Source organism: Parasteatoda tepidariorum, chromosome 8 (assembly GCF_982258835.1).
Source record: "Parasteatoda tepidariorum strain Cologne lab strain chromosome 8, Ptep-v5.0, whole genome shotgun sequence".
Classification (NCBI taxonomy): Eukaryota; Metazoa; Arthropoda; class Arachnida; order Araneae; family Theridiidae; genus Parasteatoda; species Parasteatoda tepidariorum.
In genome coordinates this window covers 53951588-54095766 of record NC_141762.1, presented here as the reverse complement: position 1 = coordinate 54095766, position 144179 = coordinate 53951588, and the positions used below count along the sequence as shown (strand labels likewise).

The window sequence follows — 144179 nt, the reverse complement described above, 5'->3', positions numbered from 1 at the left end:
ATGTCCTGAAAAAAAAGCAAGAAACGAATATGACCGAAATTTTGTTCTGCATATTACTTTTCTTAAATTTTACTGTGTTTTAATTACCTCCCTTTCCTAAAAAAATTTTTATTTCCGATTTTGACAACGCACACCAGGCACGCCTTAAATTGAATTACTAACGTAACCAATATTTACTCATTTTTCACTCTAAATAATTTCTGATTCAACAAAAGAATTAGTACGTACTAAAATACAATCTTCATGGTTTCAGGAGCCTATCTAATTAAGCATTACCTGCTTAATTTAGTCCTATTTGCTTACAATACCTGCATACGGATTCCTTCATTGCAAAAGTTCATTTTATTTTGAGGTATTTTATCAGCGGTTGGTTTTCTTTCTTCTTTTTTATCATTCCTTGTAGTAATTTTTTGCACTCATATAAATAGGTTTGTAATTAAATCTCATGGTATCTTCAAATCATAATTACCTTTAAATCATAATTACCTTTAATCATAATCCCTAATTAAAGGTAGGGGTTATCTCCCTCTTCCATAATTAGAAATTTAGGAAAAGCTGCCCTATTACTCTTTTGGAATTACTTTAACAAGCATTTTCATCTTTTGCCCTGAAATCGTAAAAGCTCGAAATAAATAAGTTTAGAATCAAAGAATGAGATTACACTACTAAAATAAATAATGCTAAGAAACAGTATGTGTTTCTAACTAAATATAAAAATGTAATGATGATGACGCAGTTTTCCATTGTTGTCGGTGCATTTTTATTGCCAGAAAAAACATAGGGTCGGACCAGTTTTCCAATATTAATTTCCATAATTTTTGGTTGTCATCAGTATAATATTAATAAAAGTCATTAAGATATTAGTTTCCTGTAAAATATTTAATGAAAAATAGAAGTAATAATGTAAAATAATGTAATAAATAAAATAATGTAAATGTAACAATAGTGTAAAAAATAGAAGTCTATCAATTTTGATATGAGTTTTCAAAATTAAACAAATATATTTTAAACCTTTCAATTTTTTAAGTTACTTGCATTAATAATTCTACTAAGATTCATATTTTCCTTCAAAATTAAAACAATTTTTTTCTAAAATTTCTTCGTAAAACATTTCCGAAAGGAAAGTGTGTAAATACAAAAATTACTAAATATTTTACAGGAAAAAATGACTTTTATTAACATTATACTGATGACAACCAAAAATTATGCAAATTAATTTTGGAAAACTGGTCCGACCCTATGTTTTTTCTGGCAATAAAAATGTACCGACAACAATGGAAAACTGCGACATCATCATAACCAAATATTTTCATATCCTAAATAAATACAGAGCTATAAGCGAAAGCAGAGAGCTCGTAGCACTTTACAATACTCAATATCCTAAATGTAAAGGTATTTACGTGTAATATTTATTTTTCTAATTTTGATCTGCCATAATTATGTTTTTAATTTTGATTGGTTTCTAAAATAAGATTTGTTGAGTTGCTTCCTTATAATGAAGTAATTCTATGATAGTATTTTATCACGCTACATTTCAATGACAAATTTATTTGAATCGGTGTAAACTTAAGTAAAGCTTTGAGCCAGCGAAGATACTTTTACACCAAATTTTAGCACATGCGCAAAGCATTCCAAATTTCTGGAAAATTACGCATTTCACCTTATAGAACAGGGGTGGCCAACCCGCGGCTCGCGAGCCACATGCGGCTCTTTGAACGATCATTTGTGGCTCTCGATAAATGTACTAGAGTTCCCTTTTCATTTTTGTGCTATTATATTTCAATATTTTTCTGAAAACATTTGAAATTAGCATAATTCAAGGTGAGTTTTCCATTTCCAATATAATTATGACCCAAAAGCAATTTGAAGTATTAGAATTAGTCGAGAGGCAAAACGATCAAGCTCTACAATTAAAATATAAGTCGACGTCGATTACTGAAGTTTGGACATTTGTATCAGAATCGAAGTATCTTGAATTGAAAAAGGCTGCTTGCCGAATTATTTCAATATTCAGAACAACGTACTTATGTGAATCAATCCATTCTATTCCACTTTAAAATTCATGAAATCCAAACACCGATCAGTATTAACTAGCCAGCACCTCAAAGAATTACTGAGAAATGCTGTCACTAATTATTCATCAAACTTTAAAGAATTATCAAGAGAAGTAAAATAAATGCGTTTAATATTTAAACCAATACACATATTTTGTAATTTTATTTATATGTTTTCATTAAATATAATTTCTGTAAAAAAAAAAACTTTTTTTAATACCTTTTTTGCATACCTTTTAAATACGTTTTTAATTGTGGCTTGCGAAAAATTTCAAATTTTGAAAAATGGCTCGACTGTCAAGGAGCTTGGCCACCCCTGCTATAGAACATATTTCTAAGCAATGCAAGGAAATCCATGAACCTTTTCAAAAAGTAATAAAAAACTAATAATTAGTATGGAAATTCAAGTTTAAATAAAATAATATTCTATATTGATTTAAACATCGAATTAGATCCTCAGTATAAATCAATATATATTAAAATTATTATTTTTTAATAACCTGTATGAAGATTCAAAATATGTTTTGAATTATAAGTAGGCTAGTTACATAACTTAATTTTTTTTCACCTTTTTATTCATAAAATAGTATTGCAAACTCATAAAAATGAATCGCAAAATAAATTTAAAATTACGTGGAATATGAATAACGATGTTTGATTTTTAAAGTGCGTAAATATGAATCGTGATGTGTGATTTTTAAAACTCGTGAATACAAATCAAGATGTTTGTTTTTAAAATTGTTTGAAATTTGCACACAATTTTAAATTTCAATTGCGTTAATATGAATTGCGATATTTGTAATAAAATCGCGAGATAACAAATCATGATGCGTGATTTTTTAAATCACGTAAATACGAATCACGTTTTATTCTTGAATCACATTAATACGAACCGTGATGTGTGATTTTTAAACAACGCGTTCACAAGTCACGGTGTTTGATTTTAAAATCGAGTCAATACGCCAAGTGCTATTTATATAAAATACGGTTGATAAAGGGACTCGGAGAACGAAAGCGTGACTACCAAGTCGAGATTAAATTGATATATGTAATTTGGAAATCAGTTAAACATGAATAGAAGAAAACGATTCGGAAAACATGTGCAGTAATAAGTCGTTAATCACATGACTTTGATCATCACTACACTGGTCCAGGTATTTTTAATTAATCGTTTTAAATGTGAAATAAGAACGAAAGTTTTATAATCTGTAATAGAGTTTTTCCATTTATTTTTTTATGGACTATGATGGAAGATTATAGAGCATACATATTGTACAATGCAGATGTAAAGAATTGATAGTTAATAATATATCAAAACAATAGCTTCTTTATTTTAGTAACAATGGCCATTATACAATTAAACAAAAGAACTTAGGGTCAGATGCCTATGATAGAGATTAAGAGATGCATTCTCGAACATGAAATATTTTTCTAATAAATTTCGATAATGGTCGAGCTAGGGAAGTAAACCAACACCTCCTAGAATAAGGAAGGCCTCAGCACGGATCAAATTAGTAGTCCGATGTGACGAAGTTAACTGCGCAGTTGATGAAAAATAAGAAAGATGTCATTACGTTCGGGGTACTAAGCTGCGCAGTGGTTGAAAATACGAAATAAGTCATTACGTTTGGACTACTAAAGGATATTTATGGTAACCCGTGCAGAGGCCTACTCTTTTCTAGGAGGTGTTGAGTAAACCCGCAGTCCTGACGCCAAGAATTTAATATCAAAAGTGATTGAATTGTTCCTAATGGACAGTTAAGATCATGGGAAGATAACCATAATTGGCGGTTAATCAAAAAGTGAAATAGTAAAAAACAAAGCCAACCCGGAGTATTAAATGAGACTAAAGAGATTTCAAGAGATAGGTAATATGTAATACCTATTATGACATCACATAATCGTTTGGGTGCCTTCAAATAATAAATTTTTTTTTATTATTAAATCGTTCAATTTTCGGAAGAATGGTACACGTGCTAAAGAGTGAGGGGTAAGGATACCGAATTTATTAATTTCATAAAGCTTTGGCAATCTTAGAGACAGATTAATTTGTTCGTGTCCGTTCTTCTTGTTATCCTACTCAGTTAATCTTTATGAAAAGATTCCGTGATGTAGGCTATGGTATAAGCAAATATTCGAGATTTTTGGAAACTTATAGTAAGAATGATATTATAAAAATATATAATTTTATGGGACCTCCGTTAATCATACCAATAGCACAATTAACACAGAGGCTGCATTTGTCTGGCAACCTAGCAGCCAACTTCATATTTTACTTGCTTATTTAATTTATAAGGGCCTGAACGGCTTTAATTTTGCGAAATAAAGGCCTTAATGCTAAGAATGAAGTAAGTTACCTTATTTTATCTTTATGAAAAAAGGAGATGTTCCCAAAAAGGGACATATGCAGGTTTAGAAGTAACGCCTACTTTCTGTAACGTATAATAATGATAAACCTTGCTGAATGTGATTTACCAAAAATTCAATCTTGATTTTCCAAAAATTTAATATCTTAGAGTTTTTAACAGCATAAAAACTACGTCAAAGAATAATCGTTGTAACTTTACTGATAAAACTACCCGTAAAAGAAAATGTATTCACCGATTGACGGTGTTGCCATCCTTATGATTGACAGATTCTCTAGTTACAAAAAATAGAACAGTCGTAGTTTTAAAAATGTTAATTTTTTCCTTTGGAATTTTGTTTTGTAGAAAAAATTCTGATCGTTTCAAGCACAATATTAACCGAATCATAATTATGCTACTCACAATTGGAAAAGCTTTGTGCAGAAAGTGGGCGTTACTTTTCATTAGTATAACCAACATTCCGGGAACAGATCCACAAAATGGAGAGCGAATTGAACAAATATTGCCTCTTCGAAAATTTCATATATCTTAAGTGATGTTGTTGAAATAAAAGAAATTTCGTTTCGAAAATACAAGAAGCTCTCTCTAATTCCTCTTATTTTAATATAGGGACAGCGCGAACGCAGTCCCAACTACCAAAAATTATGCACCCCAAGCAATCACAATTTGTGAATGTGGCGAACGTCAACCCCTCGCAGTGCAATGAAAGGTCTCTGCTCGGGGGAGCCTCCTTGTTGATCAAGGCATCCCCAGTGCCAGGTAAGTATGATTATTTGGATTTCATAAAAAATTAGATAACAACTAACTTAATATATGACTGGTAGCTAAACATATCTTATATTTCAACATTCTAACATTACTTGGGAGGGAATTGCTCTGACCAAAGAAATCTAAGATAGTCCTATCCTGTTCATCAATTAACAATTGTAGAAAAGCTTTTTCACATTCAGGAATTATTCCTATCGTAAACTCGCAAAATTTTAATGTTAAAATTAAAAGATATGGGTTTAGATTTGGACCCGATAATAAGCTGTCTTTTAAGGAGTAGCAATTTTTTTCTTTAGCCGAAGCATCAAAAACTATCCATAACTTTGTAGTTTGTCTAAACACTGGATGGTGAAGAAAGTAATATATCATATTTGGAACTATCGATTTATCATTAACAGGTTCTATTATTCTTTCCGATAATTGTTCTCTTAGAACACTAGCATAACTTTCATGCAAAGAAGGATTTTTATTCAATGTTAAAACTAATTAACCTTCTTTTAGACAAATTAAAATTGTCAGAAATGTTTACATCATCTCTTAATAGTAATTTAACTACGTATCTGCCATCTTGAAACTTTATATTTTGCCCAAATCGTTTTTGTTTCTTGTTCTAAAGGTGTATTCTGAATTTTATCATTAATGCCTAAGATCTCAATATCCCGAAATTTCGGTAACTTAGGTAAATTTATAGCATCATAAGAATTATTTTCAACATTTAATTTCTCACAATTAAATTTTTCCTCACAATAACATAAATTTTCAATGATTGAGTCATTTTTTTTTAAATTTGAATGAATGCTTCCTAATGTTTCGACATAAAACAAATCTTTAGTCAATTTCTTATGTACCCAGTGGGGAGTTATCAATAATAATCTGCGCTAATTAATACATCAATTGAATTTCTTTCTTTCGAAAGACAGTAAGGGTAAAATCCTCAAGAATCAATTTTATTTTCTTACTAAGCAGTGGGAAAGATGCACGTGATATAATACTTGAGACTAAAAATTCGAAATCTGACCTTCGAGTAGGATATTTTTTATTGCTTATACTCGCCTTTATTAGAACAGATGTTTTTTCTTGGGGTTCACGGCTTCCAAAAGTATAAACTAACAAATTTTCTTATCTAATTATCCGGAGATTAAGCTTTTGAGCTAATTCTCTAGCAATGAATGACCTCATCAATGCGAAGTCAAACAAAATATTTATCTTCTGCGTTTTGTCTACCGAGTGCAAATTGGCGACACATGTTTGTAAAAACACAAATTGAACTTCCCCTTTCCGCCTCCCTTCGAGATGAGAAACGCTGGCTACGACTGTATTTTTTTCTGTCGTTTCTTTTCGCTATGAGTTTTCGGAATTCGAAAACAAATTATTTCGTGATGAGATTTACTATTTCATGTTTTACAAGCGCTAATTTTACTCCTACATTTACTCCATCTTTCCGAAACCGACAAGAATCATGTTCTGATTTACAAAATACACAATTAAATTTTACATTAGTAGCCAATGCTGAAGCTATGGAAATATTCGACCTGAACTGTTTTTTGTTATTTATTACTTCCTTGGAATTATAAGAATTATAGTGTTAATTTTTCTTAACGTTATCATGGAATAATGTAGATGATTCGTCGTACTTGGAATTTCTTCATTAATGAACTGAACTAATTCCGAAACATATATATTTCTAATTTTGATTTTCGTTTGCAGTTCTATTCTAGTTAATATAATATAAGTTAAATCTTCCGGTATTGGTTTTAATAATATAGGGCAGGGATGGGCAAACTTTTTGGGTCGTGCGCCAAAAATCTAGAAAAAAAAGTTTGGTGGGCCGAGTAAAAACTTCTGAAATAAAATAAAGTCAATTCATCATTGAGTGCACGTCACTCTACATCAACTTTGCGTTTTTTAGTTGCCATTTTGGGATAAAAAATGTTTACAAATAACTCAAAAAGGCAGTAGCCATTTTATACATTTAATAATTTCACCATTATTTACAATGACATTGTATGTGTGCAACTTTTCCATACGCAGTAAATTATGTTAGAACTCGAGCCGGCAGAAAAATCCGTTCGTTGGAACTTAAAACGCGTAGTCAGCCTCATGTGAAGTACAATTCACCTATATTAGATTCCATATGTCTGCTCCTCGAGAAAGACAAATCCTAGTTGTAGTTAATCTACAGCTATTCTATAAAGAACTTTTGCTGTCAACATTTTACCAGTTAAAGCTGTTTGTGCTAACTATTTTAATTAATTTATGTTTTGTAGAACAAAAATAGAGAAAGTGAAAAGGTCATCAGTACTTTGTTAAAAAAGAAATCAACAAAAATAGTTTTAAACAAAGTAGATATATTCGCCACTGATCGGCTAGTTAAAATTCTGTCCGCGGGCCGGATAAAATCTTCCGGCGGGCCACAGTTGGCCCGCGGGCCGTAGTTTCCCTATCCCTGATATAGGGCATAATAAGTGCCCATATGTATGCCACATTTAAGCTTTCTAAAGATCTTATGTTTAAGTTTCTTATGTTAACTTCTAAATTAATGTTACTTCTAACGTTTTCATATAAGTTTCGCCATGCTCTAATATCACTAGAATTTTTTACGGAATCAAGATTTAATAAACGATTCATATGACTATTAATCACTAAATCTTCAGGTCCAAATCTGTCTTAACAATTTTATACTTTTGGTATATTTTTTTTAAATCAAAACAAATGTTTGTATCTCAGTTATTCTGTCGTTTTCATGAATAGCGATTTGAAATTGATTCCGAAATTCAAGCCATAATGTTGTTTCACCGTAAAATTTATTTATGCATAGTTTTGGAAGAGTAACTTCATTAATTTCTGAAACAAATTTTGATTCTTCACTCTCTCTACTTTCTTTAATGTTTTCTTTCAAAAATCTGGCGATTCGAGATAACCACTTGATTATTTTTTCCGAATATTATTCGATTCCAGTAATTTCAGTTTCTATTTCTTCACTTTTAATTAGCGGTTCAATTCCATTATTTAATGTTTTTAAACTTTTATTCTTATCAATTAATTGTTCTTTACAATCTATCAATTCTTCGATCTTTTCTTTGATATCAAAATCATCATTTATTACATTTTCAATTTTTGTTATTAATCGAGTTAAGAGAGGATTGTTTTTCTTTTGTTGCTTAAATCATCAAATGAATCCATTATTAAAATCAGATGCACTCACCTTAATCAATCTCTTAGTTTCAGGTTGATGCGCCAATGTTAAATACGATGATCTCGGGGTTCAAATAAATACAAAATACAAAAATATATTTAATAACAAAAAAGGCATGATTTTAATGCTACAGTGCCAATGAGGAAACTGGATACGATTAATCCACTTACATTACTGCGCAAAACGCCATCTGTTGGATTTTATAAATTATTATTAACATTGAGAAATATTATTAACGAATAATTCGGCAATTTTTTATGCTTCTGTGAAATGAAACCACTAACCACTTCATTAATTTTGCTTTTTAGTGCTAAGTTTATTTTCTTTTACTTCAATTAGTAACTAGTACTAGTACGAAACTAACTAAACATCACTTGCGTTAGTAATAGCATGGCGGTACATTTACGGTTTCCCTAAACTAATAATCTATTTAATTTTTACTTTTTAGTACGTAGATTATTGCTTTTTATTTCAAATAGAACTCAGTATCTAAATTAATTAAACATTGTATTTTATTTTTTAACCATCGCTGAACAGTTGACCCAATTCTGAGTTTACGAGTACCTATGCTCAACGCCGTAGTCTTGTAATTTTGAACCCAATCCAGAAGACAAGGGATCAAGTGAGGAATTTAATTATTGTGAGAAATTTATCTTCATGGAGGACTTTTTAAATAAAACTAACACGCATTTGCGTTACATTGAGAGGAAAACCACGAAAATCTTGCTAAGTTACAGAAAATTCTTACCTGCAATTTTCATTGCTTAAACCCACAAAATTAATGTGGTTTATGGAGAATTGTGGTTTATAGGATTGCGTTATATTGATCTTCTACTGTATTAATTTTGGTTGTGTTTCATGGTGCAATAAACAATAACTGACAGCAGAACTTGAAGACATTAATTTTATTACGTTTAACAGATTTATAGTTTAAATGCCTTTGAAGAAAGTAAATCTAAACAAAATTCATATAACTAAATTAAAACAAATGAAGAGTACAGGGGGAAATTGCAAATTGTAAGAATTAAAGATTAGGGACTGTTTAAATACGACCACTTATTTTTTGTTGTTGTTACTAATGTCACTCACCAATACTAGCTAACCTGCTATGGGAATCCAAGCGATTTTAAAGCCAAGGTTTAAAACCTTGTTTTTAAGTGGCGACATCTATGGCCAAGATTATGATGTCAGCCATACACACGTCACAGCCCGTTTTACAGAGAGGACCCATTCATACTCTAGTCATTCATCAACAGATCGTAATTTTGACCTGAACCAGAACACTGTTAATCTCTAATTCAGTACCTTCAGAGTATTGATTTGTTATGGGAACTTTGTATTCCCGGCAGGTTTCATGTACACCAGTCACCATTTAATACATGGGGATTTTTTCGGTCGGCGGGTTTCGAACTCACGAACAGGAACCCAAAGTCGTACCAACCAGTCTATCGCGGGCTACTACCACTTTTTTAAAACTACAATTGGTGCATATATTAAGATTTAGGTTTCATCTCGAAATGGTTCATAATAGAGTTCTAACTATTTGAAAACAATTTATTTTTTAAACCGGGTCGCATTATCTAATTCGCAAAATATATTCGTAACGTAAGAAATTCGGATATGCTTTCGGAATCTAATCTAATAAAGCTGGAATTTTCAGAAACAGTAGCAATAGCGATATTTACTATTTCTTTTTTCCACATTGATGCATGATACATTGACATGTAACATATTTTATCTATCACTGGCTTCGTTAATTACGTAAATAACACTGACATTTACCCATTTTTTTAACTATCAAAGTTTAATTTTTTAATCAACAGATAACTATAAACGTAATTTATGTGCAATGAAATCTACCATAGTACAATCTCTGAGCTTTTCAATACTTGATGAGAAATTTTATCATATGACCAATATTGAACCGGAGATTTATTTAATAGTTTTTCTCTTCCAAATGTTACAATTTAAACACTTATCTTAGTAATCATGAACCTCCAAAACATAAAGTAACAACTAAATCAAAGAATAAACAAGAAACAAATTCGCTTTTATACTCAAACATCTATGAAAATGCATATTTGCAGCGTAACAATGAGAAAAAAAACCTATCAAAAACCTCCCATGGTTAACCCGACGGTAAAAGAACTTAAACCGAACTGTTAGATAGTTGACATCATTAAAGCTAAAGAGTAAGAAACACGCTTTCTAGTAAAAATGTAGTTTAAAGTTACCGACAGGCAATTTTATTTTTTCTCAATACTAAGCGTAAATCAAATCATATTGAAAATATAATTAAGTTTTTCCAAATGAATTTATTGTTGATAATGCAAAAACTTTTTTTTTTTAAATAAAAACTACATTAAAAAATTTATTAATCAATTTTTGTTCAAACTATTGGTTTGGTTTTAACAAGTGCTTTTATTTACAAGGAAATTAATCTTCATTGATGTTTAAGTTGGTATATAAATAGCATTACACAACAATTAATGTGTTGTTCGTAAAAAAATATTTATGTTCTGTTCGAAACTGTTGTCTACCATACTTCTATAAATTGCTAAGCCCACAAACCCAAATAATAAAAGCATATTATTGTATTTACTAATTTTCTGAAAGCAAATTCATTATGAGAGTAATACATTGATATAGCATTTTTCAACAATTACTTCAGACAGTGGCGTACGCAAGGAAGGGGTTGAGGGGTTTAAACACCCCCTTGAGCTCAGACAAAATGGCAAAAATAAAACTTTTAGTAGAAATTATTCGAGCTATTATTTTTTAAGGCTATATATTTTAATCTGTCATATGCCTACTTTTTTTTCTCACGGTATTTCTCAGAATACTGAAAAAACATTTACTATAATAGGGTTGTACTTTTGAAACCAAATTCACGTGATACTGTCACGGACTGGTTCCTTTCTGTTCCTCCAGTATAGTTTTCGAGACTGGCTGTCATTCGTGAGGTCTTTACGCGATGATTCTGGAATCCTAGACGTTCTGTCGTCTTTGAGACAATTCGAGAATTTTGAAGATGCGGTGAAAAATTATATAAAAGGGGGAAAGGAGTACAGTTAGTCAGACTAAGAGTTATCTCTGCCGCTTGTCTTTCGGAGCTTGTCGCTAAATCTGTTTGAATTATTCTCAACAAAAAGTTCATTCAATCGCCGAACCCGTCGTCGCCACTATTTCGACTAGTGAAGAAATCAGTAACAATACCATTGGAGATACTGTGCTCGTTGAAGTTATTCATTCCAGCTCGAAACTTTGAGATCGTAGCATAGCGAATATTTCTGCCAATATATATATATATATTTGCTGTTCTTGAATCTTTAGGATGTCAACGCGCAAGAATTTAACAATTTTTAATTATTTTGAGAAAGAACCACGACCTGAAATTAGTGGGGTGACAGCATCTAGTACCAATGTAAGTTTTTCTGTTGTACAGAAATGTGATACTTCCGTTGAAGGAAACGTTTCTAGCATAACAAAATCTGATGAATGTGAAAGTGGCCCTCAAAGTGTTACTTCCCACCCATATGACATTATGTTCTTAAACTTAAAAAATGAAATCAAAATTTAACTAAACAATGTTGTCTAAATAAAAAGTCAAAATCGTCTAGCTGTCTAAATTAGGGAAATAATAGTGCTTTATTACAGACTCGAATTTCTTTTAGTAGTTTTAGAAAATTATGATCACCCCCCTTGAAAAAATTCTGCGTACGCCACTGACTTCAGAATTTTATTCGTTATAATTTTTTCTTATACGGCATAAGAATTATCATGTCTTTCTCGTATGCGGACACTAGAGTTCTAAAAAGCAACTACGAATTAGTAGCCACTGGCTACCAAAAATTTAAAAAGTAGTAACCACATTTGCGCTTTTGGTATCCACTTTTAAATAAGTGTAAGCATAGAACAAAAGTTGTTGATTTAATTGTTCTTTTAGAGAGAAAAAATGGATTTATTTGACTTAAACCAGTTTTTATATAACAATATATCGTTTCATATCGCAAATATAGCATATTAAAAATTTTGAAAACCTTGCAAAACTCCTTTGTAGTATATCTCGAAAAAGTGATTGACAAAACTACTTGAATTGAATGTGGAATCGTGGTAAATCGACTTCATCAAATAACAGATTACTGAAATGTACAATTTGAAATTTGCACGTTGTAATAAAAATGCATTTAATAAGGTAATTTTAAAAATCATGCAGAAATTCATAATCCATTGATTATCGAAAAAGCGATTGGAAACACTGCATAAAATTTGGGAGGAATCGCGGCAAATGAAGTCGACCAAAAAGTGATTACTCACAGGCGCGAATCAATCAATATACACGTATCGTATTACCGAGTTATAAATATCGGGATTTAAAAAACTATGTGAGAATCTGGGGTAATAGCTTTCAAAAGGAGAACGATAACACTTAGTAAATTTACGATGGAATCATTGCGATTCAAAAGTCCATCAAAAAGTGATTATTTAAATTCACCAATCGTTATACGGTTGTAAAAAAAACGTCTCAATTTTTAAAAATGTGTAGTGATAATTCCCAAAAAATTGATGGAATTGTCGCGATACAAATATCAAAAAATTTTTGCTCAAAGGCAATATTCGAAATGAACGAGTTGTATTATTGTATTTAAAATATCCAAATTTAGAAGGGGGAAACGAAGAAATTCAAATAAATTGCCGGAAGAACGATCGACTTGAGGGGTAGATTTTCGATAGAGTCGGCGAAAATTTTATTATTTTACATTTGGCCCGTATCATAGTCGCCACCTTTGGTGATTATGGTTTGATATTTTGGTAGCCATTATCTAGGCAAATGTCGCACGTTGGCGATCGCTAATCTAGAGCTCCAGCGGACACTTCTCGTTAGAGAATATATTGCTCCGTTCGGACCATTTTACCAAGGTTTCCTTTAATTAAAACCATGCTCAAAAGGTCCGACACTTATTTCATTTTAATTATTTAGAAACTGATGGAATACGTGGACTTCCAAAACTAGCAATATAAACACTTTTATGGTCATTATAATATAATTCTGAATATGGTTGGGTTGAACTTAAATGAGTGTTACCCAACATTGGATACCCGGTAAGGGTCTTGAGACTTAAATATCGGATCCGGGTAATGAAACACTTTATCCATGTCCGGATAATAACAGGTTAATAAAAATCTGTCTGAGGAAACCGGATAAATGCCGGGCACATGGTACATCTCTAATAAAAACTTTTGTCATTATTAGAGATGTACCAGAATGGCAGCACTAATTTGATTTTTATGAAAAATTAGTAAGAAATTTTGATCATTGTACTCTTCAAATGTTTTAATCATTAACATAAGCATGATTAAAATTTAATAATATCAAAATTTAATACATAACATTGTATCTTGCAGAAATGGAATGCATTTAATGGAGATTTTTAAATTACTGTAGAGCACCGACTATCAGAAAGCCGATTTACCGGATTTTTTAAGGACCATTTGTCTTTCCCACCCTCTATAAAAAATAACTAAATAAAAAAATTCGTGAAAATGCCACTTTATTTTCGAAATAGATCTGAAATAAGTTGAAAAATGACTTCCTTTATCCATTGGTGACCTTGAAAAGTCCCTCGTGTTCGCTCCGTCCAGTTTCAATGCTGGTGATCAGTAGTTTCAAATAAGGAATCAGATTTTTGAAAAAAAACTAAATCTCTTACACATGCCATTTATATGCTATTAAACACTACTACAATGGCTAATTCTGAGCCTGTAAAAAGTGTGAAGGGTAGTTACTTAAAAACATTCTTATAACCGTCTTTTAAGATTATCCAATTATCCGGATTTTTCACACTCCGGATCATCCTTGGTCCCGATTGGTCCGAATAATCGGCTCCCTACAGTATGTCTAAAAGTAGAAGAAATCCAAAAGCAATTCTCTTTTTAGAATTCTCTTGAGCATTTTACTAAACTCAAAATTAAAGATATATAAACTGCTGTTTGTAGAAAATGCAACACCATGAAAGAATCATCAGAATCAAATGAAATTTAATGCAGAAACGACTTGTACTGATACAAATAAATGATGAAATTTTCAAAACAAAAGAAACAAATTAACCCAGGTAGCAAAAAGATATGATCTAATATTAGAAAGATGCAATATAATACTGCCCTGCTAGAAAACGCAATGCTCTTGAATCCTATCTTCTAATTTTAGAACTAATATTATATAAAATGAAATAGTATTCGATCTAACATTCGAACTTTCAAAATAATCATCTATTTCATAACTTTTGGTACAGCACCACATTTTTGCGAAAGGTTATCCAATATTATTAATAAATAAACATTTATTTATGAAAGAAAACAATAAATTAAATATCACTTAAAATGTCATTTTTAGCCAATGCAAAGAAAGCGAAAAATAATATCAGTGGTAGTTTGCGAACGATTGAACTCGAAAAACTTTTTCAACTGTTGAGTCTTGTCCCCCTTCTTCCTCGTTGGATTCTTCTGTTCGCTTGTTTACGACGCCATATTGTTAAAACTGCTTTCTTTTCAATTACATAAGGTATTTATAATTTTGTAATTATTTGAAAACTTTATACATTTCAATGATAGTTACGTGAAACGTTAAAGAAGTATTGTTAGTAATGTTTTTGCTTTAGTTAAAAATCATGTATCTAATAAAGTCAGTTTATATTATGAATTGTGATCACTATTGTTCGCATATAGTAGTTGACTTCTGTGTTAACTTATTGTCTAGCTATAAATAATAAGTAATGTAATTAGTTCAAAATATGCTTGTAAAAGAACGTTTGCTAAGTAATTCGACTGTAATAAAGTTTTTCTGCAACAGTGAAAAGGATAAAAATAATTGTCTGTAAACAAATTAGCCAAGCTAAAACAATTAGAAAATTAATGATCTGCTACTTTTAGCACAGTTTAAACCATTACATTCTAGAATGTTTAACGTTCAATACAAACAATATTGTTACCGTATTAAAATTTCATGTCTAAAATATTGTAAAACAAAGAATTAAACATTTTTATTTAAATTTCTTGGGGATATTTCAGTATCGTGATCTGTCCCGCCAAGTGCAATCGCCAAATAGATTTTAAACTTGTAATTTTTTTAAACAAAAATATGTATATGTTTGCCTGGGGTTGTACCTTTCGAGTTTGTCCTATTCTGTAATGTTTCTTTTAGTTTAATAAATATTTATTAAATAATTATTCTGATAATAATTAGTCTAATAAATAATTATTGTTTAATAGAGTTTTTAAATAAATTTCTATTAGATATAATCTGAGACTAAAAAATTAATTAAACAATAAAAAAATAAGTGTTATGCATACTGACTTTTAAATGTTATGTAAATATATTTGGGGGGAGAGGCAATATATAATCAATATATATATTACAACTTTGAAATATTTGAATTGTTAAAGAATTCTCCGAAATGGTTTTTTTCAACCATAAATTGATGAATTGGAATTCTTGTAGTATCTTTTTATATTGATGTACTTATACGAATTTTAAAATAAACATTTGTTTATTTAATATTTTTTTCGGCACTCTTTTTGTTGATTTGCCACATAGCGAGTAGTTATTTTCTGGTATAATAAAAGAAGTTAAAAGGTTTTGCAATTTGATTTTATTTGTAAATATCTGAGAGTTTACTTGGGAGTGCTTATGAGCTAAATTCTTTTAGTTGATCTCCTTCCCTTATTTTTTGTGTGACACTAAAAAAAAATTTTTTTACGCTGGCATCGATACCGAAATTTACCATTTAATTTCATTGTAAAGGATATTTCAATTTCTTAAAATCATTTTCAAATTAAATAATTAAAGTTTCAAATAAATATTCAATGTTAAATAGTTTTAAATTTGTTTTTTTTTTTCATTTCAAAATCTAATTTCTTTTCTTTCTAAATTTCAGAATATAGCTTTTCATCTTCAAGAAAATCTACTATTTTTAAAATAAGCAATGGACAAAAGTGAGCAATTGTTTATTTCACACTTTTTTTGTTGATAGCTTGCCACATAGTGAGTATTTATTTTCAGGTCTAATAAAAGGGGTTAAAGAGTTTTGCAGTTTGAATTTTTTTTTTTAAAAAAACATATGATAGTTTGCTTGGGAGTGTTTATGAGCTAAACTTTTTTGTTAATCTCCTTCCCACTATGTTACTTTTTGCTTTTCGTATGGCTCTACCAAGATTTTTTGATGCAAGTATTGATACTGCAATTTACTCATTGTAAAAGTTATTAAAATTTTTTAAAAACATTTTCAAATTACATAATTTAAGTAATTTACCATTGTAAATTTAATTTTCCTTAACAATTTCAGATATAGCTCTTCATCTTCAAGAAATTTTAATTAAAATTTCATGTTTAAAATATTGTACAACAATGAATTAAGCATTTTTCTTTAAATATAGACTGATTTTTATTTGAATATAGGCTAATTTGTATGTTTTTGATGCAATTATTGTTTATATTAATTTGTAAATTAATAAAAAATGAACAATAATATGGTCTATTCAAAATGGTGATTATGGTGAATGTAGAGCTTTGATTAAATTATATTTTTTAAATAAATTCCTGTTAGAAATAATCTAATGCTGTAAAAATTTAGTTAAACTATAAGAAAAAAAATATTTGACAAATGTTGGGTTTGCATACTGACTTTTAAAGAATGCTATGTCAAAATATTTGGGGTAAGGGGCGAACTATATTTTATATATTTACAACTTTGAATTATGTGAATTGTTAGAGAATTCTCCTTCTATATGATTTTTTCAACCATGAATTGATGATTTTGAATTCTCATAGTATCTTTTTACATTGATTTTCTTTTACATTAATCAGATTTTAAATTATAAAATGGAAGAAAATAAGCAATTGTTTATTTAACACTTTTCACCACTTTTTTAAATATAAATAATAAGTAATGTAATTGGTTGGTTCAAAATATGCTTGTAAAACAATGTTTTCTAAGTAATTTGACCCTGATAAAGTTTTTCTGCAACAATGAAATAGATAAAAAATAGTTGTCTGTAAACAAATTAGCCAAGTTAAAAGAATTAGAAAATTAATGATCTGCTACTTTTAGGTCAGTTTAAACCATTACATTCTAGAGCAGTGATACTCAACCTTTTTTTTTGTTGTGGCACACTTTTAACGATTTCGAAATTTGACGGCACACAATGAAAAAAATTAGATTAAAAATTGTTTACTTACCTATTTTACACTGTGTTAAATAGTTTGTGATAATAATTTTGAATGTGAAAAAAATTATATGTACTACAAAAGCACATTTATTAAGGGATTAATTATTTCTTTCGACCAATTTTTTATTAGTTAGTAACAGTTATTTATTTTTTTTGCTAGTTATTAATTGTTATCTTGTTTTCTATAATTATTAACAGTTATTTTTTGTGATTTCTTGTTAACTAGTTTTTTTGCTAATTATTAATTGTTAGCTTAATTTTTGTTAGTGATCCATTGTTAATTTGCTTTTTATATATTTGTTTTTTTTAATTATCCTTTGTTAATTTGTTTATTAATTGCATAGACGTTTATTAATTGCATAGCTTACTTTAATGATTAGTTCTTACAACATTTTTTAAAATTGTGTGTCATATACAATTTAAACACTACCATCTTATTTTAAGATTGTCAGAGACAATGCAATCGCCGACAAAGATGTTCACGCGGTTGAAGCGTGGAAAAATTATAAAAAGTATATATATATACATATAAATACACACACACACACTTTTTTTTAAATTTAAACTTTACTCATAATAAAAAAAGCATTATAATTTTTATTGTATCATTTCTAATATTTGGCGGCACATTTTGAAAATTTGAGTTTGTCCTATTCTGTAATGTTTCTTTTAGTTTAATAAATATTTATTACTATAATAATTAGTCTAATAAATAATGATTGTTTAATAAAGTTTTTAAATAAATTTCTATTAGATATTATCTGAGATTAAAAATTTAACTAAACAATAGAAAATAAATAGCATGCATATTGACTTTTAAAGAACTTTATGTTAACATATTAGTGGGGAGGGGCAAAATATAATTAATATATATATTACAACTTTGAAATATGTGAATTGTTAAAGAATTCTCCTTCTACATGTGTTTTTCAACTATAAATTGATGATTTTGAATTCTCATAGTATCTTTTTACATTTTTACATTTACATTATACGAATTTTAAAATAAGCATTTGTTTATTTAATATTTTTCGGCACTCTTTTTGTAGATTTGCCACATAGCGAGTAGTTATTTTCTGTTCTAATAAAAGAAGTTGAAAGGTTTTGCAATTTGATTTTTTTTTATTTTTTAAATATATGATAGTTTGCTTGGGAGTGCTTATGAGCTAAATTCTTTTTGTTGATCTCCTTCTCACACTGTTATTTTTTGTGTGATACTAAAGAAATTTTTTTTACGCTGGTATTGATACCGGAATTAAACCATTTAATTTCGTTGTAAAGGATATTACAATTTCTGAAAAACATTTTCAAATTAAATAATTAAAGTTTCAAATAAATATTCAATGTTTAATAGTTTTAAAATTTTTTTTCCATTGCAAAATCTGATGTTTTTTTTTTTTTTTTAAATTTCAGTATAGCTTTTCATCTTCAAGGAAATCTACTATCAAGACACTACAAATGGAAATGGCACACTCGGATGGAATATTAAGTTCGATCCTTACTGCAAATGATTTTAACAGTGATTATTCAGCAAGGACCACTTTAAATCTGCCATTTAAGTCATCATGTTGAAGAAAGATGCTGTCATGTTGAAGTTTGGAGAAAGAGGGAAACTTGTGAAGTTCATCCCTGTTTTTTTGTGGTGCATACAAAAACTGTTGCTGAATTTTTCATAAAACCATTTAACGACCACTTGGAAATATATTTTCAAGCAAATATAGACTAACAATTGGAACTCAAACTGTATCAAACAGTTTAAAGTTATGAAAAGAAAATTATTTTATTAATAACAATTACGTATTTTTAACTTTTGTTTTACCACAAAGTTGTCGACGTTAATTTTGAACAATGAAGGTAATGTATTGCATTTACAATTGGATGAAATTTATATTACAGTGTGTTTTGTTTTTAAATAAAAGTATTATGCTGTGAAATAGTTATATTTATTATGGATTTCTTTTTTCTTAATTACTGTAACAGTTGAATATTTAAAATTTGTTCGTTATGATATCGGAAGCAATTTTTTTTTTAATGCTGATTTTAAAGTATAACTAAAACTCTTGAGGATTTTCATTATCAACATTGAGTTTATTATTTTAATTTTGGAAATTTTCACATAATTATTTATTTGAAATTTGAGACAAGAATTTGTGCTTTTTTATTTTTATCATGTTTAAAATCATATTATTGTAAAATAATTATAATCGTGAAAAGTTCTTTTGACTGAATAACATTTATATTATGATTAAAATTCCTAAAAGAATATTGCTTAAACTTTCATCTTAAAGGTCTTGTATATTCTTTGTGAAAACTTGTAGAATTGCATCTTTTTTTTTTTAAAAAAGTCTCATTCAAGACATTTGCCTATAATGTTATGTTTGTTTTTACTATGTTCGTGAAGCATAAACTCTTATCAGCGAAATACAAACAATGAATTAGTTGATTTTAAAGAAAAATTTTGTGATAGCAAGGCTTTGAAAAAGTAACTGATGGCAGTCAATTTTGGATCAATACAAAAGCAACTCATAGTAAAAGAGTATGTTATGTTTTTTCGTCTAATTCTTGTATGCAATTAAATGTTTGTAAAAATTTAATTCTGATTAAATACAATATTTACAAAATTTTTTTTTTTTGGTTTTGACATATAAATGTTATCTAAACTTTAAGTAAATAAAAGTACATCGTACCTTTAGCTAATTATTGAATCGTTAAAAATTTCTGATGTCCCAATGTAAAATTATTTTTACATTACAAAAAATAATTGCAAATTTTTTTAATTAAAATTCATAAAAGCTTTTTTTTGTTTCCACTCCCTGATAATATTTCTACAGGTGCCTTTAGGTTTTGTTTCTAGTGTTTCGTAAGTAAAATTTTAGATTGTAAAAGGATAAAGTTACGTAAGTATTTCTCTGTTTAATTTCAATGATAGAAGTAAAATAATTTATGCAAGTAAGTAATTTTAATATTTTTCAATTATCTTTATTGTGTCAGTTATTACAAAAAATAACAATTTAAAAATTTTAGATATTATTTTATTTTAATATTTTTGGAAATGAATAACTTAGTTATATACTAGTAGAAAAAAAAGCTAAGGTAAATTTTCAACTCAATTCAAATGTAAATTTAACTTCGCAATTATGTAGTGTGGTTTTCTTAATTTACAACTTCAGAATATAAATAATGATTGATAATTGTAAAATTACAAATGGCTTAAATTACAAATTTTAAAATTTCAAACTACCAAATTCAATTGAGCTTTTGATAAAATAGGCTCTTTTTTTTTTTTTTATTAAGAGTACATTTTAAATTTAAAGACTTGAAAATTATTAATGATACAATAAAATTTGCTTTAAAACCCATTGTATGAAGAAATGAAAAAAAAATATCAATAAAAGTTGCAACAAAATATTTGAAGTATTCGTTTGAAATATTCAAAAAAATCAGCTGAACATAAGATATAGTTTGGAGTAAGAGGAGAAAAATGGAAGGTAGCACAATTCACTGATATAATTTTATTTAGTATTTCTAAGTAAATGTATGGAATGACATAAAACTATGTTCTATGTTTTATTGCTTCACAACAATATAGAAAATTAAGTAAAATTATATCGAATTATTCTACTACTATCCATATCTTCCTCTTGCTTACTCCAAAAAAATAAAAAGCGAAGCAAAATAATATCAGAAAATTCAAAATCTAATATTATATAGCATCAAAACTAATGCAAAATAACATTACTGCGAACTCTAGATAATATTAATTTGCATAGAATCTAATATTATATAATATTACAGCGAACGCTAGATAATATTAGTTTGCATTGAATCTAATATTATAAAAGGCTGAGCAAACAGCGACCTTTTATATCTTTCTAATATTACAAGTTGTGTAATATAACGTTAGATTTTGCTGATTTTCTGATATTATCTAATGATATGTGCTACTTGGGAAGCGTCCGAAATCAGTATTTGGTGCAGCCACCACGCGCTGCAATAAGTGCTGCTATACGACGTGGCATGGAGTCAAACAGATGTTGAATATCTGCTTGAGGAAGAGAATTCCACATCGCTTGTATGCGCAACCAAAGTTCGTCTTTGGAAACTGCAGGACGCGGATCACGAGTGAGACGCCGACCAACCATATCCCACACGTGCTCAATAGGCGACATATCCGGCGAATAAGCAGGCCAAGGAAGAAGTTGCATGCGTTGTGCTGAACAGAAGTCTCTAACAGTCCGCGCAACATGTGGGCGTGCATTATCCTGCTGAAAGATAGCTCCAGGGATGCCTTGAGGGAAAGGAACGACTTCGGGCTGTAGCACTTCACGGACGTATCTGTTGCTATTGAGATTACCCTCAATTCGTATCAAATTGGATCGTCCATGATACGAAATCGCACCCCAGACCATAACTCCGGGTGTTCGACCACTATGTCGTTCAATAATACACTCAGGAAGGCAGCGTTGACCGGCATAACGTCTAACACGAACACGGCCATCATGGGTCCACAAATTGAAGCGTGATTCATCTGAAAAGACAACTTGGTGCCAATCAGCTCGCCAGTCTCTGTGCTCAAGAGCCCACTGCCGACGCAGCCGTCGATGATCCGCCGTGAGGGGAATCCTGTATAATGGCACCCTTGCACGCAATCCACGGCGCAGCAGACGACGACGAATTGACGAAGCCGACAATTGTACACCTGTAGCAGTAGACCAATGTGCTGCCAGCTGCCTGGAGGAAGCTGTGCGATCATTCACCGCCATGCGGAGCAGGTGTCGATCATCGCGCTCTGACGTCACCTTCTGTCGTCCAGTGCCTGTTTTTCGAGTTGTTCGGTGCTCGTCGGTCCACTGCTTCCAAACTCGCATCACTGTGGAACTGTTCCGCTGCATACGAGCTGCTATTGCGCGATAGGAAAATCCTCCTTCTCGAAGGCCGATTATCCTCCCTCGTTCAAACTCCGTAAGTTGCTTGAATTTCTTATTCTTCCGTCGTGGAGGTATACTCAGGTCTCACTAAACGTTTGCCACTAACAAATAATCATAGACTATTTTCAACGTCCCGCTACAGCACTTTATTTATACGCTTTCAGCATCAATTCAGAGGGCGCTGCGCGCGCCACGCACGCGCGATGGCTCTGAAACTTTATTAATTTGCATAATATCCTATAATTGACATTTGCTGCGAATTTCATTTGATTCTGATGATTCCTTCATGGTGTTGCATTTTCTACAAACAGCAGTTTATATATTTTTTTTTAAAAGTTGATCGATTTAATTATAAATCAGATTTCAAAATAATAATAATAAATTCCGGATTTAAAAAAATTTAATGAAAAGCACAATAGTGAATGAAAATAATTTTAATTATATATTGAAAATGCAAAGAAATTTTGTAATTGGACAGAAAAAATTTATTCCATTAACATTTTGAAAATATTTCAAACTAGAATAATATTTAATAATGAAAGCTTTCTAAAATTTTAGATAGAATCGTCTAACATAATAATAATATTAGAAGATAGCTATAAGATGTTTCTCTATTTATAAATCAATAAAAATAATAATTTATCAGATCTGAAGTTAGCTTCTAATATTGTTACACCAGCGTACAAAATTTCTTCCACTTTTACATTCGGAACGTGCGGTAGTTGCACGTAAACTAAACTAATCACCAACACATTTTAGATAGTCAATAAAACTTTTATACAAGTATGTTGTGATATTTAACAAACTGTACAAGACTAACACTACATTCAACATTGTAAAGACATCAAACCCAGTATCAATAAATGAGTATTCCTATTATTCATTCATTTCAAGTATTGTCACATTGTACAAGTCAACTTTAAATATGTACATATCTGATACTGTTAACAACAAATAAATGAAAAAGTAACAATTGTCCTATTTTAAAGGATTTAAACTTGATAAATTTCAACAATATTTAATTTTACTTTTTAATCATTCAATATCTAAAATTTATATTAAATTAATACAGTCAAACAAATACAGAAAAAATAATTTAATTTTATTCTAAATAATGAATGTAAAAAAATATCAAAAATAATTAAGCTAGGAGAGATCAAAATAAAAAATTGGATCTCCTGTTGTCAATATTAATTCCTTTTTTTGCATTTGGTTAATATCTCCCAAACTCATTATATGAAACAAACTTTTTCGACATATTAAAAAAAAAAATTTAGTGAAGGAAAGTTAATTTGAATAAAAATTTCAGTTTTTAATAATAAGAAAATTGATAATTATAAGGTAAATTTTCAAATCATACAAATTTACCACATTCTAAAAATAATTATTTTAATGATATGAAAAAAAAAATATGATAAAATGTACTCACATTATAAACTATTTACCCAACTTTTCAGTAAGATAAAAAAATCACACAGATTTAAACAAAGTAACACTTTTGTAATTAAAAAATGATTTAAATTTTAACAGAAAACTTTTAGTATACATAATATAAATTTTTTTAATGAAATTATCTATGAATAGGAAAGTAATTTCAGTTTTACATAAATGCTGAAATCTATGCAATTACTTTCAAAAATTCTTAGTACTTTTTAATTGGTATATGATGGACCAATCACATTAATCTATGAAAAGAGTAGTTAAATATTATGTAAAAATCAAACTATAAATTCAAGAGTTTGTCAAGATTGTTTCTTTATTTTTTGACAAGCTAATTTAAATATTTGATAGCACTTTATTGTAAATTACTATGCGAGTTCAGTTAAGAAGAAAGCATCATGCTTATTTTTGCTACATTCATAAAATGTGCTGTGAGCACTTCCCTTAACTCATTGATACTTATAAATAACAATAATTAAAAATGTCATTATATTTATGGACATGGATTTAATAAGTAAACCACAACTGAATTTGAATACATTAGCTTGTAAATTTTTAGCATCATAAAAATTGTAACATTGGTTTAAGTATAGGTTATAGCATCATCTGCTGAACAAAGATTAGTTTGATTTTTAAATTTAATTTTAAAGGATGAGAATTCAATAAGTGAGTGAAAATTATACAATATGCAATAAATAATGTCTTTTTTTTTTGCAATTAAATGAAGGTTTTACAGCTATTTGTTTTCTGATACCTTATAAAATCATTCTTATACTTTGTTTGGAATTAAAAGAACCTAGTATGACTTTCTAGAAATGTCATTTTAAAGTAAAGTTTAAAAACAAATAAATTTTAATTAGCACTCGATTAAGACTTTTCATGAAACCACCCTTCTACTTTTTATTGAACAATAGGCAATGCTCGATTTTTCCTTTTGTGACATAGCAAAGTTAACTGACATTATTATTAAGCTGCTTCTAAATCTAAACAAACATGATTCAATTCACAGGGGAATCCACAGACTGAAGGTTTCTAGAAGAATTCATCATGTAGTCGAACTTTTTTCTCGACTACCAACTCTGAGGCAAATACTTACATTGAAAACAAAACTGATAAGAGACTTCACCCATCCCACTTGCACACTATTGTCAATGCATATTTCGCAGGTTTTGAATAAAACTACTAATAATTTAAATTACTTATTAATTAAAAATAATTAATTAATTAAAAATATCTAATATTTGTATTAAAAACTACACCTAGAAGCTCTAGTGTTAAAAGAAAACTGCAGAATTCTGTATAAAACTATTTCATTTTTCACATATTCAGTTTATGTGATAAAAGTTTTAAGAGTTTCAAGTCTTGAAAAAATATTTTTGATTTTTAAAAAGTCTACCAGTACTAAGTATGTAATTCTACAAGCTAAATATTAAAGATTTTGACAGTAAAGACAAACTGCTATTGCATACATGATTATTTCTTGATTTTTAACAAAGATTCTAGTATAGTTTTGCAACTTGTTTTCTAATGTTCAGTTGAAACTCATAGAATGAGTTCTATGAGTTTGAACTCATAGAATGAATCCTTGAAAATAAACCCCTTGCAAGGCAGCCATCAACTAAAAGTTCATTCAGAAAAGTATGACAGAGTTACAAGAAAGCAGCAGTTAATAGTTAGAGATTGGAAGCTAAAACTATCTAATTTTAATAATTTTGTCAAGCAATTATCTTGTCAACCTTATTATTTCAATCCAAATTGCTTACTTTTTTAAATTTTTACAATACATTGTAAGTAAATCAATTCAGAATTAGAATTATACCAAAATTCTTGTTAGATGAAATATTTTTGGGAAAAAATAATTCATAACATAAACTTGAATAGCATCAACTCTTTTAGGCACTTAAAAAGAAAATGCTTGCATTATGCATGATGAAATATCAGGGCTCGAAAAACCACCCGTCCTCGGCGGTCAAAAATTCCATGTGGACAACAAATATCTCAAATCCAACGTCCGCTCGGACGACCATTTTCCCATTAATATTCGTGATACATTTTCAATTTTTGTTATCTTACAAGAGTCTAGCGCCTCACTTCTAAAATGACCCTCTAATCTAGAAATACAGCAACATACTGCGCTTGGTGGAATTGATGTTTTCTCTGTCTGGGAGTACTGCAGTGGTTGAAAGAGGCTTTTCAGCAATGAGCTTACAAAAAAACACATTACGTACTGGTCTTAAACAAGAAGCGTTAAACGCAATTATGAACATCCACCTAAATGGAAAACCCCTTTCAGATTTCTGTGCAGAAACCTCTGTAAATCATTGGCTTGATTGTGGAACTGGCAAACGTAATATTTGTTTCATTTAAAAAACGAAGTACCCTCGGATAAATTGACATTCCAGATAACTTGACCTTTGTCATTTAAATTATTTCATAAAAGAAAGAAATTATTTCATAAAAGAAATACTAGGTTTTACTATTAGTAACCTAGTATTTGTAATCCTAGTAACTACTAATTCATTGTGCAATTTATATAAATGCTTGAAATAAATAAGAGAAAATAATATTTTTATTTATTTAGAAACTACGGGTTAGTTTCAAAGGAGGACGGGTGAATTGTTGGACAAGCCGTCCTCAAGAACGGGTAAAATTTCTGACTTTCTTCGAGCCCTATGAAATATGTAATAAGATTAGAAATTTTTTTTTGTTGATTCAATTAAGTTAACATATTTGTTTTTTTTTTTCCTTATTAGCGATACATTTTATCGCATTTGAAGAAGCTGAATATATAGTAGGTATTGAGGGATCTTTTAATAACTATATAATATCTATGTATCTAAAATTCCATGGTACTGAATAAGGTTGTGGACATACGTGCAATCCTTTAATTTTCACACTATGAAAAACATTATTACCATGTACAAATCTATATTCTTCCATACTACTCAAGTATTAAACTCACTCACAATTTTGTCATCTTGGACAATAAAAAGATTGATGAGATGCAAGCAAGGGATGTACCTTGGATGATTTACAAAAAGAAACATACAGTCTATTTCTAATTTGGAGGCAAACATATGTAGCAGAATCTCCATTATGTTATAATACAATTTCACTCGGAGCTTTTTAAATAAACATCCTATTGTAAAGCATGACAATATAAAATTTATAATTTTATGTGAAAAATAAAGAAACATTATAATAATTGGTGAAGTTGGTAGGTTTTTCTAAAGAAATCTTAAAATTGTAATTTTACTTATTTCATTGTTATTATTGTACTATAATTTTATAATTATTTTACTACCATGTTCTTCACTTTTGAACAAAAAAAAAAGCATGTCAAATTAGTGGCAATATAGGTATAATATTGTAGTGTGCATAAAACCTAGAGAAAGTTCTATAAAGGAAAATATACTAAAATACATAACAATTGAGAACTGAATACTATTATCCACAAATGGTTAATTCAAAAAAGAAACTAAAGAGTATTGCTAACTAGGACAACAGTGCTACGGAATTCCAAAATAAAATATCTTTATACCAATTTAAAAAAAAGAATGGTAATATTAAAATTAAATGCTATAATAGCACTATAATTTTTTTTAAAAAATACTAAATTTTCAATCTATGAATGAAAATACATTGGAATTTATTTATTAAATATTATTGCTTACATACTTTTGAAAACCAAGTTTTACATTTATAAACTAAAAGTGGAGCTTCTGCAATTTAAATAAGTGAAACTTTTAAATCATAGTGCTACAATATAAAGAACTGTATAGTTTGTAGAAAGTAAGCAATCCCTTAGCCATTCGTCAGGACCCGTGGCGGTGACTATGGTAATGTGGTATAACTATTTCAAGTAGGGTCATTGTATAGGACAGGTTTTGGCTCGGGTTGACGAAAGAAAGGGTATCTTTTTCTTTGGTCTACTGTATTAGGCCTAGAGTAAAGAGAAGCTACCCTTCCTAAAATGTGCTATTCTTGTTTCCATAGCAGCAGAATGCCTCAGACTTTGCGGTGGGGGGGAGTTCTTACCGAAGACAAACTATAGGTAGTCATTGTTTTCAGCTCATTAGCTACTTTTACTGAATAATAATCAATAAATTGAATTTAAATGCACGTATGTTAATTATGAATAATAAGACACAAAATAAAAAGAGCTGCAAAACTTAAACTATTCATAATAAAAACCAGCCTTTATTGAACTTTTTCAGAAAAGGCTGGTTTTTTTGCAACCCAGGTCTTAGTTACTTCAGATAATCAAGATCCTATTATTGTATCTGCAAATAATACTTTAGTTTTTTTTTGGTTTAATTGATTACAGTCAATTAGTAGGTTTTGCGAACATATGACTGAAAAGCAGATTTAAATTGTTGGAAGGCAGTCTCAATAGACTCAATTTACAAAGAAACCTGTTCATAAAAAGGTAGATATTCAAATTGTTACATGAGATATTATAATTGACTATCAAGTTCTTTCGCATGCGTAGTTAGGATTTCACTTGCATCTGCCCACAGAATAAATGTAATGATGAAAAACACCAAGAAAATTTCTTTTTTTTTTTCTTTCAAGAAAATTGAACAATTTTCATATTACTAATTTTCAGTGGATTTTATTTACTTCTCCCTCACCCATGAAATTGAAAATTCAATGATTTGGCAAGATATCGATGCCATTTCCTGAATATTTTCTCTTTTAAAGAGGATATACATTTAAAGTTCAAACTTTATAAACTACATAGCAGTGTATTATGCATAAAAATATATATTTATAAATAAAATTATTAGCTAAAATATTCCATATATCTGTTCCCATAATTATATAAGGCTTTTAAAAAGTAATATATGTGGAAAATTACACATCCTTAGAGATGGGTGAATTACAATAATACACATTCATGTAATTTTGAAATTCTAATGCATGTAATAGAGCTATTTAAATCAGCAATTCTATAACTATAATACTTCAGTTATTTATATTTTCGATTTTTAAAGATTTAAATAAGGTAAGTAATATAAGGAAGCATAGATTTAATTTCACTGTTATTTAATTGTAAGCATTTTAAACTTAAAAATTTTCTGAGCAAACTTCCAAAGAACTTGAATTCTTTAAAAAGTGATAACAACAGTATTTTTAGTAGAGAGAAAAGAGAGAGTAAAACTTCTTTAGAATCCAAAAACATTATCTATTTCTGTTGTAAATCTTTTATAGAAGATCTGACTTAAGAAAAAAAAAATGTTTTTTTCTCTTATAGCGAAATTTTTTAATTAAATGCCATTGTAAGGAAGGATTTATTGAAAACTGATTTTTCTTTTACGTCCAAATTTTAAATAAAAAATTATAGGGCAGTTTAAAAATGTTTTCCTATGGCAAGCTTGAAAATTAAGTGCAGAAAATTTGCACTTAAAATTTCTATTATTATTAAAATAAAACATATAATTTTTCTTCTTATTATTAAAATTATAGCACATTAAATTCCTATAAAAATTAAGTGTATCAATTTATGCTGGTTTAGTACCACTTTTAAGTTTTAAATATATCTACTACATATATTTTTTTAAAAACTGTGATATAAAATTTAGAAACCATCTAGTTTTTCAGATACTATACGTAAATACTAACATGGCTACAATGAGTTACGCTTAGACAATACATCTTCAGTTTTAAAACATTAGAGATTTGAGTAAACAATTTATAGAGGTAAGGAAACAAAATTCACCCATCTCTATTTTATTATACAGACATTTTTCATGTTTAAGGACTTTTGGAGGCAACTTCTTGGTAAGATGGAGGTGGTTCGCTCCAGACTAAGTGGTCCCTTCCAATAATATCCTCATAGGATGGTGGAGCATCTTCACTTCTTTCGGTAGATCGATCAGTATTAGAAGGACTAGTTTGTGGGTAAAAGTCTGTAGTATTAGATGAATGAAGGCCTATCAAATTATGACTCTCAATCAAAAATACATCCGGTAAAGATGATGCTATATGACGATTGGATCTCAGATTACTACGGCTATACGAGACAGATGGCAAGGGTACCGTACGACTGGTATTCAATCGGTAGCATCTTTCTCTCGAACCACTCAAACTCATATTCTGCTGTTGTTGGGAACTCGTTCGTTTCCTAACTCTAGAAAAAACACGAGTGGTGAATAAAATTGCAATAAATGCAGCACCTCCAAAAAAGGTCCTTTTAATATTTTCATGACAAATGCTACAACCACCATAACTATTAGTACTGGTGCAATCACATCTACCAATGCACCGGCACTTGTGGTGATTATCTGCTAATCTACTGCACTGTTCATCAATGTCACATACATCACCTTCTCTATCCAGAATTTTATAACATCGTTTATTGTAGGATAGCAAATTGCGAGATCCTATATAATGTGTACCATTGATACATTTGCAAACACCATCTGAGCAAGCAGAATTGGAGTCGTAACCAACACAATCTTCTGTCAAAGTACACAGAAATCCAAATTTCAATTTCTTGCGACAAACAGAAAGTTCGGGATCTGATTGAGGCACATAGTTATAATAGTCATAAGGACAGGAACAAATACCATTCACACATAAGGCTGTGAGTGGACAGTCTCTGAAAGATGAGCATTTCTCTCCAATAATTTTACGGGATGTCCTTTTTTTGATTTTAAATTTGGTAAGAGGTCTTTTTGTTATCTTTACAGTAGTCCATTTAGTTAAATCTGAAATTTTAAGGATATTATCAACATGATATAAATCAATAAAAAATAAAATAAATCTTTGTTATACAATAAATATTGCAATGAACAATTTTAAAGAGAAATTTATTCTCACGTAAATCTTCTATTTCTGCTTTAGTTTAACTTAAAGTCTTATACATTCTAGTTAAATTAATTTTCTTTAAAATTAGATTAAAGCACAATTATTTTAACTTGTTTTTTAAAAAAAATTACGAAAAAAAAAATGCATTTATCTCCAATAATTTCTAAAATTTCAAAGATATTATCAGCATGATATAAGGTAAAGAAAAATAAAATAAATATTGCAATTTAAAAAAAATTATTCTTCCATAAATCTTCAATTTCTGCATTAGTTTAATATAAAGTCTTATACATGCTAGTTAAATTAATTTTTTCAAATTAGATTAAGGAACAATTATTTTAATTTTTTAAAAAAAATTCATAATGAGAAAATGCACATAAAACTTTAACAGAAACAAACTTTTATTCTAGGCAAATCACCACCCCGACTTTAAAAATTGCTCCTTACTTATGATTCAAAGAGGAAAGAAATGAGATATTAAATGTTTATGTCTTAGAGATATTAAATGTTTTGATATTGGCTAAAGAAATATTTGAACTCTCATAATTTTTGATAGTCTTATAAATATTTTAGTCAATAAGAAACAAGCAAGTCTTAAAGTATACCCATTAGAATATATATCACATAAGACAGCTACTGACATTCCTCATCAGCAGTGGATTTAAAAAACTAGTTTCTAAAAAATGTTTTTGAGATCATAATATAGCCACTCTACTTGACTGGCCATACTTTCTCATAATGGTATGTTACAATTTGATGTAATATGACTTAAACATTCATTTTAATACTCTAAACAACAGAGAAATTAAAGGGCAAGATTAGGAAATTTATCTGGTCGCCACAGCCCTTCTTTTTGCATTAAAAGTACGTTAATAATGATTTTGCTTCTCAATTGTTATAAAAAATATTTATTTTCTGGTTTAAAAAATTTCATTAACATTATAAGATATTATAAAAAAATTATATTGCACATATTATTATTATAAGATATCACGTTTTAATGAAAAATAATAGTTTTTTTTATAAAAAAAATAGGATAAAGAATATATAATCGATTCAATTTTAGACTTGTTTTTCTCATAATCAATTTTAAACTTCTATATCACATGGAAATATAATAACTAACTATAGAAAATAAAGCATCTAAATCAAAAGTATAATATTAAGATTAGAATTTTTACAACTGCTGCTCTCAGCTTTATGGTTTTATTTATTTCTGTATTCTTTCATTGTTAATTCTTTTTTTATTTTTTGCATTTAATTTGCCTCTTTCGATTTCTATATTTTCAGTCATTAAACATCTTTTAATGACTGAAAATGATTTCTCAAATGAAAACAGTCAAATAATAATGAGATTCAAAGATTTTAAGCAATAAGTAATCAAAATTATTCAGATAAAAAGAGATAAGTGTGAAACAAATGCTAAGTAATGAATTATAAAGGAACTTATTGTAAAATCGATAATTATCAAATGATGTATTAATCGATAATTATCAAATTATCTTACCTATTTCAGTGGTTGCTATTAAAGTTTCACCTATATCTTCAGTAATAAAATAACTGAGAGTAGAATTTTGAGCATCAAGAAATGGAAAATTAGAGAAAAAAATAAATAAGAAACTTGCGGCATGATTACACCGAGAATACATTTTTAAAATGTAATCAAACAAAATGAAACATAAAATAAATACAACCCCAATAAAAACTCAACATCGCGTATTTAAATTTCCGGAGAAATTAAAAACTCCTTAATATTTGGATAAAATTAAACTTTAGTCGTGAAATTGACATTTAACAAATTCAGGATGCGAGTGAAACTAAAAGGAAAAGCCGAATTGACAAGTCTTTAGAGGAAGAATATGTCAAAATGTTGCTAGCCAATAGAAAACGAGTATTTGCCACACCTACATCTATTTGTTTCTCCTTGTATGGTTTCTTTTTTACACGTGATCTTAATATTATCCCTCCGTATACACACTAAATATAATTGATTCATTGATGTTTATTTAGAGCTTTTGATGGGTGTTGGATTTTTAGATTTTGGATGTGAAAGAAATCTGCATCTCCTTAATTTTGCTGCAATGTTATGAAATAAAGTTAATGTTATGATTTCTTTTTATCCTCTATTGAAGAAGTAATTATAAAAGTAAACAGTATGTCTTTTTTACTTATACTTTCCCTCTTTTATGATTTATTATTCACGCCATATATGATGTTTATTTTTAATTTATTGTTATTATTGTGATGTTTTACTTAATCAAAGGTTTCTTATGCTTATAGATATTTTTCTGTTAATTTCTGTGATTTTTAGTTACAACTATGGAACTGGAAGATATTTTTTATAACAAGCAAGAATACATTGAAACGGTGTGTATGATTCTGTGTATTTTGATTTAACACTTATATTAAACATTTGTTTAATTTTTCATTAATTAATCCAACTGTTCAATGTTCTGCTTTGAGAATTTACCTAATGAATTTTATTTGGATCGATTCTGTCAATTATTTAAAGTATTCTGTATAATTTATCTTATACATTTCAAAAGTAATTTTAAATAGGTTTTTAAAAAACTTTTTTTTTTAGACAAAAAGTTTATCTAATAAGCTTATCTAAAAATTATTTCTAAGTAACTTAAATACTAATGATACAAAATGACAAACACAATTATATAAACTTTAAAATTAGGTCAATAAAAATTATGAGAATCATCAAACATTATTTTAAATTACATTATATACAGCAACTATAGGATGAAATTAACATTAAAAGCTAAATAGTTTTTTTTAAATGTAATTTCAATACAGATATATTCTTCCGAGTTCTTCCAAGAAATAAAAAATTGCAGGATGCTTCCTCACATATATATAAACACACTATATGTATACATATATAATGTCAAATGTTAGAAATTTATGTTACAATGTTTTAAAAAACACTTAAAACTTTATTTCCTTTTATTTATCACTGCTTTTAAGTAATGGTAAAGTTTAATAATGTTATTTGTTTAAGTTTAAATTCTTTTTACAAGTTAGGTTTGTTAAACTTTAAATAATACTGATTTTAAAAGAAAGCTATATGTTATTTTTCTCTTTCTTCTCTTAGGCATCTGGTAATAAAGTAAGCCGGCAGTCTGTTCTTTGTGGGAGTCAAAACATTGTTTTGAATGGAAAAGTGAGTTCATAGTAAACTTTTTTTTTTTTTTTTTTTAAACAGTGCAACTTTGATGATCACTATAGCTTTGATGCTCATCACTATAACTTTGATGATCACTGTAACTTAGAAGCTCATCACTATAACTTTGAAAATCTGAATATCACCTTTTCATTTTAGAGTGAAAAAGAAATTGTGATTCTTGTGACCTTACAAAAATTCCAGATATTTAATTAGTTTTTGTACAAATTTAATTTCCATGTGAATAATTATTTAATTTTTTAGAAGAATTTGTTTTTCAACTTTATGTAAACAAAATATACATTCGAAACATTAAACAACTATTTAAAGATGTAGTTAAAAAAAAGATTTTTATGTTGGTTTTTTTCTAAAAAACTACTCATCTTTTTTCAAAATCTTAAGAACTATTATAATAAGAATATATTAATTTACTTAGTAATACATTTTGAAATAAGTTATAAAAGTTTTGATGATTTCAATTCAATTAAAAAACTTAAGACAAAAAAATTGTAAGAGATATTAAATATATCTTTATTTAATCCTATTCGAATCCAAACTAGACATGGAAGCATAATAATTCCAAAACAATATTTACGCACGTTGCAACAAGTCATACTTATGCTCGCCCTAGAAACATTTAGCTGCTTACAAAAGTATCTTTTATTCTTCATAAAATTCAGGCCTATAATAGGCTTTTTACTAGAGCTTAAACTAGAGGAACAGTCTATATTATTATAAAGAAGTAAAAAACTTTAAATTTGATTCTATTATTTAATTTAGATAGAGTGACATAATAAATTATTTCTTGTTTAGTGAGCTATCTTTTTAGTATGTAATTTTATTGAAACACTTAATAGAGGTTAAAATCCTATCCAGAGAAAAGAGATATTATAAAAAATAAATGCACATAACTAAAAATATTTTATCTATGAATAAGTAAAGGAATTTTTCACTCTTCCAAATCTATCCCAGAAAAAGTTTATCAGCTGTGCCTCTGATTGTAAGTAAAATCAGAATCAATTTCACTATTGAATGTTCTTCAAATATTAGGATTGTGAAACTTTTTTATATCAGGAATAAATCTAATATGTAATATTTTTACAATACTCTTTTGGCAAATAACTTGAATACTTGGCAGAGTTCCCTTGGCCTACTGCCATACATATTTTTAATGATATGTACTTTAACTCTTTGGCTTTGTGTGTTGTGATATTTTATTTTTTGAATATTGATTTGTTTTATAGACAATAGTTCAGTCAGAGTGTGTCATCCGTGGAGATTTAGCTAATGTCAGAATTGGCAGACATTGTGTGATCAGTAAAAGAGCTGTGATACGACCGCCTTTCAAAAAATTTAGCAAAGGGTATGAAATAATTATGTCAATTATACCATGAACATTTCAATATAATCATGTAAACAATTTTTTTAGCTTCAAAAAATTGGTATATTTATTTATAAAAGAATGAAAATTGTTACTGAATGTTTCAAAAAGTTAAAATGAATATGTTGTAAAAAATAAAAGTTATAGTATCTTACAATAAGCATCAAGTTGAAAGAAGTTTACCATAATTTAAATTTATAAATAATTTACATTTCAAAACTTTAACAATGTTGCTTTAAATCCAAAACTTTATACCATTTCAAAATTATGAGGACTCAAAAATTTTATGCTCACGTCAAACAACTCAGATTGGACTTGTATTTTTTTTCTACCTTACATGTTTGATTGAGCATGTCCATATTTAATAAGAAATTACCTTTAATGCTGATTAAGCACCTCTTGATTTCGGAAAATCACCATAATCTCAGGTCGAGTATAAACTACACCAGAAGTGGAAGGGGAAAAGAAATTGATTGTTTTATAAGGCAAAAATTTAATTGAATTTAATTATGTAAATCAAGATTTATATAAAAAAAAATTACATCATTTTTTTAAAAATTCCATAGACATGTTTATTTTTCTTAAAAATTGGTTTACTTTAATTGCTGTGCTTGAAGAATAATAAATATAAAAATTGAGATTGTAATGTGACATCCTTTTCATACCCGACTTCTGCTTCGAATCTTTATTAAAATACAATCAGAAAGGAATGCATAACAACTCCATCAATGTTTATTTGTGAGTTAATTCTTCTGTGTTAATGATACCCAATATTTTTTAATGAAATTTAATACTTCTAATTTATAATTTAAATAAAAGGGTTAAGTCAGATATAATATTGTTAATGTTTATTTTTTTATACTGAATTATAATCAGATAAAATACATGTTTTTTTTAATGCATTAAAAAGATGTTTGGGTACTTAAAACTTTTAAGATTTTTCGAGCCTAGAAAATCATAATAATTAAAAAAATTTGAATTCTGTTAAAATTGGAATCTACACTAATTAACTTAACTTAATACCAGATATTTGAAATTTGTGGCATCTAGAACAATTCCTTTCATTAGGGAGAAAATTCCGTTCCATTTCCAGGAGGAGTTTCCGTTATCAGTTCAGTGAAAAAACGGGGTTCCCACTCAATTTCAGAAACGAAATTCCCTGTCTTTTCCTGGTATATCAGATAAATTTCAATGAAAATCGATACCATATTTTACCATGTAATATTTCATCAGAAATTTTTTTATTTCTTATGTCAGACATTAGATTTGGTGAGCATAAACATATAGTAGAATGAGAAGGGAGACATTGAAAAGTGTCCCTAAAAAGTGGAATTTAATAAAATAATTGTAATAGATTCTATTCTAATAGAACACTATTCTAAGACTGGCTTTTTTTGGGTATGATATAGGAATCATCCAGCTACTTTTTCTGACTATTCTCTGATTTTTAGAGTTAAAATAAAATTCCCTAACAATTCCAGGTTTTCCCTGTTCCCCTGACTGATGGGAGCCCTGAAATAACATAGTCAAACTTTCAGCTATTAAAAAGATATTTAAAGAGTGTTAAACATTTTAGCCCTGGTTGGATTCTATTGGCTATTAGAGAAAATTCAAATTATTAGAGGAAATTGTATATATAATGTTATATAAAAGATAATTTAGATAAGAAATAGTTAGTAAGAGTTCTGTTCTTTCTGATAAACTTTTAAAATTCATATTTTTATTCTTCTTTTTAATTATTTCTCCTTTTAAATTTTTCAAGGGTGGCTTTTTTTCCTCTGCATATTGGTGATCATTCCTTTATCGATGAAGATACTGTTGTTAATGCTGCTCATGTTGGATCATACGTGTACATAGGGAAAAACTGTGTCATAGTAAGTGGTGTTTTTTTTTTATACATTAATAATTTTTATTTCTTGAAATTCTACAATTCATTCAAACATGTCCTTTTTTTATACATTTTTATTGAATACATTGTGCTTATACAGTGGAGAATTTTTTCGGTAAACTTGTAAAGTTTGAAAATAAATGTGAACAGTTTTGGATATCCTTGTTCTCCAATAGTTTTTTTTTCTTCTTGTTTAATGTTTGATTTTCAACTATTTCGATTGAAAATAATTTCCTATTGTTGATCATTATGATTTTTATTTACTAGATTTATTATTTATAATTATTTTAGTTATAAACAGTGACTAATACTAGTTGATTTTTCTATTGGAGCCATTTAGAAAGAAAATCTACTAGTAAAATTTCTACTTTTGTAAAAACAAAACAGTACCCTGCGACATATTAAAATTCACATCTGCTCTGTGAATATTTTATTTTGTAAGGCAGCTTATTTATAAACCAGAATATCTAGACTTATATGGAATATCTAGACTATAGAATATATAGATATCTAGACTAGGAGAAAAAATTCAAAGTTAAACTTTTTGAAATACACTGAAAGTTAAATTGATTGCTACATTTATATTTTATTTTTACTGAATTTTTATTTGACATTTTAACTAAACATGAGCTACATTTATATTAATTTATTTAAGAGTTTTAAAATGCCATAGCATATTTGTTTGATTAGCAGGATTTAAAATTAAAGCTTCAGCATGGCTTGAAAGTTTATAAAATGTTTTGTAAGTTTCAATATTTTCTTTACTGTTAAGTTCATTTTAAAATAACTAGTGCTTTCCTGACTTTATTGATGAGAGATTTACCTTATTGAATTAAATGAGTGATTTTCAATGAAACTTGACCATAGGCATTCTAAGGCTACTTTTCTAAATTCATAAACAATTTTCATTTGAATTCCTTTACACTCTTTATTTCATAGTTTTTAACTCTCACCTTTATTTCCTTAAGAAGTGCTATCCATACCCATAACTTTGTTCTTTTAGTTCATAGGGGCAAAATAAAATTTCTTATTGATATGCATTCAAAACTTGAGAAAATAGAAAGTTCAAAGGATTCAAACAAGAAAAAGATTTTTTTAATTACTTTAAACATGTACCCTGCACAAATTTAATTTTACAAGATGAAGCTTATTATTTTTTAAAAGCATGGTTTTAGCATGTTTTGGTATCAAAACTATTCTGTTATTGCATATTTGATTTTAAAAAGCATATGATTTAACAGTGGTGGTCACTGTAATAATAATTAAAAAAAATTATCTTCATAAATGTTTACATTTTTTAAATTTCACTTTAATAGGATAAAGTTTCTTAGTTTTTGATAAAAAAATTATGAAAGTCAGTATTAATTTGCTAATGCTTAGTATTTATTTTTACAGGGTCGAAGATGTGTAATTAAAGATTGTTCCATGATAGCTGATAATACAGTCCTACCTCAAGAAACTGTAGTACCTGCTTTCTCAATGTATTCAGGATCACCTGGTGAGTTCTTTTGTAAATTATTTATTGTAATTTCTTATTAAGTCAAAAATTTTTAAGAATGTGGTATTTGTTTTAATCATTTACCCAGATGACGAAACATTTAACTACTAACTTCAGCCAGTTTTGCAAATTTGACATTTACTGTAATACTTAAAAGTAATGCTATATACCATGAATTTAAAACATATAAAAATTAACTTATCTGTACAAAAATAAGTCAAATGATTAGTTACACTATAATACTAATTTTAATATAGTTGCACTTATTGTTTGTTTTCAGACATCAAAAAAAAAAGATTCCTTTTATGGTTTTGTCAGAGTTTTATAATTTGTAAAATGTGTGCAAATAAAGTTTTTCTTTTATTTTGTATTTTTTTAATGCTTATATGTTTTATATAAATTTTGATATTTTCATTTTTAAGTCACTCAATATTTACTTTTCTCTTTGTTGATTTGTGCCTTATTGCAAACACTTTACCATTTGGTACACTTTCAAGAATTATTTAATTTAAAAATAAAATATTTGTTTTTGTGAAAAGCAAGAATTTTTTTTTTTTTTTTTTTTCATTTTAACTGGTGTAATTCTATGAAGTGTACTACTGATAAATTTTCAAAAACAAGAGAATGCACATGGAACTAAATTATTACAAAACAAATATATTTTAATTCCAGGTATGTATACAAAGGACTTGCCAGAATGCACTCAAGACCTGATGATGGATTATACAAAAGGCTATTATCAACATTTCAAACAGTTAACACATAACTAAATTGCTTATTTAAGAAAATATAAATTTATACAATTTCATTTTTTTCTTCATTTTTTACCTGCAATAAAAAAAAGCTTTATTAAAAAAAAGCTTTATATAGACTCCTTATGTTTTTATGCACAAATTATTAAACAGTATAAAAACAATTGGTTAAATTTGCAAAGCATGGATGACAAGAACTATTGGTATCTTTCATAAATTCTACAGATTTTAGTTCAATTAGACTGCAAAAAGCTTTAAATATAATTGTACTTTCCATAATTTTTTCATAGTTAGTTGTTCATGTAAAGGTTGGCATCCCTCTTAAGTATAAAAACAGGTTCTATTCATTCTAAGGATTTTTTTATGAACTAGAAAAAAACTTATTTTAATCAGACATTTGAAATAGTGCAGAACCTTTCGGAGTGAAGGGCGACTTGTACAGCACGTTGACCAATGCCACATGCCTAAGTATTTATAGATGTTCCATGCAATTTTGGTAATTATTATGTAAGCATCTTTCTTGTAGACAATAAATTTTTTCCTATCAATTCGCTTGGAATATATTTGCAAAGAATTTAATGCCTTAAAATATTAAAATTCATCCAAACTGATTCTTAAAAAATAAAAATAAAATTTCTTCAGATGCAAAAGGTAGACTTATTGAAAAAAATATGAGTTTTAGCATTTAAACGAAAAAATTATATTGTTTTTCATTGCCACAGCAGGCCACGGATTGTGCACCCCTAGTGTAAGTCTTTTGAAATGGATCAAGGTCATTGTTTTAAGATAATTTTCTCTGTCAGAAATACTAAAGTTTTTATGCTCAATTTAAATAAATTTTGATTAAGATGGTCTTTGAAACAACCCAAACTTTAGAAGAAAAATTATGTTTGATTTAAAACAATATAAAAATTAAAGAACCGGGTTTGATATGTAGTATAAAAAAACAATTCCTTAAAATCATTCCAGGGATAAAAAAAAAAATTTAAATACTTGATTTCAATGCTAAAGGCTTCATTTGGCAAACATAAATTAATTAGTAACCAATTAATTAGTAATCAATGACAAATTGACAATAAATATCTTTCTGGGATATGGCTATGTTTTTATAATATTACATGCATGATTTCCTTATATTTTTTTTGAAATTGAATTATTAAAAATAACTGAATCCAAAAGTTTAAAAATTATTATTGAGAAAAGATATCTGGCGTTTGAATTTCAAAAGAAAATAAAAATATATAAATGCTTCTTTCGAGAAAGATGATAAATTGTTAACTTCAAATAATTTTAAAAATCCAAAAATAAAAAAAATCGAATAATTTTATTACAATAATATTTGTTTTATTTAAGTCCTTGAAAATTAGAAAATAAATTTTCATTTCTGTGCAAACAATTCAAAGTATTAAAAAAGGTTTGTTTTAATTTCGTATAATTTACCTAGTTTACATGACAGCAGAATCAAATCTTTTTAACTATTCAAATTTATTAAAAATCATAGCAATAATAATAATTGTATTTACTCTTCATGTTAAAATATTTGCTCCTCTTTTCTAATTAATGTGGTTAATGAAAAGGGGTGAAAGATTTGAAGTAAATAAAAACACATTAAAACATTTGAAATAGGGAAAAAAGAGAAAAGAAAGTTTTAACTGTGTTGTTTACTGGGTTAGTTAACTAATAAACTATAAGTACAATACTAATAAACATAAAACTAAAATGTTTAAGCAATAATGTTACACAAGTAATAAATAATTTTTCAAACTTCCAAGAAATTTTAGTCCTTTTGAGAATCGAGAAAAGTTTTAAAATAGCACTATTAAAATAGATAAATATTTAGCACAAAAGGTTAAAAAATATTTCACCTAAGATTGTCTTCATTCAATTATGTGGTAAAATAACTGATTTTTTTATTTATTCTTTATCAGGAAAGCAAATGCGTTAACATTTAGAATATGCTTTATAGATGCTACGTGGTGAATTCTAAAAAGAACAAGTTAGGTAGTCCTTTTAGAATCTGATACTATTTTGTGCAGATATAGCTAAGCTACCAAACTACAAGCTCCACAAACCTTATACAGAAAACCTTATACAGAGAATACTACAAGTCATTGTTTTAATATTCTTGACTATATAATGATAAGAAGTAATATGAATCATTTTAAAAGAAAACAAATGCTTCAAATCAATGATAAAGCACATACTTAATCTTAACCATTTTGGGACTGCTCCTGACTTCGGAGGAACAGAATTTGAATTTGAAGACTCATTCAAAGTTGAAGTAGTTGCTGAAGAACTCTCTAAGGGAATTGAGGTGCTTGTACAAGGAGAAGAATAATCAATATCCATAATTGAAACATTTTCCATCCTAAAAAAAATTATTTGGAAAACATTTTTAAATATTAAATTTTAATGCAAAATCAAAATATACAGAAAATCAATTTATTTTCAAAACACATAACACCCCTTCTAAACACATAACAAATTTATTTCGAATTTAAAGTGTTAAACAGTTGCAGCATAAAAACGTTGGAAAACTTTGGTAGTGTCTAAGTAAGTTTTGGATAAAATGTCCAATTTTTCCAGGTTTTGCAGAATTCAATGCTAAACTTACCCCAATATTTTCGCACATTAGTTCAATATATTCAACGCTATAAAAAAAACACGCTTGCTTAAAAAATTTAAGACTTTTTTCCCCATTTAAAGTGAAAACAACAGTTTAAAATATAAATTAATGATTAAAATATATTTAAAAAAAAAACAAACGTCATTAGGTTTACATATGTACTATTAAATAAAGAAAATTTTGGAGTAAAGTTGTGGACTTAATTACTTTTTCTACATGTATTTAAATGCTGTTTTCTAGTACATATATATTTATTTTTTATCATGTACATTGACTAACATTTAAGACAGAAATACTCTTTTTTACTAAATATATTCGAATTAAAGAAATTAATTTGACTAAATGTGCTTTTCTTATTATAGATAATATTAGGTAAAATTTCTATGGTTACAAAGAAGGGTTATTTACAGTGAATAAAAATAATTGAACTTGAAAGAATGCATATAAAGGAGAATGATGTTAAAGAAAATTAGATTTAAGATTGCAACAAAAAATAAAAAAAATTCTATCTTTTCCTTAGAAGTTAAAAATTTCCTTCACATAGAAATTAAACATTTGTCAAACTTCTGACAGAAATTAGAAATTTTTCTAACTTTCTCATAAATCAAAAAAAATTTCATGACTTTTCTGGGTTTTCCAGATCGCCAGATACATTGTTTAGAGGCAAGAAAATTACAATAAGTTTTTGTCCTAGTTAAAATTTCATGTAAAATATTGAGCTTTATAAAGCTCAATAAACAAAAGCAAATATTATTAAATTTAAATGCAAGTTAATAATAATTACCTAGATTGTGCAGCAGCTAAAGCAGCAGCTCTTGGGTCAGATTTCTTTTGCCTTAAGCTGGTATTGAGATAATGTGGAAGCTGAACATCACTTCCAAAGTGAACTACTGCAGCAGGAACCAGTAAACACTTAAATTGACAAAGAATGAATGCTTTAATAAAAGATTATATAACTATTTTTTTAAAACATTTTTTTTTCTAAATTGCAAAAAGAAATGTACACTACTGGCCATTAAAATTGCTACACCAGGAAGGAATGCAAATAACATAATAATATTTATTGGGCACATACATTATAGTTGGAAGAACAAGAGATTTAATTTTCAGGATATTTGGATGCATAGATCCTGAGGAATCAGTATTCAGAGCAGCCTCCTCTGGCAGCAATAACAGCAGTTATTCTCCTGGGCATTGATTCTAATAGAGATTGGATAGCATGGATGGGTACAGCTTCAACATTATGCCACAATTCATCGACCACAATGACTGATGAGTGGTGGACCATTGACCAGATGTGAGAGATAGGAGGATTTATCAAGACAACTACACTATTGCTGGTGGTAGAAAAATGACTCATGAAAACTTTTCTGTGTAACCATGATTAATTTAGTAGTTAAAAATAGACCAATTAGTGACTTATTTGCCTTTTAATAAATATAAGTGACTTTTCTATGGTGAAAGTTATCAATAGTGACCAATGAAAAAGAAAAAAAGATTTTTTTTAGGAAAAATAGAGGCTTGATGTAAATTTTCCGGTTGATTCTTCTTTTTAGACAGGGAAAACAACTTTATTTTGAACTTTTGTTGCATAAACTGAAACAATAAACTTCTTTTATGTAATTTCATAAAAACCTTTGCTGTATTAAGCAAACTGGAAAAATAATTTCTCTGCCAAACTCACTTTTAACATTAAATAAAACATTATGCACAACTAGAAATGCAGGCAGTTAAAAAAGTGAGTTTTTTAAATTATAATGTTAATACAGACCAATTAAAACAAAATGTATTATCTCTTTATAACTAAAGTGAAAAACTTTTAACACAGCTTTAACACAAAAAAAAGATTATTAGCTGCTAAGGTGTTGAGCCTGTAGAACAGGGATTACACTCAGAAGGTTAAAATTGTAATTAAAATAACTGGATAGGGAATAAAAACAGGGAGGAATTAAAAAGACCTTAGGCTGTTTTTGCATTAAGTAATTCTTTAGTAAATAAGATACTGCTTTTAAAAAACTTATTGAAATAATAGTTACATTAATAAATCATTTTAAAAAGAGTAACTAAAATAATGTAACATATGTACAAAAAAAAACAATTAACATAAATAAAAATTAATCTTTTCACACATTAAATTTATATTGAAAAACAATGAAAATGACCAGAAACAACGGTTTTCAAACACTGTACTCACTTCCAACAAAGTTTTTGAATAAATTAACTTTTCTTTTGGTGGAGTAGTATCTAAGAAATAAATGGAAAGAAAATGTGTCAAATTTTAAAAATATTATAAAAACAAATAATTCATAATTCAATTGCAAATAATATAAATGGAAATTACTGAAAAAAAATACTCACATAAATAAAAACAAATATCCTTCTTTTCCAAATAATTTCTTACAAATTCACATACAGTTTCAACTGTAAACAAAATGTATAAAAATTGTTTAATTTAAAGGCTATATATTTAAAATATTAAAAAAAGGGACTATTTATAGTTCAAGATACATACAAGAAAAGTAAACTAATCTGAGCTTAATTGATATAAAGAGCTGGGTGGAAAAAATTATGCGATATGATTTAGAAAACATCTGTTTTAAAATTTAATTCTCTTGATCACTGATTGTTTTTGCAACGATATTTTACAATTAAACTAAATAAAGCTTTTATGCTTCTAGAAATTAACATTTTATAAAAGGTCACATTTATTCATAGAAGTTAGTTCTAGTATAATAAGTGATTATCAAAACAATGGAAACACAAAATAATTAGTGGATAACCTTGTGTTTCCATCATTCATATAACAATCTGTGCCTAACCTTAGTTTAAGGTCCAACAAAGAGTTATCAATAAAATAGAGTTATTATACGAACTGCTGAAAAATAAAGAAGCCATTTACAAGACTTTCAAATGAAAAAAATGTCAAGAAAATATTTAGTTAATCTAATAATAATATATTTTTCAGTATGATTAGCTCAGACAGAATGATCAAAAGACATATAGATAGAAAAACATTTAAAATAAATAAACAAAAAATCAATAAATTTGTAGTCAAAAGCCTGGACAAAATATTACATAAAATGCTTTATAATTTTTTTTAAAATTTTAATTATGTTATTTCTGAGACTTCAAAATAACTAAACCAAAGCAATAATGATTAAACATTAATCAACTATGCCATCAGTTCACAAATTCCTCAAAAAATTAATAAATAAACATTTTCATTACGGATGTTTTAGACTACAATCATTGATAATGAACACCAATAAAGAAATTTTTTCAGGTCAATTTTATTGGATTTTACTGTAGAAAATTATTCAAGTTGTACTCAATAGTTTTTTTAAATTTTAGCTCAACGGCAAATTATAGGAATCAAATAGTTCTATCACTGCCTAGAAAATCTCAAGAAAGGCCTGAAATTTGATAAACATTCAACAATTTTACAAAAGAGCAACAGAAAATAATTCTTATTGATAAATAACAAAATAAATACCTGTTTCTGTAATCATAAAAACTGCTTGCAAAACTAATTTTTCAGGGAAATAAATACGAATAACTGTTTGACTATAAGTAGAAAACTTTTGACTCAATTGTCTGTCTCTCTGTTCTTTGGTTAAAAGAGGCTGACTTTCCATTAGGTTTCTACAGCAAAAAATTAACAAAATTAGATAATATTTTCTTATTACACAAAATGAAAATATGTATAACTTTTTATCAGTTCTTAAAATAATTTTATAGTTATAATACCTGTCTCTTTTATATTCTTCCATCAAATATCTAACATCTTTAACAGTCAGCTCAAAAAACTCATCAGGCAAATCAGCTACAAGAAAAATGCTTGGATAAATTCAACTTTGTAATAAGAAAGAATTATTTAATTGAAGTGAAACACTTGTTAAATTAATTATAAGAAACATTGAGATTAAGATTAAAATTTGAATTAAAGGTTCATATTTATATTAGAATGGACAGTGCAGTTCGCAGTTCGGATGTTTTAATGGGTGTTAAAATAACACTGTGTCTATCAAATAACAAACAGGATTTCATGCATCTGTCGTTGCAATTGAAGAGTCATAGTGGGAGTAGATTGTATGAATGAGGTTGTAAACTAAGTTCAGACCTGTATAATATGAACAAAGGCGCAAACGCCATTAGCGGAAAATTTGTCACTAATGTAGAAAATTTTTTACTATTACAGTACAAGATTTTAGGATTTTTCTTTCTTTTTTGATCTGGTAGGTAAGGTAAACATTCTGAAAGATTTTTACCTTACTATCATTTTGGAAATAATCATTAGTGTATTACTCCATCGTTTTTTCTTCTTTTTAAGATTATTTCCAAAAAAAAAAATTTTTTTTAGTTGGGTTTAACAATAAAAAAAACGGCTTTTTGTAGCGATTCAGAAAACCGGAAAAATCAGTTATCCGGAATAGCGATGGTCACGATCGTTCCGGATAATCGGTTCCCTACTGTACTAAAAAAAAAATTTTCGTCCCTTTTCCGAATTCAAGGCAGAAAAGTTTTTCCTACCAATGCAAAAGCGATTTAAAAGTAAATTAATATTTAAAATCACTCGTCGCGATTCCCATTTATGTGGTTTAAGATCGTGTAGCGTGCTTTGTATTTACACGATTTTATATCAAATACTGCATTTTATATGCACACGATTTAAAGGCCATTATTATGATCTGTATTCAAGTGGCTTCAAAATTATACACCGAGATTCGTATTCACGTGATTTTAAAATCAAATATTGAGACTCGTATTAAAGCGAATTCAAAATCGATTTAAAAAATGTTTTTGCAAATGACATTTTTGAATTTCTATTTTCCGCTTTTTTGATTTTTTTACCAAGCTCATCCCTTTAGTATGAATCAATACAGAATTCTATAAAAAAATCGAAATTTTTGAAAAATCTGATATTTTCAAAAAATTTCACTAAAATGAAGCGGCGGTGAAAAGGTTGAACAGATACAAGACATAATCAATGTGCTCAGAAGAAAGTTTTTCATTTTATCTAAGTCTGACTATGTCTTACACGAAATAACAATGAAGAAGAAAATGAAGTAAAAAGATAAATGAACAATTAAATATATTACACCTCAGATGCTTTATCCTTTGGAAATCTAAGTTTAAAAATAGGAATAGTTATTGCCTTCTTTTTTAAAAAAAAAATACAAAAATGTTTTAATGTTAAAAAAACAGGTTTTTTATTTCACAGTATGTTACATTAAAGTAAATCAATGCGTAGGAAGAATAAGAACTATATAATTTATTACCTTTCTTAACATCTGTAATATCATCTAAACTATATATTACTGCATGTCTATCACCAATCTACATGGAAAAAGAATGAATCAATAAAGAAACAACTATTTAAAAAAAAAATAGCCATAATATTATGAGACGCCTACTATAGATGAAGAGGGCTATGCATGAGCTTGTATAATTCAAAAACTAAAATGATAAAATTTTCATAAACTTTTTAATACATTTAAATGAATGTTTGATTCAGTTATTAAGTATAAAAAATTTATAAGGCATAAAAAATTGCAGCGGCCTGCTACTTCTTTTCTGTGCTTTTGCTTTGTGAGGTCAACATTAATTGTCAAAGGACTTTTATTTAGCTTTGATTTTCTTCCCTAATTTTTATTTTAGTCATCTTGGAGTTTCAGTTGGTATTATACCAGGTGTTGGGCAACATTCCCTGATGGGTCAATGTGATCAAAATGAAAATAGAATAAGTGGGGAAAGTTTACGGTGTTCAGATGACACACTGGGAGAAATTCTATTAAGTCTGGTAGTAAAAAGTCATATTCAATGAATCGTAACTGTTTGCTAAGCACTGTTTCTTGACCATATTCAATTCTAGAGGTGAGTGATAAAAAAAAAGTTTTTCTGACTAATTTTCTTGTTTTTAAACTTTTTTTTGTAAAATTAACATTTAAAAAATAAATAGTATTAATTAAATATTTATCATTTTTCATGCATCTCAAAGAAGTCACAAAAAACTTGCTCAAAAGCCATATGTGGCTTACTGGCCCTGTAGTAAGTATCACTCATTGGGGAATGAGCACAGAATTTGCAAATGTTTGGAAAAAAAGTTAAATTTAATAAAATTAATGATTAAATTAAATATTCCGCTATGAGATAACTTAAATGACAGAATTTCTTTTAACTACAGATATATCTCCAAATGAGCACAGCGAATACTTTGTGCGACAGAAGAATCAAGCAAAGCAACATGAATGAAGCATGAATAAAGGTAAAGAAATGCGTATAGTTTGCATTCTATAAACAAAAAAATTCTTCAGTGACAACAAGAAAATTGACATTTGAAAAGTAATGAGACAAAGATCATTCAATAAAAAAAGAAAATCATTTTTCCAGTAAGGAAAAATATACAAGATAATAAAAGAAGGGAGATAGAAACAAGTATGAGGTAGAAACACAAGGGGGGAAATTGCAGATATAAAAGTAGAATAGATTTTCAAACATTAGGAAAGAATGGGAAACTAGAAAGATCATCAAGTAAATTATTAAAATTTTTCAAGAATTCTTCTGTGAAAATTATTCAACTTTGCTCTTTTTCTACTAACCTTGATTTCTGGAAATCTGTCCATATTTTAAAAAATTCTAGCAATTTAAATAAAGATTCCTCTAACATCTCATTCTTCCCCAATATGAAAATATATTTCAATTTAATTTCACCTAGAGGTTCCTTACCAACCCCCTCACAACTATTTCTTAACTCCCTTCTTTAATTATGTTGGTCAAGCTCGTTCTTCTTCCCCAACTGGATATACCACTTTTTTTTCTTATTATAACATGTTTGCCTTCCTATTTTTACACTGTTATTTTGTGAATACAGAAAAAGTTTCTTGTTTAAAGAACTGAAACTACTGTATGTCAATTTACTTTATTTGTACTCTATTTAAGTTTATTTATACTTTGTTCAAGTTATTTTGCCTTATTTATGCAGACCTTTGTGCCATAATTATATTTTAAACTATCCATATTTTCAGTTTCGAGTAACTGCATAATTGTTGGTTGAGAAACTTAAATAAAATGGTTGAAAAGTATAAAAAATATGTTAACATGACCTCTTGCGTATAGTCACTGATTTATTAAAAATATTACTTACCTTGAATTTAAATATTTAAAAAACAATGCTGAAAACATACTAATATGCCATGGAATGATATCTTAATAGACCTTAATAACAATCATATTAATATTTACCTAATGCAATTAAGATAAATGCATGCATTGTAGGTTTTTGTGCAGACAAAAGTTTTATTTTAGTTAACACAGGAATGAAATTGCTCATAGAAGAAAGAGAAAATATTTTACATAGTTAATATTTTAAATGACTGTGATACAAAAAAATGGACTTATAATGGTCAACTAATTTACAAATACATTTTTACTATCTTTTCAAGCGATTTTTAACATGAATATTTTCAACGTAAAAAAAGGAAAACATGAGTTTAACAAAATTGATTTTTTACAAGACAAAAGGAGAAAAAAAATAAGCACTTGATTATAAATATAGCAAAAGAAGGAACAAAACAGATTATCTTACATAGTTAATGTCTCCTACATCAACATTTTCAATACTTAAATCATATTCCATTTCTTCTGTTTTAGTTTCAGCTTTAAAAATAGCACAAGCACTTTTTCCATTAGCATTTAAATCATGTAAAATTTTATTCTCATTTTGATCAGGAATGTTACAAGAAGGAACATTATTATGCTCAACATCCCTGTTGCTCTTTTTAATATCAGATATATCTTTACTTTCTAACAAAGGTGGAGACATTTCACCAATAGCTCTTTTGTTATTAGATGTTGATTCACATGGTTGTTTTGGTGTTTCTTTAGGTAGCATGCCAGCCTTAAATTCATTTTGTGCAGGCATTTCAGTATTGGTTTTATTCTCTGAACTTTCAACTAATTTTTCCGAATAACAGGATTTGTTTGTAATAGAAGTTGGCAATAGCTCAGGAACTGGTCGTGGTGTTAAAGGGCTAGATACATGTGCCTGACTATCTAGTTGCTCTAGTTCTCTAAACATCAATCTAAAATTTAAAAAAAAAAGCATCTTGAATTAATAAATAACTAAGGAATAATTCATATGTTACCTAGGAATTTTTTAAAAAAATACAGTAATTATTGAAAAATGCCTTATGAAAAATTAAAATATTTCAATTTTTTCTGTATCTAAAATCACATTAAAATTCATATTTTATTTTAAAAATAAACTATTTATTCTATTATATTAGCAAAACAAAAGCAAAGGTTGGAAGCCACTGCATGAGGTCATTTAAAATTAATAATTAAACAAACTAATCACACTATACATGAACCAGACTTTTAAGTTTACCATTTATTTAGACCAGTAATTTTTTTTGGTAAAGAATATTAATGTTGCATCTGTTATATTGCTGTCACTTTTAAGGAGGAAGTTTGATATTTATTTTATTACCAATAAAGGCTAAGTTTTATGTTTCAATGATGATTAAATTTAAGTTGATAGTAGAAAATGCATTATAGAAATAAAGGAAAATCAGAATATTCAAATGCAATTGTATGAAATAAAAAAACTGGAATATATATGAAATTTAAATCTTGAAAAAATTATAAAAAAAATGAGGCTTAATAAACTGTTAATGATAATGATATAGTTCGGTGAAAGCAAAAATAACTTTTAAGAGTATAAGTTAAAAATATATCTTCAAAGTACCTTATAATAGCTGTTCCTTTTGTTAATCCTAGACTACGCAAAGTTGTAGATTTAATGGCTTCACCAGAAATCTAAAAAAGTGAACAAATTTTCAATCACAAATTAAAAGACAAAACACACACAAATAACTAATATTTTAACACACAATTATATTTTTAATAAAAAATTTTTACAAATAGATAACTTCATAAAAATAATCCTATGCAATTTCATAAAAAAACCTATTTTTAATATTATTTTAATATAATAATTATATAATTTTTTTAAATATATTATTAAAAATTACTTTTAATACTATTGTTTGTACGCACTAAATTGAGACATTCACACAGTCATGTTCCTTTATCACAAACTTTGGTAAGAAATGGCATTAATAAATCTTAAAATTCTATCAAAAAAGGTTTTCCTACATAAATAAGTATGCTTAAGTGAAATTAAACTGAAAACGTTGAAGTTTGAGGTATTTGATCATCATAGTAACAGTATATTGTCATAATAGTGCAGTAATGGGACATACAAAAATTTATACAGTTAAACCTTGATCAATTATTTTCATATGTTTAATTTTCTTTATAGTCATTTTTTAATGATGCCATCACAAATTCTATTCTTGTAATGTTGTTAATAACACTAGATAAAATGATTTTTGATACTAATAGATTCCTATATCAGTTGTTTAGATATTCTACCAACAATTAATAAAATACAGTGAATTTATTTCGTTTCGAGAAGAAAAATAGTAATGTCTGATGGTAATGATGAAGAAAAAAAATTGTCACAGTTTGGGGAAAACACTTTAAACAGAATGTTTGATGTTCACGCATCAGTTGATGAAAATGTTTAAACCTGTGGTATTGTTGGTTCAAGAAATAGTGCAAAGTGATACTGATAAAGATGTCAAAAAGGAAATCACAACTGGTGTTAACATTTGTGATAGTCTTTGAATTAATGAGGAATTTTTTTTATTCACATGAACTTAGAGAAAAGGAGCAGCAATCTGTTACTAATGTTGAAAATTAACTAAAAAAAAAATTATGTTCGCTTAAAAGAAAAATTTTTGTTCAAACCATTATTTTTAAACATTTCAAATAAATTTATGTGTTTATTCATCTTTTTTATTTTGCATAGTAATTAGTTATGCAGTGCATACATAATTGTTTTAATTAAAATCATTTTTTTAATAATTTTCAAATCAATTACTTCCTTTTCTTTTCATACATTTTCAAGTTATTATTTTATATTTTATGTTGACACGTTAGGGTTGTATTTTCCCATTTATCATTCCTAATGAATAGTGCCATGAGAAACAATCAATCGCGGTTCTGAAATATTTTTCTAGGGAGAAACAAAAGGTAATTAGAGCCATATTAAATAAGAACTTAAAAGGTACAAAAGAATGATAGGACAGCATTGAGTATAGGAAAAAATGTACAAATATTATGGATAGTGAACAAGACAAATAAATTAACACAATGCTGATATTTTAAATACCAAATTTCATTAATCTTAAAATTTTTACAATTGCATTTAAAAATCTGCATTTGAATATTGTTTTAATATATACCTGTTGGCGCATGTAAATACATACTGGTTCGCTTTTTTCTTTAAGAGTAACTGCATCTGGGCTAAAGTTAAAAAAAGGATAATAATGATGAAATTTTCAATTGAAAAAAATAATTAAAAAAAGATGGAATTAAAAAATACTGTACCCTAAAAACTGTTTAAGGATGTCAAATAAAGTAGATGCAGGCTTAAAATCACCCATCAACCGTTCTCCAGACTCCAACTGTAAAGCAATTGTAACCAAGCAATCTTTTCTTGCATTTTTGGCAGGCTGCAACTCCAACAAAGCATTATTTGGTAAATTTGCAAAACGAATAGGTAAACTTAGATCCAGTGCCTTTTTATAATGACTAAAAAGAAAAAAAAAACACTGAAGTAACCTGGCAACAATGTGAAGTTTTACACAATTTCTCACATGAAATGTTTTGACAGAATAAAAACTTACAATAAATCAAAGTCCTCAGGATTTAAATTTTGCTTACTGCAAGCTTCTTCTAAAACCTAAATTCAAAGAGACAGATAATCAGAACAATTAAAATTCAAAATTTCAAGTATTTATTTAATAAACTATATAGCAGCTTGAATAAAGTTTATTTTTTTTTTAAAAAAAGTATACAACCTGTGGTTGAGTTATATATATATATATATATATATATATATATATATATATATATATATATATATATATATATATAACATAAAAAGCTTCACTTAATCTTTTAATGTTATTTCTTTCTGCAAATAATTTTATTTTATTTTACTTTATTACTCTAATCGAAACACTTTCTCACACTTCGAAATTCACATCCTGTCCTTAAAGCTATTTTTGGCTCAAGTATGCATTAATTAGAAGAACACCTATTTAATAAACCAATAGTAATTTCTAAGATTTCCTTCTTTTCCCTAAATAGAGACATTTTTGGATTTTTTGCAAGATTTTCTCTACCAGGAAGACTGATCGTCGATAGAGTAAACTACACTTTTTGCTTACCACACAATAAAGAATGATTAAATAAAATTAATCTGCTTTCATTAAAATCCTGTGTCTGTTTTCCTGCTTGGTGCAACTGCCATCCTTTACACACACATATACAGGGGTCTGTCCAGACATTTTGTGAAAGGTCCGTTTTTCGTGAAATTGTGAAAAAATTACTCACATTCTTTCAACCAGGGTCCGCTTTTATGAATTTGTGCAAATAGGGTTCGTTATTGCAAAAAAAACTTTTTCAAGGAGTTTTTAAATTGTAAAGATATACAAGATTATGCTCAACACTGTAAAATTATAATTAAAAAAATTAAGTTTTAAAAAATAAACAACAATTGCTGCTTCTAAATTAGAGATGCAACATACAAATGTTTGGTATTTAGCCTATACTGCTGAACGCAGAATATTAATTTCGGAGGAATAATGGAAGAATCGTCTGCCGAACACAAATTTAATTCGTTTACATCCATCTTTCTTGTTTTCTGCCCTGGAAAGGGTTTATTCGATTAACAAAATAATACTGAAGATAAACAAATTTGTGAAGGGTTCAATTAAAAGAAAAATCATTTTGTGAAGGGTCCGTTTTTAAGTTAAAATATTTTGTGAAGGGTCCGGTTTTAAGTTAAAATATTTTGTGAAGGGTCCGTTTTTATGAAAAGATATTTTGTGAAGGGTCCGTTAACGGACCCAAATTTCTTCTAAACAGACCCCTGATATATATATATATTTTAAATGGCGGGTACTTGGGGTTTGTCCCATTGGTCACAGAAATGCCAGAACTGCTACTCTCTTCTCGTTACCCAGTGGGCACCTGTGGCGAAGTCACGGTGTTGGAGCAGTGTCGCCTACATCACACAATCACAAACCCGTTTATAGGGCGAGTCACATTCACACACAAAGAAGAAAGGACATAGAACACAGAGAGAGAAAGAAACATCCATGCTCTGAGCAGGATTCGAACCCGCGTCCAACGGCTCCACAGTCAGATACGCTAACCACTCGGCCACCCGGTCGGCTATATATATAACAAGTTGTGGCCCCAAATGAGATGTGGCGTAAACATCTATCGGAAGGGGCATGGAGGTTTCCTTATTTTTGCTGACAAAGGGTGAGGAGGTGTATAAGCAATTCTTATGTAAGGCATTAAACTCTCCGTATATACAAAATCTTCTTAAAGAGCAAAATAATAAAAAAATTTAACAAAAAATTAGATGATTAGAAAAATTTCAAATGAGGAATATCAGTTGAGTTCAGGGAAAGAAAAAATTGAAAATAATTCCTTTGAAGAGTTTGAGGTCAACAGTTTGAAACACGGATATGAGTCACAAAGAATATTCTACAAAAATTTTATAAAATGAACTAAAATATATACTTTGCTCAATGCAAAGTTACATATTTTTACTTGAATTTAATGCTAAAACTAAATCTCTACAGTCAAAATTAAAGCAAAATCCAGGATAGGAGATTGCACCTTTTTTTATGTTAGCATAAGAAGAAGTGTGTGATTCGTTTAATTTTTTGACAAGAGGGAGAGTCCAAAAATATGTTTACACAATACTTGACTGGCCACTAAGTGGAAGGAAGGAAGCTTCAGGAGGTAAAAAAAAATTATGATCTTTAGTCATTTTACGGTGTTTACAATGGCACAGAAATATTTTATATTCCATTCTTTTCGATAGGAATTTTCACGAATTATGTGTCACAAGTTTCCTCTATTCTGCCTTAATTAAGTGTCACAAAGTGAAAAAATAACAATTTTAAATGGTTCTATTCATTTAGCTTGCAGGATTCTTATTCCCTTAAGGTAGAATGGCAGTTCCCGTTTAAGGCAGATATTTTAAAAAGCATAAGGCAGAAATTTTTTTATGATAATTTTTCATGATAATTGTTTCTAATTACAAATGATAGTTTTTTTTGGAAGCAGTTTTGGATAATTTTATAAATTTGAAATGATAATGAATGTACCTTTAATACCTTTTATATAATGCCTATACATTTTAAAATACCTTTAATACTGTTTAACTTTAAATAAATACCTAAAGGAAAATTACTTTTAAAATTTCCGTCATAAAACTCTAAAGAATTTTTTTTTCAGAATGTCTTAAATTATTTACTTAAAAATTACCAAAAAAAAAAAAAAAATTATTTGTAAAAAAAGTAATTTACCTTTCTCTTTTAAAAATGGATCAAAACAAAATAGGAAATGTTAAATAAAATTTAATAACATTTTCTTTCAGGAAATTGCAGAATATCAATTAATATGTTTAAAATTTGCTAGATTGAGAAAAAAATATTCAGAAAATAATTCATGATGAACTTTAAATGTACATCCAATAAAAACTTTTTTCCTGATTATTTTAATTTTTTGTTCTCGATATTTGTAAATCAAAAATATAATTCTGAAAAAAAAAAAGACTATTTTAAATTAAATTTTTTATTTTTTTTTAAATTGTTTTCTTGCAAGATTCGCTTTATTTCATAAAAACGTTTTTCACGCTTTTGCTCCACTTACTACTTTCTTTCGAAATCTTACAAAGGAAGCTATAAGCTAACTCACCAGCCTAGATAAATATATTTAAGTACTTAACCATTATCAACAGTACGGTCTTTTTAAATGAAATTTCATGCACTAAGTTATATAATCGACCGCTCTTCAAAACTAATCAAAATTTGAAATTGAATGGCATTAACATAAAAACGCTAATTTTAAAAAGTAAAACCTTAAAAATATTGTACATATTCTTAAACAATGAACATAACTGAAAACGAATAACCAGCTCTGTTATATCGTAGTACGCATTCAGCGGTAAGTAAATATTGATAAACCAGTCAGCTTCGATTTATCATTTAAAATGATTTGTAAGACCATGGAGCAGAATTTTTTTAAAATTTAATGTTAACTGAAATTAAAACCATTACGAATGGACTATTTGATCTATTGATGACGTTGTGGTGTAATTACCACTATAAATATTAAATACCGAATCGCCACATATATATAGTTACGCCACAACGTAGTGAGAATTAATAGTGTTTCGAAACTTACATAAGAACAATGACACAATTCTAAGTCAAATACAACATGTTGAATAATAAGTGTATGTATGCATGTAACATTTAATCTAAATACAAATCTGTTTGACGCGTTGCTTGAGAAAAATTTTATAATTAAGACAAAAAATATGCATTAATATTATGTCCTGCATTTTTATGGACACTTTCACAGCATTACAATAATGTTTACTATGCAAAATTAATCAATTCTGTACACATTAATAAAGCTAATTCACTGAAGTTGAAAAGTTATATGAAATAATTATTTATTACTTTTGACTATTGTAAATATAATAAAAATAAATAAGAATGATGAAAACAGCAACCTAATTTAATATTGATAATACCAGCTCTGAAACATTAAGAGTCTTAATTTTAAATTTCTGAAATTTGATGAAATATTTATTATAAAAAATCCTATTAGTTATAATTTTATTTTTTGACAACTATTCTAAATTCAAAATAGTTTCAATCATTATTAAATGAAATAATCAATGATACATAATTATTAGAGTTTATTAAAACTTTGAATTAAAGATAAAATAGCAAAAAGGTATCCAAACTTTCCACCGCTCCTCTATCTTCATTAATATTAGTTACTAATTGTGAATTTTTCTTGTTGCTTATTTTTTAAAAAATAATTTTATCTCATCATAAACTTAAAATAAATAAATTAACTAGTTTTTTCAAATACTCTGCAAAAATTTTTGTGTCATGCAGTTTAACCTATTTTTTGTGAATCATATTTATTTTTTGTGAATAAAATAAAAACTCCATGTTCTTAAAAATGTCTTTGTGTTTTAGTGAAGATACTGATTTTGCTAGAAATCGTATTTTGGTCAGGCGCAGCATGATGCTGCACTCTGTTTACCCTGCCTAGAATAAGCTCTGTATATATATATGTAACATAAAAAGCTTCAATTAATCTTTTTATGTTATCCTAATTAATTATTCAAATCGAAATGCTTTCTCACACTTTTAAAAGCCACATCCTGTTCTTAAATCTATTTTTGGCTCAAGTATGCATTTAATTAAAAGCAGGACATTTTTCCCTTTCCTCTCACTCTATTTCATAAACCAATAGCAACTACTAAGATTTCCCTTTTTCCCTAAATTAAGACATTTTGCGGATTTTCCCTAACATATAACCAAGGAGCACAACTTTTCGTGTTCACTTTTTACACACTCTCATGACTACTCTGTCTAATAATTAATAAAAAAATTTTGTACCCTCCTTCTCTGCCTATGACCCGTTTTAATCCTTCCACTCGGCAAGGACGTTATATATATATATATATATATAGTGATAACTAGCATAATTTATGATCTTGAAAAATTTATGGGGTGTCCGAAACCCATCAGTTTTTATTATTATATTTTCTAAATTTAATATTATGGAGTGTATTTTATTTATTAACATATTTAAAATGTTAATGTTTAAATGTTTTTTCTCAATAAATCAAAAGTTACAAAAGGCATTTTTGGGGGGAGGGGTCCTGTAAGTAAACTGAGTGTTTTTTTTTTAATATTTATCACAAAATTAAACTTTTCTAAAATTAAAATGTCCAAATCTTGTTGAAATTATTCAGTATAAATTTCCCTTATTCCAGTAAAAATAATGATGAACTTATTAATATTTTTTTATTATTATTATGGATCACATTTAAGATAATATTGAACAATCTAAAATTTTCACAAGAATTTTTGTGATATATAATTATATTATCTTTAGTTTACTTTATATTTACACCTTATTAATTCGAAAAATTTGGACCTTGGCTTAGAATTTCATTTTATACTTAACATTTTGCTAACCTAAAAGGACACTATACAGCAAAAGAAACTTATCATGAAAAATTCTGTTTAACCTCATTTGGTCTTCTAGTTTTGAAATGTAAAATATTGCATTGTTCTGGAGTTCAATATTTATAAAAGCAAATGGAAAATTGTTTTGATTGAAGTAATTCAGAAAACTTCCTACTTATAACTAATATTATGGTACACAATTAAAAAAAAAATATTTGGTGCTGTTATAAATTTTTTTAAAATAAAATATATTGAACAGAGTTTTTATAGAAAATATATATATATATGTATGTATATATATAATAAAAGAAATGTAGCATTTTTTAAAATTTTGTTTATTAGTAGTACACATACATAAAAATGCTTTATGAGCTTATTTCGAAAAATTGTGAAACAAAAATTATGTTAATAATTTAAATAGATGATTTTATAAAAAATCTAGTGATTAAAATAACCATTCAATCAATTTGATTTATGTTTTCAACACTGTGTTAAACTATATAGAAAATATTTCCTTCTAGAGCGTAATCTGTTATATCTAGTACTTAAAAAACACAGAATTTTTAATGTTAGTTGCTGCTTAAGTGGCAACAACATTATTGTTGGCATGTGTCTGAATTCTGCCTCTGAAAGAGATGTGTTTCAATCTGTGAACTATCTTAAGTTTCAAAGTAGTAATAATAATAATTACTATTATTGTTTTTGCACAAAACTACTACTAATAATTATTATATTTAAGTCAACAATAAAGTTTCTAGAATGTGATAGTCTTGCAACAACTTTTATACTTATGCAATCTAAATAAATCTATTTAAAATTTTTTTTTTTTTTTTTACAGACTTAAGGATTAATAGCAAAGCAGCAAGAAGCTATGGAAAAGGAGACGAGAATACCGCTACAAGACACCTTGCTTCCAGCTTTAATGCAATGCTTTGGAATCATGTTTTTAGGATATGTTCTTCTTGGAAAAACTAAAATGTTACGCCCTGTTGAAGCTAAAGGTTTATCGATATTTGTGCAATATCTATCATTACCTGCTTTAATTTTTTCTACAGTTTCAACTATATCATTTACACAGATAAAATGGGAATTCATAGCATCAGTTTTTGTAGCCAAAACATGTATTTTTATTTCTGTTGCTTTGGTTACTATTTTATTAACCCATCCATTAAATCTTGGAAAGGCAGGTATTTATGCTATTGCAGCAACTCAGAGCAATGATTTTGCACTTGGTTACCCTCTTATCCTATCTTTATACCAAAACACACATTCAGAATTTCCTACATATTTGTATATAATAGCACCCATTCAATTACTGATTTTAAATGGGATTGGGTTTTTCTTTCTTGAAGTTGAGAAGCAAAACCAAAGAAATAGCACACACAAAAACTGGTTCCATATTTTTAAGGAAATTTTTAAAAACCCTGTAATCATTGCTACAATAATTGGTTTATTATGGAATGTGATTTTGGGTAAGAACATTAGTCCTTTTCTCAGTTATATATTGAAAGCCTTTAGTTCTGCATTTCCAGCAACTGCTTTATTATTACTTGGATACACTATGAATCTCAGAAACAAAGGTTCAAGCAATATTTCACTATCAGTAGCACTAATAATTCTTGCAAAAAATTTAATCCTTCCACTTCTACTGCAAAGGTTTATAACATTTTTATTGCAAAATAGCACAAAAGCAGAAATACAGGCATTCAGTAGTTTTGGATTTCTTTATGGCACAATACCAACTGCACCAACAGCTTATGTGTTTGCAACTCAATATGAAAGTTGCGTTAATGCTATAGCAAAAACAGTTATTTATAGTACACTGATTTCAGCTCCTGTAATGTTTTCGACAGCTTCTGTGATTTCCCTGAATCAGATTGGCGTTAAAAATATTTCATTTTACTTGAACTCAACAATTGGTTATCTTAGTGCAATTAATGCATTTTGTTGCATTTGGTTATTAATGCTGCTATGTTTAGGAAAGCGCTGGAGGAATATTAACTTTACTGTAATTATTTTCTTAGTTTTCACTCAACTTTCAATTTCTACTGGTGGTTTATTATTATTAATCTCACCTGTTAAAAATTCAGCCCTCTTTTATGTTCAATATATACTAACCAATGGAGGAATATATGCTACAAGAATGTGTGCTGTTTTACTTGCATGTTTATTATTCATTTTTAGAGTTAGGAGCCTTTGCTTTATTTTACACATGAAGAAGAAAGTCAATGCCTTGTCAATAATATTTAGTTTAGTTCTTCCTTATGTTTTGGCTGCTCTTTTAATACTTTACAAAAATGACAATAACAGTGGACCAAATTATCAACTAGGTTATATTCAATACATTGTAACTTTTGTTCTAACGTTAGTAACTTTAATTGGGACAATTTCACTTCTTATTATGCAACGGATATACTCTAAGAAAGATCTTCATAATCTAAACCAATATTCGATAAATCATCAAAACCCAAATCATGGAAGAGAAATTGAACCAATAGCTCCTATTTGTTCTGAAAGTGGGGTCAGTGGTTCAAGCTCAAGATGTTGTGATATTGAAGATATAGGTCGAAATTTTCGGCAATCTGGGTGTTGCGGAAATGAATCAAGCAGTGAAATTCAAGATCATGTATGTAGTGCTGAATATTCATGTAGTGTTACTAGAAGGCATGATTGTGCTGCACAAGTGTCTAGATACATCAACGAAAACCAAGAAATTGGAACCGGAATCAATGATAATCAACATTTCCCAAAGCATATAGGATTACTCATTGCATTAATTGTATCAATGACTTTAAGTTTATCAATATGTTTTTGGAAATTACTTATGGAAGCTGTTAATGGTGTTTTTATTGAACTTGAATTTCTAGATGTTATAGTAAACTACAGCCTAGGAATTTCTTTCTTTATGATATTTGGGTTCGATAAAAGTCTAATAAATATAATACATACTAAGTGGAAAATATATTTGAATAAATGGTTACCCAATGAAATTGATGACATAAATCAAAATAGCACAAGTGAACAATTTATTATCCACTATTTTGAAAGATGTCGAAGAGAAATAGTTGGAAAAAAAGTTAAAAGTAATGTTCAGTATCACAATGTGTTTGAATATAATAGTATTATTGAATGGATTTTAAAAGAACGGTTAGTTTCAACAGTAGAAGAAGCTAAGTGCTATGTTAAGTGTCTTCTAGAAGACCATATAATAGAAAAAGTGTACGAAAATGAAAATTTTTTCAAATACTTGAATCTACTGAGGTTTACAGAAATTCATGGCACATTAAATGAGTAGTTTTCTAATTTGTATCATAATGGGCTTTCTTTTGAATATGCTCAAGATAGGCATAAAACTAATGTAAAAAAGTATATTTTCTGTGATATTTTTAATTCTATAAAAATTTATCGTTCAATTCTAACTGAATGTTACAAGTTTTTCTTTAAATATATTTTTCTTTCTTAGCTAGGCTAACCAATCTGATTGTTTTGTAGCAATTTAAATGCTTTATAGTGTGAAATTATGTATATTTGGAAAAAGTACTTAAAAAACTTAGTTTTGTTCATTAATATGGTATAACTATCAGTGTTTAACTTTTCTACAGTTAGTGACCAAACCTAATAGAGCAAGTTTTGAATAAAAAAAACTTTCAAATTTAAAGCATACGATTTTCTGATGAATTAAAAATTATAGGGTAAATTTAACGTATTTGAGAAAACAATTAAAACAAGTTAGTCTTTTAGAGAGATATAGATATGTAAATAAAACAAATTTATTATTTATTTGTATATATATATTATGATTAAATAAGAGTATGGAGCATAAAACACTCTTGAAGCACATCTTCTAAGCAACTGATAAAAATAAACAACAGAACTGACAAGAATAGCAAGTATGCTTTATGCTCAGTTTTAAGCAGACAAAACATTTTAGATTTATCTGTTTATTTAAATAAGCACTCATTTAGTACTACTCATAGATTTGTTGCAAATAATAACTTCAAAAAAAAATATTTTTTTTGATGATCTATTTTTTATAATAATCATAAAATATTTGCTAAAGTAACTGATTATAGTTTGCAGTAATAATAATTCTAATTCTATCAATAAAATTTAAATAAGAAAACCAGAGAAGTCTTTACTTATTACTAGACTTAGTTTCGATTTTATTAGCATCTGTCTTTTGTCAGAGAGATAAAAATTATTTCAGTTAATGAGTAAAGCAGAAAGTTTTATTTTTTAATCTTTAAATTCAATGATAATTTTATTATTTTTCATGCAAACTATAAAAAAAATTATTATTCTAAATTAAAACTTTTTTAAGTTTTATCACAATAATTGACAAAAAAAAAAAAACAAAAAAAAAAACAGCAAATTTGGAAAAAGTGAGGTTAATTTTTTGTTTTTAAAAATTACATTCTTTTTTATTACAATTAATTCTTTTCAATTTCATTATTGTAATTTTAAATTGTTGCATTAACTTCATTCTACTATTTAGTTAGATTTTAAAAACTTTATATTTTTATTTCTAATCATATTATTTTGATTACATTTGGTAATTACATTTAAGACTTGAAATATTGAATATTAGCTGAGCTGATTTCCTGAATTTTGGTTGTATTGGTGTTTTTAAGAGTTTCTTTCTGTTATATTTTACTCAGTGTGATTTATTCTTCCTTGGTTGTATATTCCTTATAAATGATTAATATTTACTAAGATTTTAATAATAAAATTTAAAAAAAAAACTGTTTTTAATATTGCACTCAAACAGAATTAAATTTTTTAATCATTTGCAAATTTTTTTTATAAATTTGTAATTATATATTCATATATTTAAATATTAGATGTTAGTAATAATTTTTTTAATACTCAATTAAATCATTCAATGAATTAAGTGTAGCAGTGTTTTCTTATACTATGAATACTTAGTGATTTCCAGACACTTTGAAATTAAAACTGTTTCTAAGAACTTAATAACTAGACTATATTAAAATAATATTTGTCATTAAATCAATTTTAATATTATTTCTAAACTAAAAAATTGCAATAAAAATTAAAAAAAAACATTAAGTTTTTAATAGCATAATTATAGCCTGCTAAAATAGTACACAATTTTTCTAACTATACTTTAAATAGTGCTAAAATGAAAATAACTTTGTAATTCTACATTGTTTGATATTTTCTTGTATGCTCAATGATGAAGATTTTGTATTGAATGCTTTCTCTGTTTAAATAAATTAAAACTATCATTTTCAAAGTTTGTAGTTTATTACATTTTATTAATATTCTGAAGTAACTAATAGTTTAATTTTTCAAATTATTATAATCTTATTCAAGTCATAGAGACATAAAAATGTAAACATTGTTTCCTTTGATTACACTTCAATGTGTTAAGCAATTAGATATCGCTTGAAAATTATTTATTTCGGTCGCTATTCAAAATGCAGGTTTAGAAAAATTTTAAATAGTTCAAAATGCTTAAAAAAATAGACAAAGCTTGATAGGGTGCAATTAAAAAATATCCATAACATTTATCTATGTGAATGAAACATATTAAAGCAAACATTCTTTTTATATTCATGGGACCCTATAAATATGAAAGGAAAAAAAATTGTACCTGACATATTTTTTTGGAACTAATAAACATTGTTTCCTTTGATTACACTTCAATGTGTTAAGCAATTAGATATCGCTTGAAAATTATTTATTTCGGTCGCTATTCAAAATGCAGGTTTAGAAAAATTTTAAATAGTTCAAAATGCTTAAAAAAATAGACAAAGCTTGATAGGGTGCAATTAAATAATATCCATAACATTTATCTATGTGAATGAAACATATTAAAGCAAACATTCTTTTTATATTCATGGGACCCTATAAATATGAAAGGAAAAAAAAAATTGTACCTGACATATTTTTTTGGAACTAATTCACGTAAATCTAATTAATTTATCTTAACCTTTTGAGTATTTTAAATAAGTTCCTTACCATTTTCCGGATTTTTTAAAAAATATTTTCCCTCAAATTTTTAAAATTTCCTGCTCTGTGACACCTTGATTAATGACTCAATATTTTATACTGAATTAATTTTGCACATTGCAATGGTACACAATGTATTAATCCTGTTTAGAGAATAGGTTTAATTAGCTATAAAATATTACTTCATTTCTTCGTTATACAAAATCAGTATTGATACTAATTACCATAAATTTATTAATTTATAACACATAATTGAGAGTGCTAAGACTCTCTTTTATTTTCACAATTAAAGACCTATTTTTATTAAACTAATAATTTTTTTTTAAAAAATTAATTTTTTAAAAAGTACTAATGAATTAGATAATATTTATTTGTCAATATCGTTTCGAAATGTATTTGTATAACTTTATCTAATTTGCTGCCTGAGGTGGATCAAGGTACCTCAGGCTCTGAGTGCACTTATTCACTCTTCAAAAATCTTTTAAAAAATTAATATAAAAATTTACGAACAGAACATTTTTAAAAGAATCATGAATGGTGAGATGTATATTAGGAAAAAATCAAACTAAATCTATAATTTTTTAATAAGATAAAAAAAAAAAAAAATAGACTCACTAACCCAGGCTTCCTGGCCACAAATAGAGTGAGATGGAAAGATATGATGCCCTATGCTTCAATTCAGAGTGAAAAGGAATATGAACTTGTAATATTACTACTTATAATATTACTATTTAATATATTTATTATTATTTTTGAAAACAAAGATAAATGATAATACAGGAGATGCCAATTTTTAGCACCACTATAAATTATCCCACTTAACAATTACATTAAAAGTATAGTAATGTATTTTATCCTATATTTTAGTTCTGTTAAAAAAAATTTGCTGAACAAGCTCTTATTTATCCTTTTAGATATCCTAATATTATTTCAGAAGGACAATTATAATCAATTATTTTTTATAACCTTTTTAGCTCTGTTACAAATTATTTTTTTGAGTTTGCACTAGTCCTTTTTAAGTTGTTGCCCATATTACTGACTTAACGATATTGGATACTGTATTTTCTGAGGCAAATGTTTAAACTCCTAAATACATAGTACTGAAATTTTGAGGGTTGACATTTACACTAGTAACATATTCGAATGAATATTTACAAGATCTGATGCTTAACATGAAAAACCACATAAATACAACATAACAAAAGTAAAGAAATTATCTAACTCTTTAAACCGAGAGAGTAAAATAAAAATTTATGAGAACAAGATTTGAACATCACAAGACCGAGTATTATCAATCGAGAGTGAAATAGCATAAATTTAACTCTCATTTAAAGTAAATACTTTATTAATACATATTACTTTTTGTATTAGGACTTTATGTATTATGTATTATACATTGAGGACCCTATAAATTACAAAGAAATAATTAAGAAATTATGCAACAAGCAGATATGTATAATATACGATAACAGTACGATATACGATAACAGCAGATATGTATAATATACGAAAACTTGTCCCCATCAATAAAATTCTCTTATTCTAACATGCAAGTTAATCTGGTCAAGATAAATACGAGAATTTTTTTCTCTACTTCACGTAGCCGTACTTTTCCGTGGTTACTCCACTGCATTTGACTTTCAGGCATTCTGGAGTCGGGGCAAATTTTTTCAATCTAATAAAAAAAAATTCGCCTTTTTAAATATGGTTTGTCATTTTCAAATTTCTGAGAAGAAATAGTTTTTCAGAGTGCATAGCCAAATTTTTCAACAAAAAATAAGCACCTATTAAGCACATAAATATTTTCAAGCACTTTAAAAATATAATTAGACAGGGTTGGCAAGTTTTTGACAAATAATGGTTTTATTAGCTTGCCAGTGACGAAGACGATGGCGCGTCACCAACGATAAAATTAACAAGAGAAAAAAAATGTTCTCTTGCTATTAGAGAAAAAAAAATTGACAATGTTTAGTAGATCCCCGTTGTTGGTTCGATTCCAGAGGGCGGAAAATAAAGTCTGAAATTAGAATCTCTTGCAAAATGCAGCAGAGTTGCACACGAGAGACCAAAATCCTTCCTACTCAATTCATCTCATATGGCACCGCAAGTATTTAATCAAACATGTAAAACGAATGGTGTTTTCATACACTAAGGACCGAAAGGTATGCCAAAATAGAGTTGGATTGAATTTTGAATTAATTGTGAAAACATAGACTAGGAAAAGGTCTTTTTGCATAATTAGTGGCGAAAATCAACATGGTAAAGAAAAAATATATCATTTTGGAAAAGGGAAAATTAAGCACTTTTTAAAAACACTCATTGAGAAAAGCACCTTTAGGGCTTTTAAAAAATGAAAATGTAGAATAAGCACTTTTAAAAAATGCTACGCACCCTGCTTTTATGCTTTTTTTGACCTATGCAAATCAGGGGTCTGTCTACACTGAATTTACTACCGTTTAGCGGTACCATCACAAATTCAACTTTAGGAAAAATGGTAGTTTTACAAATTTAATTTTAGGAAAAACGGTAGTTTCACAAAATACTTTTTCTTAAAATCTTATTTTTGTATTCCTTAAGAAATGATAAATCTATATTCTTGCCATATTGTGTTGGATTTTTAAATATAATTTTTAATTTTTCACAAATTATGTCTAAATTTTCACAAAATAGGTACCTCTCAGAAAAACCTAGACAGACCCCTGCAAATGTGATTTACAATTACATTTACTTGATTTAAAATCACATATCAGGGTTCAAATTCACATGATTTAAAATCATGTATCGCAATTCGTGTTCACATGATTTAAAACCACACATCGTGATTCATATTTACACGATTTAATATCAAATATAGAGTTGTGTATTCACGCGATTTAAGAGCCACTATTATGATTCATATTCAAGTGACTTAAAAATTATGTAGGGAATTCGTTTTAAAATCACACATTGAGATTAATTTTCACACGCTTTTTTTAAATTAAATATCGAAATTTGTATTTGCGTGCTTTAAAAATAACACATTGATATACATATTCACGTGATTTAAATAATTCTCACATCAATACAGTGTAACGTCCCATATCCGGACGTCCCTTTCCCGGAAGGGTTGATTTCCTGGACACTTTTTAACAATCAAAATAAACAAACATCTCTCCATCTTCCTCTTTCTTAAAAATAAAAAAAAAGTCTTTTGACACATTTTCTCTTTTTCTAGCTTGCACTGAACCTCTGATTTATGCATTGAACCCACAAATCACCAGAAAGGGGAAGTGAAGATCTACCAAGACCATTGAGTGACCGTTAGTGACGCTCCTCCTTTGGAATGTAGGAAAAAGACGGAGATTTGTCTTCAAAAGACCGCAACTGAGTCCCCTCGTTTCCCATGCAGGTGGCTAGTAAAAGAGGCATTTCCTGGAACCTTTTTATTGAAAGAAGAAATACTGTGGAAAAGGCTAAACGGGGCAAGCGTTAAGGTGGAGGGGAAGTCAAAATGGAAAATTTGAATAGGTCTAAAAGGATACACGTCCTTGAGAAACAAAACATTCCTTATTCCCCATACCATGTAATATTTAGGAGGCGGGAGGAAAAAGGGGGTAACATTCTTTCTTTAGCAGATTCTTTCTGTCATAGAAGAAAAAATAAAGAGAACCCAATCAGCATGCCCCGCCTTTATGCTTGATTGATAGCCAATAATTGGAGAGAGAACAATAATTTGTTACTTCCCCACCCTCAACTTAAATGATCTCCTCTTTACACTTATTTTCCTTCACAAATAAGGAGGAAATGAATTTTTCTCCTCCACCTACCCACCTTAACGAATGACGGGAATTTCCCTTTCTTGTTTGAATCTTTCTAGTTAAAAATGGCGGATTATTATTTTCATATGTAAATTTTTTTTTCGTTTCCTATATTTTAAGCAATAATATTTTTTCCTAATATTTCATATTTTATTGATTAGATATTCTAATACTAAAACATTATTCCCCTTAAAAATAATGCTTATTTATTTTTTGCTTCTTAGATTCAGATCGTTTATTAAATCATTTTAAGCTTTGTTTACCTTGAAGGGGCTATTATACGGAAAAATCTATTATACGGACTTCTGGAAGTCCCACTGATTCCGGATACGCGATTTTACATTGTATTTTTATTAAAATGTTGATAACATTCTGAGGATATATGTTTCTTACATACACTTTTTTCTTGTTGAATTTTTTTTTTTTAAAGTGTTTTTGCACATAACATTTTCGGATTTCTATTTCCAGCTTTCTCTGTTTTTTATCTAACTCATCCCAATGGTATGAATCAATATAGTGTTTTATAAAAATTAAAACATTTTTAAAAAATTCATGATTTTCAATCAACTTTTGCCCAAATGAATTAGCAATGAAAGGGCTAAAACTAATTACAAGAGTTGATCAATCGTTTGCAGAAAGTTTTTCATTTTATCTAAGTCTAGCAAGAAGGGTGCAGCTATCTTTCAAAATTTGGTGATAAGGTTTGGAATGACCTAGAAAAAAACTCAAGCAGAAAAAAAATATTTAAATTGAAAAGTAAAATCTTTAAAAAAATTTTTTTTTAAATTTTTACAATTTTTTAAGTATTATAGGTAGATTTTATCTGGTCAAGGATAAGTCGCTAAATGGATTCTTTAAGTTGAAAAAGATGAAGTTGTATGGGGAACAAACCTACAAAGACAAGTTTGTTTGATTAATAAGGACATTATATAGAAATATAAGAACTATGTAGGTATTTGGCAACTATGCAGTTTTCCACATCTTCTCACTATTTGTAAGCCCCTACAAAAAAATCCGGTGAAGTAAATAGTCTCCAGGTCAATAAACAAAAATGAAGAAAAGAAAATAATGACCGAAATGCCATAAAAAAATAATAAGGAAAGAAATGCATTTAAAAAAAATGAAGGAAAAAAAAATATATAATGAGCAAAATTGATATAAATAAATAAACAGCATGAATCAACTAGTGGTATCAACTCATTGAATTCTATCATGGATAAAATTCTGGAAGGGGAGTAATGTGGTGTAACTACCACTATAAATATTGAATATCAATTCACTAGTATATATAAGACATGTTAACTTGATTCTATCTTGAGGTACCTTTTGATAGATGAAGGTTGACATAGTCTATAATTAAATCCCCACAAATCTATATATAATTTTGTAATAGTATAAGAAGTTTCAAAATTGTAACTTCAACCACTTCGCTTCAAACAGTTTTGAAAATACTATTTTAGCATTATCCCCCCTACAAGCAACAACAACTGTCCTCATTGATGTCACCTATGATAAGGAACTTAAGAACTAGAACCCAATAACATACATCAAAGTTAAACATGTGATTTTTCAATTGGATGGCTATTTTTCTTGAGAAACTCATGAGAAGGATATTTGTTTCTTAGAAAATTACGGAATAAAATCTTTTATATAATATAAAACTCATAAAGGAGAATACATGTATTTTCCTCTAAGAATTTCATAATTTCTTTTTTTGCCTGAATAATATAATCTAAACTTATTATTTCAAAATTTAAATTAGGTCTTTATTTCATAGAAAAATTATACTTTCAGAAAGTTGTCGCAAATACGATATTTTTTAAAATTTCATTATTGTTTTAAGCAAAACAAAAATTCGCGTCTAATATTTACCTGTAACACACTGCTGTTTGAACTTGTTTTTACAGTTTCTCGTCTGCCATTAGGGCATAAAACAATGACTGAAAAAGAGCGCGACATTTTTATTTTGGAAGAAAATATCAGAATATATATATCCCACTAACAAGAAAAACCAATTTCCAAGATTTGTTGAGTCAGGAGCAGCTTCTTATTACAGTTATAGCTATAAAACGTTTTTGCTTGTAACTCTTATTGAAAACATAATCTGGACTAACATTACATACGCACATCGCATTTGCGTTGTGGTTATGTATTGGTACTTTATTTGGTATGATATTTTGGTATGATATTGGTTACTTTAAATCATGTGATTTTTATTGGCCAATAAAAAAAGGGAAGAGAAATACGTTATTGCACATATTGAATTCATAACTGAAAAGTGGTTAACTTATTAATGAATAATGAAGCACTGCAAATTTGTTTAGCTCTAAAAATTTATTAATCGGAACTTTTTGAATTTGTCCTGGTTTGAATTCTTCCTTTTTTTTTATTTCAAGTGTGTTGCCAAATGTATCTAAGTAATTATTTTGCAAATTTTTACAAACAACTGTTTATTGAACTTTGTTGGCAACTTCTTTTCAAGTTTATATCAACGCCATTTTGGGTTCGAGAACCACGCGGTTGTGACACGAGTGTGGCGTTAAAGTACATGTAAATACATACATAAAATTTTTAAATAAATCACACATCTTGCATGAAAACAATAATGTCTCCAAGTCAGCCTTTGCCTCCAAAAGAGAATACATTATTTAAGCGCATTTTGGTAAGCAGATAGCGGAAGTTTTGACCTTAAAGTATCAAATATTTCTTGAAGAAATGTAGAGTTCATAAAATAGCAACCACAAAATTTCTGCAAATACAAAATAACAATAGATTGCCTTAATCTATTTAAGTGACATTCCATAAACACATAAAATATAACTCTCTATCGATCAACTGTGCAATTGGTTAATGTTTGAAGAATAACTCCCACTCCTTTATTATGATATACATAAGCATCGAATCGGTTTATTTATTTTATTGAAAACGAAGCTAGGGAGCATTGATTTACATTGTAAAAATAACTACATTAGAAACCAAACTAATATTGAGCGTCATCATTATTATTTAAGCGATTTCATTATTACTTTTCTTATTTTTACTGGACATGCATTATGTTTCATATGCGGTATCTGGAAATACCTTTATTTTAATACATTACAAAATATTTAACTTTCTCAAAGTAGCTGTGAGGCTCTAAAATCTAATAATGATCTTTAGCTATGTTACCACTGATAAATCTTAGTTTACTTCTTAAAATTATAAATTAAGTTATGCATTGAATTAAACATTAGATTGATGATTTTAACAATTCTTTATATTTCATTTCATTAAATATTTATCAAAATTTATTACCTAGTGTTGCCCATATATCTTTTTCTTTTAAATTATGTTTAAAATGTAAGAATTTTTTCTTATTATTAAATTTCACATTTTATGTAAATATTATGTATTGTTTGCAAATTGGAGGATATTTTAACATACAAAAACTTAGTCTATGATTATTTTATTTATTTTTATTAATATCAAAGATATACTGTAATTAATAGCTCTTCGGTGAAAATTTTGAAGGTCATGCATTCTTTTTATGTAAGAAATATAAATATTTTTAATAAATTATATTGGAATTATTGAAAGATTTAAAAATATTCACCTTTTTGGATTTTAAATTTTCTCTTACTATTTTGACTTTTGTATGTATTGCTTTTTAAAATTCTATTTCATGCAATTAAAATTGGTGTTTAAAATCAAATTTATTACTATGTTTGTAGTTGATTTTCTAAATTAATAGAATTTGTACATGGAGTTTTTTTTTTTTTTCGCATGCCACAATTTTTTTTCTTTTTAATAATAAAAATTTTGTCCTAATTTTTTTTTTAAGTTAGGCTTAAAATTTCTATGAATTTCTCTTGAACTTTGTTTGCACCATCAGATATTATCTGCATCAATAAAATATTTTAAATAGTGTTACGTTCATGAAAATTTTAAGTTGTGGATTTTATTCTATCGCTCGCAAGTCACATTGATTCCCATGTAAATATATGTAGTTTTTTATTATTTTTTTTTCTTTCTGAAATTATTGTTACAAATTTTTAAGTTTTTCTTTTTTAAATTCCAGTGTGGTATTTTATTGCTCAATTACTATTGATATTCTCATGATTTTTTTAAAAAAATGCCAAAATTATTACTTCACGCTAAGGTTGAATTGCGGATTCAAGAAATCTCTATAACAAGTTCGTTTTGCTCAGATATTATCATTGATCCGTATGGTGTTTCAGTACTTTTTTCGACATTTATTGCTGCAAATTTCCACATTAAAAAAAAAATTCTTCAAGTTTTCTTCAACAATTTTATAATACAGGAAACTGAAATCACTTATTTGATACTTTACTTTTTAATGCAATTTCATCATTTTTTGGCAGTTATTGTTAGTGCTATCGATTTGCATGTGGTTATTAAAATTCCTGCTATTTCTCATATCATATTTCTGCATGAACAATTTGAATCTCACATTTAAATAATAACTTTCTGAATCAAGTTCAATTTACACCAATATTACTGTAAATCCATAGTATTTCGATTTTATTTTTACTATTATTGATATTGATTTTCACATGGTTTTTAAAAATCTGATATTTCTAATACAATGTTTATTACAACAAACGAATCTCGATATAAAAAACTCATTTGATTAACTCCTTTTTAAAGAGTTCCCAATTCTTATGATTCTGTTGTCTTTTTTTCGGTAATTTCTGCAACGAATTTCTCAATTTTTATGTAGTTTTTTTTTATGTGATAATTCACAAATGCGTAAAAGGGAAATAATTAATGCATTTTTCCCCTGTAAAGAATATTTCCCATAATATTAGAATAAAAAAATATTACATATTCTATTAAAAAAATTATGATTTATTTTTTACAAATAGGTTTTTTTTTTTGTTGTAAACACAATGCTTTTGTTCTCTTAAATTAGTGACATATATATTTGTTTTTATTAAAAGTATCTTGCAGAAAGATATTAGTGCTGAGAGACTTGTTGCAGAAAGCCTGAAAAAAATTCTGCCCCAAGGCTGTGTCATTATTAATCCCGGTATTGTACAATATTTTACACAATATGCTACGTGTAATGAATTTAAAAATGTAAATGTATTGTGGCATATCTGATTTTGGCTATCAGTTTTCCAAATTCTGAAATTTTTTATATTTTTTATCTGTTTTCATTGTAGGCACCAATATAAATATCTTACCTTGCGAAACTTAGTGAAAATAATTTCTTTTAAAATAATATATTTGATTAATCTGTATTGAAAAATAGTTATCTTTTAAATCTTGTCAATTATGATTGTGGCAAATATAGGCGTTGGGATAGACTGGATTTTTACAGAATGTAATATTTGGACTCACTAAATTTGTTGGTTATTGATAAGTCTACATCTACTAGAGGAATTAAAAATGTCTCAACTTATTGAATTACTGTTGTGAAATAGTTAAGTCATATAACAAAACTGAGTAAAAATAAATTATTTAAATAATAAACTACTCCTAAATTTGATGATGAAGATTGATGAAAGGACCATGAGGGAAAGACATGAGGACTCTTGTTTTATCTTCTCAATTTCTTTTGCTTATTATTTTTATTCATAAAGATTTATATATTTTAAAATAAAATTTTCTTCAATCTATATTAATTACATGACTTTTTTAATTTTGTTAAGCACTTAATATCTTTTTTAGGTATATTTTGATGTATAAATGAATCGTTAATTTTTGTGATCTTGTTTTCAGAAATGCTATGAACATAAGCAGTATAAAAATGGGTTAAAGTTTGCAAAGCAAATTTTGACAAATCCCAAATTTTGTGACCATGGAGGTATTAATTTTTAATTATAAATTCTTGTAATTTTGATAATAATTTTAATATAAGTTTTTATGAGATTTTATTTTGTTATTATTTTATAAAATCTTAAGTCTTTTGAGTTTTTCTTATAAGCAGTTTTGCAATTATTGCATTTGTGATAAGTAAATAAGGCTCTTTTTGTCCGTAATAGCTTTTATTTTTATACTGTATTCATTTTGTGAATTTAATCAGTATTTTTATGTATAGTCATTACTTGGACTATTTATTTTTCTGTTGAAAACAAAGTTAAAGGCAACATGTTTTATAATTTATTCATATATCCCATATATTTTTCTGTTTGAGCAATTTAGAAATGGGAATTCATTTTTCCTTTGCAAGTTATTTTCTAAATGCATTATGTCATTAATTATGAATTTTCCAAAGAAGTTTAATCTTTTACTTGAAAATGAAATATGTTGAAATAGCAAGTTTGTGTATCTTAAAACAAGTTAGGTAATAATTTGAAGTTAAGGAAAAAGTTACTGAAAAATTTTTGGTAGTATATATACAGACTCACATTATTTACTTTTGGCTAGAAAAAGAATGAAGTGTGTTGTTTGACACTCTTTTTAAAGACAAAAATTTATCTTAGTATAAAATTATAAAGAATAACATATTAAAAAGAAAAATGGAATATGATATACTTTCTACTTGACCTGTTCTGAATATATCATTGTGCTGTGCTTTAATATGTTCCTAAAATGTGCTTTCATAAAATTGCAATAAAACTGCTAAAAATTAAATAATTTTTACTTTTTGCCTAACTTATGTTTCAGTTAATTTTGTATTGTTGAAGTATTATGTGCAGATACAGTAAAAGAGAGTTTGTATTTATTTCGCTCCAATTTAGTTCAAATGCGTCAAGATTGTTAACAGCAAATTAATGTTATTTACTTATTTTTTTAATTATCTTTTTTATGCACTGGTTTCAAATACAATATTCAAATGGTTCAAGAGATCAGCCTAATCAAATAATTAGATTTTTGTATTAAAATTTATTATCATTATTTATTTTTTTGAAACAGTATAATTTATAAAATTTTAACAGTACACTATTTTGAATGATAAAAATATTTTTGCTAAAGGCAAAGTAAAACTTTCTTAACCATTGCTTTATTAAGTTTTCTTTTTGTTCTTCTTTTTGAATTATAAAATTATAATTGTGTAATAAAATTGTTTTATTCAATTTTGTTTTTCAGAAACACTTGCTATGAAAGGTCTTACTCTTAACTGTTTAGGGAGAAAGGATGAGGCTTATGAGTATGTAAGAAAGGGTCTAAGAAATGATTTAACTAGCCATGTGTGTATCCTTCTAAGTGCTAATTTGTATATTGTGAATTAAAAATTTACTATTTAAATACGAAAAAAAAATTTATTCAGGTCACAATTTTTACAATGAATGCAAATCTTTTTAAATTACATAATGTTTGGCCTTGAGAATGTTTTTTGTTTAAATATGTTGCCATTTTTTGTATCAAAAATTATTTTTAGATCTTATGTGCAATGTAAGCTGAAAAATGTTTTTAGTATTCATTAGAAATAAGACTTGTAAATCAGGTAATTAAAGATTTTGAGTGCTGACAAAATTTATCAAGTTAAAACTATTTTAATTGTTATTTTACCATCACTTTAAGCATTAGGGCAGTGCTTCCCAAAGTGTGGTACGCGTATCCCCAGGGGTACGAGAACGGTTTAGCGGGGTATGCGTTCTTATGCGAGATATCGTGCAACAAACGAAAATTTAAAAAATTTTTTTTTAAAAAAAAACAAAGCTAGCCATGAAAATTTACGATTACATATTTTTCTATTGGATATTTTTTGCAGAGTTAACAGTTAATAACTAGTTGTGTGAGCAGCCAGTTGTGATGTTAAACTTTTGTGAAATTTTTTTATAATAAAAAATACATTAATTTTTTATTAGTAGTACACAGCGTCGCGAAAAATGTATAAAGGGTACACAAAAGTCATATGTTTGGGAAACACTGCATTAGGGGATGCAATGACTGTAAGGTTGGAATTTATATAAATCCTGTTAGCAGAGGAAGGAAGAGAGGCCAAATACTGAAAAAATTATATTATTTTTCCTAGAATACTCATAATTATGGTTATTTTGTAAACATTTTGATGTCTTATACATTTGTATGCTGGCTTGTATTTGTTGTTAGTTTAGCGTAAGTCTTTTCAGCTCTTTATCCTTAATTAAAATTAAAAAGGTTGGCATGTTTTTGGATTGCTACAAAGATCTGACAGGAAGTATGATGAAGCAATTAAATGCTACAGAAATGCTTTGAAATGGGATAAAGTAAGTTTTGTTTATCCTGAAATTAATACTACTCTTTTGATTTTATATTGTTATAGGTTTTATTTATTTGTGAAAAGTAAACACTTGAACTTTGAAGGAAAAAGCATCTGGTCCGATTCTTATTGTATGTGGACAAACTTTTTTTTTCTTAATTGGTTGTCGAAATGTAATAAAATTCATGAACAGTGTTATGAAATATTTATCACATTGGAAGAGAAGTATAGGACACATTCATACACTATTTAACAATTATCAAAACTGACTGGTGCTAACTGGCTAAGAATTAAAACTTAATTTAATTTCTTATTAGTATTCTATGTGCAAAGTTGTCCATTAATTTTTTTTTTTTTTTTAAGCGCATGCATTTTGCTAATAATTTTTTTTGGGCATCTTTTATGATAGTTTTATTGAAGAGAAACTCATTTTAAGTATTATGGATTTATGTTTTGATTCAATTCCAAATTACGTCTTGTAAAGTGTTTGTTATTAAAAATTTTATCATAAACATTGTTGTAGTAATCTGATTTATTGCTAATTTAATTTTTGCTCATTTTAATTTTAACATTTTCCTCAGTTATTCTGTCAGTTTAAATTGTGTACTAATCATTAAATTGATAACATTTTATTTCTATTGTGTATACTTTGTGTATAAATTCAAAAAGTATTTATATTAGCTATATATTATGTTTTCATGCTTATTTTGTTATGTTTTAGGATAATATTCAAATTCTCAGAGATTTATCTCTTCTTCAAATCCAGATGAGAGATTTAGAAGGTTATAGAGTAAGTTATATATGCTTTTTTGTAGTTCTGTTTCATTTTAAAATGAATAAAATAATAGAATTCTGTGATGGTTCCATTAAAGTTAAGGGAGCAAGACAAATTGCTACCTTTATTAGCATATAATGTGATTATTAATGACTACAGTTCACCTTTCATTTTAGTCGTAGAGCTGCTAGAAACTGTCAGCGAAAGCTTGTTTCGGTATTGCTTCAAGCACTGTTGTAATCTTCAAAACTTTACTTACTGTCTCTGCACTATTCAAATCCAGTATCCACTCAAAAATACACTTTTTTCCCTTTATCTTCATGCTATACACTTTTATTTAAAATATCTTCATAGTTTCTATCTAGAACAGAGAAATGTGAGGGACTTTAATTAAAATACTCAAAAAATCAAGTGAAATGAATTTATTTGAATTGAATGATTGAAATTATTGGTTACAATTTTGATGCCTTGTTTAATTTATATAAATAACCAGATATTTGCTAAAATTAGAAATTTGATTAATATTTAAAAGAAAATATTAGTGAGAAGTTAAATTGGAAAATATTGTACTATTGAAATACAAGATTTTTATTGACAGTATTAGTAAAACTATTATAGATATTTATACTAAATCTATAAACTAAAAACAAATGTTACTTACCGTAACTGAAAGTTAAGCTTATCTTTAATTGACATAAATCTGAGCATAAAATGTGCATTGTACATTTTTTCTTTACTGTTATCTATTTTTTCACACAATATTTAGTTTATCCTTCAAATAATTTTTCAAACCTTTAAGAGCTAAAGCGATGTTATGTGATATAAGTTTTATGTATATAAAAATTTTTATTGTTAAAATGCATATTTTATTATTAGGTCATAAAATTTTTAACATCATCATTTTTAATATGAATAGTCGCCTTTTTGCATAATTCGAAGCATAATTTAATGTTCATGTCTTGCTTCGTTTCATAGTGAACGTACCATTGTGTTGTTTAAGGGAGAAGTATATTCTTGCTAAATTGTGCTATCCTTGTTATTTCTATTCATAATTTGAATTGATCATTATTTCATATTGATCACCTGTATCAAGGCTTTGTTTAATGTCTGAATAAGAAACAAGCAATTACTATGCTGTGTGTTGAATGTTACCAGCTGGGGTCGGAGTTGTTCTGATTTACCTGATAAAATTTATTTTGATCCAATATGTCTGAATTTTTAGCTTTTTGTTCTGATGTTCATGATTTTTTTTTTGTGTGTTCCTATTTTCTAAGAATACAAAGGCTGATTTTAAAATATATTCTTTTTATGTTAACTGTAGATCATTACATACTGCTAAAATTTTTTAAATTTGATAGTTCAAACTATTTTATGCATCATCCATTAATTAAACCTGGTTCGGACATATACTGACCTGCGGATTTATTGTTTCAAACTTTTTAGATCTTCAGCCATCTAATGCAAAAGAAACTCATTTAACATTTTTATGCTATCAAATTTTTATGGTGATTAATTCAGGTGACATACGCTTAACAGCAATTAATAAAATTTACAGCGTTCAATGAGTTTTTAAATGGTGAATTACGGGATGATCCTCTAATTTACTTGCGATCAAAAATATTGGGCAGCACATTCACTCTGTCTTTGCTTTAGATTAATAAAACTTTACCTTAAAGTGATTTGAATTAGAAAGACTTGATTTAGATTGTTAATTTTAATTAATGGTATGAAAGTATATTAACTTATTGATACTGGTTATATCTTTAAATCAATAATATTATAAAAGGTTTCTATTTATTGATCTCAAAACCTATCTTTCTATCTATTGATCTAAAAACATGAGTTATTCAGTGCTCCATTAGTAAATATGTTAAAACTGAGTAAATTTTCTGCATAGAATAGTAACTCTGAAATTAAAAATAGCTTATTTTTGGGATTTGATTTTTACAGTTAAACTGATGATGGATTTTTGTTGTACTCTATTTGGCAGTATCTTTTGATGCATGTGAAATATAAGTCAGTCACCTTATCAGAATTTTAGATATGAAGTGGTATTTAAGATTCTCTATTAATATTTTCTCACAAATTATGCCTACACAATTCTACAAATAGTTTTTGAAAGATATTTAAATAGTAAACAGTTTTTAGATTCTTGTTAAGTATCTTTGTTTCTATGCTATTTAAGTTAAAGGGAATTTTTAGTGTCCCCCAAATTGTTTTTCATCAGTTTAAAATTACGAACTCAAAACCACAAATTTTATCCTTTTATTGCTTTAAGGAAAAATTCCAAAAAGCATCAAATATTTCTCCTGATCTAATAAAACAATCCCTTTACTTTTTACCTTTTTTACTAAAGTATTGTACTATCCACTAATACTGTAACATCAATAGTTTATTAAGTACAAAAAGTATCAAGAGAACACAAATTAGAACTTTAACCTAAAAAAGATGGGGGTGGGTAAAGGCTTGTTAAGTTGAGAAAATTTTAAATTTTTTTTGGTTTGTTTGCCTTTTTTAAAAGTAGTTTTTAAAAAATTATTTCAAACTATATTACTGCATTAAAAATTGTTTAATAAATGCAAAAAAGTGGAATAGAAATGTATCATTGTTACTACTGAAAAACCAGCTATAAATAAAAGTTATCTTTTATTAAAAAAAACTTCCATATTCAATTGCTGCATTAAATTTCCACTTTGTTCTTAGTTTGCCTTTTGAAAAATCCATTAAAATTATAACATTTTTGAAATTTTATTTCATAGGTCAATGAACCCTGGTATATGTCATCTAAATAGTTTATTATTTTACATCAATAAATATTTTTTAATTTTCTTCATTTTTTTTCAAGGATACAAGATATCAATTATTTATATCAAGGCCAACACAGAGGGCGTCATGGATAGGTTTTGCAATGGCATATCATCTTTTAAAAGATTACGAGATGGCATTAAAAATACTCGAAGAGTTTCGGAAAACGCAAACTGTGAGTGCATTTATGGTATTTACTTTTTAAGTTCATGATTGCATCTATACTAATTACTTATTTTAATTGTTATAAAGTGTGTTATATGATCTTGGATTATAATTTTCTGCTAGAAGTATTTAAATTATCAATTGTGAAGCTCTTTATATTAAAAGTAATTTTTTAGAAATGGTTAATACTCATTATGTAAATCCTGCTTAAATTCTAAATGATACCAAAATATTTTTTATAAATTATCCTATCCTTGAATAACGGATAATAGTGAAAAAAATATATATTATGATGGTTGGTTTAACAGTACTACAATCTTCATGTTTTGTTTGCTATCGATAGTATATATAGCTACCCTGCATTGAAAAATGAATTGGTAATAAGATTATTTTATCAAATATTTGTGTTTGATACTAAACTAGTGTAGGCATTCAATTATTTAAAAATGATATTGTTAATACTTAAGAAATTAATGTTTTAATATTTGATATTTATTTATGACAAAAAAAATTTCTTTAATTTTTTTTAGTAGGAAAAAACATGCTTTTTCTGGGTTAGTTTTTTTTAAATTATATATATATATATTTTTTTATGATTTTCCTTCTGCGGAAGGAACTTGCCATCATATGTTATATACTGATGAAACGTATTACGATCTCAAGTGTTATTTGAAAAATAATTCTTCAAAATGATTTTCTTTATATTAAAAATTTTTTTTGAAACTATTCTCTATCTCATGATGCTCAAACCAAGGCTCCTCACCTTTAATTCCTTAATTTCCTTTTTTTTTTTAAAGTGTCAAATATCCTCAAATATTAAACATTTCAATAAAAATCCTGAAATTTTTTTCTAAGTGAGCAAGAAGCATAAATATTTATCTAAAAAAAGAATTGAAGAATTTTATGAATTTAAGAATTACGTTATTTGCCATGAAACAAAGTATGTAATAAAATGTTCAACAGAGTCTTCATAGCCTGTTAAGTAAGGTATTAATCTGTTTCCAGTGTTAAAGACAATTACCCTTGATTTGATGGCATAAAAACATTCGACATGAAGGAAATATATATATTACGTTGTTTTGTGTGCATGTATTATCTCTCTACTCTCTGCCCCATCACTATATCATACTCTACTGTTTCTCATGAGAAAATCCTCGTATTTTGCTACTATTTAACAATTTTCTTGTTTAGACTTTTTCCCTTTTTTTTCTTTAAAAAAAAAAAATTGCATAACTTTTTTGAAAAATTGCAAGAAATTACTAAAACTATTACCAATTGTATATCTGCAAATCCATGTTAGTGTTTTTCAATTTGCTTCCATTAGAGAATCAGCATTCTTAAATTGTCCTTAAGTTCGGAGGAAATTTTGTTCTTAATTTTTATGTTTTCTGCTTCCAGTTGTGATTCAAACATATTGCATTATAAAACACAGCATAATCCTAATTTATTACACTTTATTTTGATGAGGTAATATATGAATTAAAGTAATAGTAAAACAATATTTTAATTTCAAATAAACAGGTATGAAAGGCAGTCGTTTTCGAAGCTAGAACATTTAGTAATTAAGTTCTGAAATGGCTGCCTATCTTTTATACATATTTATTTTTGCTTTCCTATCACTACCTAACTTCGTTCCTTTTGAAAATTGAATTTTTTATTTAAAAATGTGTATAGCTTTTGTGTTCTACTCTTCATTTGTTTATAAATTAATTTGTGTTATTTCTAAACAGAAACGTGGTTATGATTATGAACATAGTGAACTTCTGCTTTATCAAAACATGGTTATGAGAGAAGCTGATAGTTTAGAAGATGCTCTTAGTCATTTGAACAAATATGAAGAACAAATTTGTGATAAATTGAGTGTTATGGAAGCCAAAGGTTAGTTTTATTAAAATAATTTGTATTAAATATTTGTGTTTTACAATAAATCCAAAGTAAAATCTAACTCTAAAATTCATTTTAGCAAAGCTGCATTTAAATTTAAAACACATGAAAGAATCCAAGGAATTGTACATAGAATTACTTCATCGAAATCCGGAAAACCACTTGTATTATAAGGAATTGGAAAAAGCCATGCAAGCAGGTCTGATTTTGTTTAAATCTATATGAATTAGTGTGTTTAAATTAATGTTTTTCTGTTTTTAATATTTTTTTTTGTTTGAAACATAGAAACTATCGAAGAAAAAATGAAAATTTACACTGAGTTCCAAGAAAAGTTTCCTAGAGCTCAAACTCCTCAACGAAGGCCTTTAGACTTTACCTCAGGTAATTAATTATAGGTTATACTGAAGAGTAAAACTTTCGAATTTCTTTTTTTCTAATTATTTGTTTCTCACAATTTTTTTTTTTTTTTACATAATATTCAAAATTCTCAAGGCTGTTTTGCTGACATAATTATGTCCCAAATCTTTTCAATGCACTTCAATAAATGTAACAAGTTTTTAAAGAATAATTCAAAACTCTAAATTTTTTTTGAGGTATATTATAATATTATGCAATTAGTAAATGCTAGATGTGTTGCGTATAAAAATTTTGACATTGAAACCGTTTGATTCATTTGTGTTGAAGTTTTCATTTTTTTAATATTAGTATACTTTTAGATAATGCATGCAATATTATTATTCTAATTTCTGCACGGAATTATCTTTGGATAATCAAGTTTTATAATTATTTGCAAAATTTTTTTAAAAAAGTTCTTGAGATATGGCGAAATATGCGAAAAGCAAAATTAACATTAAGGGGCTTAAACTTAAAATCATATTTCCCAGAGTGTGACTTCCTGTTATATTTCTGGGATCAGAAATCCCAATCTGTCGGAGGGAAAAGTATGTTTATTCTGAGAAAGTACGTTTTAGTGTCTGATTTTGTAACTTAAAATATCGTTTACACCAATTATTTAGCATATTTGAGGAAACCCCTTCGAGCCATTGATTGAGTCCTAGAACATAAAGATTCAGTCATTAGATCAAAAGCAATTTAGGATAGTCCATTTTTTATTTTGTGCATTGTGCATGGATATTTTAATAATAGTGGTTCTTTATTTTAATTGTAGTGGCTTTTTCATCTTATTTATTTTGTTTTCTTATTCACATTCACTAAGAAAAGTAACTTTCTCTTTGTGTTCGGTTTTCAATACAATATTTTTGTAGAAAGTGTAAATATGTGGATTTTTTCAGAATTTTCATTGGTGTTTATCTTAACTGTTAATTTTTCTTCCATTTACTTCTCATATCATATATCACATTTTAAATTTTAATAAAATAAAATAAAAAAGACCTTTAACCATTGCTTAAAACCAATTTACCATATGATCAGGAAAAATGTTTTTGTTAAAAAATTACCAGGGACATATATAAACAATTGTCACATATAACAAAACTAGAGAAGGAGTTTGCAGTCCGTGTTATAGAAATAAAGATTTTTCCAATTTCTATACAGCGTTGAATGAATAATACTTTACTGTGAATTGTGGTCAAATATTATGCTAAGTACACCCGTGAATTTCTGGCCAGTTCTGGTTATTAATGATTACTTGCATGAATCCATTTAATTGAAATTATTGGAGGCGGTTTACGGCAGATCTGTTTTAAAAGCATTTATTTTCGGAGGATTTTCTTTGAAGGAAAAGTTTTTAAACCGATTCTAAAATGTAATGCATTCTAAGCATTGTGCTAGATATTTGGATTAAGTTCTGTTCTTATACTTTGCACGCTGTGTGTTTAATGCTTTGACACAATATGTTATGTCACTGATTATATACTTTTAGTTAAATGCCTATTCCTAATCTATTCAAGGTTCATTTTTAACGTAGTCTTTTTTTGGTATGATAATATTATTTAGTCAAAAATTTTAAATATGTATTTACTTTCTTAATTAGTATTTCAATTTATGATCATTTAAAAAAATAAAAATTAACTAAAACTTAATAAATTTGAACCAACAGCTACAGAATTAAGTTAAATTAAGTGAAGTATATTTCTTGCACATGGTTGAAGAGTGGAAAGTCATCACTTATTATTATATTACATTTATTGAGTTATAACTAATTTTGTGTTTAAATTAAAATTTGTGTTTGACCCTTATTATGCAATTAATGTTTTACATCTTAATGCTTCTTATTGTGTGTTTTTAAAAAGTAAAATTGTGACTTTATTCATTTCTTATCTAATATCCATTTACTAAATTTAAAAATCTTATTTCCAGGGGAATTATTTAAAACACTAGTTGGAAAATATATTCAAAAAGCTCTTCATAAAGGTGTGCCTCCTTTGTTTGTAGATTTACGTCCTTTGTACAAAGATCCTGAAAAAGTAAACATTTTCTCCAATTTTTCTCAGCCTAAAACATTTCTTAAAACATGTTTTTAAATGTTAATATATTTTAGGCTAAGATCATTGGGGATTTAGTACTTGGTTATGTTGATTGCTTGATCAAACATGATGTCTTTACTGAAGATAGTAAGTACCAGCATTTACATAATTTATTATTTCTTTTAAATACTAGTTAATGCAATATAAAGTTTTGGTCATTTATTTGGCTTGGAAGAAATATCGCAGCAAGAGGAGCTAAAAGATTTGTGAATCAATAATCTCTTTGTATTTTTATATTCATTCCATGTGTCAAGATTTTTAAATCTTCTATTGGGTTAGTAGAGGTATTATTAGTGTGTTATATTTCTTTTAATTAACAAAATAAAATTATGTAATAGCTTTGTATAGCCAACACTGTACAAATTATCCTTGAATTTATTTGCATTCTCATTCATTGTTCAAAATAGTCTAGGTGATTTTTGTTTGTTTTGAAAATTCAAATATTTGCTACTTATGCTTGATTCTATTTTATCCTTAAAGTGTTTGTTTTATTCTTATTTTAAAATTGACCTTTATAACCATTAGTTCTCAAACATTAATTCTTTTCTTTCTTACTGTCGATTTTGACCTCAGCTTTCTTTTATTTTTTTATTTTTTATAAAAAAAAATTAAAAAAATCCAGTACATACTGTACTGTACCTTTTACTACCTGCAGTAAAGCTGCAATCAGCTTTTATTGCTAATAAAAAAAACTAATTTCAGATTTTCTCTTTTTATATAAACACAGTTAACACAATTGTCATTGTTATTAACCTATATTACATTTTTATTAACACGTAACCATATTGCTACTAAATAATTTTTTGTGTGTTTTAAATAAAATATAACTAAAGTACCAATTTTAATTTTTCAGAAATAAATTCAAAAGAAAGAGAGCCTGCAACAGCTCTTCTGTGGGCATATTATTTCCTTGCTCAGCATTTTGACTATGTAGGTCCAACTACAAAAGCTTTAGAATACATTAACATTGCAATAGATCATACTCCTACCCTTATTGAGTTGTTTGTATGCAAAGCAAGACTTTATAAGGTAATTTTTCCACCCATAAAAATTTATAAGCTTGGAGGTATATTCAATTTAATGAAACTCTAATTGACTCTTGGTGTTTTATCTGTACCTTACTGCTGAAATTTTAATGGTTTGTCTAAATAATTATTAAATATATATTCAATCAAAATTAAAGTTGGTAAAGTTTGATTGACCCAATTGATAAATGTTTTGCTTCTCAAAATACTGATATTTCCATGTCATTAGTATGTTGTCAATGTTTTCTAAATAAGGTGAAATTATTAATTTTATTCATGTTTCGAAAGCATAAAATTATCTTTTGAAACATGAAAAATTTTCTTGTAATGTGAGTAAACTCTTAAAACCAAGTTATAAAACCTCTTTATTTCATAAATTAAATTTAAAACTCTTTTTAAACACTTTAATTATTTATTTATTTAAGCATTTAATATAATTGTCATTTGAAGTTAAATTATGTAGCTTGGAAATTAGGTTTTAATAATTTACTATAGATTCAATGTAACAGAAAAATAAGAAATGTATTTATTACTAATGAAAATGTTTAAAATGAGTGGGCATGTAGTAGCAAATATACTCAATGTACTACAAAAAGACAGACCATATACACAAAATAAAAAAATAATTTAACATGTTTTAAAAATCAATATTTTAAATCTTCTTACATTACCTCAAAGATAGTTTGAGTTTGTAATTAACAGAAGACAAGAAAGTATGTGTAGTTAATTAAATTGTTGTCATTTTGGTTATTTTTATTGTGTTTAATGTTTATTCTAACATTCAATTTTGCTTACAAATGGAATTTATCAAATTATTTCATATGATAAGAGCCTTTTACACTACCCCACAATAATAAGAGACACTGAGTTTTTGACATTTTTCTAAATTTCTCAAGAATTACTTACAGAATTATTTTGTAACTTTATATATGTTTAGTTCATACGATTTTTTATGCTTAGCCATAAGATTAAAAGGTTTCTGATGTTAATTTCAAAGAAAATAAGTATTTTTGAAACCCTGTGTTAAATCAAGTAATAAGTTTGTAACTTGTATCCATTACTTTAGTTGTTGTTTTTAATAACCATAAAATTTTGTAAAGCTAGAGTAAATATTTATGAAGATATGGACATTTTTATAAAAAGCTAATTGTTTTGCTATATTTTTATAAATATTCAATGGAATCAAAAAAAAATTTGAAGCAATTAAAAATTAATTACAAAATTATATATAATTAATTTTGCAAAATAATTTTTAAAAAAAAACCACAATATATAAGTTTTTAAGGTAGCTCTTTTTTATACTGCACGTGCGCAGAAAAATGTAAAACCTTTTTTTCTTTTGTAATGAATCATATTCGAGAATTAATGGAAAAAGTTTGATTTGAGTATCTAAAAAATTTAAAAAGTTTCAAGCAATTTTCTAAGTAGTTTTTCTACTTTTTCAAAGAAAGCTCAAAATGATCAGGGGTTTTCCTGAAGTTTCATTTTGTACTATTAACCCACTGGTGGTTAAGGAAATGGGCAAAATTGGGAGAATGTTTCTCCCCTACACACAGTTCCCCTATCAGTTAACATGGGAAAACCGGTTTTGCTATGCAGAGAAGACTGCAGGTTAAAATGCGACTTTTTACGTGCAGAACCGTCAGTGGGTTAAACAAGATTAAGCATCCCCCATAAAAGTATACTCTCTTTCCTTATACCATCACATTTTGGTTTTCAGACGATTATTGTAATTTATTATCAATTTTGTCTGATGATACAAAATAAATTTTGTGGAAAACTGATCACTTCGAAACTGCTAAAAAAATTTTAAGATATTCAAATCAAAATTTTTTTCATTAGTTGCCAAAAATAATTCACCACAAATAAATAAAAAAATTCAAAAATTTTCCTTGTGTATAGTATAAAATTACTACCTTGTACACTTATATCTTGCACAGTTTTTAGAGATTTTTTTTTTTTTAAAAATTTGTAATTGATTTTGAATTGCTCCAAAACTATTGTTTGATTCCATTGAATATTTATAAAGTTATAGCAAAAAAAATTAGTTTTTATTGTTATAAAAATGCCCATATTTCCATAAATATGTACTCAAGGTTTACGAAATTCTATGCAATTAATAAAAATAATAACTAAAGTAATCAATACAAGCTTATTGTTTGGTTTTCTGGCATGGGCTGTTCAAAAATGCTTATTTTCTTTGGAATTTATTGACAGTCTTCCAAACCTCTGAAAACTTTAAATTTTATTGCTAAGTGTAAAAAGTCACATGAACTTAAATGTCTCTAAAGTTATAAAACAATCCTTTAAATATTTTTTGAGAAATTTGAAAAAATGTCACGATCTTGGTGTCATTTTCATTATTGTAGGATAGTGTATGTTCAAATATTATGACATAAGTAAGACCATCTCTTTTTAGAAAATCTATGAGAATTGTTAATAGAAAAATATTTTTAAAATGTTTTGTTTCAATTGGCAAATTTTCTGGATTTTGGTACATATTCTTTTATTCCAGCACTCGGGCGATATCCAAGAAGCTGTTCATTGTTTGGATGAAGCCCAAGCCTTAGACACTGCAGATCGATATATCAATTCCAAGTGTGCCAAATACATGTTGAGAGCAAATATGGTTAAAGAAGCTGAAGAAATGTGCTCCAAATTCACACGGGTAAATTACTAGTTCTAATTGGCTTTTATTTGCATACCTTATCAAATTTGTCATTCATGCTTTTATTTATATCAAATATTGCAGTCTTTTTTTTTCCTTTTAATTTTGATTTCTATCCTCTATCAATGTTAGTGACCAAAATTTTTTAAATTTCAAATTTCATTTGAATATTTTTTAGTAGAAGTATTTGCTTTTTATATTGGAAATATAAATATTAGCTGTATTTTAAATTATTTTTTTTATATATATTAGGAGGGTGTTTCTTCTATGGAAAACTTGAATGAAATGCAATGTATGTGGTTTCAAACAGAGTGTGCTTTAGCATATCAGAGGTTAGGGAAGTGGGGTGATGCTCTTAAGAAATGTCATGAAGTTGACAGGGTAAGTTTTTCTTTTGAAAGTGTTATTGTTATGTTTAATTATTCCAATATTTCATTCCTTTTTCTGTTGTAGTTTTGTAATTAACTTGAACATGTCAGAAAAAAACTTGCTTTTTAAGACTTTTTTTACTAGTAGAAAATTTGAAATTCTGATGTAAAATTCACTTTTAAAAAAGAACTAAAAAATATACAGAAAGGGAAATATACAGAGGAAAATTCTGTATCGAGTTTCGAAGGGACTTTGGTAAATCTGAAAAATAGATTTTTCCAGATAATAGTTTTTTAAGGTGTAAACAAGCATCATGACGAGTGTTCCGAAGAAAAAAAAAATTAAATGGGTGATAACTATTGCCAATTTCAATTTTTGAAAATAAATGATAGTGAGCAGATAAGTTGCTTTCTTTTTTTCTTTTTCATGAATAAAGCCACGTTTCTCTCTTTTTTTAATTTTTTTTTTTTACTCCATTTGATGTAAAGAATTAGTTTAGCAGATATTCAGATTAAAATAAAATCGAAAAAAATAGCCTCCAAAACTGCTGTTTTCTTTTCAACAACTCTTTCAGTGTATGTTTATTGAAGCAGAATAATTATATAGGTATGAAAAATGCAGTGAGAAGTAGGAAAAAAAATTTTTTTTTAGAAAGTAAAACATATGTTTACTTTGATTTTACTATGAGAGCCCGGAAAATAGACATTTTGTTTCTGTTTCCGGAAGTCTAAATATGGGACTTAGCACTAAGTACAAGGTTTCTGATTTAAGTACTAATTGTTTTAAGATTTGATTTCAATCATCATTCAAAGCTATTCCAAAATGTAAACCCACTAGTGCTTTAAAATTTTTTTAAAATATTTATTATTATGATTATCTTTAATGAGTATAAATGCTCTTAATCGAAGTAATTATTGTGACTATCAGAATTTTTATGCTCTTTAGTTAATATAATTATTTGAATTCACTTTTTTTTTTATATATATCATTGTGTTATACTTCCACTTTGTTGATTATCACTTTTTGTAACACTTTTGCTTTTCATTTCCCTTTTTTAGCATTTTTCAGAAATTATTGAAGATCAATTTGATTTTCATACATATTGTATGAGGAAAATGACATTGAGGGCATATGTAGGATTGTTGAGGTTAGAAGATGTTCTGCAATCTCATCCTTTTTACTTTAGAGCTGCCAAAGTTGCAATTGAAGTAATTTTTCTTTTGTCTATTTTTCTTTAAATATTTTGTGACTATAAAAATTTCAAAATGTTTAATTTGCTCTATATATTCTATTTTAACACAAAATCAATTTTGTTAAATTGTTCTTTTTTGTGCTGTTATAAAAAAATTTTAAACTATTCTATATCTCAAAGCAGAAATGCACTTGTTGAAAATTGTAACAGCAACATGATTGCAAATTATAAATCAGCACATTCTTTTTCAGTTTTATCTGAAGTTAACCTATTTTTGTGTGATTATTGTCGTTGAGGATTCAAATAATTATCTATTTTAATGATACAACATCATTAATATCATTTGAAAATATGTTCTGAATATTTTTGTTGTTTTTAAAGAATTCTCCGTATTATTTATGAAACTACCATTATAAATTTCACCATATTAACTGATGCTTCCAATAGTAGCTTTAAAAAATGATGTTGTTATTTGAGAATTTAAATAGATTTATTTAACATTTATTTTAATAACATTTTATTTTAATCATTAATCCTATACCTGTTTAATTATTAAAAATTGTATTAATTATAAATGTTAGAATCAAAACCAAAATTGTATGAAGCCTTAAATACTGTTAACTGCCTTTTTTTCTTTCTTTCCTTAAGTAAAACCCTGAAATAATATGAAACTATTTTTAAGTTACGTAGGAACATTGTCATTATAATATTATTTAAATATATTAATTTTTAATACATCTTTGATAACATAAATGAAACATTGATTTTATGCTTTAGTAAGTGCAGGGATGAGATTCTTTCGCGGATTTCCGCTTTTTTTTTTTTTAGATTTTTCCATTTTTCCCGCTAATTTCCGCGGAAATTTTTATGAAAAAGTTTAAATATTTTATGAGGAATTTAATTTTCCGCGGAGCGAAAGCATTGAAGTCCTCATTCCTCCCTCTGAAGTTTCTCAAAAAATCATTTCTTTGGGATAAAACTGGTTGACCTTTATACAGAGATGATATTTTTTCGCTTTTGCCTTTCGAATTTCAGCCTTCTTATCAAAAACTCGGATTCTCTAAAAGTTTCGTTTTTTTTTTTAAATAAATATCCCGCTTTTTTTTTTTTTTTTTTTTTTTTTTTTTTTTTTTTTTTTTTTTTTTTTTTGAAAATTCAATTGTTAAAATAAAATAATCATATTTATTTACAATTTTCAAAGATAAACAAAAAATTCAAACTACATCCTAGCTGCTAACCCTTCCGTATTTTTACTTATTTTAGCTATTTTCTCTTCACAGAAAATAAGATTTTCCGTATTTTTATTCGTCAGCTGGATAGCTCGTATTTTTGCAATTCAGGCGTCATGACCCTGTTGTCTGGCGTGATCATCACTATTATTGCCAGTAGGCAATAATAGTGATGATCAATTGTTTGTCACATGGACAGAGGAAATTTACAGAAAATGAGCAATATTATCCTGAAGAATGTGGATATTTTCTCAAACAAACACGTGGGATTTACCACAATGAGCATCAATGTAAGGAGATGAGCCTTGAGGAAAAACTGGAATACCAGTGAGGAAAAGCAAACAAAAAAGAAAAATAAATAAATAAAATAATAGAGGTGGATTTGGGGTGAAGATATTTATTTGCTCATTCACTTAATCTTGTAAATTTTTACTTATTATGTCTAAACAAAAACAATACAAACAAGCCTTTTAGAAATCATAAGTCCAGTCTCTCGCGATTTTAATATTAATCATCGATTTTGTATTTACCTGATTTAAAAGTTGCGCTATGCGATTCTTATTTACGCTATTCAAACATCGCACATCATGATTCTTAGTTACGAGATTTAAAAATCCAATATCGCGTTTTGCATTTTATGCATTTTTAAAATCGATATTTTATTATCAAACATCGATTTTTGTATTTACCTGATTTAAAAGTTGAACGTTGCGAGTCTTATTCAGGCGATTTAAATATCGTACATTGCGATTCTTATTTACGAGATTTAAAAATCCAATATAGCGATTTGTATTTATGCTCTTTTAAAACCCTATGTAGCGATTGGTATTCATGATTTACGTATTTGCCTGATTTAAAAGTTGAACGTTGCGAGTTTTATTCAGGCGATTTAAATATCGTACATTGCGATTCTTATTTACGAGATTTAAAAATCCAATATAGCGATTTGTATTTACTCGCTTTTTAAACCCTATGTAGCGATTCGTATTCCCGCGAGCATAAAATCCTATGTCGTGACTCGTTTTTGCGGTTGTAATATCGAACATCGATTTTCGTATTTTTAGGAAACCCAATCCAATAAAGTAATTTGTATTTACGCTTTTTAAAACCCTATGTAGCGATTGGTATTCATGCGAGCTTAAAATTCTATGTCGTGATACGTTTTTGCGGTTGTAAAATCAAACATCGATTTTCGTACCTAAACGTGCTTTAAAAATTAGACATAGTGATTTGTATTTGCGCGGTTTGAAAATTATGCAATGTGATTCGTGTTAACGTGCTCTAAAAATTACGCATCATGATTTGTATTTCTGCATACTTTAAAATTCTATATAGAGTTTCATATTCACGTGATTTAAAAGCCTCATATCGGGATTCATATTGTCTCCATTTAAAAATAAGGCATGTGATTAATATTTATATATTCATACAATTTAAAAATTAATCATCAGGATTTGTAATCACATGGTATACAAGTTTAAAGATCTCACTCTTGTCAAATTTTTGTGTGTGTGTGTGTATATATATATATATATATATATATATATATATATATATATATATATATATATATATATATATATATATATATATATATATATTCTTGGATTTCCTCTTTTTTACTTTCTGACTACTCTCATCCCTGTAAGTGTCAACAAGTTTAGCAATGTTAACAAATTTTGTTACATAGTTTTTTTTTTTTTTAAAGAAACGTTAACTTTTCTATGCAATTTATGAATTGCATTATGAATGCAATTTATGAATTATTTATTTGTCTAAGAAGTGCATGCTGCATTTATTGTATATAATAAATTTAAAAAAAAAATAACCTAATTTTTTTTCTTCAATTTTAATTTTTTCTTTAAGTAATATTCACTTGTTGAAAGAGTGAAAATATCATTTTAAAAATATTTAATAATTAATAACTTTTTTCCCACCTCTTTTACTTTTTTATTTTTATGATAGTTTGTTCTAAAAATTAAAATTTTTCTAGGTTTACTTACATCTATATGACAAGCCTTTAAGAGAAAATGAAATATCAGAAGAAATTACTACAGGTAATTAATTACAAATTCCATTTTGATCTGTAATAGATATACATGTTTTTTTTTCATGTTTATATTTCAGTTTTGAGTTACTAGTCTTTTATTTTAAGTTCATGAGCCATTGTTTTTGTTACATAGTCACTATTTGTAGTTAGATTAAAGAAAAAGAGTTGCAAGCACTAATGCAGATTTCAAAATAATTTAAGGTATCAAAAGAAATATATTTTAGATCCAACATCTTTTTATTTGAGTTAAAAAGGCCAAAATTTAATTTTAAAAAATTGAATATTAAGGGCCGTCAACTAAATACATGCATAGTCCAAAGTCGTAAAATCCTACCTGCAAGATTCCTTGATTCTGACTAGACTTTTCAGACTTTTAGTGAATTCAGTTATCTTCTGAAAAGAGAAACTTTTTAAATTTTGCTTAAGCACATTATGAGGATGAATTCAAGGGTCATGCTCAGCAAATCTGAAAAATACATTTACAAATCTTGTGGATTCTGTAAATTATTCTACAACAATGAATAAAAAAACAAGAATTAAACAAAATTGTGAAAAAAACTAAAGATTGCTATAACTTTTGAACAAATTAGAATTTTGAAGGGAAACAAAAAAACTTACCTTAAATTTAAGAATAAGAAGGGTCCTTCCGGCAAAGTTAAATTAGTAGTTGCATTTCTGTGAACTATAAAACAGCCTGTACTTTTTTATTTACTTGAAGTTAATTCTCAAACTAATTATCAAATTTTAATTTTTTTATTCCATTGTTCCCTTTACTTCCCTTTTGTAAATTTCAAATTTCTAAGCCTTATAGTTTTTGAACAGCAAAACAAAATGTAACAAAATTTGCAAAAGAAAAATAAATAAAAAGAAAGCTGTTGTTAAAACTAGATTTATGTTAAAAGTTCATGTTAAATTTCTATATGAAAATAGTCTTTCAGCTGATCGAATTTCAACTCTTTAGTTGCCTTTCTGTTGTACACAGTGATATTTTTTATTGCAAGTTTAACAGTCAAAAATAGTCGCACTAATTATTGGAAATTTTCATTTATTCCTGCACATTTTTCTGCATGTTTTCTTGATTTTAAGTCTCTAAGGCTTATAGTATTTTGTACAGACGAAATAAAATGTAAAGAAAAATTAATCACTCTAAACAGTGTCTGCTGCTCTACCTGCTATTTTTCAGAATCAGCGGTAATTTTTCAGTTATTGTTTTACTTTCTGTAGTCTAATGTATGTATACTGCGTTAAAAAATTGTCTTCTTTTTTTTGTTTGTAAAATGCTGTCGTGATTTTTTATTTGGTCCACTAAAAGATCTATTATGCAGAGCTTTAAAATGTTATTAGAACTACTCGAGAAGATCCTTTATAACAAGTGATTATTTTAGCATATGAATGGTATATGTCAATCACAGATAAGCTTGTTGGATAACTAGCAAATTAAAGTAAAAAAATTTCTTGTTTAACTTTCATTTGTCTGTAATAAATATTTTTAATATTTTTATTGCGAAAAGAAAGAGGAAACACTTGACATCACTGAGAATTGAAAACTGGGGCTATAATATATCTAACCAGAACAAATCTTTTTATGTAATATTTGATAATCTATTCAGCAAGTATTTGGCAACAAATTTCTTTTTCTATCTTAAAATGAAACACAGTAGAGTCTAAGCAGTCTCGTTTCGACCACCAATATTTAAATATTTTTTGTTCGGCTGATTTTCGGAATTTTAAATATTGGGAACTGCGCCGAAATCTGCAAAATTCGCGATTCTTAATCAGACGATTTTTATATCAATCATCGATTTGCGTTTTAAACTGATTTAAAAGTTACGTGTTGTGATTTTTTTACACAATTTAAAAATCGTAATAGCAATTCCCATTCACTCAATTTAAAAATCCAATATCGCGATTTGTATGGAAGCCTTTTAAAAACCCAATATCGCGATTTGTATTCCCGCGAGTTTAAAATCCAACGTAGCGATTGGTATTCACGCTTTTTAAATCCAATATTGTGATTCGTTATCAAGCAGTTGTAATATCAGATACCGTTTTTCGTATTTGTACGCTATTTAAAAATTACTCATTGTGATTCGTATTCACATGATCTAAAAATTACACATCGTGATTCTTATTTACGCGATTTAAAATTCAATATCACAATTTGTATTCTTGTGTTTTTAAAATCCACCAGTGCAATTCATATTAACGCGATTTTAAAATCCAACCGCCCGATTCATATTCACGCGATTTTAAAATCCAATATCGCGATTCTTTAAAGAAGTAGAAGTAAGTCTTCTCTTGAATTAGTTACTGTAAAGATGTGATATTTTTTATTAGTAAGTAATTTACTAGTCGCACCTTTGTATAATTGCTAAATTTTCTTTAATATAGTAGTGGTTAAAATTTTAAAATTATATTTAAGAAAAATTTGAAGTTAACTGTCTAAATGCTTCTGCCACTTTAAATAAAAATCTCCAGGCGCAGTCAAAAGTTGCTTTTATATATATCATCGATGTCACAGTGTCATATAGAACGCTTCCCCCCTCCTCCCAGTGACCTGCATTGTAAAAGTTCACCTTTTTTATTTTTGTCCACTTTGATGCCATGCATAGAATAGAAGGCCCCTTCACAGTTTTTGCTCCTAGTTCTCCCTCATTTCTAGATAAGACCCTGTTCAACTTTATTATTTTGATTTAAAATCAAGGCAAGTTAATTGGTATCTTAAAAGCAGTGATATTAATGTTATTATTAACATATCAAAGAATAAACGTGAATAAATGGTAATAAAGAAAATTAGAAGAGATAAAGCCTTACAACTCCTATATTTTTAAATAAAAGAGTCATGATGGGAAAATTCTGCAGTTGGAATAGGTAGATGAAATTTTTTTTTGTTGACTTTGGCAGAAAAAAAAAAATTTATAAATGTCTTATTTATACAAATGTAGGAAACATGATGATAAATATGGCAAAAATTTTATCTCATTGCAGACCTTGAGGTGCAAATTATAATGAATGTTGTTATCCAAGTGACGTTTCAAATAAAAAATAAATTTTGCATAATATGAATATAAACAGGACATGGAATATAAATCCTACGACTTGTCTAATCAATAGTTGTATTTAATCAATGCTTTTGGAGTACAGAAAAATCCATTGTATTTGTATTATTAAAATAAAAGATGCTGTCAGCAAAATATGCGAATTTTACGTTAATATTTAAATAATTTGGCTGAATATTTAAGGCTAAAACGTTTGCTGGAAATTAAAGTAAACCCAATATCGTATTTGCTAATGTTTAATGTGATACCAGCAAAAAAGGGTAAATATAGATTATTGTAATGTTCAGTTGTCGTGGAGAGATCAGGGAATTTGAAAAGAAGGGAGTATGTAATGCCATAATGATATCACACAAGGCAAAATAAACACTCGCTGAATTCCAAAATATGCCTGGAATAAAAGCTAAATACTACTACAATCATCTTATTGTGTTTCCTAGTCTGCAAAATATTGTAAGTCTTATTTATTGTACTCTAACTTTATTGTTTGTTGTAAATGAAATATTCCGTACCTAAAATAAGTGTAAAATAATTTTTTTTAAAGAATCAACTTTGTACATTATTTTGGTTTCTTAATGGCATTTTTTTTTAATGTTGTTGTAACTGCGACAAATTGTTACTGATCTAAGAGAAGATGCAGGTGTACCATTCTTCCATCTGCGTTGTGAATTTCCTTCTAATAAAAAACAAAAAACAAAATTTCTTCCCAAGTATTCCTTGTAATTTTGAAAAACTTTTGTTTAAAATGAAAATTCCTAGTTTTCAGTAATATTCTTCATTATCGTAAAATATGAAGTATCTGTGTATCCCTGAGGCAGAATTGTTCTGGGCTTTCCACAACAAACCTCTCTTGTACTAATATCTTTCTGCAAGATACTTTTAATAGTACTTTTTTTTAGCTATTTGTTTTCCCTTAAAAATAGTCTACGTGTATATTTAAAATGTCCTTATTGCAAACAATTCCAGAAATATCTAGATTTTTTTTTGTAAAATATTGTACTTATTTTTATTTTAAATCACTACAAAACCTAAGAAAGTTCAGTTTTCAGAAAATCATATTTGTACAAAATTTTGATATATACATAGTTAAAAAAACAATTATACGTGTATTAAAATATTCAGCTGATTTTTTTCTTTATTGGCATTTATATGGATAGAATATTACCAAAGCTTTCAAAATGAATAATACATAAGATAAATGGCAGAAATTCCAGTTGTCCTATTACTTTCAAGAATTGTTTATTGAGAAATGTGTATTTTTAGACAAGAAAAATAAGACAATGTGTTTTGCTAATTTTTATTGATCAAAGATGATGTTGATGTACAAAATTAGTGGCCTAGTTTTATATATACATTAGTGAAAAATATTCTTATTTATTTAACTGATTTATCTTCTTTTTTTTTTTTTTTTTTTTTTTAATTTTAAATTATTTTTTTGTTTACTGTTTATTTAATGTTTGGGTAAGGTAATAAGTATTTTAGATTATTAATTATATGGCTCCAAAATTTTTTATATTTACAGATTTGCATGTCTTTTAAATGCATTTAACTTTCGTCTCTTTTTAAAATGCTTATTAAACAAGGGCGGTTCTTTCACTGTAAAGATACCTCCATGTAGAATTAATAAATGATCACGTTTTACATTTTCTGTGTCTGAAACATCACCATGCTTTGCCAAATTGAAATATCTTAATTTTTTCTGTCGGTCAAAGTCTTCAATATTAATCCTTTCTTCATTAAATCTGAATATTTTGGGGTAAGTTACTTGACCTAAAACTACATCATAGTTTTTAATCAGTGGATTATCAACTTCTATTATTGGTTTAGGTGGTGGTTGTAACACAGGAACTTGATTCCATACCCTTTTTACTTCAGGTGAAAGAGTTGGGAAAGTAAATTCTGGTAATTTTGCGAACGGTTCATTGTTGTTAATGAAATCAGGGATTTTTGGGAAATGATTGTTGTTATAGTCTGGAATTTTAGGAAAATGTTCATTCTTGTTGGCAAAGTCAGCAATTTTGGGAAAATGCTCATTCTTGTTGGCAAAGTCAGCAATTTTGGGAAAATGTTCATTGGTATTAGGAAAATCTGGAAGTTTAGGAAAAGGGTCATTGTTATGGAAAAAATCTGTGAAGTCTGATAGTGATGACAGTTTAGGTAGTGGTGGATAGTCTCTACTAAATGGCTGAAATTCATGAACAAATGGTTGAAAGTCATTGCGTCGATGCTGAAACATGGCACGGTACTCGAAGCGATGAGGCTCCAGTTGTGTGAAAAAGAAGGTTGCTCCATTGCTGGAATTTTGTCGCGGATATGCTGAATATATTGGTGAATTAGTCTGTTGAATTTTGACCAGAGGATTTACAGGAGTTTTATCATTATTGGTTGGAATACTGTTTTCTTTCTCACTTTTTGATTTTAGTGTACTGGTTTTGTTGCATGTTAAGCAGTTGGCAGAATTTTGAATGTATGGCACAATTCTCTTTGTTGGTTTTATTCTCATCCCATATTGGATCACATTTCCTTGTACCATATTACTTGGCCATATTAAGCTTATCCAAAATAGAAACCACTGAAACTGAAGTAAAAAATAGTTATTAGTTTGATTATTAATTTATATAATATAAATAAAAATATATATAATTCCAATTCTATATGATTAGAATTATGAATTTATGATTAAAATTATATATATATATTTCTAATTTTGTCCTTTTTTAAAAAATTTATCTTGCTCTTATATTAATTTTTTTCAGTGTTAAAAATTAAACTGATCAATAAATATATAATTTGATTATAAGTTCTGAGTATTGTTTAAGGAGTATTTATTGATCCCTATTAAGTATCTGGCACTGAGCTTGCCGTTTAGACTAAACTAGCCATTAGTTACTTACATTGTAAAATATTGCATAAAACAAAAAAATTTACTTTATTTTTAGTAATTTTCGAGCATTAGTTTTAAAATTTGCTTAATTTTATTTATTACAAACTAAAGTTGTATTATTTTTTTCAATCTGTGAGTGAACACAATACAGCACTTCTAAGCATCAACATATGGCCTGACAGTAAAGTCCTTAAAAATATCTAAAATGCTCAACATGTTAATTGTACTCTGAAGTTTTAAGTTAGTGTGTTTTTCTGTTAAATAAAAATTATGAAATTAAGTATTTATAGGTACAGTTAAACTTGACACTTTCTAAATTTTGTTCTTTTAATCGTTTCAAATTTTCTCAAATATTAAGCACATAAAAAAAATTACTTTGTCGATACAGAACTAATTCTTCGCTTCTACATAATTCAGCAGTATGTAGAAGCCATATTTTCTTAAAAAGATCTTTCCTTTTATGTTGAAGTTAATACAGTAGAGTCTCAATAATTTTAGATAGACAAGATCGAGCCTACCTCGAACTTTCAAAAACTTAAATTTTTTTAAATGGAAATGAATCAATTTTTAAATTTCTGTATTTAATTGAAAGATATATTATAGTTGAAGAAAATTTTTACTCATTAGGAAATCAGGGTTCATTTACTGCATTACACCAAGTTACAATATTCATTATATTATAGCATTAGGCTAATTGTACTTTAAAATAATTGGCTAATGTTTTTGTTTAAATAATAGTGACCGACCTACCCTCGGAAGAGTTTTCGGATAAGGGTTTGATCCGTTGCCACATGAGAACTAATCACTACAAAATTACAGTAAAGTAAAATTAAAACTAATAAAGATTGATACACATGTTTTTGATTGACTACACTAACATGCTTCAGTGCTTAACACACAAATTTGTTTTTCAACATTCAGTTGTATTAATTGTTGTAAAACCAAATGTAGTAATCGTTCCATGTGTTCTGTGTGCGTTGGTCATTATTTTAGAGCAAAACTGACAATTTTTCATTAGCTCGGATTTGTGGGAAATTTGAACTATCGAAACTCTGTGATATTTAATTAATGTAATATTTTATTGTCGAACTGCTACATATTCATGTTTTTAAAAATTGTCCCACCAATTTTACTGCATAATGCTATACACAAAGTAACATTTATAGTGAAGGTTGAATCTTAAATTCCATATATTTTTTAACCAAAAACTTTTTTTAAAAAAAATTTCTTAAAATTAGACTTGAATTCTAATTTAAAAACTTTCTTATGATTATGACATTATAAAGGCAATTAAATATTATCTTTATACAGGGACTGTGCTAATCATTTGTCATCTCGCCAAATGTAAAAATATTGCAAATTCGGCGAGGGATTTTTCTACCGAAAAGATGAGTATATATTCCTCCCTATCTGGAAAAAATTGAACGGATTTCTTATGAACAAGTCCTGTATTTTTTATAAGATTACTGTAATTTTTGTTAGGTACATCCCATAACTAATTAGAATTATATTAAGTCCAGATAATGTAAGCAACAAGAGAGCATATGTAAGCATAAGACAAACTACTTTAAAATACAGGTCACCATGTTCATTCCTGGATCATGAAATATTACACGACTTATTCCCCCCCCCCTTTTTTTCCCCTTCTATAGTTTGTGTCAATAAACCAGATTAAGTAGTATCAATATTATAATCCAACTATTGTCGCCGAAAATGTTTTCGCGTGACAAAAGCATAATGTTGCTTTAGGTTTATCCTTATATTACTGCTCTACTCTAGAGAAGCTACTATAAATTAACCACAACCTGTTCCTAATTCTTTTCCTCAAACACGATAAAACATCTACATTTTTCTTCCTCTCTCCATTCATTGCTCATTTACTCCTCCCCAACTATAAAAACCCAACTATAGTAAATTTGTATTTCGACAATTTAAGTTTTGTATTGGAAAAAATAAAACATAAAAAATTTCTAAGATTTGCCTTTGTCTAAGAATTTTGAAATTTGGCTAATTCACTGGCTAATAATTTGAGGTCCTTAGCACAGGCCCCTGACTATTTTAACTATTTTTATCTTATTCATTGCTAAGGTAATATGTAGATTATCTTAAGAAAAGTCATAATATTCTGTAGTTTATTACTTAAAAAATTAACACATTGTGTGTGTTTTTTTAACATGGTATATACCAATAGAAGCTCAAATAAAATATGCTTAATACAATTTGAAAACAATATAACTAACTTACTTAATATTTCTTCATAAAACAATTAGATAATTTCAAAATGATCATTGGAAAAAATAAAATTTTATAGCATCAAAGCTCCACTAAAATATATTAATGCTTAATGCAATTTAAAAAGAATATTTAAACTGAAGTACTTAATGTCTCTTAACTAACATGATAAATAATTATTGCAAATTAATCACTGAAAAAAATTGTTCTGTTATGTCAAGCTCAATGTTTCCATAAGTTAATAAAGACAAAGATCCTGTTAGTTTGATATCAAATAAAGAATAAATAAATTTAGGTCCGGAAATCAAAATAATAATAAATAAAATATCAAAAGGTATTTGTATCTAGATAAACATTAAACTGATTTAAGTATTATGGAAATGTGTTGATTAATGGCAAATTGTTTTATACACAGCTAATGAAAAAATATAATTTAAATATATATTTAAAACCTATCCTAAATAAAAAATATTTTTGACCTAAAAATCAATGATATTTTTAGTAATCAAGTCCAGGCCATGCCCCTTGTCACAAGTCTTTGAAAATGATGATTAAATAGTTCATTCTATTATATTTTAAACTACTTCCCAACACAAGTTAATCTCCAAATGCGACTCCCAGTGGCTACTCAGTAAAAGATGAATAAGGAAAAACAATGTTAATAAAGCTCAAATAAAAGGTTCAGATATAAACATAGTATTTTGTTCTTATACAGGGGAACATTCCTCAGTGTCTATAAATAAAATGACAGAAGAAATGTACCAAAACTAACAGGTTACATTTTTAAAAAAATGATTTAACTAGTAGAAGAAGAGGTATAAAATAATAAGAAGGAAAATAATAAAACAGATGTAAGCTCTCTGTTTTTATTTGTTCCACTTCAAATATTTTTCATATAGTTATTTATTGCAAAATTCTAAGGTCTAAGTCTCCCTAGTTTTCATTTTAAAATGCTAGAAAATATTATTAGCAGTTTTCTAAATTTATTTATTCCTCATCTGTACTTTGAACCAATCAAGCCAATTAATATTAGCAATGCAATGGGTAAATATTTCTTTTGCATATTCACATTAATATTGTTTTCATAAAGCTACAATTTATTTTATCTTCTTCAAAATCCAGAATTTGTAAAAATGGCATAAGTGTAGTCTCAGCCAATTCTAGATAATTAAGTCTTAGAGTTTTAGTTTCAGGTATTAATTATACAGATACACAGTTTTGTTACAGTATATTTATATTGTTTAACATGTTACAACTGTTTCATTTTCATAGCTAAATTTGTAATATACAAATAAAGACTATGATTTGAATCATTAGATTAACCATTAGACCACAATATAATAGATCATATATATTGTAATAAAAAAATCATATGTAATAAAGCAGCATTAAATGTTCGTTGCATATAAGCAAAACTACTAGTTATGTATAGATATAAAAAAGTCAATTACTTAAAGATAATGTATACTTTATTATTATTTCAGTAATTTATTAAACATTCATGGTCCATCATTTCAAAGTCCTGCTTGTTGGCAAAACAACTGATCATTTCAAATATATTTTTTATGATAAAACTTTTTGTAAAATTCAAAAAGTGTTTTAAAAATGTGCTTATTTTGTGATTTGCAATGGCTGGAGTGAGAAATTTGTAGATTTTTCTGACATTAAAAGTAGCCCTTTACACTTGAAAATTAATATTTACACCTTCATTAGTCTAAAAACCTTTTTAAAAATTCTGTTTTATTTAAATTAATTAGCTTAAATTTCTCATCCATTGAAACTTTCCTTGGGGTCATGACCTTCGCTTCCCGTTTGTTTTGGCTTTGACCTTGAATTTCATTTAGGGGAATTTAAAAAGTAACAACGCACACTACTCATACGAAAAACAAGAAAAACAATTTCGACACCTAGAATAATAGTTTAAATAACTTTATGACCTAAGGATTTTAAATAAATATGGATATTAGTGGTAGACAAGACTTCTGAATCCAGTGCTGTGCTTTTTAACTTTTTTTTAATTTCCGATTTTTTTGTTAGAGAATTTTAAAAATGTCATTACTATTTTAATTTTATTTGTGGCTAGAAATAAAGAAAAAAAAACAATTAAAATATTATGAATGAAATAATATACAAGGTCTTGCTTAATTATTAAATGTATATATATTGTGCTAAGTTATAATAATAATAACCTATTTCTACAAATGAGGAAAAAATAAAAACAAGAATTGTATCTCAAAAAACACTTTTAAATTATACTGAAGATTACTATAAGTAGAAGGTTTTTTTTTCTTGTTCTAATTAAATTTTGTTTATCTCTAATTTATTCCCGTTCAAAAATATTCCAACTCTGAAGTTTATATAGACAATCTGACCCTGGGGGTGTTTTCTGTCAGCTGTTCTCTTTTCTAAATTTAATTAGAACTTCCTTCCAGGTTTCAAGGCCACGTTTATGTACTACATTTTCAATAATTATTAGCTTCATTTGCACTAAGATACAATAATTTATACTGTATTATAAATAACGTATGTCCTAATTAAGAAAAAAAAAGTACTAGTAAGACTCATTCATTATTAGTTCTCTATTTCCAAAAACTCGAACATTTGTCATATGCGTAAAAATTAACTGCTTTTAAAAGAAATCTTAATTTCAAAATGGGTACTTGGATTATTTTTCCGATTTATTTTAAACCTCTAAAAAGTAGGTAACTGGTATAGAGGGATTTTTTTTAGGGGGCAAATATTTTCCACTAATTCGGTTCTCATTCGCGTGTGAAAAAAATCGTCCCTAGTGAGAATGGTCCTTTAGCTTATAAATTAGACTGTTTTTAAGCTCAATCGCTATCAGTCAGTATTCATAATGTATATTAATACGAGATTATTAATCATATTTTTTTAATGTAATAATAAATTCCAATTTTATTTGTAAATAATTTTAAATTTTTTGCGTAATAAAAATTTATGTATGCATTACTCACCGTGATGAAAAAGATCGGCATTGCGCTTTCTCACCGGTAATCAATTAAGGTCTTCGGGGTTGAACAAAGTCATCAGGTAAAGAGGTCCTCATGGCTGTTTGAAGAAGACATGCTACATAGCTTCCGTCCTCAACATCGCGAAAGGAAAGTGATGCAGATGACCATTTCTTCATTCTCTTTCCATTCCATGTTTCCAACGGGAATTTCCATAGTGTTCACGTGCCACTTTTGGCGATTCTTCGTACTTTTTGGTGAGATTTTTTACGCGTACTTTTTGATGCATATTCTTTGACTAAGTCCGCGAATATCAAGACCGTTGTTTCGCGGACTTCCGCGAATCAATAATTTACATTCCGAAAAAATTTCCTCGGTGTACCGCTAATCTCAAATTTAATTTTTTGTTATTTACTCTTACTTATTCCATCCTTACCAGCACCCTCTTTTTTTTTCTTTCTAAGTTCTCATTCACGCGCATTATTGACTTTTTACGCAGGTTTGTTAAAGAAAAAAGCAAATTCGGATAAACTTCGAGAAAAAAAAATTTCATAATAATTTAGGCTAGAATTCATGAACTGCTGAAGCAAACACAAAGGTATAAAATTGGTTATGTTAAAAGTAATTTCGGAATGGCAAGCATTTAATAGATTGTTCGCTAGAAAAAAAAAGTGTTTTTCTCTCAATTTTTAAAAAAATTTATATTTTATTCGTAGTTGATAATTCCGATTCGTGACAGAAAAATTTATTTATTAATGTGATTTATTGTCCCTCTTTTTAATTTGGCTACAATAAAATCGAATTAATTTTTGATATGTTATGACGGAAATCTTGAATCACGTATTTTAGTGATCACTTTTTTTTTTTTTTTTTTTAGCTTACGGAATCCAATGATCGACTTGACTTTTGTTGGAACTTTGATTTAATGAAGTTCATTAGCAATAAAAACACTTTAACTAACTGTTATTTATTTAGAACGTATACAGGGTGCTTAGCGTTTTTAAAAAGTGCTTAAAGGTGCCTATTTTCCATTTTCGTTTCTTAAAACCCCTTAACGGTGCTTTTTTCATTGGGTGTTTTTAAAAAGTGCTTTATTTTCCCACTTTCAAAATGAGATTTTTCATTTACTATGTTGATTTTCGTTTCGAATTGTGCAAAAAGGCACACTTAACATTGTTCTATTCAACGTTTCCACAATTAATTCAACCCCAATCTATTTCAGCGTATCGTCAGTCCGTAGCGTATGACAACGATTCAAAACGATTTTACATGATTCAACGATTTTACATGATTCAAAATTTCATGATTTTTGACAATTTTCAAAAACATTGCCAAAAGGTTCCCCCCCCCCCACATGACGGTTGAAACAAGATAAAACCGTTAATTGTCAGAAACTTTTTATTAAAGTGCTTAAAAATATTTTTCGAGTGCTTGAAAAGTGCCTAAAAAGGTGCTTATTTTTTCTTAAATAATTTGGCTACGCACCCTGATATAGGAATGAAATTTTTTCATTGTTTTAACAATAAAAAAGCGTTTTTAACAATAGGTTCTGTTGGTAATTAAATCAATTTAGTGTTTTTTCTTTTCTTTTTTTGTATACATAGATTGAAAATAATAAATAATACGCTATAAGTAATATTTAAGATAGTTTATTCATGATTTTGTTTATATGAAAAGGAAAGAGAACTATTATAAACGTAGAAAATAGTCATGAAAGAAAAAAAAAATTATTGTTGATTTTATTTTATAATAAATAGTAAAGCTCGGCGGGAAATTCTATAATGCAATTTATTTAAATGCTTTTCGCTTTCATAATTCATTCGCTACATTGCTTTGAAATGTATATGCATGTCAAAAATACATATATAAATGTATACTATATTATTAAATCTAACTAGCAGTTTGCTGAAATAATTTCATAAAAATAATCATAAAACTAAATAAATAATGGATATATTAATTGGATGGAGCTAAATATAATTACAGGCTTAAAAAATTATTACTGATCAAATTAATAATTCTTGGAACCCTTACTCAGAGCCCTTATTTTCAGTTAAACGAAAATAAAAATTACTTGAATCATTGTTTTCGATGAAAGTTATCCGTTTAAGGAAAACTCGATATCAAGCAATTTGCGTGAAGAATTTCTGATTTGTTATTGGCAAAAATCAGGAAATCTGTCGTGGGAAAGTTCATCTGCCCATTCTTTGAGCAGAAACTATTGTGGCGTTGCGGTCTTTTTTCTTGTTTCGTTTTACTTCGCGTTTCAGCTAATAATAGTAGCTTACTGTAGTAATCTTCCATTGTCTTGATAATTTTTTATGGAATATTATTAATCTTTAAGGAAGTTTTGCCTTTGATTCTTAATACCATTAATAATCTTTCCCGATTCGCTTCTTCCGACAATGAAATTAATTTTATTTAGAATTTGAATATATTTATAAAGGAATCTTGTTGTTTAAAAAGAAAATACGTAATTTGTAAGAACTATCTCTGTTTTGATATTAGTTTTATTTAATTCCCTTTTCATTGATTTATTTTATATTATTATTTACTATTATTCTCTATTGTGTTTACATGGCGTTAATTATAGCTGTTATTTTTTTTTAACGCCTTTAAAAAATTTCCCGCATTATAGTAGAGTTTTTTTTTTATTTAAAGTAAAAGCCGTATTTCTAAAATTTGATTTCTCGAAAACTATTTGACCTATCTCACTCAAAATTTGTATTTCGCTTTGTGACATTACATTCTTTAAAATGATGTAAAAAATTACATTACGATTCAAAAATTGTTTGACTATCATTAAATAAAATAATAAAAAATATTTTCTAAAAGTTATTTTTTGCATGGAAACAGCTTTTGATGAACGAATTTACAATTGGTTTAAAAAGTTCACGAGAGACGGCAAATTACGTAAAAAGATAAATTAAGATTAAGGGGTCCAAACTTTGGAATATATCTCATCACTTTCGAAAGATATGGATGGGGTGGGGGTACTTTCGGTACTAATGGAAGTTTATCACGAAAGTGATACACCCCATGATTTTCGTTTAAGGTGTGAAAAGATATAGCACCCATGAAAACATTATTTTCCAAATTTTTGTTTTCTTCTCTTTAGTACCATGTTTGTTAGTTTATGACGCTCAAAAACTTCAATTTTCAGTGAAGTAGTAATTTTGACATTTAGAAAACAATTGAAACTCGTTTTGTCAGCTGACACAGATAGACCCTGTTGAAATTTAAGCAGTCTTCACTAAACTAAAAGTAACCGAACTTTCAATTGGGGATGAATTCTATTTAACAATTAAATTATGTTTGCAGCAATTAGAAAGTAAATAAAATTTATATTCCCTCATATCAGTTATATTCAGTTCCTGTTATTCAGTAAAAAATTTTAATCGATGATGTCGATAATTACAATTTGGTTGTAAATTTCCCTTTTAATGATTAGGAAACAGATGAAGTTTGAGTTGCCTTACCGCTCTAAATTCTATTTGAAATCGGGGACCTATAATGCCAAGTAGTTGCAATTTCGATTACAAATACTATTTGGCCGTAAATTATGCTTTTAGTAGCTTGGAAACGTTTGAAACTTGTATTTTCTTTCAGCACTAAGCACCAGCTGAAATTTGAACTGTAGCATGATGTTACAATCGTGATTAACGATATATTTGGCAATAAAGTGACGATAACATGTGCTTATAGCAGAACAGTCAGAAAGCGATTGAAATTTGTATTTTCTTTAGACGCAGTTGAGATTTCAAACCTTTAGCAAGTGGGAAAGAGGTCGAAATTTTAATGGATGATAAATTCCTTCTGGTGTAAATTCTGCTTGTAGCAGCCAGAAAAAGATTTGAAACTTGTATTGTTATCTAGCACAGAAACATCGGTTGCTCTAGCTATTCGAAACAGGAGTTGGCATTAAATTCCTTTTGGCGATAACATCGCAATCGAAAGGAACAAAAAATTTATGTTTATTTTTTGAGAAATTGAAGATATTTAAATACTTTTCTCGCTTATTTTTCTCAAAAATCTTAGGATTTCTTACAGTTAATGTATGAGATACAAATCACTGAAGTTTGAAATTTGTTTGTCTTAGTACTGGATTTACTGGTGTTAGATCACTGATATATTTCAGATTATCTCTGCGGTCCTTTTTAATAAATTGCACCTCACTTCTATCAGCTACATAAAATATGCAAATTAATTTTTAAAAGTATGATACTTAATGTATTATTTGAATTACATGGCGATATATTGAATTTGAATCGATACAAGCAGAAATACTAACAGCTTCATGAAAATTTCTAAAAATAATTCTCAATAGCAATACTTTGGTAAATACAAACCCTCTAAAATATTAACGGCATAATTGAGTACATCTTATCAAAAATGCAGATTTTTCTGAAGAAGAAAAAAATCTTTGGGGGATGTAGAAAAGATGGTTTTGCTAAGTGGGTGATGAATCAAAAAAAAGTTTGGAAACTTATGATTTCGAGACGCGAGTATTTTTTGTTTCTCAGTTAGTTTGGTCTTATCTTCTCAATGGATGTAGGAATTTTTAATTCAATGCCCCAAATAAATTTTTAATGCTTTTTTAATATCAGAAATTACGATTTGAAAAATAATTATGTCAATGATTTTGTTTTTCCCCTCTCGTACTCTCTAAACAGAGAATCTACGCACGGATTTATCGTGATTCTCATCAGGCTAGTGGAGGATTTGTTGGATGGCAACCCTTTTAGGGTGGCGGAAAAGAAGCTGAGGATCACTAGGTCGGGTCAAGGAAACCGGTATCTTCCATTCGAAGGTGTCATCTTCTGATGATGGGAAACCTTTTGACGACCTTTCTGGTATAGGGAGTTAAGTAATCTAACAATATAAAGGAATTTATATTCATTTTTATGTTTGGTCTCGCCCTCAACTGTTTATTCTATCTCGGTTGCCCCATCCATTTAAAAATAACATAATTGTTTCTCATTTACTCTCCCACGTAGAGAAATTTTAATGCAAATATATCATTAACCCACAATCTGGTGCTTATATTAAACATAAAGTTTAATGCGTTATTAAAAAAAAACTATGTTTACATGCTACTGTTCTAATTTTCGCATAAATATCTTTTTTCAAGTTCAGGCAGATCACGCTAAGTGCATTTACGAATTTTCACTTACTTTTGCTGTTAGCCATTGTAGGTTTTGCGGTTTATTGCAGTTTCCGAGGAGCTCGGGGAAACAAATGAAATAAAAAGAAATGTTTGATAATCTGATCGCTAAATACAAATTCAAAATTATTGCAAAAGACAGAAGAAGAAAACGTAAATTGTTTCTAGATTTAATATTCGTCGTAAAATACTTAATCACGTCCTTAAAAACTGCTTAATTTTAATTTCGAAATTTAAGGGTCCTTAAAAGAACTTTCAGTATCATTAGATTATTAGAACTATTATTTAGTATAATAAACATATTTAAAAAAAAAATCAAACTTTTTCTCTCTCCCCCCCCCCCCTCAAGAATGAGACCCTGCTTCGAAGTTAGAGCATATTGAGCAATATGAACATCTTTTTATCCTTTCCTCATTTTGAAATCAAATGCTCTTGTACCCAATTGTACTAAAAAATTAAGCAGTTTTGTTATAATAAGTACAATTATATCAGTAGTTGCAACGTAATGAAAATTTTTTTGATGATAAGTAATAATTGGCGCAGTCATTTTGTTATATGTATATTTCATTATAACAATGATTATACTATATTTATGGTCTTTAATTTTTTTCAAATGAAGTTCTTAATTTTTGCTTTGATAAAAGAGTGGGAAACCTATTAATGAATATTTGATATAATTTTAATACAACTTAAATATTTGATGATGATTACAGCACAATGTAAAAGGCAGTCTATGTCCCAAATAAAGTTTTTCCTAAGTCACCACCTTGCTCTTACCTTCTTTTTTTAAAAAAAATTGTTTTTCACTATTACTGTTATTTAATGCCTCTGAAATCCCCCCCCCCCCCTTCAAAATCCGAGGAAAGGAAGAGAAGAAAATTTTCTCTGAAAGATAACACTATTACTAATACATTTATAATATGCCAAACAAATGACCCCATTTTCCTATATCCGGAATTTCGTTTATTATGGGATCGTATGTATTGTATGTGATCGTATGTTTTTTATGTGATCGAAGTATTTACTATTGTCCTTATAATCGTAATAAGTATATAATAATCCCCCACATGGATTATAAGTGTATAAGAATCTCCCATGAGTATAAAATATCTATTAAGCGCGGGATTTATCCCCCACAGGGTGCTAAATTAAAGTCAATCATTGACATGTTATTGTACTTTCATTTCATAAAAATTAACTATTCATTCATGATTGTCGTGGTGACTGAGAGGATGGAGCGTTCGCCTCCCATTGAGTTGGCCCAGGTTCAAATTCTGGCGGTGGCTGGCTGATACGAATTCTGCTCTCAACTCGCACCGACCACAGTGTTGACGTAAAATATTCTGAGCTCTAGAAAGATCACTGGATAAAATCCCCTTGCCGTCGGGCTGACCGTGAGAGATTTTAATTGTCCGCTCCATGTATCATGAATACGAGTTCCATCAACAGATTCTCCATGAAGGCTAATTTGTCTTATGCTTGATTTAGGAGTTCCATTGTCTTTTGGGTTGGGTTCAACATTACAGGGCTACGGAGTTTAAAATTAATAGTCGTAAACTCTGAATTGGGTCGGCTGTTCTACGCCGGTTATAAAATTAAAAAATTCGTCCCTAAAAAGTTTAACCAAAAACTAATAAAATACATTTGCTACAAAATAATGTGAGGTAAAAGCGAGAAAAAGAGAGCTTTCGAATCGAATTCGTGTTCTTGTATTCAATTCGAGAATGTCTAACTTAGTCTCTGAGCAAATAGCAACATTTAGGCCTTGTTAATTGCTTACACAAATTAATGCTCACCTCCAAGTCGTGGCTTATGTATGCAGGCATGAAAGTTTTCAGCTTTTATTCTAAATTCAGCTTTTTTCAAAGCTTTTTAAGCTCCATACATTTATTAATTTCATAATGTTTGATTGCGTTTATGTAGAATTCAGCTTTTTTTTTTTTTTTTTTTTTTTTTTTGCTAACTGGTACTTTCATCCCTGTGTATGTAATTGGTGCGGGCCGCGTTGCCTTAACTCCCTGCTGCATAAAATAATTACAGTCCAATTAGTATTCTATCTATTACTACTAATTACTATATATTAGTACATGTAACATACCACAAAATAATAATCAATGATAACTTTTTATTTTACACTACGAGCATACATACACGTCATATTCAACAGTAGAGATTTGCTTCGACGTGTATACACTTCAAATGCGTTTATCTGGTTAAAAATTCGTCATTTAAAGTATATAGGGTGGTAAAATGAGCGTTAATAACATTTCAAGTTATGAGCAGACATAAATCACTAGTGTAATCGTTAAGGTCTAATCGTAACTCTGCTTTAAAGTTAATCATTTCGTGAAATCTCATTCCCAAAGAGAATTTTAAAGGGAGGGGGGAATAATAAATGAATTTATTTTAAATTACTCTGAAAAGATTTCCATTGTTAAAGTGCAAGACAATTACTCTCATTGAACTTTATGCGCTCTCATAAAGACAACTTATAAATAATTTAAAAATAATTCAATATTATAATTTGTTAACGTTATTAAATAAAATTTTAAATAATAGTTAAAATTTATTTTTTCATAAAATTATCTTCAGATGAATTCATTTTTATAATTGTGTGTAAAAGGTTTTCGATTAGCTTAAAAACTGCCTGAGATATAGCGAAATTCGCAAAATGTGGAACTAAACTAAATGATCCAAAATTTTTGACCTCTTTCCTGACTTAAACCATAGGGTCCACATTTTCCAGATTGTTGCTTTTTGATTATTAAAAATCCTATTTCGTCAGTAAAAAGATATATTTATTCAGAAAATGTACGCTTTTGTGTTCGATTCCGTAATATAATAATTATTATTAATATAATTTTTACTGTTAATATTAATTAGCATGTTTTATTTGAGGTCAATCTTCTGAACCATTAAGACTTCGTTCGTGAAAATCCGATTTTTAGAGTAAAAGTTATGTTGGATATTTTTTTCCCCTTCATAGTATGTGTACAATTACAATGAAATGCTAGTGTTTAAAATTTTATGAACTGTTCACGGTGTTATGACCCTTTTATATTACAAAACATATTTTGTAACATATTTTAACATTTAAAATAAAGAGAATGTGGATCCTTTTCGTTAAGGAATACAGCATGTTATCAGAAAATAAAGAATTAAATACGAAAAATTCTCAGTCGTGTGTTTTTGTTATGACAATTTTGAAACTTGTTATTATATAAACCTATTGTAAAATCAAAGAAATCGCAATATCAACGGATAATGATACATTTAAAGTAATTGGTAGTGAATTGGTTAAAGTAATTGGTACCCGTTTCTAATAATTTCTAGATTAAAAACTAAAACGTACCAATGAATTTTTTTTAATGCGCATAGGTTTTATAAAAATTGAACTCTTAAGGTTTTTATGAAAATAAACATACGAGATTTGACCTTACTTTCCTAAGCTATTTATTCATGCCATTCATACAAATTATGCTGAAAACGTAGAGTGTTTGAATAAAATCTGCGGGAGAGAAAAGAAAGAAAAAAAATCTTGAAGGTGATGAGGCCTTATAATCGTTTAAACCCTAATTTTAAAATTCGAAAACAACATCCATCTATTTATGATTTCATTAATACTCAATAACCTCCAATTTAAACGTAATTACTTGAAAATCGTTTGCTACCGGGGTGATCTTTTCTTTAACATCAATGGCATCCGCTTTTTCCTGTTCTTTAGCTGGGGAAAATCCTTATTTTTTATTATTTGATTTATTGTGTTAATCGAGGATGATGTAAGATAAATGAACAATTGTTTTTTCGGGATCTCTATTGATGATATGATGATGTGTGTTTATAAAGTATATGGCTAGAACTCCAAGGTAAGCCAGGTATTGCCAGAATCGATAGACTTAATGATTATGTGTGTTCTGATTTGTAATTCTTTCACTACCAAAAGAAGTCTTTCATCTTCACCTTTCACCCTTTTTTTCTTTTTATATTAAATTTAAAGTGCTTATATATTTATGTATTTGCTATTCGCAAAAAAACTCTCGAGATACGGCGGCATACGCAAAAAAATAAAATTAACGTAAAGGTGTCAAAACTTTCGATCGCTCTCCTGACCAATCTATTGGAACCATTTTTCGCAGATTGCGGCTATCCCCAATATTTTCGGCGTTAGAAATCCGAACCGGAAAAAAGAGTATGTTTATTCAGAGAACGTACGTTTTTGTGTCTGATTTCGTAACTTAAATTATCGTCTGAACTACATAATTAGCATGTTTGAGGTTGAGGAATTAGCATGTCAAAAAATATTCTTCAAGGTGGTCCGTTTTTTTTATTTTTCATGCGTACTGACTGTATTCCGATTTTATTTAGATTACTTTTTTACAACACCTTGATTTTTGAATTATTAAATTGATTATTGAACAGAATGCTTAATTCGGTACTTGCACTTCAAGAAGACCTCCCACACATATGACCTATGACGTCAGCGCCAACTAATCTTTATGAGCAAAAGGGTGTATTAAAGTTGACTACTAAGTTCCTCTACATGAGTTAAAATGTTAATTAACGATTAGTTAATTAAAAAGAGAGCCGTATCGCACATCGAATTGATGGTCCACGTGGCTTCGTGCCTGTCTTTGTGTTAAGTCTCTGTGTAAATATGTCGTAAAACAATTGAAATATTTGAGAAATAATCTTCGTGAAAGAATTTAGAATGTGTCACTTAAGAAAATTGATACTTGACGGGCTTGGCTTACTCGAAATAGAATGGAAAGAACAATTGCTAACGTAAACAAATGCCATGTTTCAACAACCAATCAGGATCGAGATATCTACTCTACGTCACTTGCAGGTAATCCCATTGATCACTGTTAAAATTTTACTTTTTAAAAAATACTGTGTTTATATCGTGATTAATGATCGAAAGCAGTGGTACTCTAGGAGGGAATACTTTTCTGGAAATGAATTTAGGAATGTTTTTTTTTTTTTTTTTTTTTTTTTTATAGTTAAATTTAGTTCAAGATCTATTTGATGTTAAAAAATTTGTCAGTGTAAAATATATTTTATGAACTGAAAGATAACCCTCAAGCAGAAGACTTGTTTGAAGAGATCAGTCACAATACTTATGTGTTTGATGTGCAATTTTCCACGTATTGGTGGAAAGCGTTGTGTCGACTTTTTGAGTCATCTTCTCATTTACATTTCAAAAGAAAACGACTTGAATTAGATTGAGAGTTGAAAGTGAACCGTTGTTTGTTGTTAACTTTTTCCATCTTAGAATTAACGAAATAATAAAGCATTGGTATAATAAAATTTTATATGTTTTTGTCAATGTTTAAAATGTTAAGAAATTATCGTAACTTGAATATATATGCTTATATCTACTGTTTGTCTAAGATCTCTGCCAGACATTCGTCTGGAACTGTGGCGGTGACTATGGTAACGAGGTATGATTATTTTAAGTAGGGGTGTGGGATCCCGGATCCGGAGCCACCATTTAAAAATTCTATTCTATTGTAGAAAGGCGTAGTTTTTATTTGACGCTTGTAGGAGTACTATAGGAGAATAGAGTTGGGTGCTACGCTTTGATGCCCGACTGGTGTCTTGGGACATCATTTGGACAGAGACCGCAGAAGGGAAGGTGGACAAATGGTGGCGATTATCGTAAACGGCGTTGTCCCCAGAGAAGCATGCCACCCGAGTTCGTAATTGGACAGATGCCCCCTACAATTACTTGTAATGAAGCCTTGACTCTGATTCTCCCTGCAATTTGGGGCTGACGCTATTTCTCTTAATCCATTGTTCCTTTCCAACAAGTGCTGCTTGGGGAATGTCCCATTCCATAGGTGAGATAGAAAAACCACCTCCCTATGGAAAGATTTTCTCATCCTTGCAATGCCCGCATATTTTACGTGCGTTATTTATTCTTAAAAAGCTCGATTTCCGATATATCACCAGTAGAAAGCTTCCGGAAATATTTGCCTCCGTTTTTAAAATGCCCTCTTCTTGTTTCCATAGCACTGCCGCAGACTTAGTGGGTGTCAGAGTTCCTATCTTAGACAAACAGTATTTTGTTTTTGAATGAGAGTAATGAGCTTTTGGAGAGGAATGGATCAAAATAGGTTGGGAAGTAAATATCTGAAGAAATCAATGATGCTGTAAATCAGTGTTTCCCAAACTTATGACTTTTGTGTACCCTTTCTAAATTTTTCGTAACGCTGTGCGCCACTAATAAAAAAAAATAATTTTTTTTTACTATAAAAAAAATTGCACAAAAGTTTAAAATCACAACTGACTGTTGACACCACTAATTATTAGCAGTTAACTCTGCAAAATATAGTCAATCGAAAAATACGTAATCGTAAATTTTCATGGCCAGCTTTGTTTTTAAATACAGAATTTTGAAATTTTCGTTTGTTGCAAGATATTTCGCATTGGAACGCATACCCCTGGGGGTACGCATACCACACTTTGGGAAACACTGCTGTAAATAGTCGCTCTGAAAATTGAAAAACAAGACATGTTACTTAAAATTATGTTGACTTTTAGAAAAAATTGAAGTAACTCAAAATCTAACTTTAATATCAAAATTATAGCAGTTCTACTTTCTGGGCGGCATGGAATTCGATTAAAATACTGAAAATGAAGGAAGCAGTTATAAAATTATAAATCCTAAGTTTTGTCAACTCTTTTTATCATTATTTTTAACACGATTGTGAAACCACTGACACCCTTTTTTTTAGCTTCATTGTTAGTGTGAGGATATGTCCATACAATCAAAACAAAAGATTTTCATTCCCTTGAAATATTTTTTAGTGCACAATAACATCAATTCACAATTTATATTTGAAGGTTTTCTAATACGGAAATCAAATGTTAGTTGACATTCCGAACGTGACGATTAAAAAGAAACCGTGAAATTCACTTTGCACATGATTTTCAAGAACTTCAAAATTGTATGCTTTGAAGTGACCTCTCTCTCGTATAACACACTGTTTATTATAAGACGTGATATATCGCTCGTTACAAAAGCTTAAAATTTTTTTTTTATTAATTTAAAATAGAAACACAGCGTAACTTTGCAGCTTATGCGGGGGGAGGGACACTTTAATAACATTTAAAAAAAAAAAATAAAGAATTCCAATCGTTAGTTAAGTTAGGCGACTAACAGATCTCTACTTTAAAAAAAAAGTCTTATTCAGAAATTTATAGCCATCAGAACACCAGATTTTTCAATATGTAAAATATTATATTCCAAAATTCGACTTTTTAGAGGAATACAGTGCACAGTTTCTTGGCTATGTAGCACGTACTATTATTATTACTTTAATGTCGCCCTATTTATACCTCAAAAACTGCTTGCACTGCTTTTTCCATTTTGTTTTTAAAACCTTGTGTATGTTCGCATACTGTGCAATATATATTATAGATTAGCATATTTATTTATGCGTGGATTTCATATAACTATCAAAGTTTCATTTTTTTGCTTAATAATTTAAGTAAAATAGTATATCTAATCTAATTTATATTATGTACTATGTCATAAAAACGTATTGGAAATCGTTTGAATACATAGTTTATTCGCTATCAGTGTAATGAGATTGAAAAATATAATTTCTTTTAAAAAGTGATATTAGTTTAAAGATTTGTATGTGCTGCTTGTTTGTTGCACAAACTATTTGTCCGCCAAATTTTATTTGTTAAGTTCCTCCATGAATTCGAAATCGAATTGTATTGAAGTTCAGAATGTTGTCATATCATTAACACTGCAATGCTGCATGTAAGTTTACGACCCAAAATTTGCATTATTTAGTATTAAGATATTTTTTGTCTAATGTAAAAATGGAATAAAAAGTATGTGCCGCAAAATTTATTTCTAACCTATATACTTTTTGGAATTACGACGTATTTCATTTCAAGCTTGTGTTAGTTGTGTAGTGAGTTGTAAGTCTTCTAGGAAGCTTATGTTTTTTTTTTTAAAGAACTCTGTATTTATTCATACCACAGGTATAAGTTTGGTAAAAAAGCTGAAAATAGAAATCCAGAAATGTATGTTCAAAAACACTTTTAAATCATTTAAAAAAAAAAAAAAAAAAAAAAATACCTGAAATTTGAGCAAGAAAAAATTTATGTTAGAAGCATTTATTCACAGAATGTTATCAACGTTTTAATACGAATATCAATGCAAGATTTTATTTACTCCTTTAAATTGTGTGAATATGAATCTCATTGTGATTTTTAAATCATGCGAATTCAAATCTCGACATTTTATTTCAAAAATCGCTTGAATACGAATCTCGACATTTAATTTTAAAAAAATCGCGTGAATACGAATCTCTCTGTTTCATCTTTTAAAACCGCGTGAACACGAATCATAATAGTGGCTTTTAAATCGCGTGTATGCGAAACGTAAATAGGAATCGCGGTGTATGATTTTAAATCATGAAATGTAATTTTAAATCTTGTTTGTATTGGTAGGAAAAACGTAAAAAGCGACTGCTCGCGATTTCAAAAAGACGGAACTTTCTTTGAATATGTTTTTTTTTCTTCCCCTTAAGTAATAGTAAAAAAAATTTCCGCAATGGTGACAAATTTTCAACAAACGACGTTCGTGTACATTATACAAGTTTGATTTTGGCCAACGCATGGATGCCCTAAATTCTGATCTTGTCTATTTTATTTTAAGCCCCTTGTTTGTTAGAGAAGAAGCCAAAGTGATCAACATTCATTCCATGTTGTTGAATACGATTTTCACCTGAGTGATTCTCCTTAAAGGGCTTTTCAAATATCCTTAGCTTTTCTATTTCGAATTATTATTCTTTATTATCTGTGCTCATCTCCATCCAATCTCCACCTTTCTTGCTTTTGTTCTAAAAGAAGTTCATCTTGGGCTGAAGAGTTTTCTCTAACGAGGTATCGCTTACACCATCACGACTTCTCGGTGCATTATCACTACTTATAATATACCAGTGGAATGGGAAATAGTAATGTCTACTCCAGTCGACCCAAATAGTTCTTTTCCGCCCACGCCTCCCCCGCTTAGAAGATCGAAAATTGAATTTACTTGGGATACTGTTTGTGGTGTAGTAAATGAGCCTCTTTCATTTCCCCCTTCAACAAATTTCCCCAACTGAAAAACAACAATTCACGTTTTTCGGGAATAAAACAGGTTTATATGATGTTATGCTCATCCCCTTTTAAGTGTGATCTTTTCTGTGATGCAATTGTTCTCACTTTTTCATTAACTTGAGTCGTAAACTTGCTATTGTAATTATCAGATTGTTCAGTAATGATTAAGTTTCTTTGTATTTTGGTGTGTTTTTTATGTACCACGTGACCGGAAATTCATTTTATTACTCATTTATCTTGTAATAGGTGTTAACAGTGAGAGCAGCATTTTAAGGCTGTTTTCGAAGGTTCTGTCATCGCATGAAATGATGCTTTTTTTGCGAAAAAAATATGCTTATTCCATAAGTTATCTGAGTTTGCAAAAGTTATTCAGTTATTCATGACTGTTAGGACAAGTTTAGCCTATCAAAAGCTAGCGATGTCTATGCTTATTCTGAAAACGCCGATATAGAGAAAAAAACACAGTTTTGTGAAAATGAAAAACGTTTGTGGTCATTTTTTAATATTTAAAAACTTACTCTAATGCTGCATTATCTGGGCCCACCAAAATTTGCAGAAACTGAGAGAAGGCAATGATTTTGATAATTTTCATCTAAGTGGGAAAATGTTGCCAAATCGACGATTTTTAACTTTTTTATAACTTTTAAAATATTTTAGTTATATGCCTGTTCTGTTCTGTAGCCCAGATAATTTTTTTACAGCAAGATGGTATATACCGCTTAAAATTATAGCTTTGCTTCAAGTGCAATGTATTTAAACTACGGCTCTTTGATTTACCTTGGCGAAAGAGTTTCGAAAAATCTTGTTCAAAAATAATAGTAATTTTCTCCAAGTAAAAAAAAAAGAAAAAAAGATTTACATGTTTTTTTATGTTGATGTTTTTAATAAATATTTAAATAATGAATATTTATGCTAAACAGCTTAATGTAGGGCAGGGCAGTGAAGGTAATACTTAAAAAGTTAACTTTCGCTAAAGAAAAAGTTATTCACACGGTTCATAATTTATTATTTCCATTTTATGTAATTAATTTTTATGAACTTTACGAAATAGCTTCATAAAGGGTATGGCATTCTGAATACCCTTTATGAGCGTATGCAAATTATTAAGAATCTATGTTTTTATAATTGAATCTTTAGCTTTTTTTAGTATGTATGCTGGATTTCTCGTGAAACTTGTGGTTATTGTAAAGTTAGAAGGGGAAAAAAATTGTCTGCGCATATTTGGTATAAGAAAAATCTGAGAGCTAATGTTCTTCACATACCACGTTTATTTTACGATCCAGAAGTAAAATAGTGATCCCCTTAATTGTAATTTCATGTTGGATTTGCTTTATTACATTTTTTTCTTTCTTTTCTGGAAGTATGCTACGTCATTTAAATTTAACGCTGTGTAGTCAATTCTGGCGCTTGTTCTCTTAAATTCACATTGGATTTAATCCACTCTATATTTATTTTGAATGTTAGCTTGTGACTGCGTCGAAATTAAGGACATTACGACAGAATTTCAGAAATTTGATAAATTATTTTTAGGAACTTAATAGAAATTTTGACAAACGATTTTTAGTAATTTAGTTGTCAATTAAGTGCCTTTGAATTCTGTGAAGTAAATTTTTGAACTTTTGATTAATCGCTCTCCTTACTTTAACATTTTGAAGCAGAATTTTCATTAAACTTGTTTTTCCTTTTTTTATTTTATTAATTTAGGTGAAAATTATTATATTTTTATTTAGCGTTTTATTTATTTTGGGTTATGAAACACAGCATCGGACACCGCTGTCTCTTTTTTCGTTAAAGGTAAAATTTTCCAATACATGTCTCACATCCCAACGATAACTTTTCACTTATTTACAGTTATTTATATCCAAGAGAAACAATTAATTAATCTTTGAAATTTCTTTGATTTACAAAATCAATTGTATTGATAAATTTTTGAATATAAATGGAAAAATTTTTTCAAACTACTATTTTTTTTTTAACTACAAATATAATGCCGAGAATCTAACAGATTTTTTTTTTTAGTATTTAATTGACTGTTTTTAATAATTAAAAAATATCAAAATATATTAGTAAAATAGTCCAATGTAATACGTTATTTTTTCGATACTCTGAACAACAACGTTAAGAAATTCTGATTACTGATATGGGTTAATTTAATTCGAAATAAGCTGGAACCAATCTTGCCGAAGTTCAAATATTTCATTTTGCTTACCATTTTTAAAAGTTCTCTAAGTCGAGCATTATTTTCAAAATGAACGCATTGAGTTATTGTTACTTAATTTATTTTATTCATAAGCTGTTTTTAAAAAGATAATAATGGTTTTTATGTTGCGTTTAAAAAGTTAATAATGGTTTTCATGATGCGTATAATGTTATTGCACAAAATTAAGAGACGCTTTGTATTATGTCATTGCAAATGACTTGCTGACATAATTTCATTTAAGTGGTAAATCTACTTTTGGTCAGGGATGACAGTTTTATTTATTATGATGTCATATCAAATTATGTCTTAATCTAGACATTAATGTTGCTGTTATGCAAAGAAAATTGTTCTTTAAAATCACCTGCCTATATATATAGTTCCGCTTGACGATCACTTGATTTGCTTCGTTTGATGCAACCATGCAGCGGGATTCAACTTGTTTTATTTTTCTTATTTAACAACTCTTCGCATTGGAAAATCGAAAGTATGAAATCACGATTTTATTCGCTCGCTTTAATGAAAGGGTTGAAGGAAAGGTCGTGATGAAATCTCTTTTATTTTCATTTTTCAATCCAAAAATAATGGGTTACTTTATGATTGATTTTATCTTCTCATCTTGTCATGCTTCTTTGCTGTTGGTTTATTCTGTAAAATTATATTTTTGCTATAAATTGTGTTAACATATAGTTAGTTTCGAAGTTTCGTGTTATTTACAAAAAAATTTATTATTTGTGTAAAAAATTTACTAAAATCGAGCTTCAAATTTTGCGCTAATTTAAATTCAGGTGTAAATACCTGAAATTATAGTTCACCTGAAACTTTAGAAGCTCTTTCAAGTAGCAGGCAATGTTTTTCTCTCAGATTTATACCAATTTTATTAATTTATTTATACCAATTGATTTTATTTAAGATATACTTATTTCGTAAATATGCGTAGGTCTGCTGTACTTAATCGTTTTAATTTTTAAGGAAATTATTGTAATTTTTAAAACAAATAATTTTGCTTTTATCTATTGATATAAAAACTAAATCCATTGCTGTTCTCGAAAGTTGAGTGTTACCTGCTGCCCCATTCCGAAAAATATTTTTTGCTAGGTTGTGTCTTAAGTATTTTTAGCGGTATCATGGAAAGTTGTCATATTTAGGAAGTGTGTAAAATTTTATTACCCTGAATTAATACTTTCTGCTGCCTCCATGAGCCAAAAAAAAGACAAAATTTTGATTAGAAACGTTTTAAATCCAGAAATTAAAAGAAAATTACCAATTTCATTAATCAGCCTTGCGGTGGCACTTAAAGAATATCATTTCTTAATTAGAATCTATATATAAAATCTTAAAATTATAAGCTAATATTGTTTTTTGCATCAACGGCCTTTATGTTTGGATATTATAAGCTCGTTTTTAAATAAATCTATATTTATTTAAATGAGCCATGGGTGATTATAAATGTCTCGCTTGGAAGGGAAGGAAGGGCTCCTACTATTGTGACTTGGGGGGGGGGGACAGAGAAGAGAGAGAGTATCAAGAAGTGTGATACCGCACAATTTGGAAAAAAACTAAACATTTAAAATGAACAGATTAAATATATTTACACAATTAGTTTTTATTTTTTCAATGTTTTTCTTCAAAATAGGTATCACACCTAACCATTGTTGTTGTTACACTCACAAATGTCACCATTAGTGAAAGATTAAAAATTAAAAAATTTGAAACATGATCTGTTACATGTTTTTGTTTCTGAACTGCTGGTATGTTCTTACTTTTATTTTTATGTAGTGACATGTGAAATGAGGGGTAAGGGAGAAGTAAAGCATGGCGTCATTTATGGACGTCCCCTTATTTTATTTTAATGATATCTCGATACAATAATTTAATATCCAAAATTCATTACCATTGACATTGTATTTCTAAAATTTTGTGCTTAACATTGTTGAAAAATAATACTTATAAGAGCTATGTAAGTTAACCAACAATTTTTCTTTTTTAATATAAAGCTTTTTTTTTTTTTTTTTTTTTTTTTTTGTCTAATTTCTACAAACTTTCGGCTCATTAAAGTGACAATTATAAGGTTATATCGATTGAGAATTATAAGGTTTTGCATTCTTCTTAATGATGGTATTTTATAACTTCACCCAACCGCTAAAAGATTTAAGCTACTGCTAAGATTTCGGCTTACCTTGCATCAGAGTGATTTTTTTTTTCCTTCCTTTTTTTTTAAAGTTTGGGAACGCTTTAGTGCAGAAGAGTTGTCCATTGTAATAAGAATAAAAACGACTGGTAAAATTTTAAAATTGGAGGTAATATCTTCCGGTGCTCAACGTAATGAAAACTTGAAGTATAACGCGCTTTTTTTTCTTTTTTTTTTTCCTCTCTCTTTCTCTCTCTCTCTCTCTCTCTAAATGGCAAAATTTTTAACGCGCTTTTTATGTTGTTTTATAGTTTGAAATATCTAAAATTAAATTTTGATCAAAATTTTATGTGTCGTTTTTAATATTGTATCAATAGACAACTTTTCCGCTCTGAATCGTTCCGAAACTAAGGAAAATTATTTATTTCGACCCTCTATGTTGTACATCTTTTATATGAAGCGGTATTAACCCAGAAGATTAACCTTTTAGGATCATTGATTTGTATATTCGTGTCAAATGGCGAATTAATTCTCTGATCCTTTAAGATATCAGCTGTATGACATACCTGAATCTTGACTTTATTGCTTTCAGTAAACTTATTTCAAATGCGTTCTTTCTCAAATGTTTAATGATTATATTTTTTTCTCCTTATAATATTAAAAGAATATAAAGCAATACTAAAATATCAGTAATACCTATTATATTGAAGGATTTCATTAGAAAGAAAAACAAAACTAATCTCCTTATTGAGCAATTGTCTGTAAGCGCAAAAAATTCAATTAAAAGCTGAAGCTTGTTAGTGCTTACGTAATCAATAAGAACACCTCACCAGCCAATTAAACACAAAACCAGGTGTTCTGAAGAATCTTTATTTTCTTCTCTCTTTTTTTTTTTTTTTTTTTTTTTTTTTTTTTTTTTTTTTTTTAAAGGAAAAAAAAAAGGAACAAGTTTGAATTAGTTTTGAAAAGTAAAGAATTACAATGCAGATGATACTCGTCGCTAATTGACTTTCCCATACTTCTCGGATTCAAAAGAGGCCAAGGATTCCCTTTTCGCGGCCTTAGTTAAGGTAAAAGGTTAAAAACAATTCGATTTCTTATCCGAGGGAAAGCGCAGAATGTTTTTATCACATTTTTCCGCTCTCAACAAGTTAAATTAAGTGAATTTTGCGATTGAGAAACGACGTAAATATTAACGATGCGTTATGATTAATTATTGCATTGCAGAAATCTTAATTGTTCGGTATATCGATTTTTTTTTAATGGGGAAGTTGCTTTTATGCATAATAATAATTTTCACGTGATTTTTCTCGATATTAAGCATCGCCTAAAATAAATATATATGCTTCTTATGGAAATGTACTAAATAAAGAAAATAAAAAGCCTCTCCTTAAATCGTGATTTCTTCTTTTTTTTAAATTTTTTTATTATTATTATTATTACCCATTAACAGGGCCTGATTATCGCCTAGTAGGCATGGTCCTAGGGCCCACAATTTCTGAGGGGCCTCAAAAAGTAGTGAAAAATCTAATGAAAGGTGGGCTAGCTTTGTGTTGGTTTAAGTATTAAATAAAAAACTTTTACAACAAACAGTATTAAACAAAAATCAGTGACTTTAAGCAAAAATCACTGATTTCAATTGTTTGTGGCCACCAAATTATTCTTATTTTGATATAACATTGTTTTGTTGTTTCATATTTTGGTTTAATTTATAGATACGTAAACTTTATCTTAGAAAAATAATCTTCAATTGTCTGCTTTCAAAATTTCTTAGAATGTGTCTCTTGAATCATGCAGTTCAATAGATTCTTTTTCATTGTTAGGACCACTTTTCAGTAATTTAATTTCAAAATATCTTGTAAGGGGCCGGGAAATTTTGGTGGGCCTTGGGCCTGAATTTGTCTTGATCGGTTCCTGCCCATTAATACTGTTATGATTTTTCATGATATTTTGTATATTATTATAGAATGACGGCGAAAACATTTTCTGCTTAACTCATTAGTTTTCTCGGGATGTTATTATCAGTATAGCGGCTGGAAATAGGCGAAACTTAGTCTAAGTACGGATAACTTATAATTACGCATTAGTTATTAAAATATGTAAGACATTAATTTCATATGACAACAAAGTCTGCAAGAAGAAAAAATACTTAAAGATTGGGGTGGGAGGAAGTAAGGATCACCCTGAGCTATTACGGAATTTTTTCTTTTTGTTGACACTTAAATGTTTTTAATTGATTGGCTAAATCTCTAAGTTATAAATGTTAGTTTTTATTTTTTTCCTTTCTTCATTTTCTTCCGAAATCATGACATCACATTGTTGATGGTACGAATTTCGATCAAGAAAGTTATTACCCCTTTACGCTAGCAATTCTAGATATGGCAAATTTTCTTAATTGTTTTCAAGTGGCTCATTTAAAATTAGATTTGATGAATAAATTTTAATATTTTGGGTTATTAACTATCTTGGATTTTAAGCTGTAATGCAACCTCATTTTCGCTTTATTTGTAGTTTTGAACTTCTTCGCTAAATAAAATTCTTTTTCTTGTAAAAATTGTTGGTTTGTTTTTAAGCGAACGATTATATATAATTGGTTTTTAGAGGATTGCTTCTAAATGTCCATTTTTATTTTATTTTTTCTTGAATAAATTGGGATTTATCTCTAATATTAAAGAACAAGCCTTAAGCTATTTATTTTGATGTTGAAGTCTGTCTTACCTCTAATTTTCTATTAAGAAATATTTGAAAGTTGATATAATTTGCAAACCGTTTTTGTAAATACTTCCGATATAATCAAAATAGTTCATTAAGTTAATAATTTATTATAGTTGTGTAAAGCTAAATATTGTCATATCGTATATTTATATTATTCAGAAATTGCGAAGTTTCTCTTTTATTTTAAGACGATAAAATATGAGGAAATTAAATCGGTTTTTATATTTTCTCAAACCTATGCTTAATTGATTTTAGTTTTCTCTAAAAATAATACTTTCGTTTTTAATGGTAGTTTCGCGGCATCCCGTCTCGATTTATTTTGTTATGTTAGAACAACATCAATTCCAGGTAGTATCTGTTTACACAATCGAGATTTGCACCGATAGTCCCCTTAGTCGCTCAAGTTCTAATGTCAAATCGCGTTTAGGAAAAACGTTTATTAAAAAATGAAAAAGACTTACTCCACTTTAAATTTGTGTTCTGTAAACTTTTTTTTTAAAAAAAATATTGCTTGCTTGTAATTAATTGTAAAGGAATATAATGCTCTTTAAATGTGATTTTCCATTGGTCATGGAAATCAATGCGATCTTCAACAAAAGAACAGAGAAGGAAGTTGATTATTTTTATCTGAATTCTTTTGATGCAACGCTTCAGCGATTTGTTTACCAAGCCATTTTTTTTCTTTGTTTATTTTCTTAAATAGATTTTTTTTAAAAATGTTAAATGAATAAATAACATCGTCGTCTTCGATTTCGAAGTGTCAGTAGGTGTCGCTTTGTATCATTTACACTTTATTTACTGTAGAATCTAATTAAAACTTTTTCTTTTGATCAACAAATTACCCCATAGGGATTCGCTTTGCCATCTGATTCAGAAAGAAAATGAACACTCAAAAAAGGCTATTCGAAATTATTATATGTCAATTATTTGATCACTTTATCATATGCTTTCAAAGCTATCACACTGTATAATTTTTGTTTTTATGATCAGATTTTAACAAACTAAGTGCCGATCGTAATGGATCAAAAGAGCGACCTCAAATATGCTAATTAATTAGCACCAATTATCAATTATTAAAGATAGTTTTTTGGACAGATTTAGATTTTTGACTATCAAAAGGGGGGGGGGGGCGTAATCTGATCGATAGGTTAGAGTGACAGCGGTCAAAAGTTTTGAGCCCCTTAGAGATTATGTTACTTTTTTCATATTTCATTATATCTCAGTTATTTAACATTATATTTTCCAGAAAATGAAATTATTGAAGAGCCCAGAATTTCGATAGTTCTTCTGCTGAAACGATTGAGATCATACTTACCAGATTGAAGTTTCCCAAATATTTTGATCACCAATCCAAATCCGTTTAAAATAAATATATATATATTCAATAAATGTTAATAATTTCGCTAAAAATCCTTAAAATTAAAATTTTTTTAATTATAATTTGGCCACTTAATAATTATAAACTTTGAATCATCCAGTATAATATAATTAACTTTGTGCAAATCCAGTATCGAACCAATCCAAAACAATTTAGGGAGGATTAATGTATCCGATAATGAATGTCACTGTGAAGAAGAGAAATATTTTGATATTGTTGATGAACATCATAAATATATTATTGCTGGTAATTTAAATATTATAGAGAACTTAGGAATTAAGTGATAAAAGGCACAAAATTTAGACCCATTTACCATATATATAAAAAAAATTCTAAATACTTTCTTACTTAAATAAATACTTGAATAAATACTCTTTGTTAAATACTTGATAAAATTCTAAAATACTTTCTTAATGATCTCAATAAGTTTTTGTTTAAAGATATCAAATAGATTCTCTTTACCTTTAGGTATGCTAATTGAATAGAAATGGGATGTTTATTATTTCTTTAAAAACTTAGTTTTCAATAATAAGGATAAAGTAACAATTCAACACATTTTTCTAAAATTGTTCGTTCAATCAATTAAGCTACAAAAAATTTTGTAACTTCCCTCATAGACAAAGCTCACAATAATTATGCAATCTTTTGTAAAAACTTCTATGTTGAACTTTTTTAAATATTGAGTTAAGTAAAAGTTTTAAACCTAGTAATTTAAATAATAATGTCATTAAGAAAATTTTAGCTTTTTATAAGAGGTTAAAAATTAAAATTAGCAATATACAGTTTCCTTACTTAATTATCCGTCCTAAATTTCATAAAATTTCTATAAAATTTAGAACAATCACTTGTGGGTGTAATACTTACCTAACTGAACCGGGCACCATTTTCTCTAACTACTTGAATAAAATTAACAATATTGTTAAAGAAGGTTTTTCTTGGATTATCACTAATAATCAACCGATTTTAGAGTTTATTAAACATAAAATTAATTCTGTTTAACTTAACTGCGACTTATGATTTCCAGGATATTTCCAATAGCATTTCCCTTTCTAAACTAAAAGATGTCCTTTTGAATTATTACTAAGATTTTAAAAATATCCTTAATTGCGACTTTGAATATTTGAAATTCTTATTAAAATTTTTGTCTTTTTCATAATTATCTTTACAATGGAAAAGATATTTTTCTCCAAATTGATGGAATACCACAAGGATCTAATTATTTATCGCTAACTTATTTTCAGTGTTTTCACTACAGCGCGAGAACGCGAGAATCTCGCATATTTTTTTATATTCTCGCATTAAAAAATGATAACCGCGAGAAATTCGCGCATTCTACAAGCCTATTTCAAAATTCGCGAATTTCTCGCATTTTGAAAAAAAATTCTCATTTGCGCCATTTAGAATAAAATCCGTTTCACTTTTCTTCCTGGATCTTTTATTATTTTCAAAATCTGCTCCATTATCTAGCTTCCCTATTTACCAGTATTGTTCAGAACCTTTAAGAACAACAGAACACCATCCTTCCGAACCACGGAACCTCTTTCAGAACGCATTTCTCTGCAACCACGTGTTTACCGTAGGTAAGGTTTCTTCATGTAAGATGTTCAAATATTTTGCTCGTTAATGTAAGATGGACAAATACCTTGTAAAGCCAATATCTTCTACTCCGAAACGGACAAATGAAAATGAAACAAATGTGGGTAGAAACGATCAAAACGAAACAAATACGCATTTGAGCATCCTAATGAGAATAGCTGATGAAAAAGTAGATGTAGAACATTTTCCATTTGATGATGATGCAAAAATATTCAATGCTTTAAAAATTAGAAGATATTAAAAATGCATTATGATTAAAGAAATGATTTTTTTTTTAAAACTCTCTTGGTGTTTTTTTTTTTTTTTTTTTTTTAATTTTTGAAGTCTCACTTAACTTTTTGAAATCTCACCCTGTTTTTGAGAAAGGGTGAGAAATTCTCACCCATTTTTTTTCTGAGATGAAAACACTGTTTTTGTATTATTATGAAAAAAATTTTACTCTTATTATTAGTTTGTTTTTAGATGTATTGAGATTTAGATGTATTATCTTTAATTTTCATATTTTATTAAATAATATTTACCTCGAGGAATTAATGTTGCTTCGTGATCATGATGATAAAGAAAATATCTGCTTTATTGATTCATATGATAAAAGAAATGATTTTAATATAAATAAACTAATTACTTGGAATTCTAATGTTTCTAATAACATCTTTTTAAATACCATTTTTAATCAAATGAATAGAATTAAAAGAATATGTAGTAATGTTTATTTATCCAAAAAACAAATAGACAAATTTTTTCAAAATTTGATTTTAAAAAAATGGATACCCAACTATAGTAATTAAATTCTATATAAAATAATTGAGTTAATTGTATGTTATTGCAAACAAATTTACTAAAATACTTCTTAGTTAATTTATTTTTACAATGTGCAAATCCATGGCTAAAATTATGTTCAAAACAAGAAATTCATGTTTCTTTCTATTTTATTTTATTTTTTTTCTTAAATTAAAGTTAATTTTCTAAAATTATTAATTGTCAACTTTTTTAAATTATCCTGTATAATATTACCTTGTGCACACATCCATTTTCGGCCCATCCTTGGTAACTAACAAATCAAATGCACTTCAGTACTGCAGTAAGAACGCACTATAAAACAAAACCCATCTATTTGCGCTTTTACCTGAATTTACGCCTCTGTTTTCATATTTTGTAATCATGCAATCTTGTGACGAAAATATTTTAGAATATATCATTCCTAAAAAATTTCCCGTTCATGTAAGTTGATTTGAATTCGCTACTCGCTTTATAGACTTCGTTTTATTCTGTTTTTTATGTTTTATTCTGTTTTTTAAAATATGGTCCTAATAAAGGGATTCAAAAGTTTGAGTTTTGTATTGTTAATTTCACTTTTCATCTTTTGCTATATCTTTAGAACCATTTAAGGAAAATCAAGCAATTTTTGTACTCAATTTTAAAATTAGTTTATTCAAAGATTGTTCTCCTGATAATTATTATTATTTTTTTTTTTAACTATGTTTCCTACATTTTATACATCTTCTCATAATTTTAAGTTAAAAAAAAATCTTTGTAGAGAAAAAAAGAAAGAGTACATTTATTAAGTCAAATATGATTTTGTAATTTAAAATATCACCTGCACAAATTAATTTAATATCCCTCAAAATCAATCTCGCAAATCATTAAGATTGCATCTTTTGGATGGGAAAATCTGAACATTAAATAAAACCATGGTTAGAATTTTTTTTTGTTGCTCTTTTTAAAATTGGTATACTGTATGTCATATCATCAAAGGTGATTACTCAATCAAACCATTAGAAAACCACATTCATTTGTAATTTACACATTAGTCGGTATGTTTGTATCAATGTAACATCAAATTATTACATCATAAAATGAATGAGTATCAAATACTACTTTCCAAAATAAGAAGTTTAGTTGTAAAGCCTAAGAATAAAAAATAATTTAATCTTATATTTAACATCTAGATGGCAGCACGACTTAATTATGTTTCTGAACTTGCATGAGTAACTGAATCAAGTATCAATTTGCTGCACTCATTACCTATATCGGTTAGGTAAAAAGTACTAACTGTAAGAGGTTCTGTAACTAGTTACACTTATACTCAATATCTTTATCAGGAATTCTTGTCATATCAATTCTGTTTAGAGCAGTTTCATGGAATAACAATTCATCTAGATTTCCGAAACAGTTTGTTTAGGATCATGCACAATCATATTATGTTTCTCACATTATACACTTTATATTGAATACACTTAGTATAATAGCAGTAATAAATTAACACAATATCTAAAAAAAGTTTAATAAATTTTTTCTAGATCTTGTGAAAACTTTCATAAAGGTGTTGGCTGTAAAATTTATATTAGCTGTACTAAAGGTGACGCCCGGTGGCTGAGCGGTAGCGCTTCGCGCTGTCGTGCCACAGGTCCTTGGGCCGGGCAAGGCCGACTCAGCCTTTCATCCCTTCAGTGGGTCGATAAAATGAGTACCAAGCATGCTTGGGAACTAGCACTGGGGATTCCGCGTTCGGCTGACCACCTGACCGGAACATATGCTCCTGCACCCCAGAGCCCAAGGTCAAGAAACTGAGATGGGCACAGTCGGCCTTGGCCCTCTTAATGGGCGGTCGCGCCACTGAGTTAGTTAGTACTAAAGGTTGCTCTCTAATCATTCAATGAACAAAAGTGGTTGTTGCAATGTTTCTATAAAATAAACAAAAAATGATCCATAATTTAACTTGTTTATAGTATCTATATCTAAATAAATTCGAGTTTTGTTAAATATGTATTTTTTCCCCCAGCTAATATGGCTCCTGCAGAGTTGAAAAAGTTTCGCAACAAGCAACGTAAAGCTCGCAAGCGTGCAGAGCTCGAGAAAGAAAAACAGACAGCAGCACAAGAACGAAGAGAGCAGCATATAAAATCAAGGCAGCAACAAGATGGTGAAGCTGATGGAGTTAAAGAAGAAGAACTTGTACCAGAGAAATTAGCAAAAGTAATTTCAGAAATTATATTGACTTATTCTTACCTGGTATCTTGACTTTTCATTATTAAAAGTAAATTTTACTTTGTTTCATCCTAAAAATTTATAATTGTCTGTTAATTTTGGTCTTGAAAATGTACCTTAGAATTCTTTTGTTTGGGATTTAAAAGATAATTCTCTGGTCAAGTAGCATTAAAAAATAATGTACAATTATTTATAATTTTTGAAAAATTTGATGCATTTTTAATAATAATTTAAATTCTTGAGACAAGCCTGTTTATGTAAGGAAGGCCATTATAGGCTCAAAACTTGCAATTAAGTGTGCGAAAATTGATTATTAAATCCAAAGTTATTAAATGTTTAATTTTTCTTTCTTTATTTTATATTTTTATTTTGCTTAACTGAACCCGTGAATGTGTTCCCTTTAAAATTTGTGGAAGAAAAATTAACTAATAACAATTCTAGTTCATTGAAAAATTCCATAGAGCATCATTTTAACATGATAAATGCATGGTATGGCACATTAACGATTGCTACTGTATGTTTTTCCATAGTCACAGTTTGCATAATTTTATGAAATTTACATTAAAAGTATGCATAACAAAGAAACGGATACCAGGGGTGATTGTATTCCGAATGTATACTGGAATTCCTGGTTTTTCTTATCGTTCCTGGTCTAAAAACAGAACATGCAATTCTTTTGTGAAATTCCATGCATTTCAAAACCATTGGTTGGCGGACTTCTGCGAATCAGAAACTTATAATCCAACAAAATTTTCAACGAGTATTACAGTCTAAAATTTTAATTTTGAAACGTCCACTAAATCCCATTAACCAGACGTTAGCATATATATGATTCTTCTCTCAATCAGTGGAGATTTTAATTCCTTTGGTTTGAAGAATTTTCGCTGTTTTGGATATTTGGAACAGCTCTGGTATCCTCTAATATCGCGATTCATATTCGAGCAATTTTAATATCAAACAGCGATTTACCTGATTTAAAAATTACATGTTTCGGTTTACATTCATGCAAATTTAAAATCCAACGTCGTGATTCGTATTTTAGCGCATTTAAAATTCAATGTTTCAATCTATATTCACACGATTTTTTTAATCTAATATCGCAATTCAAATTAATGTGGTATTAAAATCCAATATTACTATTCTTAAGAGTTGAGTTTTGTCTTATAATAGTTACTATAAAGATGGAAGATACTTCATTGGTAGGTAATTTTAATTATAAATCTTAGCTTAAGAAATTATGTTAAATATGAAAATTAATGTGGTATTAAAATCCAATATTACTATTCTTAAGAGCTGAGTTTTGTCTTATAATAGTTACTATAAAGATGGAAGATACTTCATTGGTAGGTAATTTTAATTATAAATCTTAGCTTAAGAAATTATGTTAAATATGAAACGTGTATGGTATGTAGATCGATATCAAGTTTTTGCACTTAAAAATGATAGGATTTTTCACTTAGTCACGATTACCCCAGGTATACAATAATTTTACTCTTGAGTTTTTACAGATAAAAATTCTATCTTTCTAACATCTAAAATTCAGAAGCAATATTCAATCACTGTGTTATATACATATTTCATTAATATTGGCTAATTCATTATTAAAAGTCTGAAGGTTTTCTTTGAATTTTATTGTTTATTATTATTTCTAGGGTGAAGATCCCTTAGGACAAGCTATCCGTTTCCTTAAACCCCTTCAATTATTAGTCTCAGAACGAATAGAAACTCATCTGTTAGCCTTTGAAATATATATAAGAAAAGAAAAATTATTACTAATGCTGCAATCAATCAAAAGAGCTTGGCTGATTGATCCCACTCATCCGAAATTACACTCAAATCTAGTTCGTTTCTATAACAAAGGTATGTATCTACATTTTTTAATTGTTATTAATGACAATTGTCACAACTGACCAGACTGTATGGTGGTCAGGAAGCTGACCTCATGTCAGAAAGGTACCGGGTTTGAATCTCATACAAGCTATGGATGTTCTTTCCTTCTCTTCTCTGTTCTATCTTATCTTCTTACTGTGGGAGCAACCTTAACCCACCTAATATGGAAGTTAATATTATATGGGTCATTCTCACAAAAACAGTCATTTTCATGTCCCCAGTACATTTTATGTCTGTTTTACAACTTACGAAAAAAAAAATTTCAGCGAAAGTGTTCTTCAGAATGCAGGCTAACAAAAGAATAAAAATAAAATTATCAATTTTTATTTTTTATTTATTTTAGGTAATTAAAATATACCAATATGTCATTCCCTCACTTGTCCCCACTGTTAATTTAAAAAAAGAAAAAATTGTTTCTGAAATAAAAATAAAAAAATTTACAAATTCGTGTTTTTTTATTTCAGACTATTGAAATATAGAATTCAGAAAATCAATTTTAAATTTAATTTCTGATAAAAATATTAACACAGCACTATTTTGAACTTTGTCCCTAGTGTTTCGCATCATTCCCTCACAACAATGTTCTTATCACTTGCAATCTTCTTAGAATAAAAATATTTTAATAAAAACTTCAGCAGTTAACAACTGGCATCATAGAACAAAATTGCAGTATTTTTCCATCTTCAACTTAAGGAAGCTTTGCTGTGGAATAATTTGAATGAATCAAACCAGGTAAAAAATTTTTACATTTGTCATTCCCTCATGTCGTTTTTTAGAGTAAAATAAAATACAACTTCATCGAGAAAGTGGATAATTATATGTTGCTTTCTTGTATGAATATAATTGTATGTGATTGATTTCAGAAATTAATTAGGCCTAACTGTTATTTTTAAATTTTATTAAATTTGTCATTTCCTCACTAGTGTATAAAGTGAGGGAATGATTCAAGATAAGTATATTATAAAAAAATTTTTTGTTCAATCGTGCCAGCCAATTTTATTTCCCTACAGCCAATTTTATTTCCCTAGCCTGTAAAAACTATTAAATATATAAAACTAAATTATAATAAATATTAGATATACAGTAGAGTCTCGAAAATCCGAGGTAATTGGGGCTGACACTACCTCGGATTACTGAAAACTCGGATTTTCCGAAAAAGTAGAAAATTTTTAACAACTACAAATGAAATTAAATAAAATTAGCATATTACCTTAAAATCCTTTATTCTTTAGTATAATGGCGTAAAAGATTCTTTACAATTTAAAAAAATTGTAAATTTTTTGTTGCTTCAGTATATTACTTCTCTTTGTTGATGCGATAGTCAGCCAACGCTTCAAAAGCAAAACATCTGCAGGGGTGGCTTCAGTTTGCTGTTCTACATATTTTAAGGCTAGTTCTAAGGCTACAGAACCTTCACTATGAGATTTTTTTTTCCTGATAACGATAGTCGTTTTCTTCTGTTTCATATTCTTCCTCATCTTCCGTCATTTCTATAATACTTGAGTCTGTTATTTCCAGCTTGTCGTCACTATTTAGCCATTCATTTAGATCAACTGCGTTAGAGTTTTCGCAGCCTGGTAATTCCTTCACCAAATCTTTCAAAACAATTGTTTCACTATCATCATCATTAATTTTCTCAATAGGCGTAACCAATTCAGGTAGAAACTTAGTCCACGATTTAATTACTGTCGTAGGTTGAACTTCTTCCCAAGAATCTGCTATCCAGTAGACAACATCTCTCAGACTTACATTCCTCAAAACATCCGCAACACTTTCATCATCAGACTGAACTAAATGTTGTAACAAACGGTGTCGATATTTTTTCTTTAAATTTTCCAATACGCCCTGATCCATTAGCTGAATCAAACTTGTAACATTGGCAGAAAAAAATATAGCACGGATTTCACCACAACGTAGCTCATCATCGTCCGGATGAGATGGAGCGTTATCTAAAAACAAAATTGCTTTGCAAGGCAAATTTTTTTTTCTCAATGCCTTCCGTGTTTCTGGAACAAAATGTTCTGAAAACCATTGTTTGAAAATTTCTCGATTCATCCATGCACTTTTCTGATTTGTGTAATGTACTGGTAAGGCTTCTTTAGTGATGTTTTTTAAGGCTCTAGGTTTGGCAGATTTCCCAATCACAGTCAGTTTCATTTTATGATTTCCAGATGTATTGGCGCATGCTAAAATGGATAATCGTTCCTTCCGTTTTTTGTGACCTGGAGCTGAATTTTCCTCTTTTGAAGCAAGGGATTTTGAGGGCAACATCTTAAAGTTCAAACCTGTTTCGTCACAGTTATATAACTGGTCAGGTGTGAGCTTTTCCGTCAATATAATGTCTTCAATCCGTTTTTGAAATGCCTGCACAGCTGACGTATCTGCCGAGAGTATTACACTGCAAATATTTAGTTGACGTACACTATATCGTTTTTTCCAACGGTCTAACCAACCAACGCTTGCTGCGAAATCTTCTTCTCCTTCTTTGAACTGATTTCTGAAAAACACAGCTTTTTACTGAAGAATAGGGCTACTTATAGGAGTACCTTTGCTACGCTTTTGGTTGCTAGGGAGAAAATTAGGCACCTCGAATTAAGCGGAACCTCGGACTTCTGAGACTCGAACTTTCGAGACTACTGTACTTAGTATGTTATCATTTTCAAACTTGAAGTAGCTGTAACTTAGAGAAAAACATGTATTAAAATAAAATGTCATTCCCTCACTTTTTAAATAGTGAAATTAATTAATTAATTTAAATATTAAGTATAATTTATAGCATATATACTTTCTTTATAATGCCATTACATATTTCTATTATTATAAAAAGTTTCAGAGCTTTTTATTCACTTTACTTTTTTGGGATTTTATGAACTGAAAAATGAAAGTTTTCGTGAGAATGACCCATATATATATACTGCTATAATTTGTGCCCTGAAAGAGTGGTCAACAAATCTGCCCTTCTGATACCCAAATGAAGAATGTCAATATCTAGTGGGCATTGAGGAAAAAAGATAAAGAATTATCTCATCGTATAGAAACATTTTACCATAATTAACTACATTTAATCATAGTTCGTGAGGCATATTACAATTTGTAATATTTTTGGAAAGTTTATAAAAAAGAAAGTCTTAAAAGCATTAATGAGAAAAAATACATTATGAAGTGTTAAAAGTGACTGCTCGAAAAAAAATGAGCATGTTACTGATTTTCGGGGTTTTGCATTCCTAAACCATTGATGTAGATGGCACATTAAGCTAGCACTTTCACTTGCAAAATCTTTTAACACTATGAAAGGAGAATTGCAGTAAACCTGATTGAAATATAAAATTGTTGCTTTTTTAATAACATGCTTGAAACGGCTTTTCATAATAGTAATGTGTGTGTTTTCATAATAGTATAATTTGTAGTTTTTCATAATAGTATGAGTGATAAAATAGTTTTTCCATTTTTAATTGCTAAGTAATATAGTAAATTGTTTCAAATTACACAAATTTAGTAATTATTTCCTTGCACATGTAAAATCTTATCCCCCTTCTTCCTTTTTAAAACATTCATAGAAAAGAAGAGAAGTAGAAATTGTTTGAATTTTCTGATCAGCCCAGAAGCAAACTTATTGTTATATATATATGTAAAAATTGGTTTCTATCTTTGTCAAATCTCACAACCTACAACTACGTATTTTATTTTGTAAGGATTTTTTTTTTCCTGCTTTAAATAAAATAATTAATCTGATTGATTTAAAGTATGAGTTTGTGTTACATTAATTTTCCTATTTTTGTTTTAAAATTTTTATACTGAAGCCTTAAAGTGAAAATTGAGAATTTTAAGACTTCTTTGTAGTAATCTGATGAAAATGATAAATTTTGTATAGTAATGTGTACACAATAGCCTGATTATTAAAATAACTTACTGTGTAAAAAATGAATAGATATCTTCTTGAGTAAATAGTTATAACTTAGCTTATCTTTTGATCTATTTAGTTTCTAGTTGGAAAGAAATTCCTTCACCTGTGGAAACCGTCCTAAAACAAGAAATGAGTAAGATTTATAAGGATAAAAATGCTCATGAACTTAACGAAGAATTTTTAGTTCACTATTCTAATTCATTGCCTCATCTACTACAAGGTATGATTTCGTTGAGTTTATAACATTTTTAGTATTAACATTTTACTTCTCTATAATTTGTTTTGTCTCTCTTTTTATATTTTATTTTAATGTCTTAACCAATATATTGTTTATTAGGTATCATAAAAAACTTTTTTTTTTCAATTATAGTTTTTTTACTTTTATATGAATGTAACTTTTTTTTTAAAATTACAATCTAACTACTAACAAATATTAAAGAAATTTAAAAGAAAAAAAAAGCGCATGGTTTTACAAAAGCAATTTCACCAAACTTTCTTTGCCCATCAGAGACAGTTTGAAAAAAGTTATAAATAAATTAAGTATGAATGCTGTGTGTATTACTATAAAAGTAAAAAATACTTTTAATATTTATTTAAGTTTTATTTGTAAATATTTCTTTTTATTTATATATTTATCTAAAAATGTAAGAGAGGAGAAGAAAGGTTGAATTGAAATAATTCAAGAATGGAGCTTGGCTTGAGAGCTCTATAATTCATTCGGTAATTAACCTTTAATTAACACTTCAATTCTTGTTATTTGCGATTATTAAGATTATTATTTTTAAATAATATTATAAGTCCTTTATTGTTATTCGCAATGTCCTTGAATTCCCTAAGGTTTTTTTTTCCCTTGAAATTTCAAGAAGCAATTTTTAATTTTAGATCTAGTTGCATTTTATACATATGAATATATTATGTGTGTATTTTTCACTATTATATATTTTTTACAATGATAGAGCATTAAGAAATATGATTGTTCCTCAAAGCAAGGTACTGATTTTTTATTTTATTACATTTTGTTATGTTGAGTTAAATACATAATGACAATGCTTGGTATTGAGAAGTCGTTCATCCAACCCCTAGATTTACCTCTAATAAAAAAAATTCCACTCTTGTGTACACCTTGTTCATTCAAAAATTTCTTATCGAAGTATATCTCTAAACTACTGCACAAATTCTTGAATATATTAGAAACATTCTTGGTTTTAATAAAATAAAGATACATCAACTTCCATAAGTTGTTCTTTTGCTGTATATATGATTAGGTAATTAAGTTTTTTATATTTTAGGTGCTCGAATGAAGTATTTTGTCGATAAACAGTCACAAGAAAAAGCAATTAGTTATGTCATGAATTTAAACAATCAAATGAAAGAAGTGACATTACAGGTACAATGTCTTTGACAATTTTTGATATATTTTTATGGCTGCCATATTTTTTGAATGTTAATAACTAATCAAAACTGGTATCTAACAGCAAAAAAATTCGCTTAATTTTTACATAAATGTTCCACTTTTCTTTTCATGGGTGCACTCTTCATATAATAAGAAATATATAAAAGGTCTCTGCACACTAAAAAAAAAGGTAAATTTTTTTAAAATTTGCCTTGCAATAGAAAAGACAATGTAAATGCCGCACCTCAGTTTTTGTAATTGCATGGTGAAATTTTAATTAGTATTGGCAAAGTTGATATTACTTAACTAATTACTTCGTATGGAAAATAAAAATATTTTATCTTTATCAAATGTAGTTTCACTAATATAATTTTAAATTAATTATTTTGTATATTTTTCAATTATATTATGCTGTAAAATGGAATGTGTAAAATAAGTGATTAAATCAGATTAAGTTTGTATTTAATACTAAGGGTTGTGCATTGCCTTTTATGTTACAGTAATGCAAACCATAAAACCTGATTTTTTGCATTACATAAAATTTTGCTCTATATAGATCATTCACCTATTACAAACTTACCTAGTATTAATAACGATTCAATACTGGAATATTAATGGTTTAATATTATTGGTTTAATTCAAATATTCATAAATTTGTAAATTCAAATACAAAAAAGCACAAATATATAGAAATGAAACATTTATTATTTTTAAGAAAAAAATTATCAGGTGAACATTGGCCCAATAATTTCAAAATCTCAACTTTCTACAAAATATTTAAGATAGCACGTTTTTTATTTCGTCTTTTAGCTTAACCATTTTCAATTTGTTCCATTTTTTGTTATAAATTGATCAGCAAAATTACAAGACTAGGTGATCAAATGCACAGCAAAGTGCAAGTAAATGTTTAGTTATACTGTAGCTCCAACTAAGGAAAAATAATCCCATTCTGCCAGTGGCTGTGAAAAACATCAATCCATCATATCACAAGCAAGCTATAAACTTAGTTCTACAGTGGGCAAATATAAGCCTATCTTATTCTAAGTAAATAGGCATATGGTGACACTTGCAAAACCAGGCTTTTTTTAGCGTGATTTTTATTATTTGCATCTACAAAGATATCATAGTTAATGAAGAATATTGTGATATATCGATCTTCTACTGTATATGATAAACCAGAATATGGCCTGTTATTATTAGGTGAGAGCAGGGCTTTTGGTGCTCCATTGCTCTTATATTGTTGCAAACCTGCACCAACCTGCTTTAGCTATAAATGGTGTTTTCTACACTAGGAAGTGATGCAGCTCTTTATCCTCAGCATTTTCAGCTTACTGTATCTGGCCTATTTTGATCAGATGCCATTCGGCTGAATTAAGGGACTGACAATCTATAAATATAATAGTAAAAAAGTGGGAAAGAAGCATATCATACTAAAAATTAATTTTATATCTAAAATACATACATTCTCTTCAAAAAAACAGAAAATTTATTTTTTTAAAAAGTTGTTATACAACATTATCATATCATAAATGTACTGATTACTTAAAAATTAACAACAATAGTGTTAATTTTTGAAAAAAATTAAATGCGCATAAAATACCTAAACAGAATATCCAAAAGTGGAATTACCAAGGGAAAGTCTAATATCTAAATATAGCAGCAATATATTTCATTTTTTATTTATTTTAAAGGAGAAGAAAAACTATCTGTTATTGTGAAATACCAAATCAGAATATGGTGACTTTCACTAGTGAATATCACCAATCACATAGTCGCTTTGGTAACTGCCTGAAATATTTGTCCGATTCGATACTAATTTATTTATAGCATATATTTTGGACAATACCAACATGACTGTGATTGTTGAAGTTCACAATAACCAATTTCCATCTTTCATTCATAGCTAAATTAAGGTCTATAACTTATTAAAACACAATTTCTCTTCAAATTCATCAGAATTTATCAATAACAACATTAATATCTTTTAAAATGAAAAAAAGTCTGAGCTTATAGATTGTAATATTTATTTTGTTTCCTGAAAACAAAATGAGCTGTTTCTAATTCCATATTGAGCTTTTAACAGTTAAGCACATTTTAAGTCAATGTCATTTTGGCTACTGTTACCATAATTCTTGTAAATTTCTTACAATACATACTTTTTTCAAAGACTTAAATTTGTTCCTTGGATGAGATTTCATCTACTTTACAAAGAGTGCAAAGTTTTTGCTCAAATTTGTCATTAAACATATCTGTATAATGTATGTTTGATTCTGAATGCACAAAATTCTTAGTTGATTTCATTATCATAGCAATATTTTTATTTAAAAATGTTTACTTTCAAACCAGTTTCAACCATAAGTGCCTTGTCATTATGTAACAAAAAGTTATGAATACAGTAAATTTCTATTTTCTGATATATATACACTTATAGGGATTTTTTTTATTTCCGTTGTATGTATCTAGAATTGACACATCCATATATCTTGTCGAACTTGCTTCCTAAAATTTAGCTTATTTAAAGTATGTTTTAGTATAGTTTGTTAACCTCTAGTATTTGTTTTGTACTATGTCTGCCCTCTGACTTTCGCGTAGAACTGAGTATTTATTTTTATTGATATTTTGTTTTGTTTGAATTATGCTAAATTAGTTTGGAGCTATAATATAACCCTAGAATAAATGTAAAACTTCTTCTTCTTCTTCTTTTTTTTTTTTTTTTTTTTTTTTTTAAAGAAATGTCAATTTTTCAATCTCATTTTAAATATTAAATACAATGGCATTAAATTTCTGCTAATGTCAAAAAATTTTATTTCATGAAAACACTATGTATTATTAGTTTAATTTTATTTGAACTATTTTATTTAACTCTCTGATTGTTACACTGTTGGAACATACAAAAATTTTCCAGTCAAGCACAGTGTCTTCATAGCATATTGAGAAAAATCAGTCTTTCATGTGGAAAAACAACCTGAACTAGATTTTACCTTGCAAAATCACATTAAAATTCCTGAATATCAAGAAGGATATGGTATAATTTGTGCTATGTAGACTTAAGCGAAAAACATCATGGATGAAGCATAAATCAAGTACAGAAAAGGGCAAACTGTAATTTCAATTTTTCTCAGTGTCATTTGGTGTTTAGACACTAAAAAAGATTTTTGTTTCGAGAACAGAATTAGTGTGTCCATTTCTGTACTTGATTTGTGCCTAATTTACATTTTTCAGTTTAGTAGAAACATGCTGAAATTGTAATATAAAGTTGACAATTAGGAATACTTTCTTTAATCTATAAATGTGACTACTCTTATTTAACATGGTTATTTCTTTCAGAATTGCCTTGAAGTGCTGGAAGCAATGAGAAATGGCGATCTTGGCTCCTGTGATAAAGAAATGACCTCTTTCCTAGCCAAATGCCGAGAACTGTTTCCTTATGCTGCAGTTTTCAGGCAACCGACACATGAGAACAATGGCCCAACAACCAATTCTGTTGCCAACCATGTAGACAGTATACTCAAAGAAGAATAATATATTAGTACATGTGTAAAATAATAATAAATTTAAATTCAACCTGTGCTGTCCTCTTCTCAAACTCAATATCCATTAAATTGGAGGCAGCTTCAGACACAAGCATATGATGCGATCATCTCTCTCTCTCTCTACTGTGCTCTCAGGTCTTACCTAGCAACAGTGTGCCTATATGTGTGCTGAATCATGCCAAGACACAGACTTTTGAAATGGATGATAAATATAGTTATAGTTTTTTTTAAAGAAAAAAAAAACAATGTGAACTCCGTAACTGGTGATTTCGAGGCTTTTTGCGCCTCCTGTAAGAAACTTAAATTTTGAAGAATGCCGTTTGAGCGGAGGACCTTATGTTGGGAATGTTTTGTAATAATGAGTAAAAATAAATAAACGAGTTCGTGATCGGAAGTATGATTACATTTTACTAGTCTGTTTCAACTATATTATCAAAGACTATTAGTTAACTACAGTAAAAAAAAAAAAAAGACTGTGACTTGATTAGTATTTGCTTTATTAGGAATGCACTAAAATGCTGTGATACATGATCTATTGACAATTTTTAAAATTGTTTAGGTTTTTCTTTAAAATATCATGATGTTAATGTTTTAATTGACATGCTATTCAACTGAATTTTGCAACAAAAAAAAATTGTTTTGTTATTAAATACTTAAATGCCTTTTTAATGAACTATATGTAAAAAGAAACGATCCAAAGTTTTGTTGTAAAGTTTTATTAATTGTAAAATTAAACTTTACATTTCATACAGTAAAGCACTGTTTATCTGATTCACAGAATTTGTAATCTATAACTTTATATAAAAAAAAAAAAAAATTATTATGTATGAGCAAAAGACCAGTTCGTCATATATAAACACACACATATATAAACTGCACTTGCTTTATTTCCATTATTTAAACAAAAATTAGAATTTTTATTTGAATAGTTCCAATAATTTGAGTAGAATTAGCTATACATGTTAATTCATAGTTGCGAGAAACTCAAATTTATAAAAAAATATAAGATTTATTTATCAAAACTTATCTGTCTTGAAAATCTTTATTACTTATTTTACAAAAACAAAATGTAGTTAGCAATTTTTACGGTTTAAACTGTTCTTCTGCCTTGAAAGTTTCTTTACTGAAAGAAAGGGAAAAAAAAGGAAATAGACTGTGCCAAAATTAAACCATTGTCACAGAGAGGAAGGATGACAATGTAGAATAAAAAATTTTGGAAATGTAAATAAAATTGTGTAAATCTATTTTACATAGTTATGGAAAATGTTAATAAAGCTAAAAGTCATCCAGACTTAGCTAGCATTATGTATGAATTTAAAAGGCATAGAAATAAACAGTGCTATGCTGTGGATTGTTTTTTTGGATTATTAAGCTTAAAGAAAGTATTAATAATAAAGTATTGATTGATTTCCATGGTGAATTTTGAACACTAAAAAATGCAGGTGAGGTCTACCCCTTTTGAATTTTATATTTCAGTAAAAGCTCAAGATCTTGATTAATTTCATTATTTGAATAGTGATAAGTCTTAGTGTTTTTTTCCAGAACATTTTTATATTAAACTGTTCCTTTGTACTGTTTACAGATGCATACTTAATGAGTTTCCCAAATTCCTGGTAGATATCAGCCCAATTCAATGAAGCATACTATTACATTCTTGAAAGTGAAGTGTTTTTCGTCAAAAAAGCTTTTTAAAACACACTATTTTCTGATCTCCTAAACAAAATAATTACATACAATGAGGAATATAACTATCTTAAATCTAATTTTTGGTTTATAACACTGGAATTTTTGCTATTAAATATGATTATCAATTTTTACTGAAAGTTTCGAAACTTTTAATTAAAAATCATGTTTAGATTAAGAAGTTTTTATATCAGAATGAACATCTTACTTTGAAATGATTTTCCTCATTTCCGTAAATATTACCTTCAACATTTCTTGTTATATTACAATTATTTGTTTTATGTTTGTTAAATCCTTAACATTGGGGGAACGTATTCTTTTTTGGAATAGGGCCGTAGAAAATAATGTTTTGGCTTACGAGCAATATTTTGATTGTCATTTATGAGTAATATTCTTAAAATCAGTAAAAAAACAAAATATCGAATTGTTTAAAAAAATTATTGGAGAGTGCATCAAATTATATTTATTTACAAAGAGTGTATGATATTTTTGATGTGAGAATAATTTTCTTATTTGCACAGTCTTTTAAAATG

The 144179-nt window shown here is 27.9% G+C and overlaps 6 protein-coding genes, 1 long non-coding RNA gene and 1 other non-coding gene across 15 annotated transcripts; 4 read left to right on the top strand and 4 right to left on the bottom strand.

Moving 5' to 3' along the window:
• Positions 1-5025: 5025 nt before the first annotated feature.
• On the bottom strand, positions 5026-5187 carry LOC122268957 (U1 spliceosomal RNA). Its single transcript, XR_006224818.1, has one exon. It is a non-coding gene; the product is annotated as a U1 spliceosomal RNA (small nuclear RNA).
• Positions 5188-14820: 9633 nt separating this feature from the next.
• On the top strand, positions 14821-19549 carry LOC147806164 (uncharacterized). The gene is made up of 3 exons (XR_015428743.1): positions 14821-14946; positions 16319-16376; positions 19023-19549. It is a non-coding gene; the product is annotated as an uncharacterized LOC147806164 (long non-coding RNA).
• Positions 19550-28747: 9198 nt separating this feature from the next.
• LOC107452251 (uncharacterized) lies at positions 28748-32639 on the bottom strand. The gene is made up of 2 exons (XM_016068604.4): positions 32298-32639; positions 28748-30690 (listed from the first exon to the last, which is right to left on the bottom strand). The coding sequence occupies exons 1-2, from the start codon at positions 32437-32439 to the stop codon at positions 29735-29737; spliced, it is 1098 nt and encodes a 365-aa protein (XP_015924090.1). The 5' UTR covers positions 32440-32639; the 3' UTR covers positions 28748-29734.
• A 92-nt stretch (positions 32640-32731) lies between these two features.
• DCTN5-p25 (Dynactin 5, p25 subunit) lies at positions 32732-41557 on the top strand. Of its 7 annotated transcripts, none has more exons than XM_043039999.3 (7): positions 32732-32943; positions 33054-33157; positions 33894-33962; positions 35207-35325; positions 37106-37217; positions 38627-38729; positions 39402-41557. In XM_043039999.3, exons 2-7 carry the CDS (start codon positions 33110-33112, stop codon positions 39497-39499), a joined length of 549 nt encoding a protein of 182 aa, XP_042895933.1. In that variant the 5' UTR covers positions 32732-32943; positions 33054-33109; the 3' UTR covers positions 39500-41557. The 7 variants fall into 7 exon arrangements, with proteins under 7 accessions (XP_042895933.1, XP_087006466.1, XP_087006469.1 ...); XM_087150340.1 differs by having other exon boundaries at positions 32763-32924; positions 33071-33157; XM_087150343.1 differs by having other exon boundaries at positions 32780-32924; positions 33102-33157; positions 39402-39598.
• LOC107452245 (tether containing UBX domain for GLUT4) lies at positions 39371-70185 on the bottom strand. 2 transcript variants are annotated; one of them, XM_043039996.3, is made up of 14 exons: positions 69904-70185; positions 52862-52917; positions 52563-52766; positions 52418-52478; positions 50854-50924; positions 49693-50188; positions 47387-47444; positions 45855-45930; positions 45601-45749; positions 44466-44528; positions 44302-44351; positions 42892-43019; positions 41686-41849; positions 39371-39557 (listed from the first exon to the last, which is right to left on the bottom strand). In XM_043039996.3, the coding sequence occupies exons 1-14, from the start codon at positions 69988-69990 to the stop codon at positions 39547-39549; spliced, it is 1674 nt and encodes a 557-aa protein (XP_042895930.2). In that variant the 5' UTR covers positions 69991-70185; the 3' UTR covers positions 39371-39546. The 2 variants fall into 2 exon arrangements, with proteins under 2 accessions (XP_042895930.2, XP_071037479.2); XM_071181378.2 differs by lacking the exon at positions 69904-70185 and adding an exon at positions 55568-55831.
• On the top strand, positions 56008-61680 carry LOC107452253 (lysosomal cholesterol signaling protein). Its single transcript, XM_016068610.4, has 2 exons — positions 56008-56207; positions 59100-61680. The coding sequence occupies exon 2, from the start codon at positions 59133-59135 to the stop codon at positions 61554-61556; it is 2424 nt and encodes an 807-aa protein (XP_015924096.3). The 5' UTR covers positions 56008-56207; positions 59100-59132; the 3' UTR covers positions 61557-61680.
• A 313-nt stretch (positions 70186-70498) lies between the features above and the next one.
• On the top strand, positions 70499-142357 carry Naa15-16 (N-alpha-acetyltransferase 15/16). Its single transcript, XM_043040001.3, has 21 exons — positions 70499-70693; positions 73756-73840; positions 75067-75171; positions 76081-76169; positions 76884-76952; positions 79783-79917; positions 81638-81785; positions 81871-81990; positions 82077-82172; positions 84111-84217; positions 84292-84364; positions 85131-85306; positions 87818-87970; positions 88223-88351; positions 89398-89547; positions 92754-92817; positions 131038-131231; positions 132896-133103; positions 137114-137257; positions 138327-138424; positions 141758-142357. Exons 1-21 carry the CDS (start codon positions 70625-70627, stop codon positions 141950-141952), a joined length of 2607 nt encoding a protein of 868 aa, XP_042895935.1. The 5' UTR covers positions 70499-70624; the 3' UTR covers positions 141953-142357.
• Positions 97150-104115, bottom strand: LOC107454438 (uncharacterized). The gene is made up of 2 exons (XM_016071640.4): positions 103958-104115; positions 97150-98444 (listed from the first exon to the last, which is right to left on the bottom strand). Exons 1-2 carry the CDS (start codon positions 103976-103978, stop codon positions 97383-97385), a joined length of 1083 nt encoding a protein of 360 aa, XP_015927126.1. The 5' UTR covers positions 103979-104115; the 3' UTR covers positions 97150-97382.
• Positions 142358-144179: the final 1822 nt, after the last annotated feature.

Coding starts and splice junctions, on each gene's coding strand:
- LOC107452251 (XM_016068604.4), bottom strand. CDS start 32,439: ATGTATTCTCGGTGTAATCATGCCGCAAGTTTCTTATTTATTTTTTTC. Junction 30,691..32,297: donor AATAGCAACCACTGAAATAG/GTAAGATAATTT, acceptor TTAAAATTTCAG/ATTTAACTAAATGGACTACT.
- Naa15-16 (XM_043040001.3), top strand. CDS start 70,625: ATGAAAACAATAATGTCTCCAAGTCAGCCTTTGCCTCCAAAAGAGAAT. Junction 84,365..85,130: donor TGATGTCTTTACTGAAGATA/GTAAGTACCAGC, acceptor TTAATTTTTCAG/AAATAAATTCAAAAGAAAGA. Junction 88,352..89,397: donor AATGTCATGAAGTTGACAGG/GTAAGTTTTTCT, acceptor TCCCTTTTTTAG/CATTTTTCAGAAATTATTGA.
- LOC107452253 (XM_016068610.4), top strand. CDS start 59,133: ATGGAAAAGGAGACGAGAATACCGCTACAAGACACCTTGCTTCCAGCT.
- LOC107452245 (XM_043039996.3), bottom strand. CDS start 69,990: ATGTCGCGCTCTTTTTCAGTCATTGTTTTATGCCCTAATGGCAGACGA. Junction 52,479..52,562: donor ATCCTTAAACAGTTTTTAGG/GTACAGTATTTT, acceptor TTTTAACTTTAG/CCCAGATGCAGTTACTCTTA. Junction 50,925..52,417: donor GTATTTACATGCGCCAACAG/GTATATATTAAA, acceptor TCACTTTTTTAG/ATTTCTGGTGAAGCCATTAA.
- LOC107454438 (XM_016071640.4), bottom strand. CDS start 103,978: ATGCCGATCTTTTTCATCACG. Junction 98,445..103,957: donor TGCCGATCTTTTTCATCACG/GTGAGTAATGCA, acceptor TTTTTACTTCAG/TTTCAGTGGTTTCTATTTTG.
- DCTN5-p25 (XM_043039999.3), top strand. CDS start 33,110: ATGGAACTGGAAGATATTTTTTATAACAAGCAAGAATACATTGAAACG. Junction 37,218..38,626: donor TAGGGAAAAACTGTGTCATA/GTAAGTGGTGTT, acceptor TTATTTTTACAG/GGTCGAAGATGTGTAATTAA. Junction 38,730..39,401: donor AATGTATTCAGGATCACCTG/GTGAGTTCTTTT, acceptor TTTTAATTCCAG/GTATGTATACAAAGGACTTG.